Source organism: Anser anser (genome assembly GCF_964211835.1).
Source record: "Anser anser genome assembly, chromosome: W".
In the NCBI taxonomy this organism is placed as follows: domain Eukaryota; kingdom Metazoa; phylum Chordata; class Aves; order Anseriformes; family Anatidae; genus Anser; species Anser anser.
In genome coordinates, this window is record NC_139731.1 from 12,787,223 (window position 1) to 12,902,365 (window position 115,143).

A 115,143-nucleotide genomic window follows, 5' to 3' on the forward strand; every position below is an offset into this window, starting at 1 on the left:
TTCAGAGCGCATGCTCAGTGAGGGGTGGTCACACCTTGGAGACAGGTAGCTTTTGGGATGGAGGTGTGTTTTGGTATTATAATGATATTATAATGAGAAAAGTTCACTACAGTACAGCATTTTGTCAAAAACATGACAGCTCGTTGGCTCAGGGTAGCAAATGTGAAGTTTATCGGTTTCGGTCTGCACAAGAACAATCAAGTTCCCATCTTATCACAGAGCCTAGCTTCGGTGTCTCCACTCCGCTCCACACTCCGTACCGTTCCTCTTAGCACACCAAGTTCCCCCAGTGTGATTAACATCTAAGGTTGGAGGCTTAGGGAACTTCTATGTAGTGCAGCTGCACTCCACCCTGGAAGCTTCTTCAGTCCTTTCAAAACCTTTTCTTTAAAATGTGAATATCAGTTTAATTTCCAAGTCACCTCAGGCAATTATTCCACACATGTTTAAGGCATACAAGTAGGAAAGACTTCATTACTGATACAGCAGTTTTCTCTTCAAAAAAACAAACATTTTTATCCTCTAAAATTTAGACAACAAAACGGCATATTTGAAAGCATTGTGCCAAAATAAACTACACCAACATTTGAATGTTTGTTCAAAGAAAAAAAATGGAAAAAAAACCCTGATGTATTGAATAACCCCCCTTATTTAAACTAATAAAAAGGAAAAAAGAAAAACACGCTACATCTTTGGCCCAAAATTGTTAGATGTCACCTTATTAAAAAAGGTTTTTCCTAAAAAAGTTAAACGTGGACAAAAGCTCATCTTGATAAATATTTTTGCTTTAGAGTTTAAAATTGTGAATTACTTACTATAAAAAGTAGTGCAATTCAAAAATATCTTGAAGAGGAATGTCTATATAAGCTGTACTATAAGTGTATGTGACATCACTGAGAGCAGTTGTGCTCATGGATTAATGCTACATAGTTTGCACAACCTTGTGGAAAATATATAATCAAAAGAGATGCTTATTGCATAGACATACTTCTGCTGCTACAAAGCAAGAGCTGGTAATAAAAATATCTTTATGTCATTCCAAAATGCAATGACTCCTGCCAGAGTACATTTAATATAAATGCAAACGAAACTTACTAGATTTAAAAACAATACCCTTGATGCTATGCACTGAGACAGTACTCTGTAAATCAGTTTATTTTCCATGTAGTGGACAAATCCAGTCAGTTTAATTATTTTTCTGCCGGTGAATAGTAAATTCAAAGTACTTATTTTCCCACAAGAATGTATTCACTGTGGCATATTGGGTCTTGCAATAACCCATAAAGCTTTCAATTTAAAGGTTACTTCTAGAAATTTGGAACCGTAACATCAGGTCTTTTTGCCATTAATAACAATGACTACACTACAATAGCTAAAGAACAATTATGTGTGGAAGAAGTAGAACAGCTCAATTAAGGAAAAGAGTTTTAGCGTACTTCGCTCATTTTAGACAGCACTCTACATTGCCCTTTTTGCATACAAAGTGGATTTGAGGATTTCCATTGTAAGAAAGAAATGACAAGCAAAACTGTGTCAAATTGCCCTTTTTTTTGCCCCTTTTTTTTTCAAGTCTATACTTGGACACTAAGACAGAAGCTTTGCATGATATTGCAATTCTTTTTGTTTTTATTATTAAATGAGAAAGTCTGATTTGTTACATTGTCACATTGCTAGTCAGAAATGCTGCAGTGAGGAAGAAAGTCAATGCTGGGTCAACCCAAGTCCTCCTTCTAAAACATTTGTTTACAAAGAAATTATAGCAATGTTCAACACACCCAACACAATGTTTCTTGCTTTCTTCAGAGAGAAGGCCCATCAATCTTCCTCTAATGAGGCATGTTACTACATAAATTAAGATTTGTTTTAAACAATACATCCCCATATTTTCATGAGAAAAAAGCGAGCATCTACAGATGTTACAGAAATCTTCACACATCATCATCATCTGATGTATCACTGCTGCTTGTCTCAGAATCATCATTCTCTAGAGCAGGTTGGAAAGTGCTATTTTTCCAGGGGCTAAATTTAAAATCACAGATAAGGCCATTTTTCAAAATGCCGTTTTTCCGAAGGCCATTTTTTTGCAACTGAAATGGAAAAAACAAAACAAAACAAAACAAAAAACCACAAGAATTATTTAGAGAGAGAAAAACACAACAACCTGTTGCATTTCAACATTCTCTGTCTTCATCTATGGGCTACATTAGATCCACAGCACTACGTGTTATATATACACACAAATGAAAATTCACCTGAGAGCCTTCACTTCTGAACCAGCCACCTGCATCCAAGAGCTTCCAATCATACTAAGCTAAGTGAACAAGAGTTTGCTCTCTTCCCATCTACTTCCTCAGACATTTTGCCCCAGTGACTCCTCCCACATGGTCTCTCCCATGATGCAGTCCATTTTTCTGCAGTTGTGGTGGTTTTACTCAGCTGGGAAGCTGAACTCCACCACAACGGCTCTCTCAGTCCCCTTCCTCAAAGGGAAAGGGGAAGAAGATACAATGCAAAGGGCTCAAGGGTTGAGATAAGGACAGGGAGATCACTCAACAATTATCATCACAGGCAAAACAGACTCAGCATAGGGAGATTAATATAATTTCTTCCCTATCACTAGCAGGCCAGAACAGAGAAAAACTAAAAGCAAACTAAAAACACCTTCCCCCCATCCACCTTCTTCAACATCCTCCCTCCAAGCAGTGCTGGGGAATGGAGAATGGGGGTTGTGGTCAGTCCATAACACTTTGTTTCTGCTACTCATTCATGGTCACTCTCTTCCCCTGCTCCAGCACGGGGTCCCTCCCACAGGATAAAGTCCTTCCCAAACTGATACTGCGTGGGCTTCCACAGGCAGCAGCTCTTCAAGAACTGCTCCAGTATGGGTCTGTATCACAGGGTCCATCCTTCAGAAGCAAACTGCTCCAACACGGGTCCCCCACGGGCAGCAGCTCCTGCCAGGTCACCTGCTCCTGCATGGGCTCCTCTCCACAGGTGACAGGTCTGGCACGGAGTCTGCTCCAGCAGGGGTCCAGCAGGCCGCAGCTTCCTTCAGACCAGCTTCACCTGCTGCTCAACCATGGGCTCCTCCACGGACTGCAGTGTAGAAATCTGCTCCGCTGTTGTACACCATGGGGGACAACCTGCTCCACCATGGTCCTCTCCACAGGCCGCAGGGGAACTTCTGCTCCAGCTCCTGGAGCAGCTCCTCCCCCTCCTTCTTCACTGACCTTGGTGTCTGCAGGGCTGTTTCTCCCTCCTCGCTCTCCCAGCTGCTGTTGCACAGCAGTTATTTTCCTCTTCTTAAATATGCTCTTACAGAGGCACAAACAACATCACTTACTGGCTTGGCTCTGGCCAGCAGCAGGTCCCTTTTGGAGCTGGCTGGAACTGGCTCTTATCTAACATGGGGCAGCTTCTGGACTCTTCTCACAGAGGCCACCCCTGCAGCCCCCCTGCTACCAAAACCTTGCCACATAAACCCAAGACAGCAGTCTACTACTTCAAAAAATAAAAATAAAAAATCAATTGTAGATTGCGTGCTCAGACTCTGTTACTAGTGAATTATATGTTCCTCGATTTCCAGTGAAGAAAGCCAAGAAAGCTGCATAAAGACCTTGAAAGAAAATTCCCTTTCCTCAGGCTGAGCTGAGGAGCTAGAAGGCCTGTGCAATTCTGTAACCAGCACTGCTGAAACTAATTAGAACCCATCCTCTCTTCTTTCTTTGATATGTTGAGAATAGGCCTCATCTAAAATAAGTACTGCTTCCCATATCTTTTTTAACCAGCTATTTTTCTGAAAGGACAAGGAAGGCAAGGAGAGGAAAGAAAAAGGGTACTGAAATGGCATCATCCTTAACTATCAAAATTACTGGAGATCCTCCTTAAAAGGTAGGTATTTAGGGTAGCCACTTGCAAGTTCATAATGGAACATCAACTTAACATTACCTGTTCACTAATGGCTTGGAATTCCCTCATCTCATCCTCTGTTAGTGGAGCACATGTTTCATCATTTTCACTCTCTTCCTGCCAGCCCATCTCCTTTAACAACCTTTAAAACAAAAACGACAATATTAAGGAATTTCTACACGTACTCAGACATTTCAAGCTCTGCCTACGTGAATAGGTAAAGATGTGTAATATATGGATTAGTCCATAATTTGATTTTTAAACAAACTCTTATATAAAAGTAGGTTAAAAGCATAAGATACATAAAGCACAGAAGTTGAGAAGTTCTCAGGTCTTTCACAGCTGACCCTGCTTTTGCTACTACATTTAATTTAAAGGGCTGCAAAACCTAAGTAGTAATACTTTATCTATAGGACACGTTCTTAATTTCAAGCAAATATCTGCACCATCACTTGCACACACCAAGTATTAAATTTCCTGCCATCAGGTTTCACATACAAAACAGACCCTGCCCCCCTCTGCCAGTCCAGTAAATGTACCAACAAAAGCTAAGTTTCCTGTTATATCGCTTCAAGATATTTATTAATCAATTGACAACATTCCCAGATATAGCTGCTCTCAGCATAAGCTGCCCAATGTTTCAAATAAACTCTTATGGAAACCAGGCTAATAAGAACCTCAGTTTTTCCTATTGTTTCAATTGGATGGCTGCTCTCCAGAACTGCAGCAATAAAAAAAGCAAAAGAGAAAATAATTTGGACCACATGCAAGTTCAGCTGTGGATGAAGTGTTTCTCTTGAAAGCTTATCTAGTGTTGCCATGCCGTGGACTTTACAGACCATTAAACTCCAACTTCCATTGTCAAGATATTTATCTAAGAAGTTATCCAAGGTAAATGACTTCATGGATTCATCAAGGGAAAGGCCTGCCTTAGTAATTTGATCTCCTTCCATGATAAGGTCACCTGCTTGGTGGGTGAAGGGAAAGCATTGGACGTAATCATTCTGGATTTTTGTAAGGCCTTTCATACTTGGCCTCATGGCATCCTTCTGAACAAACTGTCCAATTATGAGATAAACAGGTTCATGCTACACTGGGTGACGAACTGTCTGAACGGTAGAGCTCAAAGGCTTGTAGTGAATGGGGTTACATCTAGCTGGTAGCCAGTCACCAGAGGCATTCCCCAGAGCACAATTGGGCCAGTCCTATTCAATGTTTTTATCAATGATGTGGATGCAGGAGTGGAATGCATCCTCAGCAAGTTTGCTGATGATACTAAACTGGGAAGTGCTGCTGACACCCTGGAGAGACGAGAGGCCTTGCAGAGGGATCTAGATAGACTGGAGCACTGGGTGATCGGCAACAGCATGAAGTTCAACAAAGCTAAATGCCAAGTTATACATCAGGGATGAAGTAATGCCAGACACTGGTACAGTCTGGAAAATGAGTAGCTTGAGAGCAGCTCAGCAGAAAGGAATCCGGGGTGGTGGTTGACAATAGGTTCAACGTGAGTCAGCAGTGTGCCCTGACAGCCAGGAGGGCAAACCACATTTTGGGATGCATTAAACACAGCATAGCCAGCCAGTCAAAAGAGGTGATTCTCCCACTATATTTAGTGTTGGTGTGGTCTCACCTTGAATAGCGAACATAGTTCTGGGCTCCACCACATAAAACAGACGTTAAGGTACTTGAAAGCATCCAGCAGTGGGCTACAAAGCTGGTAAAAGGGCTGGAAAGCTGTGGCAGTGTACTCCTGGCCCCCCTTAACCTGACCCTTCACCTGTAACTCTGCTTGGGCGATAGCCATCGGTGACAACCATATTGAATGCATCTGGTCATGACAGTTAAACTAGGCTCAAGGTAGATTCAGGGGAGATAGATCTAATGGCTAACAGACCATGCACCAACCAAATATGGCTGGTATTTTTATGTGCACTACAGGGACTTTATCCCCTTCTACAGTACGTAACAGGTTTGATTGGGGAGGTCCGGCTCGGTTGGCAGATCCCCTAGTGTTGACTAACCAGGTGGCCTTTGCCAAACGTGCATCCCAATTTTGAATGTCCCAGCACCCATTGCCTTCAGTGTAGTCTTTAATAGTCCATCACACGGCCTCGTGGATGCTGATGCATGATAGGGGGATGTGATTTACCCACTCATGGCCACGCTCTTTGGCCTAGGTGTCTATGAGGTTGTTTTGGAAATGAGTCCCTGTGGCTGTGTACTCCTCTTGCTCCCCCCAAACCTGACCCTTCACCTGTAACCCTGCTCAGGTGATAACCAACAGTGGCGATTGTGATGAATGCTCCTGGTCATGATAGCCTAACCAGGCTCAAGGTAGATTCAGGGGCGATAAATCCAAGGACTAATGGATCATGCAACAACCAAATATGGCTGGTATGCAAATATGACTAGTAGTCAATCTTCTTACCCCATAAATAGGGGACAGACAAGAGCCTGCTAAGCTCTCCTGTACTGCAGCAACCTGCATGCCAAGATCTTCCCCTTTAGCAGGGATGCCTCTCAAGGTTACTCCTCAAGGTCAAGAGATTCCTTACCTGGGACAGATACTCGGTAAGTGACTAATAGCTAGCTTGTTGAAACTTTGCAAGTAATTTGCTAAGCACGCTGAAACTTTGTAATCTTAACTAAGTGATATAAAGGAACGGTTGTGCATATAAACTGATAAGTCTAGGATTGGGACACGATCCACTCCTCGGAGTTTGTATGGCAAAAGGGACTCCATTCTGAACCTCGTAAGTCAATGTGAGGATCTCCCTGATACTTTGTCTAACCCTGTCCTCTATGCAGTAAATAATCAAGTGACCTTGCCATCATGAATCTTGTTAATGCCACATTTACCATTAGAGCTTTATTAAATTGCTGTCTCAACCAGTTTATCTCTGCTAAATCACTATTTTCATCAATAAATATATTGCTGCTTCTCTCTTACAAGTGAAGTGAATAATTCCTTTTGTGACAAAGGCATGTCCTATGAGGAGAGGCTGAGGACACTTGGGTTGTCTAGTTTGGAGAACAGAAGGCTAAGAGGTGACCCCGTTGCTTTCTACAACTTCTTGAGAAGGGGAAGTGGAGAGGGAGGTGCTGGTCTCTTCTCCCTAGTAAACAATGACAGGACATACGGGAAGTGCACAAAACTGTGCCAGGGGAGGTTCAGACTGGACATGAGGAAAATTTACTTGACTGTGAGGGTGGTCAAAAACTGGAACAGGCTTCCTAGCAAGACAGTAGATGCCCCAAGCCTGCCAGCGTTCGAGACATTTGGATAATGCCCTCATTAATATGCTTTAACTCTTGGTAAGCCCTGAAGTGGTCAAGCAATTGGACTAGATGATCTTGGAAGGTCCCTTCCAACTGAACTATTCTATTCTAAACACTTGAGTACAACCTGGAGTACCACTCGCCAAGGTGATCAGCTGCAGTGCAGGCAAGTTCTGCAGCGGAACAAGGAATGACGGTGTGCAGGGGAGTTCCTGCAAGGCCTCGTGAGAGCATCTGATGAGGCTTAGGCTGGGCCAGGAGCAGTGGCAGCCAGCCCCACATGTACAAAAGCATCACCAATGGAGCACCATCACCCAGGAGCAGGGTTAAGAAGGGAGGCAAACAGGGTGTGGTGCATCAGCTAGGGAGTGGTGGGGCAGTTTGCGCAGAAGGGCACTGTGTTGTGGTTTAACCCGGCTGGCAGCTAAACACCACACAGCCATTCGCTCACCCTCCCCCCTCCCTCTCTGGGATGGGGGAGAGAAACGGGAAAGTGAAGCCTGTGAGTTGAGATAAAGACAGTTTATGAAGACAGGGAAATAATAATAACAATAATAACAATAATAATAATGATAACGGTACTACTAATAATAATGTGAACGAAACAAGTGATGCACAATGCAATTGCTCACCACCCGCTGACCGATGCCCAGCCTATCCCTGAGAAGTCGGCCCCCCCACCCCGGCTAGCCATCCCTATACATTGTTTAGCATGACGTCAGATGGTATGGAATACCCCTTTGGCCAGTTTGGGTCAGCTGTCCTGGGTCTATCCCCTCCCAGCTCCTGCTGCACCCCTAGCCTGCCCGCTGGCAGGACAGAGCGAGAAGCCGGAAAGTCCTTGGCTTGGTGTAAACACTGCTCTGCAACAATTAAAACATCAGCATGTTATCAGCGCTCTTCTCATCCTAATCCAAAACATAGCACCCTACCAGCTACTAGGAGGAAAATTAACTCTGTCCTAACTGGAACCAGGACACACTGTCACTGCCACTTCCAACAGTGATTGTAACCTGCTGTCTTGGGTTTACGTAGCAAGGGCTTGGTAGCAGGGAGGCTGCAGGGGTGGCCTCTGTGAGAAGAGTCCAGAAGATGCCCCATATTAGAGAAGAGCCAGTTCCAGCCAGCTCCAAAAGGGACCCACTGCTGGCCAGAGTTGAGTCAATAAGTGATGTTGGCTGTGCCTCTGTAAGAACATATTTAAGAAAGGGAAAAAAAAAAAAAAAAAAAAAAGAGAAACAGCCCTGCAGACACCAAGGTCAGTGAAGAAGGAGAGGGAGGAGGTGCTCCAGGCACTGGAGCAGAAGTTCCCCTGCGGCCTGTGGAGAGGACCATGGTGAAGCAGGTTGTCCCCCTGCAGCCCATGGTGTATGACGGCAGATCAGATCTCCACGCTGCAGCCTGTGGAAGGAGCCCATTGTGGAGCAGGTGGACCTGACCTGAAGGAGGCTGCAGCCCATGGAGAGCCCCTCAGGAGCAGGCTCCAGGCCAGACCTGTAGCCCTTGGAGAGGAGCCCATGCAGGAGCGGGTGATCTGGTGGGAGCTTCCACCTGTGGAGGACCCACGTTGGAGCACTTTGCTCCTGAAGGGTGGATCCTGTGATACAGACCCATATTGGAGCAGTTCTTGAAGAGCTGCTGCCTGCGGGAAGCCCATATAGGATCAGTTTGGGAAGGACTGCATCCCATGGGAGGGACCCCATGTTGGGGCAGGGGAAGAGTGACCATGAAGGAGTGGCAGAGATGAAGCATTATGGACTGACCGCAACCTCCATTCCCCATGTTGCCGCTTGGGGGAAGGACACAGAAGAGGGTGGATAGGGTGGGGGTGGGGGTGGTGGTTTTAGTTTGCTTTTAGTTTCTCTCTGTTCTGGCCTGCTAGTGATAGGGAAGAAATTATATTAATCTCCCTATGCTGAGTCTGTTTTGCCTGTGATGATAATTGTTGAGTGATCTCCCTGTCCTTGTCTCAACGCTTGCTCCTTTTTTTTCATATTTTCTCCCCTTTTCCTTTGAGGAGGGGGAGCCAGAGAACAGTTGTGGTGGAGTTCAGCTGCATAGCAGGGCAAAACTACCACACCTGTGTGCAAGGAACTCTAGTCATAGCATACACCCTTTGCGTCCCCTCTGGCCTCTCCAGCCACAGGCACTGATGCAGCTACCCCAGCAGAGCTCCCCTGGCAACAAGCAGCCATCCACATCTCAGACTGCAGAGCACGCCCATGTTTTCTGTCAGTGATGGCAGCAGTGAGTATACATGTGGGGAGGTATGCCCAGGTAGAACTGCTCAGCCTGGTGACAGAGCTTCGGGAGGAGGTGGGCAGGCTGAAGAGCAGCAGGGAGTCAGAGAAGGAGATCAACTGGTGGAATCATACTTTACCATCCCTGAGACAAGCATGCGGGCCAGCCACAACACAAGAAACAAAGGATCCCCCTACCCTCTCACCACCAGGCAAAAGGAGGGGAACTAAGAGACGGGGGGGGGGGGAGGAAGGGAATGGAAGCAGGTTTCTGCCCAGGGTGGCAGGCAACCCCGCTCCCTGCCTACTTCACCTCCTTGGGTGTTCTTATACAGCAACTATGAGGCTCTGGAACATGACCGACTGTGGTGGTTTTACTCGGGTGGGTGGCTGAGCTCCACCACAACCGCTCTCTCACTCCCCCTCCTCAAAGAGGAACGGGGAGAAAATATGATGAAAAGGGCTCAAGGGTTGAGATAAGGACGAGGAGATCGCACAGTAATTATCGTGACGGGCAAAACAGACTCAGCATAGGGAGACAGTAAGATTTATTACCTATTACCTACTATTATTACCTATTATTTATTACCTACAAGCTAGAGAACTGAGAAACAAATGAAAGAAACCAAAAGCACCTTCCCCCCCATCCACCCACTTCCACCTCCTCCCCCCGAGCAGCGCTGGGGAACGGGGGTTATGGTCAGTCTATAGCGCTTCTTCGCCGCCGCTCCTTCTCGGTCACTCTCGTCCCCTGTGCTGTGGGGTCCCTCCCACGGGATGCAGTCCTTGCTGAACTGATCCGACGTGGACTTCCCACAGGCAGCAGCTTTTCAAGAACTGCTCCAGATATGGGTCCGTACCACGGGGTCCATCCATCAGGAGCAAACTGCTCCAACCTGGATCCCCCACGGGCAGCAGCTCCTGCCAGGTCACCTGCTTCTGCGTGGGCTCCTCTCCACGGGCTACAGGTCCGGCCCGGAATCTGCTCCGGCAGGGGTCTTCCGCAGGCCGCAGCCTCCGTCGATGCAGGTTCACCTGCTCCACCGTGGTCTCCTCCACAGGCTGCAGCGTGGAACCCTGCTCCACCGTGGTACTCCATGGGCTGCAGGGGGACAGCCTGCCTCACCATGGTCCTCACCACAGGCCGCAGGGGACTTCTGCTCTGGCGCCTGGAGCACCTCTCCCCCTCCTTCTTCACTGACCTTGGCGCCTGCAAGGCTGTACCTCACTCCTCTCACTCTCCCAGCTGCTGTGTGTGGCGCAGCGTTTTTTTTCCCTGTCTTAAATATGCTCTCACAGAGGCGCAAAACAACATCACTTATTGGCTCAGCTCTGGTCAGCAGTGGGGCCCTTACCTAACACGGGGCAGCTTCTAGATCCTTCTCACAAAAGCCACCCCTATGGCCCCCTGCTACCAAAACCTTGCCACGTAAACCCACTACACTGACAGACAAACAACGATGTGGATGAAGGTCCAACGAGGTGCGAGGTGATCCCTAGGGCAAGTCAGCCCCTATCCCCTATATCACAACAGGCTCCATCAAGAAAAAAAAAAAGGGCTATTGTCATAGGTGACTCCTCCTCCTTTCTGTGGGGAACAGAGGGCCCAATATATCGACCCAACCCATAGGGAAGTCTACTGCCTCCCTGAGGCCCAGGTAAGAGACATTGCTAGAAAAGTCGCTTACCTGGTATGGCTATCTGATAGTTACCTTTTATTGGTTTTATATGCTGGCAGGAATGAAGTAGCAAAGAGAAGTCCAAGGGCAATCAAAAGGGACTTCAGGGCCTTGGGGCAACTGGTTAAGTGTAATATTTTCCTCTGTCCTTCCAGTAGCAGGGAACAATACTGAAAGGAATAGGCAGACCCAGCTGATCAATATGTGGCTCCGAGGCTGGTAGCATCAGCAGAATTTAGGGTTGCTCAATCAAGGGATGGTCTACACAACACCAGGCCTGCTGGCACCTGATAGGATGCACCTTTCTCAGAGGGGGAAAAATGATTTTTGCCCAGGAGTTTGCAGGGCTGACTGATAGGGCTTTAAACTAGATTTGAGGGGGAAAAGGGATAAAACCAGGCCCACCAGTGATAAGCTATAGGATGGCATGCCAAAATTGGAAGGACTGCATGCTAGCGAGATCCTTCTGTCTGCTCCAAAGTATTGGGTACAATGAAGCACATTTAAAATGTTTCTACACAAACGCATGCAGCATGAGGAACAAGCAAGAGGAGCTAGAAGCCTTGGCCCAGTCCCAGAGCTATGACGTTATTGGCATAAGCGAAACCTGGTGGGAAGAGACCTGTGACTGGTCTGTTACGATGGACGGTTATGGGCTCTTCAGAAGGGATAGGCAGGGCAGATGAGGCAGAGGGGTGGCACTGTATGTAATGGAGGGGCTGAACTGTACAGAGCTTGCAGTAAGCAATGACACGGTTGAGAACCTCTAGGTAAGGATTAAGGGACAAGCAATTAAAGGGGATGTCGTTGCGGGAGTCTACTATAGACCATAGGACACTACTATAGGACAGGATGACAACACTGATGAACTATTCTTTAAGGAACTGAGAGATACCTCTAGATCAGCTGCCCTTGTCCTTATGGGGGACTTCAACCTGCCAGATATCAACTGGGAATATCACATAGCTGAGACAAAGGGGTCCAGGAGATTCCTGAAGCACCTTGATGATAACTTTTTGGTACAGGTACAAAGAGAGCCAACTAGGAAAGGTGCCCTCCTAGACCTGTTGCTTGTAAACAGGGAGGGTCTGGTGAGTGAAGTGGCGATAGGTGGCCACCTTGGCCATAGTGAAGACTAGAAGAAGACTACATAAGGTGGAAAAGAATGCATTTCCTTTGCATAACTGCTTTGGTGGAACAACAGTGTACCTCCTCAAAAATAGTGCAAAGAGGCAAATATTCACACTGAGGCAATCTGCAGTTTTTTCCTGGATAGCAGCAACCAGAAGGAATGCTGCTGGAGTTTCCTCCATGGGAGCTAGCACTCACTTCAACCCACAACACCTTCTGCATCAAATCCTTAGAAAATCTGCATTGCTCTTCAGTGACAGAGGCACAATTCAGGATGCAATGGCCTCATATAGTTTCTATTTTTCTAGCACATGCTAGTGTCAGAGCCAGGACGGGCTTCTTTGTAATTTTTCAAGTCTCACCTGACAGCAGATGCTGATATCGCAGCATGTACAGACTATAACTAGGAGCGAGTTTTGGGATGCAGGGAGGAAGAGAAATGGAGACATTCCTCTGGTGATTAAACTTGAGATATCTCAAAAGATGAAATAATCAAAGTATTTTAGCTAGTACCAAAAGTGGTACAGCAATATCTGAGCATGAAGAAAGTGGTTTTAAGCATTAAGACACCGAAAACAGGGGTTTAATCTGAGGGTGAAGACTGGCATTTAACAAAGATAGCACATTCTCTTGCTGCAAAGTTTTTGCCAACAGGATTAGCACCTTCTTCAGGCAAACCTTAAGGTCTGATGACCTTAAATCTTCAGAGGTTAAAAAGCAAAAGCAAAACACACCACTATCTCGCAAAAATTAAAGATGTTTCTAAAAGTATAGGCCAGAACTGGCACAGAGTACTGACACAGATGAAGAACAGTGAATATATTAAAACAGAATTAATTAGATGAATTCAAGTTGATGTTGTGTACCTGATTCTCCATTTAGCCAGATGTCAGCAAGAAACACTCTTCAACATAACTCTCCCTACAAAAAATCCTAGGTCCCAATACAACAGATGTGCACTGGACAACCCTGCATGCAACCAATGACAGCACTAACCATTATTAAAACCATACTAAAAGCCCAAAATTGTAGAGGGATGGGACGGCACTACTTAGTCTGCTTAAAAAAGTTAACAGGACAACAAGAGAAATGGAAGTTATATCCCTCTGTATTGCTCAGACCTAACTGAACAATGCGATTGCCAGAGCAGTGAAATCAGCGGAAATAATGCACAAGTCATCCAAAGCTTCTCTTTTATGAGAATACGCTCATTTGGGTTATACACATACAAAAAAGACTTGCTACTATGTAATGCCAAAAGCATTTCAGTGATAGTTATATTTTTAGCAACAGTAATTTGAGTCAAAGTTTTACTGCAAGCAAGCTAGGATTTTAATAGTATTATGTATAATTGAACAGTTATATAGCTGTTAATTTAAGTAAAATTTAGGGCAATAGCTAAATAACTTAAGCAACGTTGTCTCTTTAAAGCAGCATTAGGCTTCTAGGACAGTTAAGAATGTAAACTACACTAAAGATTTCAGATTAGCAAACTCAACACCTACAGGATGAATATATAATCACTGCATGCTGGAAACTCCCCCAGCAGAAGGAAAGTCCAAGATTTATTTTGTACAATGTGCCAATAGTTATTAGGCATGCACAAGCATCCTGCGAGTTAAGCTGGTCACTTCGAGTCCACTTTTCCACAAAAAGGCCTACCATAACGTCTTCATGCATGCAGAAATCCACACACACACACACACACACACACACACACAAAAAAAGAAAAAATCACAAACAGAACAGGGTACATTTCACCTTCTATAATCATAATGGAGAAGAAGTCATGAAAGTCTCTGCGGGTACTACAGAAGGAAAATTTCTCTAGTCCAATGTATACATAGAATCTATCACTGAAAAAAGACACTGTTTCTTTAGTTAACAGTAAGAAATTAACAGGACTCATGACAAGCTCGCCTCCAGACTGAGTTATGATTTCCTAGCAGCACCATTCTCATCTTTATCACCTGCTACTGCAGTTACACCTAGGAGATACTAGAATTATATTTCAATCCTTTTCTGAAGTTACTTTCTCCCTTTCTATTGCATTGTCTTGTGATATCACTGACCATGTCAAATAGCTATAAAAACAATCCATTTCTTTAACAAGGAAAAGTTCACTGGGTTTTACATAAGATGCAACATTTGAAGTATTATTAATACAGATAGCAACTACACGCATTGTTCCTCCTAGATATACAGCCCAAAATCAGAGGGATGAAAGTCTCTATGTAGTTTGCTTTATTTCGTTAAGGAAATATCAAATTTTTAGTAAAGCAAGTTAAAGATGCCAGTACACAAGCCTAATAGAAGCAAAGTATATTCCACGTTAAATTAGTACGTCTAAAACTTAAACTCTTATTAAGTATTGTCTTCTCAGCTTCCAGATTCTGACTTCTAAGCTTGTAAGAACTGAAGACACTCACTTACCATGAAGAAACATTTTATATAATAAATACATACCTATGCTCTGCCTCAAGTGAGCTTGAAAGAACATCTGCCTGAGGAAAAGTTGAAGATCTAATGATTAGTTGAGATGTAACTGAAGCATTGCCATTCTCTTGCGGAATTTCATTTTCGAAGTTTTGATTTATATATCTCTCATGACGAGGACTGTTGCTGTTATGCAAGTCAAAGGAGTCATCCTGTTAAAGCAATTATACATTACAGAGTTTAAAAGTAAATTCCACTCAAGTAAACCTCTACAAATGCTGCAAAATTCCCAGGCTGTTGTAACAGCAATTGTAACTTACTAGCCATGATATAAGAACTAGGAAGAAAGCTTATTTAGAAAGCAGACTGTTCAGGTTCACTCAAATATTAAAAGTTCTTTAGTCCCATAAATCTAAAATGCTTATTCTACTCATTCGGCAACTTGTAATTTTTATTCAGTAAGTAGCCAAACTGCCTCAGAAGTCTTAGCAACTGTAAAAACAAAGAAGAGTATGATTATCTAGCTAGCACTCTTTTGACAACAAAAGCCCCAGACTTGGCATATAACAGCATTACCCATAGCAGGAGGCAATCACCCAGCCAGTTCTGCACTTGTAAGAAATATTTTTGAGTCCAGGATTGAGACCATCATTATCATTCCCCTTCCATTCAGTGTTATCTGCTTCCAGAAATTTTAGAATGCTTAGCAAGAAATTCTTAAGAGGTATCCCAGTAAACATATGTTCAGCTGTTAAGTTATTAACCTGGAAAATGCATCTTAGATTATCAAAGAAAATTCATAAAAATATTAAAGAATTTTAGCGTATTAGGGCAAAAAACCTTCCTCCAAGCATGATTCAGAAGCTGATCACAATTTGCATCATTATTTCAGAGGTGAGGTCTGTCACTGCAGGCCTTAAAAATTATCAACATCATCACATTATAAAAGACTGATGCGAAGTTATCTACTTAACCACTCAGTTACACAGTGCATCTTCTACTGATGATCATTTAAATTAATGTTGGAAGCTGGAAAACTATTACAGTTACATGATTTGTTACACCTGAACATCTTCTGACACCAGTTAGTGAAACAGCAATGGCAGGGAACTAAATACATGCAATTAAAAACAAATACTCCAAGCTATGTGTTACATACATCTGTCCAACGATATTATGACTTTTTTTTCCCCTCCAAAATACACTGCATCTGAAAATCAGCTGTGTAGAGCGAGACAACCAAATGCATTTGACATAAATACCATGAAGATATTAAGAGTTCAAGACGATTTCAGGAACAGAAACTCCAATCACGTTCACATAATATTTTCAGAATTCTGAAGCTCAAAACAGTGTTAACCAAGATCTTTTTAATCTTAAATCAAAATCTTTGTGCATTTCTTAAACAACACTGCACCCAACACCCACCTCAGGGTGTATTCAGCAATACAATACCAAATAAAAAGATGCAGACGTTTCCTAACTCACTCACTGTGTAAGTTTTACTCTGCTACGCGGCTGAACTCTACCGCAACTGCTCTCTCGCTCCACTCCTCAAAGGAAAAGGGGAGAAAATATGATGAAAAGGGTGCAAGGGTTGAGATAAGGACAGGGAGATCACTCAACAATTATCATCACAGGCAAAACAGACTCAGCATAGGGAGATTAATATAATTTCTTCCCTATCACTAGCAGGCCAGAACAGAGAGAAACTAAAAGCAAACTAAAACCACCACCCCCACCCCCCACCCTATCCACCCTCTTCTGTGTCCTTCCCCCAAGCGGCAACATGGGGAATGGAGGTTGCGGTCAGTCCATAATGCTTCATCTCTGCCACTCCTTCATGGTCACTCTTCCCCTGCCCCAACATGGGGTCCCTCCCATGGGATGCAGTCCTTCCCAAACTGATCCTATATGGGCTTCCCGCAGGCAGCAGCTCTTCAAGAACTGCTCCAATATGGGTCTGTATCACAGGATCCACCCTTCAGGAGCAAAGTGCTCCAACGTGGGTCCTCCACAGGTGGAAGCTCCCACCAGATCACCCGCTCCTGCATGGGCTCCTCTCCAAGGGCTACAGGTCTGGCCTGGAGCCTGCTCCTGAGGGGCTCTCCATGGGCTGCAGCCTCCTTCAGGTCAGGTCCACCTGCTCCACAATGGGCTCCTTCCACAGGCTGCAGCGTGGAGATCTGATCTGCCGTCATACACCATGGGCTGCAGGGGGACAACCTGCTTCACCATGGTCCTCTCCACAGGCCGCAGGGGAACTTCTGCTCCAGTGCCTGGAGCACCTCCTCCCTCTCCTTCTTCACTGACCTTGGTGTCTGCAGGGCTGTTTCTCACTCTTTGCTCTCCCAGCTGCCATTGCACAGCAGGATTTTTTTTTCCCCTTTCTTAAATATGTTCTTACAGAGGCACAACCAACATCATTTATTAGTTTGGCTCTGGCCAGCAGCGGGTCCCTTTTGGAGCTGGCTGGAACTGGCTCTTCTCTAATATGGGGCAGCTTCTGGACTCTTCCCACAGAGGCCACCCCTGCAGCTCCCCAATACCAAGTCCTTGCCACGTAAACCCAACGCATGCATACAGTTAAGTTGTGCAGTGCCATTACAGCAAATTTTATTTTTCCTGAAATAGAAACAGGGTCAGAAAAGTTAGTCTTACAAGCAAAGCACAGTGGCACTGTTGTTTTTTGTTGTTGTTATTTTCATCTCTGAGTAACCCTTCAAGATCACTTAAAAAAAAATAAAAAATATATATATATATTAAACCACTCATAGATGTGTAATCACCTCATCCTGAATAACACATTATTTACCTTCACACATACTACATAAGGTAACTATGCTTACTATGCTTATAGCTCTTTGGTGGCAGGTAGCACAGACAAATATTCTCAACGTGTCAGCCAGGCACTGCATGAACTGATCCAGAATGAAAGAAATCTGACATAATATTATATACAGTATCATCATAGAAGAATTCTAGATTCTAGAATCTAGATAAATACAGTACAGACCTTCAAGCTCTCAATTTCAAAGTAAAAGCAGTTTCTTTATATACGCATAAATCAAAATATTGCTTCTATGACAAAACTAAGAATAGAGAACTTCTGGGTATCTAAGCCCTCCAATTAGAAGGGAAACAATTTGAGAAAAAGAACAAAGTTTTTCCATTAATTGCTTTGAAGGATGCCCTAGTTTCAGCTAGGATAGAGTTAATTTTCCTCCTAGTAGCTGATAGGGTGCTGTGTTTGGGATTTAGGATGAGAAGAGCGCTGATAACATGCTGATGTTTTAATTGTTGCAGAGCAGTGCTTACACTAAGCCAAGGACTTTTCGGCTTCTCGCTCTGTCCTGCCAGCGAGCAGGCTGGGGGTGCAGCAGGAGCTGGGAGGGGACAGACCCAGGACAGCTGACCCAAACTGGCCAAAGGGGTATTCCATACCATCTGACGTCATGCTAAACAATATATAGGGGTGGCTGGCCGGGGTGGGGGGCCGGCTGCTCGGGGATAGGCTGGGCATCGGTCAGCAGGTGGTGAGCAATTGCATTGTGCATCACTTGTTTTGTACACACTATTAGTAGTAATACTATTATCGTTATTATTATTATTATTTTATTTTCTGTCCTAATAAACTGTCTTTATCTCAACCCACAGGCTTTATTTTCCTGATTCTCTCCCCCATCCCAGAGAGGGAGGGGGAGCGAACAGCTGTGTGGTGTTTAGCTGCCGGCTGGGTTAAATCATAACAGCTGTTTTGGCACCCAATCTGGGGCACGAACGGTTGAGATAACGACAGATCTGACCAGAGTGTGTTAAGCCAAAATTGGTATAAGTATTAGATCTGCTTAATAGTTGCTAGTCACAATTTTGATTGCTTTGATCTCAGGTCTGCTGTGCCTGTTTTCCAAATTGAGATATATAGCACGTTACTTACTGTATGTATTCCCTTTCGTGCGGTTTATCTTTTCCGGGGCCTGGTTTAAGATCATTATTTTACTGTACGGTGTAACACTGGCTTATGATTTGAAAAAATCATATCATTTGGTCATGAAACTAACCTGGTATTTGTACTCAGCACTGTCGTCAACTCTATACTTTGGAAACCATATCTCGGAAACTATTAACAATTACACCTATTACCTTTTTTCTTCAGGGAGCCAACCTGTGGAGAGGACAGGGGGTGATGTTTTTCCTACTTGTTCACTCTCCCTTTCTCCTTCACCCCCCCTCTTCTCCTCGGGGCTAGTTATGATAGCTCTTCAAGATTTTGAATATCCTTGGGATGTTCAGACCAGCATGTTGTTATTATGTCTCCTTAATGCGCTTCAGATTTTGTCTAAGGTTTAACAACTACTTAGGAATGCCATCCAGGGATCTGTCCTGAGGCAGGATAGTTATGAGTGGCAGGGAGTGTGGGAGGATATGGACAGGCATCTAGCGCAGTGGGCACTTCGAGTGCTTTGGAAATTCACCCCTGAAAAACTGCAAAATCCTAAAAAACTGGCAGAATGCTTGAAAAAGGGGTATCATCACTCTGGCAATTCCAAAGAGACACAAATCACTGCAACATGCTGGGGTCTGGCCTATGCCTATTGAGCTGCAATCGATGCCACTGTAACCCTAGTGACAGACCCTGCGGCCACTCCAAGTCCTGTGAAAGGCCCAATGGCCACTCCAACCTCTGCAGCCACTCCAGCCGCTCCAGCCTCTGTGGCTGCTCCAGCCCCTGTGGCCGCTCCAGCCCCTGTTATGGGCCCAGCAGTCATTCTAGCTCCTGTGACAGGCCCAGCGGTTGTTCTAACCCCTGTGATGGGCCCAGCGGTCATTCTAGCTCCTGTGACGGGCCCAGTGGTCGTTCCAATCCCTGTGACAGGCCCAGAGTTTATTCCAACCCCTGTGGCGGGCCCTGCCTTCGTTGCAACCCTGTGGCAGGCCCTGTGGCTGGGTCAGGGAAACAAAACTGTAGCAGTGCAAGTTGCCCCTGTAACCAAGATGAAAAAATGGTTTAGAGACTCAGATCCTTTAGAAGGCAGAGAAACTCCTGCTAAGACTAGGTATGGAGAAGACGAGGCCGGGCCATCAGCGGAACAGGAGGATGAAGATGAAGATGTCGAAAAAACAACAGAAACCAACCCTAACCCTATACCAGCATGAGCTACGAGACATGCAAAAAGATTTTGGTCATTGTATAGGTGAGCACCTTGTCACCTGGCTGTTCCGGTGCTGGAACACCGGAGCCAATTATCTGGAATTAAAGGGCAGGGAAGCCAGGTGGCTGGAATCCCTTGCTAGGGACGCATGCATTGACAAAGCAATTGGAGATGGAGCACACATCTTCAGCCTCTGGAGGCGTCTCCTGTCAGCTGTGAAGGAAAGGTATCCCTTCAAGGAAGAACCTGTATGTCTACCAGGCAAGTGGACCACCATGGAGAAGGGAATCCAGTATCTGAGGGAATTAGCCGTACAGGAGGTGATTTATAAGTACCTAGAGAACAAACAAATATCCACAGATCCAGATGAAGTCAAGTGTACACGACCCATGTGGCGGAAGTTTGTACGGAGTGCACCATCATCATATGCCAGCTCATTGGCAGTAATGGCCTGGAAAGACCATGAGGAACCCATGGTGGATGAATTGGCTAAACAACTCCGGCAGTACGAAGAAAGTCTCTCCTCTTCCCTACAGGCCTGCGTGTTCACTGTGGAGAAACTTTATGAAAAGGTCCACCAACTAAAAGAGAATATTCTCGAGAAACTTTCTGAAGAGGTCCACTAACTAAAAGAGAATTTATCTTCCTCCTCACCTGTACAAACCAGTGTCTCAGCTATCGGGCGTAAGAATCCTTCTGTGCAAGGAAGATGATATAGTGGGTACACACCCTGTGCCACCCTGTGGTTTTACCTACGTGACCATGGAGAGGACATGAGAAAATGGCATGGAAAATCTACCTTGACCCTGGAGGCATGGGTATATGAGTTGCAGGGAAAAACAATCAGGAAAAAGGGGTTCTATGACAAACTTGCTGCTCCAACTTCCAGCAGGCAGTCCTCCAGACACAGAAATGAAGATTCTGACCAGGACTAGAGGGGCCCTGCCTCCAGCCAGGGGGAGGAAAGGGACAACCGAGTTTATTGGACTGTGTGGATTCGATGGCCTGGCACATCAGACCCACAGAAGTATAAGGCTTTAGTAGATACCGGTGCACAATGTACTGTAATGCCATCAGGCTATAAAAGGGCCAGAGCCCATCTGTATTTATGGGGTGACGGGGGGATCCCAGCAGTTAACTGTATTGGAGGCTGAAGTGAGTCTAACCGGAAATGAGTGGCAAAAGCACCGTATTGTGACTGGCCCGGATGCTCCGTGCATCCTTGGCATAGACTTAGAAGAGGATATTTCAAGGACCCAAAAGGGTTCTGCTGGGCTTTTGGCATAGCTGCCTTGGAGACAGAGGACATTAAACAGTTGTCTACCTTGCCCTTCTGTTGTGGGGTTGCTGAGGGTCGAAGAACAGCAAGTGCCAGTCGCTACCATAGCTGTGCACCGACGGCAATATCGCACCAACCGAGACTCCCTGATTCCCATCCATAAGCTAATTAATCAACTGGAGAGCCAAGGAGTGATCAGCAAGACTCATTCACCTTTTAATAGTCCCATATGGCCAGTGCGGAAGTCTAATGGTGAGTGGAGACTAACAGTGGACTATCGTGGCCTGAACGAAGTCACGCCACCGCTGAGTGCTGCAGTGCCGGACATGCTAGAACTCCAGTATGAACTGGAATCAAAGGCAGCCAAGTGGTATGCCACAATTGATATCGCTAATGCATTTTTCTCCATCCCTCTAGCAGCACAGTGCAGGCCACAGTTGGCTTTCACTTGGAGGGGAGTCCAATATACTTGGAATCGGCTGCCCCAGGGGTGGAAACACAGCCCTACCATTTGCCATGGACTGATCCAGTCTGCGCTGGAGCAGGGGGAAGCTCCTGAACACCTGCAGTACATCGATGACATCATTGTGTGGGGTGACACTGCAGAAGAAGTTTTCGAGAAAGGGAAGAAAATAGTCCAAATCCTTCTGAAGGCTGGTTTTGCCATAAGACAAAATAAAGTCAAAGGGCCTGCACGAGAGATCCAGTTTTTAGGAATAACATGGCGAGATGGATGTGATCAACAAAATAACAGCTATGTCTCCACCAACTAGCAAAAAAGAAACACAAACTTTCCTAGGTGTCGTGGGGTTTTGGAGAATGCATATTCCAAATTACAGTCTGATTGTAAACCCGCTCTACCAAGTAACCCGTAAGAAGAATGCTTTTGAATGGGGCCCTGAGCAATGACAAGCCTTGAACAAATTAAATGTGAGATAGTTCATGCAGTAGCCCTTGGGCCAGTCTGAGCAGGACCAGATGTAAAGAATGTGCTCTACACCACAGCCGGGGAGAATGGCCCCACCTGGAGCCTCTGGCAGAAAGAGCCTGGGGAAACGCGAGGTCGACCCCTAGGGTTTTGGAGTTGGGGATACAGAGGATCTGAGGCCCGCTACACTCCCACCGAAAAAATAGGTATTGGCAGCATATGAAGGAGTTTGATCTGCTTCGGAAGTGGTCGGTACTGAAGCACAGCTCCTCCTGGCACCCTGACTGCCGGTACTAGGCTGGATGTTCTAAGGAAGGCTCCCCTCCACACATCATTCAGCCGATACTACACGGAGTAAGTAGTTTACTCTTATTACTCAGCTCTGATTACTCAGCGGTCTCGAATAGGAAACCCCAGTCACCCAGGGATCTTGGAAATGATTATGGACTGGCCAGAAGGCAAATATTTTGGGATATCACCAGAGGAGGAGGTGGCCCGTGCTGAAGAAGCCTCGCTGTACAACAAGCTACCAGAAAATGAGAAGAAATATGCCCTGTTCACTGATGGGTCCTGTCGTACTGCGGGAAAGCATCGGAGATGGAAAGCTGCTGTATGGAGTCCTACACGACGAGTTGCAGAAGCTGCTGAGGGAGAAGGTGAATCGAGTCAGTTTGCAGAAGTGAAAGCCATTGAAGTGAAAGAAAAGTGCAGAAGAAGAGTGCAAAAGAAGAAAAAAAAAGAAGTGCAAAAGAAAAGTTCAGAAGTGAAAGCCAAATGCCCTGTGGGGGTGGTTACAGCAATGGAAGCAGAACAACTGGCAGCGCAGGGGCAAGCCCATCTGGGCTGCTGCACTGTGGCAAGATATTGCTGCCCGGGTTTAGAACCTGGTTGTAAAGGTACGCCATGTAGATGCTCTCATGTGCCCAAGAATCGGGCTACTGAAGAACATCAGGACAACCAGCAGGTGGATCAGGCTGCTAAGATTGAAGTGGCTCAGGTGGACCTGGACTGGCAACATAAAGGTGAATTATTTATAGCCCGATGGGCCCATGACACCTCAGGCCATCAAGGTAGAGATGCAACATACAGATGGGCTCGTGATCGAGGGGTGGACCTGACCATGGACACTATAGCACAGGTTATTCATGATTGTGAAACATGTGCTGCAGTCAAGCAAGCCAAGCGGTCAAAACCTCTTTGGTATAGAGGACGATGGCTGAAATATAAATATGGAGAGGCCTGGCAGACTGATTACATCACACTCCCTCAAACCCGCAACAACCAGCGCCACGTACTTACAATGGTGGAAGCAACCACCGGAGGGCTGGAAACATATCCTGTGCCCCATGCCACCGCCCGGAACACTATCCTGGGCCTTGAAAAGCAAGTCCTATGGTGACATGGCACCCCAGAAAGAATTGAGTCAGACAATGGGACTCGTTTCTGAAACAACCTTATAGACACTTGGGCCAAAGAACATGGTATTGAGTGGGTGTATCACATCCCCTATCATGCACCAGCCTCCAGGAAAATCAAGCGATACAATGGACTGTTAAAGACTACACTGAAAGCAATGGGTGCTGGGACATTCGAAAATTGGGATACACATTTGGCAAAGGCCACCTGGTTAGTCAATACCAGGGGATCTGCCAACCGAGCTGGACCTGCCCAATCAAATCTGTTACATACAGTAGAAGGGGATAAAGTTCCTGTAGTGCACGTAAGAAACATGCTGGGTAAAACAGTCTGGGCTACTCCTGCCTCAGGAAAAGGCAAACCCATTCGTGGAATTGCTTTTGCTCAGGGACCTGGATGCACTTGGTGGGTAATGCAAAAGAATGGGGAGGTCTGGTGTGTACCTCAAGGGGATTTAATACTGGGTGAGAATAGCCCATGAGTTGAATTGTATTATGTTAATTATTATATAATACTGTATGTCATCACTACCATGATTGCTATATGTCAATGTCCAATTAATGGTATCACAGTAACAGCCACACAGATAATAATGAATTTTGATTGAAATGGACAAGCACAGAGATGTGATGGAACAAGAACAAGCTTCAACATGCAGTGATCCAACATCACACACCATCTCTTCTGCCCTGAAAGACTGCTGAGACAGATGGAGCCCAAAGTCAGTCATGGACTATGCAAACCCAGTGGACATTCTATACAACATAGAAGAAATTGGTGATTAATTGGAATGTATTGGAAAGGGTGTAACCTGAGCATGACATAAATGGTATGGAATAAGGGGTGGATATTGTCCTGGTTTCAGCTAGGACAGAGTTAATTTTCCTCCTAGTAGCTGGTAGGGTGCTGTGTTTTGGATTAGGATAAGAGTGTTGATAACATGCTGATGTTTTAATTGTTGCAGAGCAGTGCTTACACCAAGCCAAGGACTTTTCAGCTTCTCGCTCTGTCCTGCCAGCGAGCAGGCTAGGGGTGCAGCAGGAGCTGGGAGGGGACAGACCCAGGACAGCTGACCCAAACTGGCCAAAGGGGTATTCCATACCATCTGACGTCATGCTAAACAATATATAGGGGTGGCTGGCCGGGGTGGGGGGCCGGCTGCTCGGGGATAGGCTGGGCATCGGTCAGCGGGTGGTGAGCAATTGCATTGTGCATCACTTGCTTTGTAGACATTAGTAGTAGTAGTACTATTATCGTTATTCTTTTCTTTTCTGCCCTAATAAACTGTCTCTATCTCAACCCACAGGCTTCATTTTCCTGATTCTCTTCCCCCATCCCAGAGAGGGAGGGGGGAGGGTGAGCGAACAGCTGTGTGGTGCTTAGCTGCCGGCCAGGTTAAACCACAATAAAGGATAACAGACAAGTTGCAAAACACTGCCCTCCAGAAAGATTAGTTTAGCGTACTAAGCTTCTTCATTCTTTTTACTGTTGCTGAATACAAGATTTGCCTGAGTTATTAACGTATATGAACACATTCTGCAGAAAGAAAAAGAAACTACTGAGAAGCACTGGAGAAAGTAGTACTTGGAGCAACTTTTTACAGTTCAAAAGGTAATTCCTTTCCTACATTTAGAGATGCAAGACCATGTCTTAACAGTCTGGTTATAGCCAAATAAAACATAGGTTACATTCAGCCTGAAACCTCACTCCTCTCTCTCCCAGCAGCTGTTGCACAGCAGTTTTTTTCCCCTTCTTAAATATGCTCTTACAAAGGCTCAACCAACATAGATTCAACTGCTGGATCTACAACACATATGAAGACCATTACCTTCTCTTGCCCAGCATGATTTTCATCTTCGTGTTCTTCCACTCTCTGTTTCAATGCTTTCAAAAATTCACTCTTCTTATCAGTCCGCATTCTTGTCAACTTTGTTAAATGAGGCTGACCAACTTTGTCAACAGGGGATGAAGAATTTGACTGATGACACTAATGTAGGGGGTGAGGGAAAAAAAAGACTTAGAAGCACATTTGTTGAAATTCTTCTAAATGAAAGACAAAAGGCCTTTCAGGAACCTGTAGTTTTGGGTTGCATGTATATCCGCAGTCAAAAGCAGAGGAAAGATATCCATATTCCAGTATATATGGTTCTTGCATGTAAATAGAGATGCAGGTTTATGGAGCACTGCTAAAAAACCAGTTGACCTTCTGAAGTATATTAGCAGTTTTTAAATTTTAAACCTACCAAGTTATACATACTAGTGCACCATTTTTTACTCTAAATCAAGCCTACAAAGCAAATTATGCAGTAGTACTTAAAGGCAGTGAGGTACCTTTCACATTACCCTCTCTCACATTAACTTCTAGAAAACAAACATTAAATACAATTCTCCATAAGTTTTATTGATCTACTTATCTAACCAAACAAATCAAAAAATTGATATATTTGATTAGAACTACAAGCATTATTTTACCTCTTTCACTGAATTCTGTGGTACAGGAAATGCCTTGGTGTTTGATTTGAAAGGACTGAAATTGCCAATACCATATGCAGATTCATGAGGAAATGGAATCCCAGTTTTATTTTCTTTTGCTTGGCTTTTCCACGGCGTAGTCTAAACAAAAATTAAAGAATCATCAACTACAATAGAATTATTTTCAGGCATCTTTAGAAAACTGATTAAGGAAAAGCAAATCATAACAACAACCATAATTTAGTCCAAACACCTGTTTTCTGTAGGACCAACTGTTTATGAGCAATTAATCCTTTCATAAATAGCTTACACTTTTTATATAAAGAGCTAAATTTAAGAACGATTAAGATCATCATATGTCATGTATTAAGAACTAAAATATGAGTCTTTAACAGCTGAAAATAATTATAAAAGGGTTATATAGTAAATGGGATTAGATCAGGCTGGCAGCCAGTCACTGGTGGGGTTCCCCCAGAGTTCCATTTTGGGGCCAGTTCTCTTTAATGTTTTCATAAATAACATGGACATAGGACTCCAATGCATACTATACAAGTTTGCAGACAACACTAAATTGGGAGGAGCTGTTGACTCCCTCAAGGGTAGAGAGGCCTTGCAGAGAGATCTTGACAAATTAGATGGCTGGGCAATCACCAACCAATAGAATTTTAAAAAGAGCAAGTGTCAGATTCCGCACCTGGGATAGGGCAGCCCTGGATATGTGAACAGACTAGGGGATAAAAAGCTGGAGAGCAGCCCCACAGAAAGAAAAGTGGGGGGTTTGGTCAATGGCAAGTGAATGAGTCAACAGTGTGCCCTGGCAGCCAGAAGGGCCAACTGTACCCTGGAGTTCAAGCACAACATTGCTAGCCAGTCCAGAGAAGTAACTGTCCCGCTCTACTCTGCACTGGTGCAGCCTCACCTCGAGTACTATGTGCAGTTTCGGGCACCACAATATAAGACAGACATAAAACTATAAGTGAATGTCCAAAGGAGGGCTACAAAGATGGTGAAGGGTCTAGAGGGGAACCAAGCCTGCCAAGTTCAAGAAGCATTTGGACAATGCTCTCAGACATACGGTTTCATTCTGGGGTGGTACTGTATGGAGCCAGGAGTTGGACTCTATGATCCTTGTGGGTCCCTTCCAACTCAGTGTATTCTAGGATTCTATGATAATGTTTTCAATACTTTAAGTTCTAGAGTTATAAACAGCTCTATCAGGTGCTCTTAGGAGCACATGAAAAATTCCTGAAACAAAAATCAAAAGATGAACATGGAAAGTTGCATATGGAGAAGGACCAAAATGGCACTAAGAGGTTGCAACATCGTCTATATCAATAATTGGAATAAATTCTGAAGGTGTTGTTATGCCAACTATAGCTCTCAACTTGGTATCTCTTTTTCTGTTAAAAACATATACAGAAAAAGCATTACTATTCCGTAAATTAAAAACATCCTTTTCACTCTCACTTGGATGCTTCTTGCACTTCTCAAAAAAAAGGTAAATAAGAAATAAAGGAAGTTTCAGTTATAGTATAATTTAAAAAGAAAAATGAGAAAGTGTTTCCAGTCAACTTTGGGGCGTGTGGCACTTGAGGTATGCAAGACTTGAAAGCATACTCTAGGAACAGAATTCTCAGGGGTGAAATGAGCACATTCAGAATTAGAGCTCCCCCCACTCCCACCCCGGCTTGTTATTCATGCCACCGGTATCCAAAACTCACCTTTGCGGGTGGAGTGGCAGGTTTAGGGACTACTCCTTTATAAACACTTGTGCCAGTTCCATTTTTTACTGGCTGTGAATGAAGACTTCCTACCAGAGGGAATCCAGATATTTGCAGTTCTTTTGTACTGCCCTTTTTAATGACCAGCATTCTTGGAGATCTAGATTTAGGATTCAAAGGATACTCTGGAAAAAGAAAAACGTGTGCATATGTATATAGTCTTAAGTTTCTACTTCATAGGTTACTGGACAGCCATATGGTCCAGAACAAACAGGCATAAAGCAAAAACTTAGTCCAGAGTTAGGTTTCACAAATAACACACTGTTCAAAACTGGATAAAAAAAGGTTCTGGTCCACTTTCTACAACCATTGTTTGTAAAATATTTCACTTGGCACTGCAGGAATTTTACTTTCAGAAAGATATTCTTTAGTCAAAGAACTAGCTATACAGCTCTTGTTTGCAAACCTAAACACCAAATGCTATTAGTTGTTAATGGTTATCTTCAAAAGATATTACGGCTTTCATATTTCCTTTAAAGGTTACTAAAGAATTATTACTCGTAATAATTAACAGCTCACTTTAGAGTCAATGTTCCATAAAGTCCTTTATAAACATCACTTCTTATCAGAAGTGATGCATACTATTCCAGATCATGGCAATGACCATTTTCTATCTCCATGCCTAAGATGTCTATAACAGAACATCTGAACCCTACACCTTTTCCAGGTTCAAGACAGCACTAATTAGAAACATACAGCCAGCTGTCATACTCACTAAATAACTGACATTTGACAGTTTTCAAGAGCAGCTATTAAAAATAGTTTAAAATTTCCAAAAAGTGGGAAAAACTGTTTTTGCACATGCACTCCAATCTTGCATCAACAACCTTTTCCAAGATTATCTTCTCTCCCTGCAAGTGTTTCTAATTCATGGTCAGAGTCACCATATCCTACATTTAAAAAAGAAAACTATCTTAAAAGCATAAATTGCTTTAGTTTTGTTTAGCAGGTAAATGTTACACTTGTGATAAAGTTAAATGACAAATAAGTACAAAGTTATGAAATGAATTTTCATAATACAAGCATGCTCTCATCCCAGGTACACAAGATAAAATGTAATCTAAAAGTATCCTTTTTTTAAAAACAAGCATTTAAAGGGAATGGCAACATTCTTGAACATTGCATTTCCTTTGATAGGGAATAAAGAGCCTTAATTTCAGTTTTTCAACTACAAAATGAGATTTGCAAGAGCCAAGCTATAATAAAGATATCACACTGTAAGCTGTAACAAGCCACTGTACTGTAGTTTACAGAACCTATTTAACTAACAGAACTGTTCTTTCCTTTGCTTGTGAAGCAATACCTAAAAAGCCTGGAATCAAGAATCAGATCAACCTGAGCCACATCATGCAGCAGCCAGAGTGCTTCAAACGTGATAAAACACTCAAGTTGCTATAGAAATAAAATTAGCTATTGTTACACTTTTATTGAAAGTTAAATATTTCTTGACTTTCACATTAAAGCTACTAAATACACAAGAATGGAAAGTATTCCAATTTTTTAGACTACTGCAAAAGTTCTTAGCGATTTTGTAAAACTAGACGTAGGCCACCCCCTTCTAAATAAATACCTAACAGCACAAGATGTGCTGGGGAAGTATGAGAATAAGAGTCAGCAAATTAAAGTACCGCTTAAAATGAGCAACAAGATTCAGATCTCAGTACTAGTAACAGTTTAAATAGTAGCTTTCATGTTATTTAAATTGGCCCTCATTCTGAGTAAATTCTGAGGCGCTCTACAAGCAGCTGGTGGAAGTCATGAAATCACCAGCACTCGCTCTCACAGGGGACTTTAACTTCCTGGACATATGCTGGAAATACAACACAGCCCAGAGGAAACCATCAAGGAGGTTTCTGGAGTGCATGGAAGACAGCTTCCTGACTCAGCTGGTTAGTGAGCCTACTGGGGGGTCCCCTGCTAGACCTGCTGGTCATGAACAGAGAAGGACTGGTAGGAAATGTGGTGGTCGGGAGTTCTCTTAGGCAGAGTGATCACAAAATGGTAGAGTTCTCTATTCTTGGTGAAGTCAGGAGGGGGGTCAAGGCAGTAAAACTGCTACCTTGGACTTCCAGAGGGCAGACTGAACTGTTCAGGACACTGGTAGGGAGGGTCCCTTGGGAGTCAGTCCTGAAGGGCAGAGGGGTCCAGGAAGACTGGACGCTCCTCAAGAAGGAAGTCTTAAAGGTGCAGGAGCAGGCTGTTCCCGTGTGCTGTAAGATGAGCCGGTGGGGAAGACCGGCAAGGCTGAAGAGGGAACTTCTGCTGAGTATCTGGGAGAAAAAGAGAGGTTATGTCCAGTGAAAGAAGAGACAGGCAGCTCGGGGAGAGTACAAGGAAGTTGCCAGCATATGCAGAGAGAAGATCTGAAAAGCTAAAGCCCAGCATGAGCTCAACCTGGCACCTGGTTAAGGAAAACATAAAATGTTTTTACAAATATATTAAAGGCAAGAGGAGGACCAAGGAGAATCTCCATCTTTTACTGGACACAGGGGGAACATGACTACTGAGGATAACGTAAAGGCTGAGGTTCTTAATGCCTTCTTTACATCTGTCTTTACTAGCCAGACCAGTTATCCTCCGAGTACTCAGCCTCCCGACCTGGAAGTCTGGGACAGGAGCAGAAGAAACCCCCCACAGTTCAGGTGGAAATAGAGACCTGCTGCTCCACGTGTGTACTGGGTCGGGCTGGGATGTTAACTTTCCCTGCAGCAGCCCATACAGTGCTGTGCTCTGCACTCGTAGCTAAAACAGCAATGGTATCACACCAGTGCTGTGTTTCCTGCTGAGCAGTGCTGGCACAGCATCAGGACTCTCTCTAACCCCCCTAGGGGTGGGCAAAGATGTGAGAAAAGAAACATCACCAGGGCAGCTGACCTAAACCAACCAAAGGGATATTCCATACCATATGATGTCACACTCAGCAATAAAAGGTGGAAAAAGGAGGAAGAGGGGAGGGGTGGGCTCTCGTTGTGAAAACATCCGTCCTCCTCCCGAACACCGGCTACGTGCGTTGAGGCCCTGCTTCAAGGACGTGGTCAAGCATCGCTCATTTGTGGGAAGTAGAGAGTAATTTCTTTCCTCTGCACTTCCACATAGCCTTTACTTGTTTTGTTTAGTTTTCCCTTTCCCCCTCCCTCTTCCCCTTTCCTTTTTTCCCCTTTAGTTAAATTGTTAATTTAGTTAAATTGTTTAATTAATAATAATCTTTCCTTAATAATTATTTGTTTTTCCTTTAATTAAATCATCCTTATCTCAACCCATGAGTTGTTCTTTCCTTTACTTCTTCCCCTCCTCATCTAAGGAGGGGGAGGGAGAGAGCGGTTGTGGTGTTCAGCTGCCTAGCACAGTAAAACCACCACAGTCCTTTTTGGCGCCTAACATGAGGCTCGAAGGGTTGAGATAACAGTAGAATTGATTAAAATGCTTACAACTAACACACTTACTTGCTAGTCACCATGTTCAGTGTCCTGTTAATATTGGCGTGTTTGATCATGTGTCATGCAATCCGTGTCATGTTCTCCTTTCTCCTCTATATCCGATCCGAGAATGTGCTACAATCTGTGTTCGTTTTTTTTTAATTCGCTGTGCTGCCAAGCACTGGCCTTGAGGTTAATCTGGCATTCAGGCTCTGCGCTGTTATCATTTGGGTCTCATGGAAACTATCTTTTAGAGAACGTTCAGAATTACACTGCCTTTCTTTCCTCATCTGGAAGTCAGTTTATGAATAATATCAGGAATGGTACCTCCTCCTTCTTTCACAGTGGGCTAATTACAACAGTTTCTGAGTATTTTGAATATCCATGTGTAACCCATATATTACTATTTCTAATTCTGAATAATGGGTTTCCTCTTCTCTCTAAGATTAGTCGACTGTTTAGAAAGCTTACCCGGGAATCTATCCCAAAACAGTCTTGTGGCAGGTGGCAAGGTGTGTGGGAGGATATCGGCAGGTACCTCTCACGGGTGTCTCCTCCAATAGTTTTGAACTTCACCCCTGAACAAGTGCAAAATCCTAAAAACCTGATAGAATGTTTGAGAGTCATATGCCCTGACCCTGATAATGGTGGAGAACGACAGCTTGCAGCACCCTGCTGGGTCCTGGCTTACTCCTATCAAACACTGTTTAACATCATCCAGCACCTTGAAGAGAGGGAGGAAGTCTCTGAATCAGATGACCAGATAACACATGCTGTGGCTGACCCGGAGGATCAACCAACTATGGTATCAGTCGCCCCCATAGTCAAGTCAAAACAATGGAAACGGAAGTCAGCTCGTTTAGTAAGGGAAGAAGCCTCTCCTAAGAAGGAGGGAGAAGGCAGGCACCTCTAAAGCAGAGCCATCACAAAAACAGCAGGAAGAAGAATGGAAATCATAAAGGAATCAGAAACCACTTGATCCCTATCCCTGAGTGAGTCGCGAGAAATACGAAAGGATTATGGTCGATACCCAGGTGAACACATCCTCACCTGGCTGCTTCAGTGCTGGGACACTGGGGCCAATAGCCAACAGCTAGAAGGCAATGAAGCCAAACAGCTGGGATCCCTCTCTAGAGAAAGGATCAATGACAAAGGAATTGGGAGAGGGACACAGGTTCTCAGCCTCTGGAGGCGACTCCTGGCAGCTGTGAAAGAAAGGTATCCCCATAAGGAAGATATTGTATATCAAGTAGGCAAGTGGGCCACTATAGATAAAGGTCTCCAGCATTTGCGGGAATTAGTTGTGCTGGAGAAGGTTTATAGTGATTTGGACAAGGCCCAGACACCTCAAGATCCCGATGAAGTCCAGTGCACAACATCCATGTGGCGTAAATTGGTGCGGAGTGCACCATCATCACATGCCAGTACGCTGGCAGGAATTCAGTGGGATGAGGGGATGGGACCAACAGTGTATACTGTATCCTGCCAGCTTCAAAAATATGAAGACAACCTCTCTGCTCCGCTACAGGCCTGTGTCTCAGCTGTGGAGAAACTGTCCGAAAGACCTGACCACCTCGTAGAACGAGCATATCCCTCCTCATCCAGACGGAGTGATATTTCAGCCACTAAGAATCAGTATTTTCCTGCTCGAGTATCCAGGACGCACACCACGTGGCACCTTGTGGTTTTATCTGCGTGACCACGGGGAAAATATGAGGAAATGAGATGATGAACCTACTTCAACCCTAGCTGCTCGGGTACGTGAACTGAAAGGAAATACAGCAGAAAGAAGAGGGGCTCCTAAAAAAAATGCTGCTCCAGTTTCTGTTTGGCAGTTCCCCAGAGGCAGTAGAAGAACTGATGTTATTCTTGACCCTGATGAAGGGACCTCTGCTTCTCATTTGCAAGAATTAATTGGCAGATACTCCAACCAGGACTACAGGCACCCTGCCTCTGGCCAGGTGGAGGAGAGGGATAACCGAATTTATTGGACTGTGCGGATCCGATGGCCTGGCATATTGGAACCACAAGAATACAAAGCTTTAGTGGACACTGGCGCACAATGTACCTTAATGCCATCAGGCCACCAAGGGACAGAACCCATCTGTATCTCTGGAGTGACAGGGGGATCCCAACAATTAACTGTATTGGAAGCTGAAGTGAGTCTAACTGGGAATGAGTGGCAAAAGCATCCCATTGTGACTGGCCCCGAGGCTCCATGCATCCTTGGCATAGACTACCTCAAGAGAGGGTACTTCAAGGATCCAAAAGGGTACCGGTGGGCTTTTGGCATAGCTGCTTTGAGCACAGAGAAGATTAGGCAGCTGTCTACCCTGCCTGGCCTTTCAGAAGACCCTTCCGTTGTAGGATTGCTGAAGGTTGAAGAACAGCAGGTACCAATCGCTACCACAAGGGTGCACCGAAGGCAATATCGCACAAACCGAGACTCCCTGATTCCCATCCATGAGCTGGTTCATCGGCTGGAGAGCCAAGGAGTGATCAGCAAGACTCACTCACCCTTTAATAGTCCTATATGGCCAGTGCAAAAGTCTAATGGCGAGTGGAGGCTAACGGTGGACTATCGCGGCCTGAACGAAGTCACACCACCACTGAGCCCTGCAGTGCCAGACATGCTAGAATTCCAGTACGAACTAGAGTCAAAGGCAGCCAAGTGGTATGCCACAATCGATATTGCTAATGCATTTTTCTCCATCCCTCTGGCAGCAGCATGCAGGCCACAGTTTGCGTTCACTTGGAGGGGTGTCCAATATACTTGGAATCGGCTGCCCCAGGGGTGGAAACACAGCCCTACCATTTGCCATGGACTGATCCAGTCTGCACTGGAACAAGGGGGAGCTCCTGAACACCTGCAGTACATTGATGACATCCTCGTGTGGGGCAACACAGCTGAAGAAGTTTATGAGAAAGGGAAGAAAGTAATCCAAATTCTCCTGAAAGCTGGTTTTGCCATTAAACAGAGTAAGGTCAAGGGACCCGCACAGGAAATCCAGTTCTTGGGGGTAAAATGGCAGGATGGACGTCGCCATATTCCGATGGATGTGATCAATAAAAAAACAGCAATGTCTCCGCCAACTAGCAAAGAAGAAACGCAAGCTTTCCTAGGCCTTGTGGGATTCTGGAGAATGCATGTTCCAGGCTATAGTCAGCTTGTGAGTCCTCTGTATCGAGTGACTCGAAAGAGAAACTATTTCAAGTGGGGGCCCCGAGCAACAACAGGCCTTTGAACAAATCAAACAAGAAATAGCTCGTGCAGTAGCCCTTGGGCCTGTCCGTACCGGACCAGCTGTGCAAAACATATTTTACACTGCGGCTGGGGAGCATGGCCTCACCTGGAGCCTCTGGCAGAAAACCCCAGAAGAAACTCGAGGTCGACCTCTGGGTTTCTGGAGACGGGGCTATCGAGGATCAGAAGCCAATTACACCCCAACTGAAAAGGAGATACTCACGGCATATGAGGGTGTTCAAGCTGCTTCAGAAGTTGTGGGTACAGAAGCACAGCTCCTCTTGGCACCACAGCTACCTGTGTTACACTGGATGTTCAAAGGGAAAATTCCCACTACACAGCATGCAACTGATGCTACGTGGAGGAAGTGGATAGCGTTAATTACACAGCGGGCTCAAATGGGGAAACCCAACCGCCCAGGAATCCTGGAAGAGATCATGGACTGGCCGGAAGGCAGAGATTTCGGAGTGCCGACAGAAGAGGTAACCCGTGCTGAAGAGGCACCAGCATATAATGAGTTGCCTGAAGACAGAAAGCAGTATGTGTTGTTCACTGACGGATCCTGCCGTGTGGTAGGGGGCCATCGGAAATGGAAAGCTGCCGTGTGGAGTCCCACACGACAAGTCGTGGAGGCCATGGAAGGGGAAGGCGAGTCGAGTCAGTATGCAGAAGTAAAAGCCATACAACTGGCCCTAGAAATTGCCAAAAGAGAAAAATGGCCAGTACTGTATCTCTACACTGACTCATGGATGGTGGCAAATGCTCTGTGGGGGTGGCTGCAGCAATGGAAACAGAGCAACTGGCAGCGCAGAGGTAAACCTATCTGGGCTGCTACCCTGTGGCAAGATATTGCTGCTTGGGTAGAAAACCTGGATGTAAAAGTACGTCATGTAGATGCCCACATGCCCAAGAGCCGCGCTACTGAAGAACATCAGAACAACGAAGAAGTGGATCGAGCTTCAAAAATTGATGTGGCTCATGTGGATCTGGACTGGGGACGTAAGGGTGAGCTGTTTGTAGCTCGATGGGCCCATGAAACATCAGGACATCTGGGGAGGGATGCCACATACAGATGGGCTCGTGATCGAGGGGTGGACCTGACCACTGAGGCCATCACACAGGTTACCGATGAGTGTGAGACCTGTGCTGCAATCAAGAGCGCCATGGAGGTAAAATCTCCCTGGAATAGGGGGAGGTGGCTAGGGTTTCAATATGGTGAGGCCTGGCATATTGACTATATCGGACCACTCCCACAAACCCACCAAGGCAAACGGTACATACTCACCACAGTAGAAGCAACTACTGGGTGGCTGGAAACATACCCCGTAAACCATGCCACGGCCCGAAACACTATCTTGGGCCTGGAAAGGCAAGTGCTGTGGCGTCATGGTACACCAGAGAGAATTGAGTCTGACAATGGCAGTCATTTCCGAAACAATCTTGTCACCTCCTGGGCCAAGAGGCATGGTATTGAGTGGGTGTATCACATCCCTTATCACCCACAAGCCTCTGGGAAGGTTGAGAAGTACAACGGACTGTTAAAGACTATGTTACGAGCATTGGGTGCTGGGACATGGAAACAATGGGACATAAATCTACCAGAAGCCACTTGGCTAGATAACAACAGGGGGTCTGACAGCCGTGCTGGTCCTGCTGAAGCAAAACCCCTACACACGGTGAAAGGAGCTAAAGTCCCCGTAGTGCATGTAGGAAAGTGGATGGGGAAGGCGGTGTGGGATGCTCCTGCCTCAGGAAAAGGCAAACCCACTCGTGGGATTGTCTTCGCCCAAGGACCGGGGTATACCTGGTGGGTCATGCAAAAGAATGGGGATATCAAGTGCATGCCTCAAGGAGATTTAACCTTGAGAGAAAACTAATTTGTAATCTAAGTTATATGTTGTAGGAAGATGCTGCAGGATCAACAACAGGTCAACTTCGCAAGGAACCGGGCAAGTGCAACAAGGACTTGAGCTAAGCTGGTGCTGGCGTCCAGACATCCAACTCCGCCTGCTGTGAGTGACCATTTTGGCAGATGAAGACCAAGTTGTCAACAGTTCTTATGAACATTTTCCAAGAAAGACCTATAGGATGAAAAGACATACTTACCCATCGATCTGTTAAAGGACAAGGGACAACGGTGATGAGAATACTTACATGCTAAAGTATGGGGGACCTGAGAGTGACACAAATGTTATGGAATAAGGGGTGGAGGTTGTACTGGGTCGGGCTGGGATGTTAACTTTCCCTGCAGCAGCCCATACAGTGCTGTGCTCTGCACTCGTAGCTAAAACAGCAATGGTATCACACCAGTGCTGTGTTTCCTGCTGAGCAGTGCTGGCACAGCATCAGGACTCTCTCTAACCCCCCTAGGGGTGGGCAAAGATGTGAGAAAAGAAACATCACCAGGGCAGCTGACCTAAACCAACCAAAGGGATATTCCATACCATATGATGTCACACTCAGCAATAAAAGGTGGAAAAAGGAGGAAGAGGGGAGGGGTGGGCTCTCGTTGTGAAAACATCCGTCCTCCTCCCGAACACCGGCTACGTGCGTTGAGGCCCTGCTTCAAGGACGTGGTCAAGCATCGCTCATTTGTGGGAAGTAGAGAGTAATTTCTTTCCTCTGCACTTCCACATAGCCTTTACTTGTTTTGTTTAGTTTTCCCTTTCCCCCTCCCTCTTCCCCTTTCCTTTTTTTCCCCTTTAGTTAAATTGTTAATTGTTTAGTTAAATTGTTTAATTAATAATAATCTTTCCTTAATAATTATTTTTTTCTTCCCTTTAATTAAATCATCCTTATCTCAACCCGTGAGTTGTTCTTTCCTTTACTTCTTCCCCTCCTCATCTAAGGAGGGGGAGGGAGAGAGCGGTTGTGGTGTTCAGCTGCCTAGCACGGTAAAACCACCACAACGTGGACTGTCACAAGTCCATGGGGCCAGATGGGATCCACCCAAGGGTGCTGAGGGGGTTGGCAGATGTGACTGCTGGGCCGCTTTCCATCATCTATCAGCAGTCATGGTCATCTGGAGAGGTCCTGGATGTCCCTGTGACTAGCGGTGTTCCCCAGGGGTCGGTGCTGGGTCCGGTCTTGTTCAACAACTTCATCGACGACCTTGATGAGGAAACAGTGTCCACCCTCAGCAAGTACACTGATGATACAAACCTGGGAGGAGCGGACGACACGCCAGAAGGCTGTGCTGCCATTCAGCAAGACCTGGACAGGCTGGAGAGATGGGCAGGAAGAAACCAAATGAGGTTTAACAAGAGCAAGTGTAGAGTCCTGCACCTGGGAAGGAACAACCGCATATATCAGGACAGGCTGGGGGATGACCTGCTGGAGAGGAGCTCTGCGGAGAAGGACCTGGGGGTCCTGGTGGACGACAGGTTGGCCATGAGCCAGCAGTGTGCCCTGGTGGCCAAGAAGGCCAATGGGATCCTGGCGTGCATTAAAAGAAGCACGGCCAGCAGGTCAAGGAAGGTGATCCTCCCCCTCTACTCTGCCCTGGTCAGGCCTCACCTGGAGTACTGTGTCCAGTTCTGGGCTCCCCACTACAAAAAAGACAGGGATCTCCTGGGAAGAGTCCAGCAAAGGGCCACAAAGATGATATGGGGCCTGGAGCACCTCCCCTATGAGGAAAGGCTGAGACACCTGGGTCTGCTCAGCCTTGAGAACAGAAGACTGAGAGGGGGATCATATTAATGTTTATAAATACCTTAAGTGTGGGAGACAGAGGGATTTGGCCAACCTCTTTTCAGTGGTTTGTGGGGACAGGAGAAGGGGCAATGGCCACAAAATGGATCACAGGAAGTTCCGCACCAACACGCGAAAGAACTTCTTCACAGTGAGGGTGACGGAGCACTGAAACAGGCTGCCCAGGGAGGTTGTGGAGTCTCCTCTGGAGATATTCAAGACACGTCTGGACGCCTACCTGGTCAACCTGCTCTAGGGAACCTGCTTTTTGCAATGATCTCTCGAGGTCCCATCCAACCCCTACAATTCTGAGAATCTGCAACTGGAGACTTAGTAATGTGACGCCTATCTATACGAAAGGTCATAAGGAGGAACCAGGGAACCACAGGCCTGTCAGCCTGATCTCGGTGCCAGGAAAGGTGATGGAGCAGGTCATCTTGAATGCAATCATTCAACATATGCGGGACAACCAGGGAAACAGGGCCAGTGTTATGGTTTAACCCGGCTGGCAGCTAAAAACCACACAGCCGTTCGCTCACCCTCCCCCCTCCCTCTCTGGGATGGGGGAGAGAAACGGGAAAGTGAAGCCGGTGAGTTGAGATAAAGACAGTTTATTAAGACAGGAAAATAATAAGAACAACAACAACAACAACAATAATAATAATAATAGTATTAATAATAATAATGTGTAAGAAACAAGTGATGCACAATGCAATTGCTCACCACCCGCTGACCGATGCCCAGCCTATCCCCGAGCAGCCGGCCCCCCACCCCGGCCAGCCACCCCTATATATTGTTTAGCATGACGTCAGATGGTATGGAATACCCCTTTGGCCAGTTTGGGTCAGCTGTCCTGGGTCTGTCCCCTCCCAGCTCCTGCTGCACCCCTAGCCTGCTCGCTGGCAGGACAGAGCGAGAAGCCGAAAAGTCCTTGGCTTAGTGTAAGCACTGCTCTGCAACAATTAAAACATCAGCATGTTATCAGCACTCTTCTCATCCTAATCCAAACCATAGCACCCTACAAGCTACTAGGAGGAAAATTAACTCTGTCCTAACTGGAACCAGGAGAGATATCCACCCCTTATTCCATACCATTTATGTCATGCTCAGGTTACACTCTTTCCAATACATTCTAATTAATCACCATTTTCATCTATGGTATATAGCAATCATGGTAGTGATGACATACAGTATTATATAATAATTAACATACTACAATTCAACTCATGGGCTATTCTCACCCAGTATTAAATCCCCTTGAGTTACACACCGGACCTCCCCATTCTTTTGCATTACCCACCAAGTGCATCCAGGTCCCTGAGCAGAAGCAATCCCACAAATGGGTTTGCCTTTTCCTGAGGCAGGAGTAGCCCAGACTGTTTTACCCAGCATGTTTCTTACGTGCACTACAGGAACTTTATCCCCTTCTACTGTATGTAACAGGTTTGATTGGGCAGGTCCAGCTCGGTTGGCAGATCCCCTAGTATTGAGTAACCAGGTGGCCTTTGCCAAATGCGTATCCATATTTTCGAATGTCCCAGCACCCATTGCTTTCAGTGTAGTCTTTAACAGTCCATTGTATCGTTCAACTTTTCCAGAGGCTGGTGCATGATAGGGGATGTGATACACCCACTCAATGCCATGTTCTTTGGCCCAAGTGTCTATAAGGTTGTTTCGGAAATGAGTCCCGTTGTCTGACTCAATTCTCTCTGGGGTGCCATGTCGCCATAGGACTTGCTTTTCAAGGCCCAGGATAGTGTTCCGGGCGGTGGCATGGGGCACAGGATACGTTTCCAGCCATCCGGTGGTTGCTTCCACCATTGTAAGTACGTGGCGCTTGCTGTTGCGGGTTCGAGGGAGTGTGATGTAATCAATCTGCCAGGCCTCTCCATCTTTATATTTCAGCCATCGTCCTCCATACCAAAGAGGCTTTGACCGCTTGGCTTGCTTGACTGCAGCACATGTTTCACAATCATGAATAACCTGTGCTATAGTGTCCATGGTCAGGTCCACCCCTCGATCACGAGCCCATCTGTATGTTGCATCTCTACCTTGATGGCCTGAGGTGTCATGGGCCCATCGGGCTATACATAATTCACCTTTATGTTGCCAGTCCAGGTCCACCTGAGCCACTTCAATCTTAGCAGCCTGATCCACCTGCTGGTTGTCCTGATGTTCTTCAGTAGCCCGATTCTTGGGCACATGAGAGCATCTACATGGCGTACCTTTACAACCAGGTTCTAAACCCGGGCAGCAATATCTTGCCACAGTGCAGCAGCCCAGATGGGCTTGCCCCTGCGCTGCCAGTTGTTCTGCTTCCATTGCTGTAACCACCCCCACAGGGCATTTGCTACCATCCATGAATCAGTATAGAGATAGAGAACTGGCCATTTTTCTCGTTCAGCAATATCTAAAGCCAGCTGAATGGCTTTCACTTCTGCAAACTGACTCGATTCACCTTCTCCCTCAGCAGCTTCTGCAACTCGTCGTGTAGGACTCCATACAGCAGCTTTCCACCTCCAATGCTTTCCCACAATACAACAGGATCCATCAGTGAACAGGGCATATTTCTCCTCATTTTCCGGTAGCTTGTTGTACAGTGGGGCTTCTTCAGCACGGACCACCTCCTCCTCTGGTGATATCCCAAAATATTTGCCTTCTGGCCGGTCCATAATCACTTCCAAGATCCCTGGGTGACAGGGTTTCCTATTTGAGCCCGCTGAGTAATCAGTGCAACCCACTTGCTCCATGTAGCATCAGTTGCATGATGTGTAGAGGGGACCCTTCCTTTGAACATCCAGCCTAGTACCAGCAGTCGGGGTGCCAGGAGGAGCTGCGCTTCAGTACCGACCACTTCCAAAGCAGATCGAACTCCTTCATATGCTGCCAATATCTCCTTTTCAGGTGGAGTATAGCGGGCCTCAGATCCTCTGTATCCCCGACTCCAAAACCCCAGGGGTCGACCTCGAGTTTCCCCAGGTTCTTTCTGCCAGAGGCTCCAGGTGGGACCATTCTCCCCGGCTGCGGTGTAGAGCACATTATTTACATCTGGTCCTGTTCGGACTGGCCCAAGGGCTACTTCATGAACTATTTCCTGCTTAATTTCTTCAAAGGCTTGTCGTTGTTCGGGCCCCACTGAAAAGCATTCTTCTTACGGGTTACTTGGTACATGGGGTTTACAATCAGACTGTAATTTGGAATGTGCATTCTCCAAAACCCCACGACACCTAGGAAAGCCTGTGTTTCCTTTTTGCTAGTGGTGGAGACATAGCTGCTATTTTATTGATCACATCCATTGGGATTTGACGACGTCCATCTTGCCATTTTATTCCTAAAAACTGGATCTCTCGTGCAGGTCCTTTGACTTTATTTTGTTTTATGGCAAAACCAGCCTTCAGAAGGATTTGGACTATTTTCTTCCCTTTCTCGAAAACTTCCTCTGCTGTGACACCCCACACAATGATGTCATCGACGTACTGCAGGTGTTCAGGAGCTTCCCCCTGCTCCAGCGCAGACTGGATCAGTCCATGGCAAATGGTAGGGCTGTGTTTCCACCCCTGGGGCAGCCGATTCCAAGTATATTGGACTCCCCTCCAAGTGAAAGCCAACTGTGGCCTGCACTGTGCTGCTAGAGGGATGGAGAAAAATGCATTAGCGATATCAATTGTGGCATACCACTTGGCTGCCTTTGATTCCAGTTCATACTGGAGTTCTAGCATGTCCGGCACTGCAGCACTCAGTGGTGGCGTGACTTCGTTCAGGCCACGATAGTCCACTGTTAGTCTCCACTCACCATTAGACTTTTGCACTGGCCATATGGGACTATTAAAAGGTGAATGAGTCTTGCTGATCACTCCTTGGCTCTCCAGTTGACGAATTAGCTTATGGATGGGAATCAGGGAGTCTCGGTTGGTGCGATATTGCCGCCGGTGCACCCTTGTGGTAGAGACTGGCACCTGCTATTCTTCAACCCTCAGCAACCCCACAACGGAAGGGTCCTCTGAGAGACCAGGCAAGGTAGACAACTGTTTAATGTCCTCTGTCTCCAAGGCAGCTATGCCAAAAGCCCAGCAGAACCCTTTTGGGTCCTTGAAATATCCTCTTCTAAGATAGTCTATGCCAAGGATGCACGGAGCATCCGGGCCAGTCACAATACGGTGCTTTTGCCACTCATTACCGGTTAGACTCACTTCAGCCTCCAATACAGTTAACTGCTGGGATCCCCCCGTCACACCATAAATACAGATGGGCTCTGGCCCTTTATAGCTTGATGGCATTAGAGTACATTGTGCACCGGTGTCTACCAAAGCCTTATACTTCTGTGCGTCTGACGTGCCAGGCCATCGAATCCACACAGTCCAATAAACTCGATTGTCCCTTTCCTCCCCCTGGCTGGAGGCAGGGCCCCTCTAGTCCTGGTCAGAATCTTCATTTCTGTGTTTAAAGGACTGCCTGCTGGAAGTTGGAGCAGCAAACTTCAGAGAACTCCTTTTTCCCAATTGTTTTCCTTTGCAATTCACGTACCCGTGCCTCTAGGGTCGCAGTAGATTTTCCATCCCATTTTCTCATGTCCTGTCCATGGTCACGTAGGTAAAACCACAGGGTGGCGCGGTGTGTGTGCCCACCATATTGTCTTCCTTGCATAGATGAACGTTTACCCCTAATAGCTGAGACACTGGTTTGTAGAGGTGGGGAGGAAAATAAACTCTCTTTAAGTTGGTGGACCTCTGCAGAAAGTTTCTCCACAGCCGAGACACAGGCCTGTAGGGAAGAGGAGAGACTTTCTTCGTACTGCCGGAGTATTTTAGCCACTTCATCCACTGTGGGTTCCTCATCCTCTTTCCAGGCCATTACTGCCAATGAGCTGGCATATGATGATGGTGCACTCCATACAAACTTCCGCCACATGGGTCGTGTACACTGGACTTCATCTGGATCTGTGGATATTTGTGCGTCGTCTAGGTCCTTATAAATTACTTCCCGTATGGCTAATTCCCTCAGGTACTGAATTCCCTTCTCCATGGTGGTCCACTTGCCTGGTAGACATACAAGTTCTTCCTTGAAGGGATACCTTTCCTTCACAGCTGACAGGAGACGCCTCCAGAGGCTGCGAGATCGTGCTCCATCTCCAATTGCTTTGTCAATGCATGCGTCCCTAGCAAGGGATCCCAGCCGCCTGGCTTCCTTGCCCTCTAATTCCACATAATTGGCTCCCGTGTCCCAGCACCGGAGCAGCCAGGTGACAAGCTGCTCACCTATACAGCGACCAAAATCTTTTCGCACATGTCGTAGCTCACGCTGGTATAGAGTCCGGGTAGTTACTGTTGATTTTTCGACATCTTCATCCTCCTGCACCTCTGATGGCCCAGCCTCGTCTTCTCTATACCTAGACCTAGCAGAAGACTGTCTGCGTTCTAAACGACCTGAATCTCTACACCATTTTTTCACCTTGTCTACAGGGGCAACTTGCACTGCTACAGCTCATTTCTCTGACCCAGCCACAGGAGCGGCTGCAGGAGCTGGAGCTGGAGTGGCTGCAGGGGCTGGAGCGGCTGCAGGGTCTGTCACTTGGTTGCTAGTAGCATCAATTGCAGCTCGATAGGCACAAGCCAGACCCCAGCACGCTACAGTGATTTGTGTCACTTTGGAACTGCCAGAGTCATGACACCTTTTTTTCAAGCATTCTGCCAGCTTTTTAGGATTTTGCAGTTGTTCAGGGGTGAATGTCCAAAACACTGGAGGTGACCACTGCTCTAGAAACCTGCCCATATCCTCCCACACTCCCTGCCACTCGCAACTATCCTGCCTCAAGACAGCTCTCCGGACGAGATTCCTAAGTAGTTGTTTAACCCTCAACAAAACCTGAAGCGCATTCAGGAGACATAACAACAAGAGCAGGCTGGTCTGAGTATCCCAAGGATATTCAACATCTCGGAGAACCACCGTAACTAGCTCGGGGGATAAGAGGGTGATGGTGAAGGAGAAAGGGAGAGTGAACAGGTAGGGAAAAATATCTTCCCCTGTCCCCTCCACAGATTGGCTCCCTGACGAAAAAAGGCAGTAGGTGTAATTGCTAATAGTTTCCGAGATATGGTTTCCAAAGTATAGAGTCGACGACAGTGCTGAGTACAAATACCAGGATAGAGTCGTGACCAGAAATCTCATCATTTCATAAGCCATTGTTACACCGCACAGTACCATAACAATCTTAAACCAGGGCCCGGAAAGGATAAACAGTGCAACAGGGAGCACATACAGAAAGTAACGCGCTATAAAACTCAATTTGGAAAACAGGCACAGCAGACTGGAGATTAAGGCAATCCACATCGTGACTAGCAACTATTAAGCAGGTCTAATACTTATACCAATTTTAGTTTAACACACTCTGGTCAAATCTGTCGATATCTCAACCCTTCGAGCCCCACGTTGGGCGCCAAAAGGACTGTTGTGGTTTAACCCGGCCGGCAGCTAAACACCACACAGCCGTTCGCTCACCCTCCCCCCTCCCTCTCTGGGATGGGGGAGAGAAACGGGAAAGTGAAGCCGGTGAGTTGAGATAAAGACAGTTTATTAAGACAGGAATATAATAATAACAATAATAGTGATAATAGTATTACTACTAATAGTGTGTACAAAACAAGTGATGCACAATGCAATTGCTCACCACCTGCTGACCGATGCCCAGCCTATGCCTGAGCAGCCGGCCCCCCCACCCCAGGTAGCCATCCCTATACATTGCTTAGCATGACGTCAGATGGTATGGTCAGCAGGGGCTCATAAAAGGCAAGTCCTGCCTGATCAACCTCATCTCCTTCTATGAAAAGGTGACCCGCCTGGTGGATGAGGGAAAGGCTGTTGATGTAGTCTACCTAGACTTCAGCAAGGCCTTTGACATGGTCTCCCACAGCAGTCTCCTGGAGAACCTGGCAGCCCGTGGCTTGGACAGGTGCACTCTTCGCTGGGTTAAAAACTGGCTGGACAGCCAGGCCCAGAGAGTGGTGGTGAATGGAGTGAAATCCAGCTGGCGACCGGTCACCAGTGGTTTTCCCAAGGTGTCAGTGTAGGGGCCCATCCTTTTTTATATCTTTATTGGTGATTTGGATGAAGGAGTGGAGCGCACCCTCAGTAAGTTTGCAGAGGGCACCAAGTTGGGGAGAAGTGTCGATCTGCCGGAGGGTAGGAAGGCCCTGCAGAGGGACCCAGACAGGTTGGGTTGATGGGCAGAGGCCAGTGGGATGAGGTTCAACATGGCTAAGTGCCGGGTCCTGCACTTGGGGCACAACAACCCCATGCAGCACTACAGGCTTAGGGCAGAGTGACTCAAAAGCTGTGCAGAGGAAAAGGATCTGGGGGTGCTGACTGATGCTCACCTGAACATGAGCCGGCAGTGTGCTCAGGTGGCCAAGAAGGCCAAACGGCATCCTGGCTTGTATCAGGAACAGTGTAACCAGCAGGACCAGGGAAGTGATCGGCCCCCTGTACTCTGCTCTGGTGAGGCCATACCTCGAGTACTATGATTAGTTTTGGGCCCCTCACTACAAGAAGGACATCGAGGCCCTGGAGCATATCTAGACAAGGGCTACGAAGCTAGTGAAGGGTCTGGAACATAAGTCTTATGAGGAGCAGCTGAGGGAAGTGGGGTTGTTTAGTCTGGAGAAGAGAAGGCTCAGGGGAAACCTTATTGCCACATTCTTAATGAACAATTCAGTATCAGAAGCCTACTTTCAAGAAAAATATGGCTATCATTTTACAGTACAAATCAGGTGGAGATGAGAAAGTTATCCCAGACTACAGTTCAGTTCAATGCCCACTCTCAGGGTTGGCTTTGTTACAAGTAATTCATCAACACACAGATCAGCTCAAGAAATTTGCTTCCAGGAAGAGACCTTAAGTCTTTGCAACCTAACCTGCTCTTTCCAGCCCTCCTAGGTTTTTCTCCCAGCTCTTTAACTATTCTAATCAGTCAGAAGCATTCTTTCATGAAGTCTTCAACTAGCAATCACATCACTAGTTTAGGTGACCCACCTTTGTGACATTTCCTCTTGGTAGATAAATTCTTGACATCTTTACAAAAAGATGCATACTTGTTCTGGGACAAGAACCCTAGCTGTGGTTGTATCTACAGACCAGACTGATATTCAAATAGAAGCATTACCTCTCTTACAAAGAGATACTCACGTTGTAATAATACTGAGGAAATTTCCTCAATTTCCATCTGTATCTTTGTAATATTCTAAAATAAATTATGCTTCTAATAAAACTACTTCAAATCTGTACTATATTTTTATATTTAAGAACATCAACAATACTCACCCCACACACCTGCAGCTAAAGACTTATTCTGGTTTGGTTCCCTCTCATATTCAGGATTCAAAGACGGCTGAAAGGAAAGTTTATCATTATTTAAAACAAAATTCAAAGAGTCTTGAATTCTAAGACCAATGAAATAAAGAACCGCAACAATATCAGAAGTATAACCTCTGCTGTCCAAGACTTCTAAATGGAGACAGACTAGAAACTTCCCTCTGCAAACCCAAATATACCAGTGCTCACTTGTTTCTCTTCTCCAATAAAACATCTCTGGGCTCCCCGGTACAAAAAAGACAGGGATCTCCTGGAAAGAGTCCAGCAAAGGGCCACAAAGATGATACGGGGCCTGGAGCACCTCCCCTATGAGGAAAGGCTGAGACACCTGGGTCTGCTCAGCCTTGAGAACAGAAGACTGAGAGGGGATTTTATCAATGTTTATAAATACGTTAAGTGTAGGAGACAAAGGGATTTGGGCAGCCTCTTTTCAGTGGTTTGTGGGGACAGGAGAAGGGGCAATGGCCACAAGATGGATCACAGGAAGTTCCGCACCAACATGCGAAAGAACTTCTTCACAGTGAGGGTGACGGAGCACTGAAACAGGCTGCCCAGGGAGGTTGTGGAGTCTCCTTCTCTGGAGATATTCAAGACACGTCTGGACGCCTACCTGGGCAACCTGCTCTAGGGAACCTGCTTTGGCAGGGGGGTTGGACCCAATGATCTCTCGAGGTCCCTTCCAACCCCTACAATTCTGTGATTCTGTGATCTCAAGCAGCAGTCAATACCATTATATAAACTATCTGAAGAAAGCCAAAAACAAACCAAAAAAAAAGTGATGTATGGTTCTTCAAAGAGGAAGTTTATCCTTCCTCTTATATCCTAAAATTGTAGGTTGAAACATGAAACCTCAAAGGACCAGCGGCAGAATAACTTTGTTAGTACTTCAAATTTCCAGTGAGGTATGTATTAAATTCTACACAATTACACGTGCCGCAGTTTACTGTGGCAAAAATACTATAAAAAATCAACTTGGAACCCAACTGTAGTTTCACTTAAACATTTAATTGACAATAATAAATATACAGTGATAAAAATGGAGATGAAAAGAGAAACAAGTTAGCGGACAAATGACTAACACCCCCTTACCTATGGGAAGGGCGATCCCTTACACGATAACCTGTAACTGGTGAAATCTCATGAAGTAGCTTGTAATGGACAAAATGGAACTTGCAGAAACAATAGAATCTTGTTTATTATAATTACAATTAACTTACAAAATCCTCAGCCTCAAACTGTTTAGGTACTTCCTTGTCTTCCTTTTTCCCAGTTTCATTATCAGGTACATTGTTTTCATGCAGGCCTTGGCTTTTTCCACAGTGGGAAGTGCTGGTATGAGCACGGGAACCTCCGCCATGGTATCCCCCACGATAGTTTATATTTTCTGTACCATTTCTGCCTTGTGAACGCCAACCATTCTTCTCTTTTCTTCCAAAATGCCCTTAGATTTTTAAGTTTTAAAGAAATGTAATAACAACCAGTTTTGGAAGAACAGTCTACTTTTGCAAAATTGTTAGAGGAGTCAAGCAAGCAGCCCCATACTCTGGGATGTGATAGCATAGTGGACTTATTCATATAAGCAGTAGGGAAGAATCTCATAAAACAGTTCTAGAGAAAGAGGATTGTAGTCCAACATTAAGACTACTCAACCCCTTTTCCTGACTACTCATTTATATGTCATTAGCTAGAAAATTAAGAATTAGAACGAGTTAAGATAGAAATACACCTGGAATCGCATTACTCTGACTAACCCTTACTCATCACATTCTCTCCCAGATGATCCATCTTTCCATCACCTCTAATGTTACTACAGAACACAACATTTAGCATAGGACAACTATTATCATCATATATTTTTTTCCTAGCCAGAGTGCTACATATCAATGATGTAAAAACATTCCATGAAAGCTAAATTATACCTCTATAATGTCGTCCAACGTTAGAATCAAGCCCATCTGAGGAGTTGCGTCTTCTGCGATTTACTTCATAACGATTCTCTGCCCACAAAAAGTTTTCAGAATGTCTCTCAAAGTTCAGTGATGACTGTAAAGGAGCAAAAGTAGTAGACCCGAGATATCTGATTAATAACAAAACTGTAACATGCATTACTCGTGGTATATTCAAACCATTTTTAAAAGGACTTTGGCAGACAATACAGTAACTCTCAGGTATGCACATGTTCATCACCTTTCATGCCAGCAGAAGTGGAAGCTGTATCTTCCACTCCAGGACACCGAAACAGTGTTGAGGACCATGCTTGCGACACAGGGTAAAAAAGTCAAGTGTTTATTCTGGTTTGGCAGCAGAATGAAGACAAGTGTCACGTGTTGCAGCAGAGGGGGAAAAAAAAAGGTAAGAAAGGACACGAGAACATAATTTGGAAGGCAGGATATTTCAAAATCTGGGATCTTAGTTTGGGTTGTCAGAGACCACACATGCATTGCACAGAAAACAAGGAGTTGCTTTGATCACATGCAGCAGTACCCAAAAGACCCAGTTTATTATATTAGCCTTGTAATTAAATTTTAATAAGGCAAACACAACTAGTTATGAAATACAAACAAAACAGTCAAAAGTATAGATTCACAAATATACTTCAAATTATCAGCTTATAAGTAGGGATTATAGACATTTTAAAGTAAATCTTTAATATACCAGTAGGAAATATTGCATAAGTTAAAACCTTATGCTGAGAATAGCACTCAAATCAAAATACATCCTCACTAGAACTCATACCTAAGGGGGTTAAATCAAAAAGTATCACATCTTACAGAAGCTGTCTTCCCTATTATGTCTATCTGCCTTTACTATTTTAACACTATAGCATTTCTTTCGCTACTACACCTTAAAAATTCAAGAATAACTTTTCTTTCTGCAAAAATAATGCTGTCTTACTGTTCTACGTGCCACACATCTCCCAACAACAGCAAAAAGTTTCCCCTTCCCTCCAGCACCAGACTTACTGTGCACTGAGCCCACTGTATTGCACATGTGCAAGAAATCAAACATTCCCCAGTGCCATAATAGCTGGGCATTTTTGCTTTTGTAGCTATGTGAAAAATGTACTACGTGAGCAAAATAAGTTTAGCAGTTCTTGGGAGTATTAGCTTCACTACACAAAAGTATTGATTTTGCTGCCTGAAGCTTACTCCTGAGAAAAACCCTCCCCCTCCCACTCCTCAGTCTACCCCCTAAAAGACAGCAGTAATGGCTTATTCACATAATACTTGTAAACACATAACAAATCATGATCCACAATATACCAGTTGCTATTCTTACACATTCTGAGTTGAGACAGAAAAGGCAAAACACTCTATTCTGATAGCAGCAAGACTAGGATAAAATAAATAAATAAATAAATAAATAAAAATTAAAAAAAATAAAAACACATTTGCATTCTGTCTTAATCTAGACCTCAGTAATGAGCTGCTACCCCCAAAGAATCCTTAGAAAACTTTTGTGAGTTCTGGCTACCCTTCTGTTGCAATTTAAGCCAGCCATTCGCTTACACGCCCCACGGACCCACAGTGGGATTGATTTTAGGCTCCCTCCATCATAATGGTCCTTCTGGACAGTAGAGATGCTATGTAGTTTTGGATTGTTGCATGCTAAAGCCAGTTCTGGTAACATCACCACTGCACTTCTCTGGTTCCATCAAGATTCATTCTTCATTAATCTGGGCTACTTACTGTAATACCACTGTATTGTGGTTTAACCCGGCAGACATCCCACCTGTGGGATGGGGGAGAGAATCATGAGGGGGGGGGAGGGGGGAAGGTAAAAACTCATGGGTTGAGATAAAGACCTGTCATGCTCAAGTGCTGTTCAAAAATCCAGTGCTTAAAATTCAAACTCACAAAAGCACTAGATATGTTCAAAATACAAAGCATGCATTTCCAAACTGTACATAAGTCACATGAAAACGGATTTCCCTCTCAATCTGAGATCTGGGAAATGAATTATTTCCTTGCAAACCTAGAGAGAGGAAAAAAAAAGAGAAAACCATAAGAAACTTAAGATTTAAGTAGTTAAATTATGATAAGGAACCTCAATATTAATTCCTTATAAACAAGCTTTGAATAAGCCACTAAAAAATTAAGAAAGGTCCAGATTTGCTGATTATAAATTGAGTTTTAGAAGATTGCTTCACCTGTTCATTTACACACGACAACCGAATAATACTGCCTTTAGAATTTCATTTTTGGTATAACCTTGAAGAACAATCACACTTTCGCAAAGTATAACTGTCAGCATTTCACATCTAGTGTTTTGAGTTGTACTCAATATAAAGCATCTAAACTTGCTAAGTGATATGCAAAGATCATCCCATTTGCATTTTCCCCACATGATGGAGGTATCAGTCAAGCCTCTTGTTGCAAAGACAACAGTAAGCTTTATAATCCACAGGAAATCTATTGGCAATTTCTAGAAGTTGAGAAATTATCTGATTTGTTTCAGCCAGCCAAGAAACAAAGCAAAAGAGATTTCTGAAATCTTATCGCTTAACATGAATTAACAGTAACCTTGCAAAAACTATTGAGTTTAACAGTCTGTATTGCCCATGTACAATTTATAAAAATCCTTCCCAAAAAAGTTTTGTCCATATCCAAAGATGGCTCAGCTATTCACATCTGCTCAACTAGAGTACTGTATTGAAGCAAATATTAGTTTGTGCTGGTTTTGGCTAGGATAGAGTTAATTTTCCTCCTAGTAGCTGGTATGGGGCTCTGTTTTGGATTTAGGAGAAAAATAATGCTGATGTTTTAGTTGTTACAGAGCAGTGCTTACACTAAGCCAAGGACTTTTCAGATTCTCATACTGCCCTGCCAGCGAGGAGACTGGGGGTGCAGCAGGAGCTGTGAGGGGACAGAACCAGGACAGCTGACCCAAACCGCCCAGAAGGATGGTCTTTACCATAGGATATCATGCTGAACAATTAATACGGGGGAGTTGGCTGGGGTGGGGTGACCGCTGCTCAGGGATGGGCTGGTGGTTGAACGGGTGGTGAGCAATTGCATTGTGCATCACTTGCTTTGTACATTCAATTAACAATATTTCACAGAATCATTTAGGTTGGAAGAGACCACTAAGATCACCTAGTCCAACCTCTGACCTAACACTAACAAGTCCTCCACTAAACCATATCACTAAGGGCTACATCTAAACGTCTTTTAAAGACCTCCAGGGATGGTGACTCAACCACTTCCCTGGGTAGCCCGTTCCAATGCCTAACAGCCCTTTCAGTAAAGAAGTTCTTCCTAACATCCAACCTAAACCTCCCCTGGCGCAACTTTAGCCCATTCCCCTCGTCCTGTCACCGGGCACGTGGGAGAACAGACCAACCCCCACCTCGCTACAGCCTCCTTTAAGGTACCTCTAGAGCGCGATAAGGTCGCCCCTGAGCCTCCTCTTCTCCAGGCTGAACAATCCCAGCTCCCTCAGCCGCTCCTCATAAGACTTGTTCTCCAGACCCCTCACCAGCTTTGTTGCCCTTCTCTGGACTTGCTCGAGCGCCTCCATGTCCTTCTTGTAGTGAGGGGCCCAAAACTGAACACAGTACTCGAGGTGCGGCCTCACCAGAGCCGAGTACAGGGGCACAATCACTTCCCTAGTCCTGCTGGCCACACTGCTTCTTATACAAGCCAGGATGCCGTTTGGCCTTCTTGGCCACCTGAGCACACTGCTGGCTCATATTCAGCCGACTATCCACCAGTACTCCCAGGTCCTTCTCTGCCAGGCAGCTTTCCAGCCACTCATCTCCCAGCCTGTAGCACTGATTGGGGTTGTTGTGCCCCAGGTGCAGGACCCGGCACTTGGCCTTGTTGAACTTCAGTTCTCTCTTCCTTTCCTGTCCTATTAAACTGTATCTCAACCCATGAACTTTTACTTTTTCTTCCTGATTCTCTCCCCCATCCCACTGGGGGGGAAACAGCTGTGTGTGGTACTTAACTGCCTGCTGGGTTAAACCACAACATAGTTCCAGACCTGAACTAAAGCTGCTCAGCAGTGGCTACCCAGCTTTATATCACCTCCCTATCACTTATATATCAAAAGCTTAACCTTAAAAGGAAACCAGGAGCAATAGGTGAATTGGATTTTAATCAAGATGTAATTCATTTCAGTCACATTATGAGAGTTCATTCACATTCCCAGATTCCTTGTATCAGGTTTTTCTAATACTAACCTTTACCTACATGAGGGAAAGCCTCAGCTACGCAGCACTGAGAGGGAACCAAACTCCTGAAGATACAGTTAATAAAAGTGCCTCTTCAGGGAAACAGGTCAGAGTTCAGTTTCTCCTTTTCCAATCCAGATGTTGTTGATACCACAGCTTCATCCCAGCCCCATTCTGCATGAAACATGAGATGCCTTCCCTTCTTTCTTCATCTCCATCCCTCTTATCTGCTCTTTTCTTCAGCTGCCTTGTTCAGATATGGGAAGCAGAAACAAACACCTATTCTAGGAAGTGTTGGGGGGGGCACGCAGGGGGCCACAACATTTGAGATCTTTCTCGTGAAGGAATGACAGAACAAGCCTTATGATGTAAATTAGGAATTACTACACATGGGTAGGACCAAAAAGACTAAGCGCTTAATATCCAAACGGGCTGTGTATCGCAAAATGCTCATCGCTAAAGGAAGAGGTAACGCAAGGAAATAAGCTGCAATACAGACAACGAAGCACAAGGACTATAACGGAGAAAGCATACAACTACAAAGCTTTTGGAAGAAATGAAAGTTTATCTAAACTCCTTCAGGTAAAGATTCATGGAAGACAGATGTTTGCAATGAAGCTTTGCACAATTCAGGAAGGAGGCAACAAAAAACCTCACACCTCAGATATATTTGAATAGTACTTGGGCAATGCTGGAACTTACTTTTATCATGCTGTACTGGCATTTTAAGTATGCAGGTAAGTCCCTTCCAGCAGATTCATGAAACACATGGAGAAAAATTGTTTTATAATTGGGACACTATATTAAATTAAGCTCTAATTACTTTTCCTATTGAAAGTGTATTAAATTGGAAAAGGCAGATCAAGGAGTTGAATCTCTCAGAAATCAAGCAGATCAAAAATATACAGCTCTCAGGAACAGATGAGCCTAACATTCCCGTAATAGCAACTGACAGTTGCTGATAGACTACAATAAACAAGCTAGCTAGTTCAGCATAGAAGATAAATAGAGCAATAAAAACATTCAATGACCTGAATAAAAAAGTGCATGCATGCATGTGTGTGTAGATACATAAGTAAAGCAGTGGAGTCAACTAATACTGACTGCTGACTATGCATTGAACAATAGCACAAGCTCATTTCCAAAGTTTATAAAGGCTAAATATTTTCCATGGACATGAAGACAGCAAGAAACTTAAATACATTAAAGCAAGGCAATACCACTCTCATAGCTGTAGATACAGATATTGCATTCAAAAAGATTAGAACAAAGAAGGAAAGAAGGCAGGTCTACAAATAGAAAAATAAAACAGATAATAGGAGTCTGAAATATCCAGTGCTGCCTCTGCTTCTGCAGTCACACAAATTAGGAAAGAGTAGAAGGATATGCCAGGATAAAAAAACAAAACAAAACAAAACACACATTTATACAAGAAACATATTCAAGACTTTCAAGACTTTCCTTGTTTTCCAAGTATTCTAGGGACCGCTATTTCTTGTTCTCAAGCTAACTTTTCCATTTCATAAATGAAGTAATTGTAGTCTAGATGGAACAGCCAACAGTGAGGGTGCACAACTATCTGAAAGCACCACACACTACCCCCAGTAACTGATGAGACATTTCAGAAGGTCTATTTTCAAAAGCATTTTTTTTAATCACTTTGATGATGGAATAAGAAAAAACGTTCTCTAAAACATATAGGACAAAGCAAAATCAGAAGCAAGAACATCAAGCACATGCCTCTCAGTTTTTCCAGCAATACAATAATTCATTTTAAGCTACTGATGAAGGAAATTTTAATCTAACAGCAGCTCTGGAAATGTGTCCACATTCTTCTTTCCTTGAACTCAGGTGCTCAAGCAGAAACCCCCTACTAGAGATATGAGCTTGAGAACCAAGGTTCAAGTATTTAAATCATGACAGCAAGACTTGATATATATCATCCGTTATCACCCTTCCCATATTTATTATGTTTTATTATTATTTTTATTATGATTGACGTTATGACATTTAGACTTCTGTAATATTGAAGCTGCCTGATCAGAACAGCAAAAACATACCTTTGTTGATGATGGTGGAGTAGGAAAATTAAGCCAGGCTGGAGCAAAGTCATGTTGCGCCATTTAGGTCCAGTCTCTCTGAATCAATGAGACAAGGCTTCAGCACCTCATGGCAAGTCCCTGTAACTGGAAAAACAAGATAAACATCTAAAAAGTACTCATTTCAAGAACATTATACTTGTGGTATAATCACTACCTCCCTTCTGTTGTCTGGTATTGTTGTCTCAAACAGATATGATTTGTAATCTAGCTACCCTTATCTCATTACAGCGTCACATTTGTCCTTTTATTACCAAAGTGTCACACTAATCAAATATTTCACAAAGATCATAAAATTAGAACTAACATTCATTCCTTTATTTCCTCTTACAAACTGGATGAAGCACCTTGCGTGAGGTCTGATCAGAAAGCTGTGGCAAAATTATCTCCTTGAAATATTTTCTGATACTGTCTAGAATGGATTATAGAAGCTATTTCACTAGCTTCTTAGAAGAAGCTGGTTTCCCAAATTAGCCCCTGAAAGTTAATCTCAGAGGCCACATTAAGATTCTTCATGAGAAAACTAGATGCCAAGAACCCCGTATTTTCCTCTAGATTGAATAGAAACAGAGCCTGAATATCCAGAAATACTGCCAAAATCCAGTAAAATTCACTAGTTTGAAAATGGGCAAGAGAAGGTAATGGCTTAAGGCAAAACCCGAGAGTACTTTTTCTACCCCTTGTTCTCCCCACAGGCAGAGAAACATTTCTCAGCAAACAAGAGAATGCAAGGTAATATAAACTATTGCTTAAAGCTGAACTATAGCACTGAAAGGAAAGAAATGGATGAAACACTACCTGAATTATAAGGGTATCTGAATCATGCTCTACGGCTAGATACAGCAAAATTATCAATGACTCTGTACTGGGTCGGGCTGGGATGTTAACTTTCCCTGCAGCAGCCCATACAGTGCTGTGCTCTGCACTCGTAGCTAAAACAGCCCTGGTATCACACCAGTGTTGTGTCTGCTGCTGAGCAGTGCTGGCACAGCATCAGGACTCTCTCTAACCCCCCTAGGGGTGGGCAAAGAAGTGAGAAAAGAAACATCACCAGGGCAGCTGACCTAAACCAACCAAAGGGATATTCCATACCATATGATGTCACACTCAGCAATAAAAGGTGGAAAAAGGAGGAAGAGGGGAGGGGTGGGCTCTCGTTGGGAAAACGTCTGTCCTCCTCCCGAACACCGGCTACGTGCGTTGAGGCCCTGCTTCAAGGACGTGGTCAAGCATCGCTCATTTGTGGGAAGTAGAGAGTAATTTCTCTCCTCTGCACTTCCACATAGCCTTTACTTGTTTTGTTTAGTTTTCCCTTTCCCCCTCCCTCTTCCCCTTTCCTTTTTTTCCCCTTTAGTTAAATTGTTAATTTAGTTAAATTGTTTAATTAATAATAATCTTTCCTTAATAATTATTTGTTTTTCCTTTAATTAAATCATCCTTATCTCAACCCATGAGTTGTTCTTTCCTTTACTTCTTCCCCTCCTCATCTAAGGAGGGGGAGGGAGAGAGCGGTTGTGGTGTTCAGCTGCCTAGCACGGTAAAACCACCACAGACTCAAAAATATTTAAGTATGATGTACACATTATTAGAAATTCAGGTAGTGAAAACACAATTAACATCCAAGTGCATGTTATAGGGAAAAGCAAATAAACATGTATTCCATGTCTATGCACAACAGAGTGCAGATCTGTTAGTGAACACAGATGTGGGTCACTCCAATCTAAAACTGCTGTAATTTGATAAGTTTTAACAAGCACTGTGGAATCTGAACTAGATAACTGATAATTATCATTGCATTTTGGCCTGAAGTGGGCTACTGCAGACTTCCAGCAAGAGAAATTTCAACAACTAAAAAGAAGTTTAACAAATTTGTAAGTATTAAACTGCACTACTTAGTCAAGTTGCTGCTTCTTTTTTTTGCCATGAGGTCATACTAAAGCTGTTTTTTTGTTTGTTTGCTTGTTTTTTCTTTCATTTTAGCTTTCCTGATCCCATCCCTGCACGTCTAGGCAGCATCCCTGTACTCTTCCCATGCCACATGCCCCTGCTTCCACTGCCTGTGCATTTCCTTCTTGCACCTCAGTTTGACCAGCAGGTCCTTGCACAGCCATCCCAGTTTCCTGCCCTCCCTGCTTGCTTTCTGTCTTACACAGGGGGATGGAGAGTTCTTGCACTCTAAGGAAAACATCCTTAAAGAGTTGCCAGGGACAAAGGAGCTGAACAGAGCTAAGGACAGTGTTCCAGGGTATCTCATCCACCAGGTCTTTAAATAGCTTGAAATTTGCTCTTTGGAAGTTCAGGGTCCTGACTTTGCTCTTTGCCAAGCCCATATTCCTCGAGATCACAAACTCAACCAGGGCATGGTCACTGCAGCCCAGACTGCCTCCAGTCTCAACCTCGTTAATGAGCTCTTCCGCATTGGTGAGCGCCAGGTCCAGTAACGCTTCTCCTCTGGTTGGTTTGTCTAATACCTGGACCAGGAAGTTATCTGTGATGCACTCCAAGAGTCTCCTGGATTGCTTACAGCCTGCTGTGTGGCTTTCCCAGCAGACATTCAGGCATTTGAAATCCCCCATCAGGATGAGAGCCTGCAAGCACAATGCTTCTTGTAGCTGAAGTAGGAAGGCCTCATCAACAGACTCCCCTTGACAAGGCAGCTTGTAGTAGACCCCAACCACAAGGTGTCCTTTATTGGTCTGCTCCTTAACTTTTACCCATAAGCTCTCAACCTGTCTGTGACTGTTTCTCAGAAGCAGCTCTTTGCAATCTATCCATTTCTTAGCAGAGGGCCACACCCCCTCCCCTCCTTCCCTGTCTCTCTTCTGTAAAGCTTGCAGCCCTCAATTCCAGTGTTCCAGCTGTGTGATTCATCTCACCACATTTCTGTGGTAATTAGGCCATAGTTCTCTAATTGCACTATGGTTTCCAACTCCTCCTGTTTCCCATGCTGCACGCATTGGCGTAGAGGCACTTCAGCTGGGCTATCAGCCGCATCACCTTTTTATAGGAGCCCTCCTATTTGTGACAATTCCTCCTTCCTTTGTGACAATTCACAACTATTTCCCCTGTTGCTTCCTAAAGTTTCAGCAGTCCCTAGTTCTTTTCTGTCAGAGGTACATTCCTTCCTCCGCTAAATCTAGTTCAAAGCTCTGATAATAAATCCTGCCAACTTGCTACGCAGAATGCTCTTGCACCACCTGGTCAAGTGCGCACCATCCAGTGCCAACATGGCTGGTCAAAAGTGCACCTGAGATTGTAGAACCCAAAACCCTGAGCGTGGCTAGTGCCACGCAACTAATCATCCACCTGATCGGTTAGCTTTTCTTTAAACCACATTTTAGAATATACAGCCTATCCAGCTTTAAGTTACCAACCCCATGTTTTACCAGGCTCCATAAATATTCCTAGTTGCTACCTTTCCGATGTTGCCAACAAGCTTGCCTTAGAATGTATTTTAATACAGAAAACGTTTCCATTACAAGTACGAGCTCTGCTTCATTACAAGTATCAACACTAGAGTACTCTTCATCCCCAGGAAGTTATTTTTGGCAAACTGAAAACAGATCACAAAGTGAGAACGGAAGGCCAGCAAGACTACTGTCACCTCAGGCAAGATTTGCTATGCCTAAACCATTTACAATCAGTTTGGTTGCCAAACATCAGTTTGATTTTTGGTTGAGTTCAAATTAAGTTACACCAACAAGTTAGACTACCACTTTCTTCTGCAACACGTTCCAGCACTGAATTGCTCTTACATCGTTTCAAAGATTTCTTCTACAAGATCTGACAATTTTTGTTTTTTCCCCTGCTATTCAAGTCCATTACTTCATCTATCCCCAGCAGTCAGAGACATTTCTGCATTCTGTATCCCCCAAAGCAACTGCAACCTCTATTCAGATTTGTACTACCTACATATTTAATAAGTATGCTCTATTTCATTATTGCAGATGTTAATAAAAATACTGAAGAGACCTATTTAGTTCACTTGATATATCCTTCCAGCTTGACATCAAACAGTTACCTTTGCAAAGACTCATGAGCCTAAGGCAAATAAGTAGCACCGATAAGCAATTCATTTTAGAAGAACATTTAGAAGAACATTTAGAAGAACATTTCCGCCTTTGAGAAATACAGGACTGTCCCACATTTAACTAAAAATTCACACCTTAGGTATTTGAATAGAATGAAAATAAGTAGTATGCACCCATACAAGCATTAACAAGAGTGATTTAGTTATAATGACAGACCATGAAGAACTCGTCTCCTAGCAAGCCTTCTCTTATATACACACCATACATCAGATCAACCACTGTTCATTAACATTGATAAATGATGACCAGAGAGCACCTCTCCTAGAAAGACAGGCTGAGAGAGTTGGGGTGGTTCAGCCTGGAGAAGAGAAAGCTCCAGGAAGATCTCATTGCAGCCTTCCAGTACCTAAAGGGGGCCTACAGGAAAGCTGGGGAGGGACTCTTTGTCAGGGAACGTAGCGATAGGACAAGGAGTAATGGCTTTAAACTAAGAGGGTAGATTTAGATTAGATATTAGGAAGAAATTCTTCACTCAGAGGGTGGTGAGGCACTGGAACAGGTTGCCCAGAGAAGTTGTGGATGCCCCATCCCTAGAAGTGTTCAAGGCCAGGTTAGATGGGGCTTTGAGCAACCTGGTCTCGTGGAAGGTGGTAGAAGGCGTCCCTGCCCATCTGGGGGGGGGGGGGGGGGGTGAAACTATATGATCTTTAAGGTCCCTTCCAACCTAAACCATTCTATGATTCCATGATAAAACAGTTGTTGTACACCCAACATTAAAAAACGACTATCAGAAACGTATTGAGGTAAGCTCCATAGATCTGAATACGGTGATTCTACTGCTTTCAGAAGCTCTCTTGGTAACAAAAAATTAAGCCCAAAATTTGTCACAGTGAACTCATCGTTCCTTAGAAGCACAAACTCAAAACATACCTGCCTTTAGTAAAAGTATCCTGAAAGCTAACTTGGCTTAGGTTGTCCATCACTGAAACAGAGCTGTAAAATTCTAAAAAGGCAAGAAAAAGACACTGAAATATTGCTATCCTCTTACCATTAACATTCAAATGCATTTCAGTTTCCTGAATATTTTTAGCAGTCTGATTAAGTCTCACGGTAGCAATAGTTTCTGATGTCTGATTCAAGTTCTGCATAGCGACTTCATAAAAAAAGCCTTCCATTGGTATAGATTTAGATTAAAATCTTCACAAAATGTATGTTTTGCTATGCACGTGGATAGCAGAATAGACTGCAGCAAGGAAAGAATTAATTCAGTTTTGTTTCTTGAGGGTCATCTAAGAAGTCTGTAAAGAATTTTGTTTCAGGTAACATGCAACAATTATTCCAGTATTTAATTACTGAAAATTTAATTCTATTGTTTTGTGAGGTCTGAACATCAATAAGGCAGTGAATACCAAGTAAAAATGAACAACTAGTTCCAAACGATGTACAGTGAAGAGATTTGATCTCGTAAAGATAAGCCACCCACTTTGAGCCACATTAACAGCTGAAACGAGAACACTACACCGTATAATCAAACAATCAAAAAGGTCAGTTTGTTTTTCTTTTTTATGATGGAGTTGATAGGGTCCTTTTGTGACAAAGTATTTTTCATCAGTTTTAAAGTAGCTGGAGACACTTTTAAAACATAGTTGTCTTAGCACAACAGTATTCAGGAAAGCTTAATATATTGCCTCTGTTTTAGAAAGAGTAGTAGAAAGAGTAGCAACGCGTTGAGAAAAGGGAAACTGAAAGCAACTGCGTGAATCAGAAGTCAAGACTTCTGTGAAAAGGTTAAGAAAAAACATCATCTAGAGTCAACTCCCAGAACTCCACATTACCAAAAAAAACCAAAAAGATGAAACTAAAACAACTATCTTTAGCTTCAGCTTACCAAATTAAATGAAAAAAAAAAAAATCTTAAACAGCATAGTCATTCTTCCCTGAACATTTTCTTTTTTATATCATCACAAAACAAGATACAAGTAAGGCCACATCTGGAATAACATCATAAATTCAAAATTTTTCCAAGGGCAATAGCAAACTACTTCAGTCATCATGGACAAAAGAAGCCTCTAAGAAAACTTCTCTGCTTGCTTTGCCTCACAAAATGAGGAACTAAGATATATTTAAACATTGGTCATAAACATCTGAAGGAGTAAAGTCCACTGAGAAAAGAGGTGTTTTAATCCAAAACACCACAAAAGGACAAAAAAAAAAAATACCAGTTGGAAATGGAGTTTTGAAGATCAGAAGAACAGGATTCTGGAACAACTTTAAGACTTCAAATATTCAAACCTGTCAATTCCTATTATGCTTAAATGCCAGAAATTAAGAATTGTTATACATGAAACTGTTTAACTGCACAAATACATGCACACAAATATAACATGGTAATTAAGTGTCAGTTTTTCGCTTAGGCGGTGACCATGAGACTACAGCCCCCCCCCTCCCCCCCGAAAATTTTCCTCTTTTTCCTCCGTTCTGAAAATGCTAGGTAGCTTTTTAATAAGACTTCTGCATTTTCTTGAATATATAAAAATCTTACCACCCCCCACATTCACCAGGAGGAAAAAGGACTCCTGCCACCAGAACTGTCAGTTACAGATTTCACCCTCCTTCACTCCTGAAGGATTTCAATAATGCCCTGGTTTTGGCTGGGATAGAGTTAGTTTTCCTCCTAGTAGCTGGTACAGTACTGTGTGTGGGACTTAGGAGAAAAATAATGCAGGTGACACACTGCTTTAGCTGTTGCAGAGCAGTGCTTACACTAAATCAAGGACTTTTCAAGCTTCTCATGCTGTCCTGCCAGCAAGGAGGCTAAGGGTACACAAGAAGCTGGGAGGGGACAGAACCAGGACAGCTGACCCAAAAAGATAGTCCGTACCATAGGATGTCACAAAGAACAATAAAAATTGAGGGGACTGTTGCTCGGGGGCTGCCTGGGCAATTGCATTGTGCATCACTTGGTTTATCCCCCCCCCCATTATTATTAAGCTATCCTTATCTCATCAACTCATGAGTTCTTGCACTTTTCAATTTTCTCCCCCATCCCACTTGGGGGTGGTGGCAAGCAAACAAGCGTGTAGTATTTAACTGTCTGACAGGTTAAATCACAACCATTAAATAAGCAGGCAAACTGGCAATATATTGCAGCAACTTCTAACCAGGAAGTGTAAGACCATTATAGGGTAAGCATAGTGCAGAACCTAGCAAGCACCTGTTAGCAGAGCTCATATCTCCACACAACACTTTAAAAATAGATTACAGTGCAGACACATACAAGACTTGTTACAGAGTAGCCAGGGATTTTTACAGTCAGAGGTAGTAACATCTATAGAATCATAGGATATCCCGAGTTGGAAGGGACCCATAAGGATCATCGAGTCCAACTCCTGGCACCACACAGGTCTACCCCAAATTTTAGACCATGTGACTGAGTGCACAGTCCAAACGCTTCTTAAACTCCAAAAGGCTTGGCGCAGTGACTACTTCCCTGGGGAGCCTGTTCCAGTGGGCGACCACCCTCTCAGTGAAGAGCCTCTTCCTTATGATGTACTCTGACTTGCTCCACGTATTAGAAAATAATATAATGTCCAGAACTGCATCTGCTAACAGTGAAAAAAATAATAATCTTAATAAAATGTCTCCAACCTGGCCTTCAAAAATTTCAAGAAAACAAAGGATACTGAAGTTCAGAATAAAATGATTTTTGAGTAAATAATTTAAGTAATCACTCTCTGTTGTGTTTTAACCCAGCCAGCAGCTAAGCACCACACAGCTGTTCACTCACCCTCCCCCCACCCCCTTATGGGGCAGGGGAGAGAATCACAAAAAAGAAGTGAAAGCTTATGGGATGAGATAAAAACAGTTTATTAGGACAGGAAAATAATAACAACAGTACTACTATACTGCTAATGTGTACAAAACAAGTGATGCACAATGCAATTGCTCACCACCCGCCTGTCCCCAAGCAGCAGATCCATCCCTCCCCACCCTGGCCAGCCCCCCCATATTAATTCTTCAGCATGACGTCAGATGGTATGGAATACCCCTTTGGCCAGTTTGGGTCAGCTGTCCTGGGTCTGTCCCCTCCCAGCTCCTGCTGCACCCCCAGCCTGCCCACTGGAAGGACAGAGCGAGAAGCTGGGAAGTCCTTGGCTTGGTGTAAGCACTGCTCTGCAACAGTTAAAACATCAGCGTGTTATCAGCATTATTCTCATCCTAAATACCAAACACAGCACCATACCAGCTACTAGGAGGAAAATTAACTCTACCCTAGCCAAAACCAGGACAATATCCACCCCTTATTCCATACCATTTATGTCATGCTTAGGTCCCACACTTCCCAATACATTCCAATTAGTCACCACCTTCATATATGTATATAAAACGTCCACTGAGTTTGTGGAGTCTGTGACTGACTTTGGGCTCCATCTGTCCCAGCAGTCTTGCAGGGTAGAAGAGATGATGTGTGATGTTGGATGTTGGATCATCACATGCTGAAGCTCGTTCTGGTTCCATCACGCCGCTGTGCTTGTCCAATTCTATCAGAATTCATTCATCATTATCGGCGTGGCTGTTACTGTGATACCATTAATGGGACACTGACATGTAGCAATCATGGTAGTGATGACATACAGCATTATGTAATAATTAACATAATACAATTCAACTCATGGGCTATTCTCAACCAACATCAGATCCCCTTGAGGTACACATTGGACCTCCCCATTCCTCCCCCATACCAAAGATGCTTTAACCGCTTGGCTTGCTTGATTGCAGCACGTTTCACAGTCATGAATAACCTGTGCAATAGCATGCATGGTCAGGTTCGCCCATCGATCCCAAGCCCATCTATATGTTGCATCCCTGCCTTGATGGCCTGAGGTGTCATGGGCCCATCGAGCTATAAATAATTGACCTTTATGTTGCCAGTCCAGGTCCACCTGAGCCACTTCAATCTTAGCAGCCTGATCCTCCTGCTGGTTGTTCTGATGTTCTTCAGTAGCCTGATTCTTGGGCACATGAGAGCATCTACATGGCGTACCTTTACAACCAGGTTCTCTACCCGGGCAGCAATATCTTGCCACAATGCCGCAGCCCAGATGGGTTTGCCCCTGCGCTGCCAGTTGCTCTGCTTCCATTGCTGTAACCACCCCCACAGGGCATTTGCTACCATCCATGAATCAGTATAGAGATAGAGAACTGGCCACTTTTCTCGTTCAGCAATATCTAAAGCCAGCTGGATGGCTTTCACTTCTGCAAACTGACTCGATTCACCTTCTCCCTCAGCAGCTTCTGCAACTCATCGTGTAGGACGTGTAGGACATCATGACTCCAGTTCCTCTGTTCAGTAAGCAGCGTAATGGCTGCAGGCCTTTTTGTGAAGTATATGTTGGGGATGAAAGAGTAACCACTACCTCCCAGGAATATGACAAAATGAAGGAGTTCAAAATTGAAGATGGTAAAGCAGTAATTCCACTAGGTATAACAGTTCAAGGTGATGTCCTCATTGTGATCTATCACGCCCGGTCAACGCTTGGAGGCCGACTACAAGCCAAGATGGCTTCTATGAAGATGTTTCAGATTCAGTTCCACACAGGTTTTGTGCCCCGAAATGCCACCACAGTGAAATTTGCTAAGTATGACCTTGATGCCTGTGACATTCAAGAGAAGTATCCTGATTTATTTCAAGTCAATCTGGAAGTGGAGGTGGAGCCCAGAGACAGACCTAGCTGTGAGCAGCCACCATGGGATAACATGAATATGAAGGGACTGAATCCCAAGATTCTTTTCTCTACCTGAGAGGAACAACAAGAGATTTTGTCAAAATTCGGGAAACCAGAGCTGCCTAGACAGCCAGGTTCAACTGCACAATACGAAGCGGAAGCATCCCAACTGGAGCAGTCTTCAGAAAGTGCCCCAGCCGAGACAGAATCCTCCCATAGCAGTGGTACTGATGCAAATAACTTCTTTCATTCTCTGGATTGGAAAGAAGGAAAAAATCCAGGAAGTGGAATAGACAATAATTCATCCAAAAATGATCATGTTCAACTATCTAATGAGAGAGAAGAGAGTGATCCTTCAGATGAGGAATTCCCTGCATTTCCAGGTGAAGAAGGGGCAGTAACTGTTGGTGAGAGAGACTCTGGTACTCAGGAAGGAGAGTTGCCTTTTGCAGCCAGTTTTGAAGCTTCATCTGCATTGTTACAAAAACCTCTCACTGAAGAGAATGTAGATTTACTGGGACTGAACTCTGATATTCCACTAGAACAGGAACAACCTATCTCAGAAACAAGCTCTTCAACAAGTAATGCAGACTTGTTGAACAATCTGTTTGTGGGTAGTGCATCACAGATCCCAGAAGAGTCCACTGGAGATCTTCTTGGACAAGGAACATCTTTCTTTCTCAGCAGTCAGTCTCAGTGTTCAGCTGCTACTAAGATGTCTTCAGCATCAGCTGATCCTTTCGACCCGTTCACAATGTCATCAAGTTCTGAGAATCTGTCCCTACCTAGTGCAGACTTCTTTAGAGGCATGCTGAATCCAAATGCAACATCTACTCCTAATACATTTATTCCTACAAGTAATTCGGTTCGGTCTTCTAGTTCAGATTTCTTGAATTCAGGGAACCTGGGACTAGAGACACCTAAAATGTCATCTTCTACAAGCTACCCAGATCTCTTAGGTGGATGGGATTCCTGGGTAGATTCTTCCGGACCTGTCTATGCACCATCGGCACAGATGAAGTCTGCTTTTGAAGGTCAAGTTCTTACCACAGGAAGTCAGTCCAGTGTGTCTTCAGGTCCGTCCTTCAGCCGGTCTAAGTCTCAGAACGTTGACCCTTTTGCTGACCTTGCCAGTCTTGCATCTGGTCTTCCAGGTTCCTCCACAAGTGGATTCTCCGGTAGTGGGTTTGGTCAGAAGACCGCTCCATCTCAGAAGTCAGGAAATCAGTGGCAGAAATCCACAAAACCACAAAGTACTTCGTGGCAGTCCCAGACTAAATCCAGCACTACAGCTAAACGCAATTATACAGGGAACTTCAGCGTTATTGGAGGACGAGAAGAAAGAGGAGTCAGAACCCCAAGCTTTGGTCAAAAGCCAAAAGTTTCAGCAAATGACTTTGAGGACTCCATACAGCAGCCTTCCATCTCCGATGCTTTCCCACAATGCGACAGGACCCATCAGTGAACAGGGCATATTGCTTCTCATTTTCTCATAGCTTGTTGTACAGCGGGGCTTCTTCAGCACGGGCCACCTCCTCCTCCGGTGATATCCCAAAGTATTTGCCTTCTGGCCAGTCCATAATCACTTCCAAGATCCCTGGGCGACTGGGGTTTCCTATTTGAGCCCGCTGAGTAATCAGGGCAACCCACTTCCTCCATGTAGCATCAGTTGCATGATGTGTAGAGGGGACCCTTCCTTTGAACATCCAGCCTAGTACCAGCAGTCGGGGTGTGGGAGAAGAATTCGCAGGGAGCTTTGTGCTCTTTTGTGGGAAAGGAATTCGCAGGTGGCTTCGTGCTGTTTCACACATCCCTGAGTTAGAGATAATGAGGAAAACAGCGGTAGAACTAAAAATTTGAGCAAGGACGAGAAAGTAAATTGGCTACAGTGTTAAAGATGAGCTTTGGGCAGTAGCCAATTGCTGGCTGGCTCAAGGCGCGTATCTGAGGGTCTCTAACCAATTGTAAGACAGATTTGGGCACGTGGACAGCATGCGGGGCTATGGGGAAAATGCATATGTAGTGGTGAAAAATGGCAATAAAGGTCCTGCTGTTGAAGAGCCATGAGGAGTCCGTGTCATGCGTGCCTTTATCGGGGTGACTGGAGGAGCTGCGCTTCAGTACCGACCACTTCCGAAGCAGATCGAACTCCTTCATATGCTGCCAATACCTCTTTTTTCGGTGGGAGTGTAGCGGGCCTCAGATCCTCTGTATCCCCAACTCCAAAACCCTAGGGGTCGACCTCGCGTTTCCCCAGGCTCTTTCTGCCAGAGGCTCCAGGTGGGGCCATTCTCCCCGGCTGTGGTGTAGAGCACATTCTTTACATCTGGTCCTGCTCAGACTGGCCCAAGGGCTACTGCATGAACTATCTCACATTTAATTTGTTCAAGGCTTGTCGTTGCCTGGGGCCCCATTTGAAATCGTTCTTCTTACGGGTTATTTGGTAGAGTGGGTTTACAATCAGACTGTAATTTGGAATATGCATTCTCCAAAACCCCACGACGCCTAGGAAAGTTTGTGTTTCTTTTTTGCTAGTTGGTGGAGACATAGCTGTTATTTTGTTGATCACATCCATTGGGATTTGACGACGTCCATCTCGCCATGTTATTCCTAAAAACTGGATCTCTCGTGCAGGCCCTTTGACTTTATTTTGTCTTATGGCAAAACCAGCCTTCAGAAGGATTTGGACTATTTTCTTCCCTTTCTCAAAAACTTCTTCTGCTGTGACACCCCACACAATGATGTCATCGATGTACTGCAGGTGTTCAGGAGCTTCCCCCTGCTCCAGCGCAGACTGGATCAGTCCATGGCAAATGGTAGGGCTGTGTTTCCACCACCTGGGGCAGCCGATTCCAAGTATATTGGACTCCCCTCCAAGTGAAAGCCAACTGTGGCCTGCACTCTGCGGACAAAGGGATGGAGAAAAATGCATTAGCGATATCAATTGTGGCATACCACTTGGCTGCCTCTGACTCCAGTTCGTACTGGAGTTCTAGCATGTCCGGCACTGCAGCACTCAGTGGTGGCGTGACTTCGTTCAGGCCACGATAGTCCACTGTTAGTCTCCACTCACCATTAGACTTTCGCACTGGCCATATGGGACTATTAAAAGGTGAATGAGTCTTGCTGATCACTCCTTGGCTCTCCAGTTGACGAATTAGCTTATGGATGGGAATCAGGGAGTCTCGGTTGGTGCGATATTGCCATCGGTGCACTGTTGTGGTAGCGACTGGCACTTGCTGTTCTTCGACCCTCAGCAACCCCACAACAGAAGGGTCCTCTGAGAGACCAGGTATGGAGTAATTGCCTGAGGTGACAAGGAAAATGAAACTAATATTCACATTTTAAGGAAAGCGTACAGCATTGAAGAAGCTTTCAGGGTGGAGTGTAGCTACACTACCTAAACGTTCCCTAGGCCTCCAACCTTAGATGTTAATCACACTGGGGGAACTTGGTGTGCTGACTCTACGGAACAGTACGGAGCGTAGAGCAGAGTGGAGACACTGCAGCTAGGCTCTGTGACAAGAGGGACTTGCTTGTTCTTGTGCACACAGAGACCGATCAGCTGCACATTTGCTACCCTGAGTCAACGAGCTGTCATGTGTTTGACAAAATGCTGTACTGTAGTGAACTTATCATTATAATATCAAAACACGCCTCCATCCCAAAAGCTACCCGCCTGTAAGGTGTGACCACCCCTCACTGAGCATGCGCTCTGAATTTCTCTGAAACTATACTTTCAAACAAAAGTGAGAAAACTTTGCACCAATCGTAACCAAGATAAGCATGACTACAGTCACTCGAGCTCCACCTAAAAGACAGAAAATAATATAAATTGGCTTAGGAGAGAGGGTATGTTAGGGAAGACACCATCGTGACTTCTGGGATCAGTCAGCAGGCTGAGCCTCTCTTCCCCCCCCGCCCCCCCATTGGGACACCTCTGGGTAAGATTTCAACACTTGGTTATACCAAGTGCCTCCCCAGGAAACTTAGACTCTATAGAGATTTCTTTGTGCCTTTTAATGCATTAATAGCCAAGCTGTGTACCTGCGTATTTTATGCATGCTAGCTTGCTTTTGCAGACAGTGAATTTATTGCCAGCAATCCAAAGAGCCTGTGTTCCTGTTGCTGTAATAAATTGCACTTAATTGCATTGTTCCTAGCCATGATAGTTCTCACTGAACACGACTAGAGGGAGTGATGTGCTACATTATTTGTCAATCTGTGACCGTGATAGTTCAGTACCCTGAACCCGACCAGACCTATAACAGGTAATTGGCTACACCCCTTAACGCAACAACGGGCAAGGCAGACAACTGTTTAACATCCTCTGTCGCTAAGGCATCTATACCAAAAGCCCACCGGAACCCTCTTGAGTCTTTGAAGTACCCTCTCCTGAGATTTATGCCAAGTCTATGCCAAGGATGCACAGAGCATCAGGGCCAGTCATAATAACGTGCTTTTGTCACTCATGCAAGCACTGCTCTGTAATGCAGAAGACATCAGTGTGTTATCAACATTATTCTCATCCAAAATCCAAAACACAGCACCATACCAGCTACTTGGAGGAAAGTCAATTCTATCCTAGCCAAAACCAGGACACTCCCACTCTACTATGAAGATGATCCTTTATCCAGAATTTTTTTCTAGCTTCACTTCCATTCATCCGATCTTTCTAGCATCAGCAATCCTCTTCTCTCCGTTTGTCTACTTATACAACACCAAAACCAGCCAAACAGCACGCCTGGAAGCTCACAATATGCTTCAGGATTTGGAAAGTGACACCTGGGAAACTTCCTCTCAGGGAATCTGTACTGGTTGTGTAAGTGGACACGAGCCCACAGGCAAGGAGGGTGCGAAGAGTCAAGGTAAAAACGCGTACTGGGTCGGGCTGGGATGTTAACTTTCCCTGCAGCAGCCCATACAGTGCTGTGCTCTGCACTTGTAGCTAGAACAGCCCCGGTATCACACCAGTGCTGTGTCTGCTGCTGAGCAGTGCTGGCACAGCATCAGGACTCTCTCTAACCTTCCTAGGGGGTGGGCAAAGAAGTGAGAAACAAACATCACCAGGGCAGCTGACCTAAACCAACCAAAGGGATATTCCATACCATATGATGTCACACTCAGCAATAAAAGGCAGAAAAAGGAAGAAGAGGGGAGGGGTGGGCTCTCGTTGTGAAAACATCTGTCCTCCCGAACACCAGCTACGTGCGTTGAGGCCCTGCTTCAAGGACGTGGTCAAGCATCGCTCATTTGTGGGAAGTAGAGTGATTTCTTTCCTCTGCGCTTCCACACAGCTTTTACTTGTTTTGTTGTGTTTTTCCCCCCCCCCTTCTCCCCTTTCCCTTTTTCCCCCCCCTTTAGTTAAAAAGTGTTTAATTAATAATGATCTTTCCTTAATTATTATTTTTCCCTTTAGTTAAAATTATCCTTATCTCAACCCGCGAGTTGTTCTTTCCTTTACTTCTTCCCCTCCTCTTCTAAGGAGAGGGGGAGAGAGAGAGCGGTTGCGGTGGAGTTCAGCTGCCTAGCATGGTAAAACCACCACATCTTCTGGAATATTGCAAGGGTAAAGAGCAGAGGAAGCAGTTGTAATCAAAGCATTCTGAATTTGACTTCTATCTTTTGTTTTCTATAAACAGGCCAAATAAAAAAGTCTGATTATACTACATAATCCTGACAAGACAGTGGAAAATATGTACTCACATTTAACTGTCATCAGTTTTCAAAACTACTTTCTTTTTTTCCCCCCAGTAGTTTAAGTAGCTCTAACAGGACAAAATGCATATTAACATATTTTCAATGTATTAAAATATAAACACTAAGTTTTGTGACTCATAGGAACCAAGCTTTAAAACATGTAATGCTACCTTTTGTTTTCCCAGGTTCACAATGTTCTGAAAGACTGAACGAGGTGTACCTCCTTATAACATCAAAATGCTTTGTCCTGCAACTCAGGTTTGCACAGGTCATCCAAAACAGGACCATACCCAGTTGGGTTTTAAATACATCCACAGACTGAGTCTCCACAACCTCTCTGTACAACCTATTCCAGTGTTTGACCACCCTGTTTTTTTCTTGTGTTCAAATTCAATTTCATGTGGTTTACTTGTCCTCATTGCCTCTTGTTCTGTCATGGAAATGCTGAAAATGATCTGGCTCCCCTTTCCTCATTCTCTCCCATCAGGTGCTATACACATGGATAAGATCCCCCTAATCCTCTCAGCCTCTCTTCCCACACGAAACATGCTCCAGTCCCTTCATCATCCCTGTGGCCCTTTTTCTAGGCTCCTTCCAGTAAGTCTGTATCATTCTTGTACCGGGGACCCCAGAACAGGACACAGTGCTCCACACACAGCCTCACCAGCGCTGAGTCAAGGGGATCACCTCCCTTGACCTGCTGACAACGCTCCTCCTAATGCAGCCCCAGCGTGCTGTTGGCCTTCTGTCACGAGGATGCATTGCTGGCCAATAATCAGCTTGTTGTCCACCAGGACCCTTACATCCTTCTCTGCAAAGCTGCTTACCAGCTCGTCAGCCCCCACCACGTACTGGCGCACGCGGCTAATCTTCCCCAGATGCAGCACTTGGCATTTTCCCTTTGCTGAACTTCATGAGGATCCTCTCCTTTCAATTCATCAACCTGTCCAAACATCTAGTGCAACAGCTACTCCTCCCAGTTTTGCATCGTCTGTATATTTGCAGAGGGTAAACTCTGCCTCATCATCCAGGTCATTAACAAAGACATTAAATATTACTGGCTCCAGTACTGAATGCTGAGGTACAACGCTAATGACTTCCTCCAAATGGACTTTATGCCGCTGATCACAACCCTGATGGGATGGTGTGCTGGGTCTGTCTGGGATGGAGTTCACTTTCCCCGCAGCAGCCCATACAGTGCTGTGCTCTGCACATGTAGCTAGAACAGCACTGGTATCACTCCAGTGTTGTGTCTATTGCTGCATAATACTGGCACCGCATCAGGACTCCCTCCAACCTCCCCACGAGCCAGCAGGCTGGGGGTGGGCAAGCGACGGGGAGGGGACATCAACAGGGCAGCTGACGTATACCGACCAACTCAAGTGGAACTCATCTGCCCACCTGAGTTTACACCGAGTTACCCTACCACAGATGGGCCTGGCCACTCAGCCTATTTTGGGATTGTTCAGTTGTTTAACACATACTTTGACAGGTTCTCTATTGAGGATGTAATAGTAAGGCTTTTGATGTCTTCTGAAAATAAACAACATCCGCTGCTCTCCCTTCATCTACCAATCCAGTCGCTTCACTGTCGCTATTAGCTTGGTTAAGCATGAATTCCCCTTCATAAAGCCACGCTGACTGTTCCCAAACACACAAAGGACCAAGAGGCGATTGGAAACTGCATCCAGGGTCGGTTGTTCCACCACCTTCCTATAGGCGGAAGAGAGGCTAACAGGCTTATAGCTCCCTGGATCCCCTTTCTGATGAGGATTAACATTTGCTCTCTTCTAGAACCTATCCCAATCACCACGATCTTTCAAAAGATTAAATGGCCTTGCAATGACATCAGCCAACTCCCTCAGCACTCAGAGGTGTATCTGGTCAGGCCCCATGGACCCCCGGATATCTTAAAGTGTTCCCTAACATGATCCCCTTCTACTGAGGTTGGAAAAAAAAAGCACAGCAGAACATCAAGGTGACAAGGACAGGAGATCAGAGACTGTCCCCACCCAATTTTAACAGCATGTTAACTTGTCTAACCAGTATTTAGCAGGCAGAGGAAAGACAGTCCCACTGGTGTTGAAGAGGGCCAGCAGAAGGGAGGTCTCTTCAGTATACAGAAGAAATATTTCCCTAGCCCAGAGAGCTGTCTTCAATATTGAAGACGTGCTTCATTACTGTTGGCAAGAACTATTTGAGTCCATAACACTGCCTGAACCACTGGAACAAATAAAAATAGTTCTGCTTTTTCATGATGTCCTAGCAGGGAGGCATAAGACCAGTGGCACCACTATAGTAAGGAGAAAGCTGGTCAGAAAAATAGCAAAGTCACCACAACACCTAGAATCTAAACTTCATTTACTAAAAGATTGTATGCTTTTGACCATTTCAAGGATTTATCATCTTAAATACAATCCATTTAAATAGAGCCAACTAAAGTACTATAGAAAAACTAAATTTTAAAATGCTAAAAATTAGAAAAACCTGACAGCTGAAGCCATGACCAGAAGCTAGATACAAAGAAAAAATAGTTCTACGTTTTCAGTTTCTATATTTCTCATGCTTGGTGGATAGCCTAAATGATTTTACAGGAAGCAATTTCTGTGACACAAGGTATTTCAGAGATTGTTAGAAGATTAAAAAACACAATTATAAACTCAAACAAGTAGGAATACTTGAAGCTTATGAGTGAAGTAGTAAAGATATTAAATTTAAGGAAGCTTCTAGCCATGAATTCCCAAAGTTAGATTTTATTAGATTTTAAAGGAAGACGAATTCAAATTTCTTGATGCTCCCTGAAGAGCAGTTTAGAACTTCAGTCTATTGATTTGCATAGCGAAAACCACGTACAGAATAAGTTAAACACACATATATGCACACAGTTTTCAGAAAAATCTAAAATTAACATGTATGCACATGTTAATATGCACAGCACATACCTTATGATCTTTTACCTACTGCCTCACAGATTATTACCTTAAGTACAGCATACCACAAACTATGTGTGGGAACCTTAACTCTACCCTTCAGCTACAAACTTGTTTGATAATCTACCCTCACCTTATCATCATAAGGCCAGTATATGTATAAATAGGTAAAAAAAAAAGTTATAAGCCATCAGCATTAAAATATACTGTAGTGTCATTATGACTTAAAAAATACATAGGTATATATCATTCAGTGTCAAGATCGTTGCTGCTGCTTTGCTTCCTTGGTAATGAGCTATGGCAAGTACATCAAATCCTTCTTAAGTCAGGAAGGCGCATCAAGCATATATGAGTTTCAGAGGGGCCCAATAAGCAAGCCTGCAGGACATCTTAGAAAAGAGTGACCATCTACAAGAAGGAAAGGAAGACACATGATTTTCTACGAGGAAATTAAAACAATGTTCACACTATCAGAGATATTGAGCACCAACTGTACTGCATTTCATTACAACAGAAAGAGAAAACTATTTGCCAAGGTCAAAGGGCTTTCTGGAGAAGTAGCAGGCAACATGCTCACTAAAACAGAGCAACTCTGGAATAACCAAGCTACAGAATGAATTGACCCTACAGTTCTCCCATCTTGGGCCAGCTTCATTAATTTACCTTGCCTGATACAGCATCAACTGCAGAACAACTACAAAATTTTGCTCCAAATTCAAAGATGCTATATGCTCAAGTCCTAACCATCAGACTAGTCCCTCTTCTTCATAGAGAGGGATATTCAGGATCTTTCCCTCAATTAAGTAGTTAAATAAAAGTTTTTCCTTTTGCTGCAAAACCACCTTCTTTTAAACAGAAAATTTCTTGTGATAACACATCCTTCCCTGTTTTCTCCAAGTTAAGAGTAGCGCTAATTTGAAGTTTCTAAGTGTAAGCTTTAAACAATACTTCTGTTTAAACCTTATATACCTCCATTTTATGCTCATTTTAAAGAGACAGCTTAGAGAACTTCCTTACGCTGTCATTTAGTTTGAACAAAGTGAAACAAGCTAATTTCAAGTTATTTTGCTATCTAAAAACCGTACATTCATAAGAGAAAAGAATATTCAAGTCCTAACATAAGCTTTGCTATTTTTTAAAGTGCAAACACTTGTGCTTTTGCAGTGATTTATGATCAGTCAACTATTAGAACAAAACAGTTCTCAGGTTAGAAGTTATGGAAAAAAAATATTCTCAGAAAGAGTGGTTAGTCATTGGAACGGGTTGCCCAGTGATGTGGTGGAATCCCTGTCCCTAGGGGTGTTTAAGGAAAGGTTGGATGTGGTGCTTAGGGACATGGTTCAGTAGGTGATATTGATGGTGGTGGGGGGGGGGGTGGTTGGACCAGATGATCTTGGAGGTCATTTCCAACCTTAATGACTACAATTCTATGAAAAGATTAATTTCCTTGTTTTCTCTCCATGTAGATGCACAGCCACGGCTGTAACAGAGTAAGCTTAAATCTTTATAATTAACCTTAAAACACTTTAAAGGGAAAGCGTGCGTGTCAATTCCACCCCTTATTTCAATGTAGAAGACTGTTTACAGGCAAAAAAATTACAAACAAGGTTCAGTTTAGATACAGTAATTCCCTTAACTTCTGGGGTTCTCTAAAATTTGTTTACCTTTATTAGAGGTGCAAGTCTTTGACAATATAATTGAACCTTTAAAGGGTCTTCTCTCACACAGGGTCAACATACGTTCAGAAGTTCTGAACAACCTAGCTGAAGTCTCTTCTTTCTCAACTGTGCTACTGCAGAGCAAGTAAAATCTCCAGTTTGTTTCACTAGTTCACCGCCCAATACAGAATTGTTCTGTTGAGAACTCTAGCATTGGAAAATGAGGGAGAAAAAAGGATTTTTTTTTTTTTTTTAAGTTTACCTTCTTGTCTCATCTTTAAAAATAATTGCATGAGAACTACAGCTTCCTGCACTGGGAATTGGATCAAGTCCCCATCAGATTTGAACACCTCCAGAAGTCTTATGACATGCCAAGGTATGAGAACTGCATGACATCAAACTGCATCAGTCAATTTTTTAATCATTTGAGCCAACATTAATAATCTGGTAAAGATACAGCCCTAAGACCCAACATTATAGTGACTTAATAAAACAAACAAAAATACAAGAAAAACCCACCGTCATTCCTACTTAGTGCTCCAGTTCTTCACATGAGGATGACTCAACTGAAGAATACTTACTACCATTGTAAGGACCTAGAACATCAGTAGACTTCCTGAGAGACAGATGTTCTAAAATTCCCAGCTATTGCTCTTTATCATATGGTCTGCTCTCTGTATATAGATATGCTTTATAAGCAATGGGGTTTAGGTCACTCCTGTGACTTCAGTATTAGCGTCACAAATCAAAACACCTTTTAGACATTTTAGAAACAAACAGGCTTGTGAGAAAGCTTAAAATAACTTGATCACTACTTTTATCCAAAAAAGCTTGTCCTCTTTGACCTAAACCACCCCACCCCCCCAAAAAAGGCAAAAAAAATACCACTATTTTGTAGCACTGAATAACTTCTTATTTGAAGGTAAGCTACAACCAGGTTCTTTCTGCTTGAAATCCTACGCTTGCAGTACCATTTAGTGGAAAACTGGATAAACACTGAACCTTACAAGGCAAGAGATCGAAGTCCAAAAGCTGAAACATTAGTGAAACATCACTTCAATTCCGCATACATTATGTAACACTTGTATGCACTCTGCAGTCTTCACAAGGAATTTAAAGAAAAAACTGTTGTAAGAGATGGCAGCTTTGAAACACCCCAAGTATATAAAGCTGAAAAATGATTTTATGTATTTCAGATGTTTCTCAGAGCATACTTACAAAGAAAAAAAAACCCTGTGGAAGAGTTGATAAAGTTGTATGTCGTGCTATCATCAGTCACTGCGTAACACTACTACTCAAAAAACACAATAACAAAATTAAAAAGAAGAAGTGTGCCAAGCCTCACTCAAGTTCATTTTCAATCAGATCTGTGAATAGTTCTCCTTGCAGGTAAAAAGCATTCCTAGTACTAAAAGAAATAAGAGCAACTTCCCCAGACATCCCTGATAAATTATAATTGTCAAACTGTTTTATCCACACATTTTAAAATAGAAGCAACGCACTAGAAGGGAGAGGAAAAAAAGGAACTTCAAGTACATTAGCTCATGGAGCACTAAGAAAGCTAAGTATCTGCACAGTTTCCCTACATCATTTTACAGATTTAATTCCACTTAGTTTATTCCAATACAAAAGGTACGTTTAAATAAAGGCTTAAAGTATAAGCTCTCTGGGGCAAGGACCTTATTTTCATATTTGTCTACAAACCACTTAACGCACTGTCAGCACTACACAAATAAAAACCTAAAGGTGGTATTACAGTAGACCGTCATGCTAAGCATTTTCCCCTGAATAGGCTTCACCCAACTCTGAATTTTGCTCAGTGTACAAGGGCACAGCTGTAAAGCACACCACATCAAATGCATATGCATACAGATCAGAACAGTTGCACTTTGTAAGTGCAAACAGTATAAAAAGAGGAAAAAAAGAATACATCTTTCTGGTTGCTGGTAGGATTAAATAAATAACTTAATAAGGCTAAAAGGCAAACTTCAAAACATCCACAAGAGAAAGAGTCCAGAGAAAGATGCGATTCCAAGCAGTAAGGGGATGTAGTTCCTCAGTTTCAACGTGAACCCCCCATCAAGAAGTAAAAGTTTCTCGTTGTATTGAAAGTTAATAGCTTGAAAAACAGACAATTTTTTTTTCTATTAAGAACAAGTATGCGTTTTACTATGTTTGTGGGCATATAATAAACAAAATCTAACGGCCACTTATGCCTGAATTCTTTCCGTTCACCAAAAGGTTTAAAGCAAAACAGACTACTCCAGCTAAAGTAATGAAGGTAATTCTATCAGTTTGGTTCCTTTACATGTGGCTCAGTTCATTCACTCAAATCCCAGCCACACTAAGAAACTCAACGCAGAAAAGCCACAAGAGATTACAGAAAGACTCCTATCCATCTTAAAACAGTTCCTATTTCAGTTTTGCTGTTTTGAAAAGATAGAAGTTAAAGTAACAAAACAGCAAAGTCGTTCAAAGAAAGCAAAACACTGAAGCTAGATCAACACTTAGATACTGACAAGGTAACACAGAATAGAACTACTTCAGTGATCCTAAAAAATTTAGGATATTTATTCAGATGCAAGTCTTATTTGTAGTCAAAATAAAACATTACAGGAAAAAAAAACACACTGTAGCAGTCCTTCAGCACAATTTCCCATGCTTAAAGTTACTCTTCTGCCAGGCTTTAACACAAGCCACATACTCAAAAATCTTTGCAATGCCCTTAGAAAATCTTTTTTTTTTTTATTAGCTCAGTATTACTAATGGTTTAGTATCGCACAATCTCTGAAATATTTTTGAAAAGATGGTGACTACGATAAATGTGTCACCTTTAACAGACACTCAATTTATAGTCTACCCAATAATGCTTTAATTATTTTTAATTATTTAAAGCTTTATGAATAAATTGGGGGGACTACATAAAATTACCACTGACTTTTGAATTAAGTTGTTCTGTCCACCTTAATTTTCCTTGAGGCGGTAGCAATTCAGCTGAAATCAAGCCTGCAAAGAAAAATATTACAAATATATATTAATTTCCACTGTTAACTGTATCTACATTGAGAAATCAACTACAGGGGAAGACGGCACCAATACAACTAACACGTAAAATTGGTTGGTTAGCCGATATTTTTTGGTTTTAAATCCTTCACAAGAAGGGCGTAGAGGGTCATTTTTTTTTGTTATGATATAGTTTCAAACCAGACTCATTCCCATTACAGACAGGAAATTACTCTGAACACAACCTTACAGTATCAATGGAAAGAACAGAAACTTGCTTCCATACGTGACAAAGAACAGTGAAAGGAAATAAGTTTTAAAAAGCTACATTATCAGTACCTTCGCGCTACAAAAATGCCTAATGAAAATGGAAAGACAAGCCATCCAACAGACCTATTCAAGAAGCGTAACAGCTCACTGTTGAGATTACAGTATTAACACAAAGGGATAAGTTACCTATGGATTCAGTCTAGATATATTTTTTAAATCTCCCAGAAGAATCACACTCCTACATACAAATAGCTCTCTGTAGTAGCGCATGTATTCTTCAAATCCTTACAGATATTCCATTAATTGACAAATAAAACCTAGATTCTGCAAGCTCATTTCAATGTTCTCAAAAAAAAAAAAACAGCATCCTCTAGGCAGAGAATGTTACTGATTTAACCATTCTACCAACAAAATATTTATTCAAGTGTAAATTGGTTTATGAACACTACAATACTTACCTAATCCAAGAGGACGACACAAGGTGTCGTTAGCACCACGCAATTTATGTTTTTCCAGTTTGTTTTCCTTGAGATAATATCACAAGTTATTGTTGATACTACATTCGTAGCTGTTAGACATAAATTTGACATCACAGGAATCAGCTACCCATCCTTCTTGCTTACAGATTCTGCAAGGCTATTTACAAAGTTTGCCAAGTCTCTAACTTAAGAAGACTGTGTTTCTTTCTGAAAGCTTCTCCTCTCATCTATTCCATATACATATCACTGTAAGAAGCATCAGCTCCAGATGAAATAAACACACTTTTTATACTGTAAACTGTAAAGCCAAAAAAACAAGTTTCACATCTGAACTAAGTAGCATTTCCTGATTTCAGAGAGCAGAGACATTTGTAAACAACAGCTATCTGGATATCACTATATTACTTATTGGCAACAACATTTTTCAACAGAAGTAGCTATGAACAAATTACTGTTTCATTTAGAAAATAGGTCTTAGTGCAAAAATGACAAAAGGCTATATCAGAAAATCAAAAAAAAAAGGGGGGGGGAATATCTGCCATGAAACTTTTCAGCAATATCTACACAGTGACTCAGGCTGCACTTAACCTGAAGTCAGTTCACAAAACTGGTTATGCCTATGACTCAGACAGAACGTTGCTTGGAAGAAAAAAGTAACTAAAAGCCAAGAAGCGCATTATTTTGACAGCCAAAGCATTCCACACCTGATACATTCAGCCATGTATCCATGACATGCGAACAGAAGTGTCCAAGGGTGAACTGCTCTGTGTTTCTAGAAAGAGAAAGCTCACAACTTCGAACTTCCAATTCACTTTCCAGATGCCTACTGATTGTTCCAGAAGCCTTTTCAGGAGGATACACTTGGACAAGTAATCCACAATCAGTGTCCGATATCTCCCCACTTTCAAAAAAAAGCAACTACAGCAGGTCGATTTCCACCATTCTTCCTCCCTACCAGCTAAGGCAAAACAAGCCAAACATCCAGGGCTCTCTCTGTAATCCAAATTACCTAAGGGAAAAGAACCAGAGCCATCAGTTTTCACTTTTGAAATCCTAATCGGCATTACAGACAAATAGATATATCTGAATCTTAAAAAGTAAACACGCATGCAGTCAGGCAACAAAATCCCAATACAGAAGGCTAGTGAAACCTGCACTCACACCCCGGAGAGCGCAGCAGGCGTATTTACCGGAGAATGCAGCACTTCACTGCTAACGTTCTCCTACCCTTCTAAAAGAAGCAGGCATCTCCTCCGGTCTCCGAGGAAGCGAAAAACCAACCGAAAAGAAAAGGACGCTTCTCATTTTATTGGGGAAAAAAATCAGTCCGCAGGACACCCCAGGAGGAAGGCGCTGACCCAGACTAGAGACAGCAAACAAAGCACGAAGCAAACCCGAAAAAGCGGCGGGGGCTGCCCGAGGAATCCCGAGCCGCAGGGAGCAGCACCGAGGCAGGCAGCCGGCCGGCCGCAGCGTGGGGGAACAGCCCAGGGAAATCCCTAGCTTCTCCGCGAGAGCTTTTGCTGCTGATAAGCGTCGGGAGTCGTGAAGGGCTCCGCCAGACCTGCCTCCCCAAGGAGGGCTCCCCCCGCCTTCCCTAGGGCGGACCTCCCGCCACACGGGACCCTACGGCAAGGGAAGAAGCGGGGCGGCCCCACACCCCTCACAGTAGCACCCACCCTAGATACTCCACCTCTGCTCCCTGGCGGCGGCTGCTACTGCTGCCGCCGCTGTTGCCGCCACACCGTACGCAGCAACAGCGGCCCTCCACCCCCCAAGAACCACGAAGAACCCCCAGACACGAGAACACCCCACACGCAAACACATATATACACACACCAGTCACCTCACTCCCAAAATGGCACCACTCCGAGCTACAACGTTCAGCGCGCCCAAACCTCGCGAGAGCTGCCGCGCGATTCCACAGGAGCCTGAGACGGGGCTTACTGGCCGCCGACGAGGTGTGCGACCCTACCTCGCGGCAGGAGCTCTCTGCCGTGACGTTACGAGAACAATTCCGAACGTTCAACGCGGGACGGCGGGGACGGTCCCTAACGCGCATCCTGCCTCGCCCGCGGGAGTTCCCGGCACCGACGTAATGAGTTGTGCGGCGGCGCAGCCTTACTGGTCCCAGCGGCCGTGCCCTGGTACGAGCCGCCGAGTGGCCAGAACCGGTCACTGAAACGAACGCTCAGGCCGCGATCATACAAACCATCCCAGACGCCGCTGAAAGATGCGCGCATTACGATCTTCCCGCGGATGTGGGCGGAAGAGGCCGGTAGAACACCTCCCGCCCCTGCGTCGGGAACCGCGCGGCCCGGCCGCTGCCCGCAGCTGCTGGTTGAGCGCTGCTAGCAAAGGCAACAGAGTTAAGTCACCCTGCTCGCCGGATTTGAAACTAGTGAGAGCCCAGTATCACCGTTTAAACAAACCAGCTAACTAAAAAAACAGCATTTTCATTAAATTTATAAAAATAGCTTGAACTTATGAGTGAAAATATGTTTAACATATTGCAATCATTTGATGCGTGCCTTTTTTAAAGAAGTGAGACAGGGAACAAGATAAAGGATGTTGATTCCGTAGGTCTTAGCTACCACAATGGTATGTTAACGACCCCAAAGATAGGGGAGTAAAAGACTCTATGCATAGATAATGGAACCAGCAAGAACTGGCTTGACTGCTGAAGTCTGCCAAATAAAGGAAGGGTCAGGAGTTTAGCAGCAAGGAAGACTTCTGGCCTTCATCAAAAGACCACCAGAGTACGCCCGACGACCACCCAAGGACTCCAGTATGCATGTGAATAGGTGCGGGAACATACGTTAATGATTCTTCAGAGACCTGATGAATATGCAAGAGCCTTACGGGAAATGAAACGAATATGTATTTGTCCTACTAATATAAGCACACCGCCAGTAACCCTTGGTGTGTGTTAGGTGGAGCGATCCCCCACACGCCCACCGCCATAATAAAGAATACCTGCTTAATAACTTTGGTTATTGAGTTTTCCCTGCGTCAGAAGTACGATGCACCTTCATTTGGCCTGGAAGCTAAATGTCTGAAATTACGCTGTGCAATTTGGAAAACTCACTTCCATTGCAAGTGTCCTGGTTTCAGTTAGGATAGAGTTAATTTTCCTCCTAGTAGCTGGTAGGGTGCTATGTTTTGGATTAGGATGAGAAGAGCGCTGATAACATGCTGATGTTTTAATTGTTGCAGAGCAGTGCTTACACCAGGCCAAGGACTTTTCGGCTTCTCGCTCTGTCCTGCCAGCGAGCAGGCTGGGGGTGCAGCAGGAGCTGGGAGGGGACAGACCCAGGACAGCTGACCCAAACTGGCCAAAGGGGTATTCCATACCATCTGACGTCATGCTAAACAATGTATAGGGATGGCTGGCCGGGGTGGGGGGGCCGACTTCTCACGGATAGGCAGGGCATCGGTCAGCAGGTGGTGAGCAATTGCATTGTGCATCACTTGTTTCGTACACATTATTAGTAGTAGTACTATTACCGTTATTATTATTATTTGAAGGGATGCACGACACGGACTCCTGATGGCTCTCGAATAGGAGACCCTTTATTGCCAATTTTCACTACTACATATACTTATACATATACATATCCCCGTAGCCCCACGCGCTGTCCACGCGCCCGAATCTGTCTTACAATTGGTTAGAGACCCTCAGACACGCGCCTTGACCCAGCCAGCAATTGGCCACTGCCCAAAACTCATCTTTAACACTGTAGCCAATTTACTTTATCTCGACCTTGCTCAAGTTTTTGGTTCTACCGCTGTTTTCCTCATTATCTCTAACTCAGCGACGTGTGAAACAGCACAAAGCTAGGGGATAGGCCGGGCATCGGTCAGCAGGTGGTGAGCAATTCCATTGTGCATCACTTGTGCATCACATCGTACACATTATTAATAGTAGTACTATTATCATAATAATAATAATAATTATTATTATTTTTCCTGTCTTAATAAACTGTCTTTATCTCAACTCACAGGCTTCACTTTCCCGTTTCTCTCCCCCATCCCAGAGAGGGAGGGGGGAGGGTGAGCGAACGGCTGTGTGGTGTTTAGCTGCCGACCGGGTTAAACCACAACAGCAAGTCAAACTATTTTGCAATTGGTTGCATAAAAAATATACAATAATATGCTTAAATGTCATTAGAAATTGTACTGGCAAGTGTTTTCAGAACCTGCATTTGATTCTGTATTTTCTTTTATTGGCAGTTTCCTCTATTTAATTTAAATTATTGTAGGAACTGAAATGATGGATTGATTTTTAGACAAAAATCTCGGCATCCTGACAAATCTTAGGATTTTTTAAATGGGTTTTGCAGACATATATATTCTCTGAAAATAAAATCACTAGAAAGCAAAAATTAACAAGAAAGTAGAAAGATACATGAGAATTCCAGCATTAAAAATGAGAAAACCTGTGGGAAAGGAATTCGCAGGGAGCTTTGTGCTGTTTTGAGGGAAAGGAATTCGCAGGTGGCTTTGCACTGTTTCACACGTCCCTGAGGTAGCGATAATGAGGAAAACAGCGGTAGAACCAAAAACTTGAGCAAGGTCGAGATAAAGTAAATTGGCTGCAGTGTTAAAGATGAGCTTTGGGCAGTGGCCAATTGCTGGCTGGCTCAAGGCGCGTGTCTGAGGGTCTCTAACCAATTGTAAGACAGATTCAGGCGCGTGGACAGCGCGTGGGGCTACGGGGAAAGTATATGTAGTGGTGAAAAAGGGCAATAAAGGTCCTGCTGTTGAAGAGCCATCAGGAGTCCGTGTCTTTAAATGGTGACTCCGACGTGATAGGGGAGGAGCAGCGCTGCACGAGCGTCCAAAGGGAACCCAGGCGAATGAATCAAGCTCGCAGCTGGACTGCAGCTTCAACCCTGGGACATCACCTGAAGGACAGGTGAGCGGCTGGGCATTAATCATGGGAGCTAGCCTTTCGGCAGAGGAAGAGGCTATAGTGAAACTACTAACGCAACTCCTAATAGACAGGGGAGTAAAATCTGATCCGTTTAAGATAAAGCTATTATTGAAATTTTTGTGAAAACAAGGGCTCCCCTCAATGGCTTCCACAGTATTTGATGTAAAAACTTGGGACCAAGCGGGGGAAAAAATCTGGGAAGCAGTGTCCCGTGGGGATACTAATGCTGCTGAGGTGATGACTATGTGGCGGCTGGTGACAGAGACTTTAAGAGCGTGGCAGGCAGAAAAGAAAGTACAGAACGCCGCTGCCCAGGCAATAACAGCAGCCAAACTGAGATCAGAGCCTGCAAGGTCACCAGAGCAGTGCAATTTGATAGACCCGGGGGATGACAAGGAAGAGGGCCGTGGACCGCCGCCGCAGAGCCCCTCCCCGCTGACCCCCTCGACTCCCGCCTTGCCTGCCCCCGATAATGCCTCCCTGGGGGCCCGAGCTTTCGACCCGCGGGAACGATGGGAGCTGGTGCGCCGGGAAGCGCTAAAGGACGGGGACCCGGTAGGAATGGCTTTCCCGGTGCAGGTGCGACCCAACGGTCAAAATGAATATAATGCCTTCCACTGGGACCTAATTAAAGAGTTGAGAAAGACTGTGACTACATATGGATTACACGCACCATTTACTCAGTCATTGTTAGAAAATGTTATGACTGGTCACTTGCTGGTGCCGTACGATTGCCGTCAGATAGCCGCGATGATTTTAACGCCAACACAAAAATTACTGTGGGGGCAAAAATGGAAAGAAGCGTGCGAATTGGCCGCCCTGCGTAACCTGGACCGGCAGCCCGGCGACCCCCTCTTGGGAGCCGGGATCCCACAGTTGATGGGGGCTGAGCCGTTATTTGATCCGAGATTGCAGGCTAGGCTCGACGATGCCATCTTGCGGCAGTCCGCGTCTCTGGCCTTCCAGGCTATGTTGAAGTTGCCTGAAGTTGGAAAAGCCGAGCCATCGTTTACCAGCATTAGGCAACAAATTACCGAGCCTTATATGCAATTCATTGATAGATTGCGAGACGCTTTGGACAAACAAATTGACAACCGCGAGGCCAAAGAGGCCCTTATACTAAAACTGGCGGTAGAAAATGCAAACACAGACTGTAAGAAAATACTCCAAGCCCTGCCTGCTAATACTACACTGGTACAAATGATAGAGGCTTGCAATCGAGTCGGATCCGTAGAACATCACACTGCCGCTTTGGCCGGAGCCTTTGCTACTGCACTTAAAACCGGGCGAAAACGGTGTTTTCGCTGTCGAGCCACGGGGCATCTTGCCACCGAATGCCCACAGCGAGGAGCAGGGGGGGAACGCGGTAACTCTGCCCCTCCCACTGTTTGCCCACGGTGCGGCACGGGATGGCACTGGGCTAGCCAGTGCCGTTCGACGCATGATGCAGAGGGACGACCTTTACAACCGCGGCAGGGAAACGGGAAGCAGAGCGCGGGGCGGGGCCGCGCGATGACACAAGTGCCCCGGCCCTCCTTCGTGGGCGGGCCGTCCTCGCGGAAGTCACCGCCCTGGGCGATGACGACTACCGGGCTGCGACCGCAGCCGCCCACTGCTCCAGCGATCCCGCCTACTACGTCACCGTGGATTCCCTCACAGCCAGAACCCGAGGAAGCGCCGGATTGGATGTCTCCACAGCAACGAGCTGCACCCTTTGGGACACTCGGGTTCGCAGAATACCTCTAAATGTACAGGGACCAATAGGGAAGGGATGCAGCGCCCTCTTGCTAGGGCGGTCTAGCACCACACTAACGGGTCTTTTTATACTGCCTGAAGTCATTGACGTTGATTATGAAGGCATAATACAAGCAATGGCATGGACTCCCTCCCCACCGATGCTCATTCCCAAGGGGACTACAATTGCACAGTTAATACTATTTAAAGCCATAGTTCCACAAGCAGAGACATGTGACCGACACGACGCGGAGTTTGGATCAACGGGACCCCCGTCAGCGTTTTGGGCCTCGGCCATTACCATCAAGAGGCCTACGCTGACCCTAACACTTCATCACCCACAGGCTGACCCCTCCAGCGCACAAATAACCGTATTAATGGATACCGGGGCAGATGTTACAGTAATTTCTCTTCACGATTGGCCCAAAAGTTGGCCTTTAGATTCCACCACAAAAGGCCTTGTGGGAGTCGGTGGTGTCTCCGGTACCTTTCAGAGCCGGTATATGCTTAGCATTAAGACTCATGAAGGCTCGCTGTATAACGTCCGGCCGTATGCTGCCCTCATACCTGTCAGTCTCCTGGGGAGGGATGTGATGGGGCAGGGCGAGTTCACTCTGAGCTTTCCGGAAAATTTTCAATAGCGGCCATTGACGAGCAACTGCGCATGAGACTCACCTGGAGAACTGATAATCCTGTGTGGGTGAATCAATGGCCGCTTCCTGCGGAAAAGGTCGCTGCTCTCCAAGAACTTGTCCAAGAACAGTTACAATTGGGACACATTACCCCCACAACCAGTCCCTGGAATTCACCCGTGTTTCTTTTTAAAAAGAAAAGCGGGAAATGGCGATTACTTCACGATTTACGTCAAATAAACAATGCAGTGGAGGACATGGGAGCTCCCCAGCCCGGATTACCTTCTCCTGCTATGCTCCCTCGCAATTGGAATATCTTGATTATCGATTTAAAGGACTGCTTCTTTACTATTCCACTTCACCCTGCTGATGCTCCTCGATTCGTGTTCTCGGTCCCAAAAATCAATAAGACCGAACCAATGGATAGGTATCATTGGACTGTGCTGCCTCAAGGGATGAAAAATTCCCCAACAATTTGCCAAACATACGTAGCAGAAGCGCTACGCCCCGTACGCAAACGATTCCCGCACGTATACATCTATCATTATATGGACGACATATTGCTCTCCAGTCCGACAGACAACTTAACGCAAGAAGTACTGCCTGTTCTACGGCAGGAGTTCCAGACATGGGGATTACAAATCGCACCGGAGAAAATTCAAATCGAGGCGCCTTGGAAATATTTAGGCTGGAAGATACTGCAGCACAGTATTCAACCCCAAAATGTAGCCATTACAACGGAAATTCGCACGCTCAATGATGTCCAGAAGCTTATAGGCAATATAAATTGGATAAGGACGCAATGCGGAATTGACAACCATACACTAGCAGCCCTGTTCGAGTTGTTAAAAGGGGACACTAATATTAATGCGCCCCGCCGGCTGACTAATGAAGCCAGGGCGGCGCTACACCGTATAGAGAAGATCTCTGCCCAACAATGCCAGCAGCGAGCAGAAAATTTACCCATTCAGGTCTACATATGCAACCTGAATCCACAACCTTTAGTTATTATTGCGCAATGGGACTCCAATGCAACAGACCCGTTGCTGCTATTAGAATGGGTGTTTCTACCCCACCAACCGACAAAGACACTTGCCACCCGCATTGAAATGTTTTCAGATTTGATTAGGGAGGGAAGAGAACGAATTATAGAAATGGCTGGAGAAGAGCCAAAATCCATTATCATTCCGATAGTTAAAGACTATCTTGATTGGTGCCTCCAGAATAGCTTAGAGCTACAATCAGCCCTTTCGGGTTTCAATGGTCAACTTGATATACATCTCCCGTCTCACAAAATGCTTACCTTTTATAATAATGTACACGTTGAGGACAAGCCGCTATATCGATGGCACCCAGTCCAAGGACAAACAGTATTCACAGACGGGTCAGGGAGAACGGGAAAAGCTGTAGTCACGTGGGAACAAGGAGACCACTGGCAACATGTCATAGAAACAATACAGGGCTCCCCTCAGATAGTAGAATTACATGCGGTAGTAATGGCGTTCAAGCAATGGGACCAGGCCCCACTAAATATTGTCTCTGATTCACATTATGCAGTAGGAGTAGCACAACGAATTGAAAGATCTCAGATCAAACACATCCACAACAAAGCACTATTCTTAAAATTTAAAGAGTTATTATTTCTTACAGAGCACCGTACCCACCCTTATTGCGTGATCCACATTAGAAGTCATACGACACTCCCGGGATTCTTTGCAGAAGGAAATGCCCGGGCCGATCAATTGACTAACATTGCATTGCAAGTCCCAGTGCCAAATACATTGTCCCAGGCTCGTCTATCACATCAATTCTTCCACCAGGCTGCAAAGGCATTGTCCAAACAAGTGTTGTAGCAGTCTGTTTTGAAAATACAAGGAAGAAAACTGAGTAGTACCCATAGAAAACCACCTATAGTTTCTGTATAATAAAAGATAATAGTTGGAAAGGAGGGAACATTTTCATTGTTAACTGACAGCTATTTTGAAGTTGGACCATGATGCAGGTCTTCTCCCTGCACCACTACTTTCTTTGCTCCTGACATACCTGAGTTGCTTACTATAACTACGATTAATTTCAATGATCTTTGAACAGACTTAAAAACGACCACTGAATGTATTGTTTGTATTCTAACGGAACACTGAGATGCTAGTTATCATTATCATTCTTTCACACTAAACATAGGCTAGTGAGCTCAGCAGGAGTGGCTCCATCCTACAGCTGATCCTGACAACTGCTCCTAGCAGCAGCTGCATGGAAACGAGAAGCATCCTATATTCAGCTACATGCTAAGAAAATCAGCCAGGAGCTATATTGGGGTGCTGACTATTGGAAAATTGTGCTCAAGCCTCCCTTGTTGGCAGGATTTTAACATTTATTTCATAACTTCTTGGGGGAATAAAAATGTTGTTTTTGCACAGAGTTACATTGTTTAGAGGGAAGGATTAAGCCGGCTGAAACTGGCCCTTATCTAACATGGGGCAGCTGCTGGAATCTTCTCACAGGGGCTACCACCGCAGCACTCTCTGCTACCAGAACCTTGCCATGTGAACCCAATACACTGGGGCAGCTAGGTCATTACTGGTCTGTAAAGTATCAGGGATTAAATTAACTAATGAAACCCTAAATGTGATGGGGGTAGAAGGGGCTGGGATAACAGTGCCACTTTTTGGGGGGATACCAAGCTGAGACTAGGGGATGAAATGATCTCTGGGCAATTATTGTATGTACCCAAGGCAGGGACTAACTTGTTGGGAAGGGATTTGATGATGAAATTGGGCATTCAAATAGTAAATTGTTAGACTGGAATAACAGTGGTATTAATGGAGGGCTCTCAGGCCCTGAGAGCAAAGATATATTCCCCTCTGACTGGAAAGACCTTGAAATAGGGGCGGAAGCAACAATACATATGGACAGTTTTACCTCAGGGGTTTACAGGGCCACCAAATTATTTGGGCAAGTTCTAGAAGAATTTTTGGAGCAATTCCAACCTCCAGAGGAGGTGTTACTGTTACAAATATGTAGATGATCTTTTATTGTCAGGACAGGAGAAAACAGTTGTGAAGGAAGCCACTAACAAGCTATTTGACTTTCTGGGAAAGCAGGGCTTGGGAGTGTTGAAAAATAAATTACAATATGTAGAAAGAGAAGTCAGGTATTTAAGGCATCTAATGTCTGAGGGAAAACGGAGAATAAATCCAGAGAGGATTCAGGGAATTGTTGAAAACTAAGAAAGAACTAAAAAGTTTTAAGAGAAAGATTTTTTAAGGAATCAGGAGCCACGAAGCCTGAGGGGAAATGGATACTCCCTGATGGGAGAGAAATGCTGAATAAAGCACCAATGAGGCAAATATGATGTTTTACATCAAGAGAGTCATTGGGAGGTGCAAGCAATGTGTGATGTTGTGCTAAGACAGTATGTCTGTGTAGGAATATACACTTTAGTGAAGCAAATATGCAGAGGATGTACCATATGTCAAAAGGCAAATAAAAAGGTCATTTGTAACTCACCTAGAGGGGGACGGGAGCCAGGGATTCGACCTTTACAAAGTATACAGGTAGACTTTACTGAGTTACCTAAGAGAGAGTTACCTAACCTCAGGGAGGTAAGTTACCTTACCTCCCTGAGTTACCTAAGGGAGACTTAAGTACTTGTTTGTCCTAATTGACCACATGACTGGATGGGTGTAAGCTTTCCCCTCGGTATCTGCCACTGCAAACACGGTGGCTAGGGTATCACTGGAGCAAACAGTCCCTAGATATGGGATAGCTGAAAACATTGATTCAGATCAAGGAAGTCATTTCACTTCACAAGTACTTCAAGGGTTAATGCAGGCCTTAGAGACTGAGTGGGATTTTTACACCCCCTGGCACCCCTCCTCTTCTGGGAAGGTAGAGTGAATGAACCAGACATTAAAGAAGCAATTAACTAAATGAGTGTTAGAAACCCAACTTCCTTGGGTAAAATGCTTACCTTTAGCACTCCTACAGGTTCAAACAGCACCAAGAAACGATATGGGAATTTCACCATAGGAGATGCTGTTCGGATTGCCCTATCTGGGCAGAAGGGATGAGATACCACAATTCGAAACAAGAGAGTTTTCTTAAGAACTGTATTCTGGGGTTGTCCTCTTCCTCGTCATCTCTCAGGACCCGTGGGTTGTTGGCTCAAACCCCCCCCACCATCAACCAGGAAATTGGGTCCTGATTCGGACCTGGAAAGAATTAACTCCGGCCTGAATGGGAAGGACCATTACTAACGCCTGAAACAGCTGTAAGAACTGTGGAAAAAGGCTGGACTCACTATACTCGAGTGAAGGCATCCGTCGACCCTAGTACCTGGGAAGCTGTTCCTACAGAAGACCTGTTGGAAGTTGAAATTGAATAGAAAAATCTCATAGTGGACTCTGAGCTGGATAAAAGCTTACAATTGTAAACTAACCTTTTATTTTCACAGGTAACTAATGAGTGTGACTTGCGATTGAGAGAAAGGACTGGCCTATAGCAAATCGAAGTGCTCCCAAGGGGTTTTTGTTCTAGTAGTAGTGTACATATATCTTATTCTTTGTATTGATAATTATTTGGAAACCTAAGGGTTAAAAATGACAGGGAAAAATCCACTATTAATTTTGTTTCTAGTGATTGTAGGCCTCAGAGAAGGCCTTGGTCAATTGGCAACTTGGAAAAGGCATGACCAGATAATAGCAAAGACGGGATACCCCGTCAAAATATGGGTGACTGTGACAGAGGCTTATGTACCACAGTCCGTCATGTTTGATGCTTGTGAGGTGTTAGCTTGTGGAGATTTAAATGCCCAATGACAACTGAGCAGAGAGAACAAATATCTCTGTCCTGAACCTAAGATTAGCAGGATGTTTGAAGGACCCTCTTGCCCAGCATGGACTGATGTATGGTGGATGACCAATCATAAAGGGTGGTCGCATATGCCCACCTCAACTGTTGACTTCATAAGGTTAAAGAAACAAATTAACATATTTAAAGGAACTGTTCAGCCCAATTTTCAGCATCTACAATGTAATCCAATAACTATAACAATTAGTCAGGCTGATTACATTACTAACCATACTTCAGGTCTCGGAGAAGTTGTAACTGGGAGAGAGACCCAACAGCCAGATTGAGAATAGCTGTATGGGAACCATCCTCTATTGCCACCAAAGAGAGGGAGAAACTCGAGGAGAAAACAGGAGGCCCTCTTCGAAATGCGGCAGTTGTCACAGTTAAAGAAATAAAAGATCTTAGTCAAACATTTGAGATTGAGACAGGGTATGGGGATGTGAATGCCTGGATAGAATGGGTCAAATATACCGTCCAGAGTCTCAACCATACATAGCAATTGCTATGCTTGTGCCTCGGGAGGACCGATTGCCCAGATAGTGCCCTGCCCATTGGGGTGGACCAAGGACTCCCAGGGGATGCGATGCATGATTGCATTGTACCAAGAGAAGACTGCCTGGGGAAATGAGGCCTGTAAGTCTCTCTCTTTGCTGTTCCCTTCCTTGCGTGACAGCAATATCAGGGTTCCCCCTGCATTCTCCACAGCTATAGGTAACCATACAGCTTGCCTCTCACGGCAGGGTGTGAGTGCTACCCAGCATCTGGGAGAATTTGCCTTGTGCACGAGGACCTTGAATGCTACTGAGGACTTGATGGGAAACTGCTCAAGACTTGAGATCCCCAGGGCAGATCTCTGGTGGTACTGTGGAGGGAAGATCTTACGGTCCACCCTACCATCTAACTGGGGAGGCACTTGTGCACTTGTTCAATTAGCTATACCCTTCACCCTGGCATTTGAAAGAGAAACATCACAAATACCCAGAAGAAGTAAAAGAAGCTTAGGAGTATCATTTGATGATAGCGCGTACATAGATTCTATTGGGGTGCCTAGAGGAGTTCCCGATGAACAGGAAGCCAGGAATCAAATTGCTGCAGGGTTTGAGTCACTGTTCTGGTGGGTAACGATCAATAAGAACGTGGATTGGATTAATTATATCTATTATAATCAGCAGAGATTCATAAATTATACAAGGGATGCGATAAGAGGAATCGCTGAACAACTAGATGCCACCAGCAAAATGGCTTGGGAAAACAGAATAGCATTAGATATGATGCCTGCGGAGAAAGGAGGTGTGTGTGTGTGATACTGGGCAACCACTGTTGCACTTTTATACCCAACAATACTGCCCCGGATGGCACAGTAACTAGAGCATTGCAAGGGCTTACCACCCTTGCCAGTGAATTGGCAGAAAACTTAGGGACAGACACTTCCATCACCGGACGGTTGGAATCTTGGTTTGGTAAATGGAAAGGGATGGTAATGTCCATATTTATATCCTTGATTGTAGTAGCAGGAGTTTTGACAGCCATTGGTTGTTGCACTATCCCCTGTGTAAGAGGACTAGTGCAGTGGTTAATTGAAACTGCACTATTGAAACAAATGACCATGGAGCCACCACCTTACTCAGATAAGGTGATGATATTAGAGGAGATGGAAAGCAAATAAGGTGAAGAAGAGGAAGACATCTACCAAATTACAGCTTAGATAAAAGTTTTGCAAAAATCAACAATTTATAAAGAGGAAAAGGGGGGAATTGTGGGAATAAAAATGTTGTTTTTGCAGAGTTACATTGTTTAGAGGGAAGGATTGAGATATGCTTGCAGTGACAAGACAGCTTAACAGACAACCTTGTAAAATGCAGACAACCAGACTCCTTAGAACAATTAGGTGAAAATCACGGTGTCAAGTCAGAGAAGTGAAGAAACATTACCACTTCAAACAGTAAAGTCAAAATAAATTTGAAATTTAACAGGCCGGCAACTGAAGGCCATGTATTGTCTGTGAAGCATTAGATAGGTTGTGAACCTGGATTACCCAGTCAGTGGGGAAACAGGGGAGGGTCCCAGTCGTCGAGAAAGAAAGTATATAAACTGTACTGTGTAACTAGTTCTTGTGGTTTAACCCGGCTGGCAGCTAAACACCACACAGCCGTTCGCTCACCCTCCCCCCTCCCTCTCTGGGATGGGGGAGAGAAACGGGAAAGTGAAGCCTGTGAGTTGAGATAAAGACAGTTTATTAAGACAGGAATATAATAATAACAATAATAATAATAATAGTGATAATGATAATAGTATTAATAATAATAATGTGTACGAAACAAGTGATGCACAATGCAATTGCTCACCACCCGCTGACCGATGCCCAGCCTATTCCCGAGCAGCCGGCCCCCCCACCCCGGCCAGCCACCCCTATATATTGTTTAGCATGACGTCAGATGGTATGGAATACCCCTTTGGCCAGTTTGGGTCAGCTGTCCTGGGTCTGTCCCCTCCCAGCTCCTGCTGCACCCCCAGCCTGCTCGCTGGCAGGACAGAGCGAGAAGCCGAAAAGTCCTTGGCCTGGTGTAAACACTGCTCTGCAACAATTAAAACATCAGCATGTTATCAGCGCTCTTCTCATCCTAATCCAAAACATAGCACCCTACCAGCTACTAGGAGGAAATATTAACTCTGTCCTAACTGGAACCAGGACACTAGTAGATGCGCTCCTGCTTGTGGGATGCCCACCAGTGCAATCGCGAATGAATTATTACCTCACAGAGATCCTCGCCTGAGCCTATGTTATTGGCTACAGAGTGTTTCTCACACTTTTAACATTTATTTTATAATTAGAGCGAAACATGCTGCTGTGCATCTGGGATTACACTTTAGGACTCAGAGGGGACGCATTTAGCCCCAGATGCGCAGTCTCCCAGCAGAGCTCAATCCCAGATGAACTTTTACCATTTTCTTTCCAGTTTCACCCCAACAGAAACCTTCGCACCTCCCCACTCGTTCAGCTGAGAAAAAACCCGCCGGGAACCCGCCGGGGCCGTGCTGCCCGGGGTGAGGGCGCCCTGGCAGGCCGTACGTACCCTGGAGCGCCGCGCCGCGCCGCGCCGCGCCGGGCCGGGCCGGGCACCGGCACATCCGGCCCCGCCCAGGCCCCGGGCCCTCAGCGGGCGCGGAAGCTCTAGGAGCGGTGCCTAGGTCACGTCTCCATGGCAACAACGCCTCACCCGTTTCAAACGCTGGCGCGCGCGGCTTAGTAAAGAGAAACCAATCAGACAGAGGGAGGCGGGGTTAAGGGAAAAAGAGAGGGGAGAGCAGGCGTTGCGATTGGTTGAGAGCGCTGTCAGCCGCACGTTGGCCCCGCCTCCTCTCTTCCCGATCCGGTAAGCGAAGGTGAGGGCTGGGAGTGGGTTGTGCGCCGTGCTCCGGGATCCGGGGGGGAACCTGGGAGGGGTTCAGGGTAGTTCTGGGGCGCCCTGGGCCCCGGCATTATCTGTGCACAAAGTCTTTGGGTTTCTGCAGCGAAAAATCAGAACGTTAAGTGGTTGTCTTTCCTTCTACTTTACTGTTTTCTGTTCCCTCAGTGCGTTGTGTAGTATGTCAGCTGTAAAGAAACAGCACACAGGTCATATTTCGTGCTTCTTAATAACTTTTTTTTTTTTTTTAAGAGCTTTTATATAGGTTCCTCCTTTCCAATTTGAAAAGGAAAGGGCTCTATTTTTACACCTCACGGGTTCTTATTAAGACGCAGTTTAATTGTATGGTAGCTGTGAAGGGATGGATTTTTAGCCTGTGCTGGGTAAACACGACCTGTCTGAGCCCCACGTCATTTCTGCTTGATCCCCTACAGGGAACAGGGACATGACAGTCACAGCGTGTGGCTTGATCATCTACAGGAGGCTGCAGCCAGTGGCATCTTCCACGGCTGCTGACGGCATCAAATACCTCCTCCTTCAGACATCTTATGGGACCCACCACTGGATGCCACCCAAAGGTGATGTTTGTTCTGATAACCCGCTGCTGTGCCTTTTGTGTCAGGAGCAGGGGAGATTATAGCCTGAAGTCTGGCTGGATGCTGCTAAGGTCAGCTCTGGGGGCAGTTAACCAGCTGACAGTAGCAGCTGATTACGCTATTTGGGCAGCTGAAAGGGAAGCTCTGTGGCAGAGCCAGTATTCGGTAGTACGCTGTCCCAGCCCTGATACTGGGAATAGCACAACGCAAATATTTCATGTTCATTGTAGATCTCCTTAAATGCTGTTTCTTACCCCTTAGATTTGTTTCTGCTAATTTGTATTTCTGCTTTTACAAAATAGTGTTAAAGCATAGCACATGAACAGTTTGTAAACAGGAGTTTGTAAATTGGAAAAAAAAAAAGCTAGGAACAAAATCAGCTGTCCTCTCCTATCAGTGGAAATAACAAAACTTTGCAAACCTCTTCCTCCATCCACTTCACTAAATGTCTAGTGGAGAAGAGTTTGCAGCCTTTGGAAAGCCAAAAACCATGAGCTGGGACATGACTGTTGTGAGAGGAGAGATCTATGTGGAAAGGTTCATTGGGAACACAGTAACTTAAGACAAGCTAGCACAATAGCAAGTGAAATGACTCAGGCATATCTCTCACACACTCAGATCATATCGCTAAAGGTTTTGTAGATCAGAAACCACAATCTGATGGCAGCCTTTACTAGTAGCTTTGTACAGATCTGAGGGCAATAAATGAAGGTGCTTACATTATACATTCTCTGCAATTTGATTGGTCTTCAAAGGTAGCCCCAGGTTATGTGGTGCAATAACATAACTTGTATGTGGTGCAGACCTACATTTAATGTAGCAGGAGCCAGAATGAGAAGTTATTATCACCTCTCCAGGAGCACACAAGAGGCAAGTCCACTTATAGCTTGTCCTGGTTTCAGCTAGGATAAAGTTAATTTTCCTCCTAGTAGCTGGTAGGGTGCTATGTTTTGGATTAGGATGAGAAGAGCGCTGATAACATGCTGATGTTTTAATTGTTGCAGAGCAGTGTTTACACCAGGCCAAGGACTTTTCGGCTTCTCGCTCTGTCCTGCCAGCGAGCAGGCTGGGGGTGCAGCAGGAGCTGGGAGGGGACAGACCCAGGACAGCTGACCCAAACTGGCCAAAGGGGTATTCCATACCATCTGACGTCATGCTAAACAATATATAGGGGTGGCTGGCCGGGGTGGGGGGCCGGCTGCTCGGGGATAGGCTGGGCATCGGTCAGCGGGTGGTGAGCAATTGCATTGTGCATCACTTGTTTCGTACACATTATTATTAGTAGTACTATTATCATTATTATTATTATTATTCGGCTGTCTTAATAAACTGTCTTTATCTCAACCCACAGGCTTCATTTTCCTGTTTCTCTCCCCCATCCCAGAGAGGGAGGGGGGAGGGTGAGCGAACGGCTGTGTGGTGTTTAGCTGCCAGCCGGGTTAAACCACAACAGTCCTTTTGGCGCCCAACGTGGGGCTCGAAGGGTTGAGATAACGACAGATCTGACCAGAGTGTGTTAAACCAAAATTGGTATAAGTATTAGACCTGCTTAATAGTTGCTAGTCACAATGTTGATTGCTTTGATCTTGCTTTGATCTCATGTCTACTGTGCCTGTTTTCCAAATTGAGTTATATAGCACATTACTTACTGTTTGTGTTCCCTGTTGTGCTGTTTATCCTTTCCAGGGGGCTGGTTTAAGATCATTATTTTACTGTGCAGTATAACACTGGCTTATGATATGATAAAATTGCTGGCCATGAGACTAACCTGGTATTTGCACTGTCGTCAATTCCATACTTTGGAAACCATATCTCGGAAGCTATTAACAATTACACCTATTACTTTTTTTCTTCAGGGAGCCAATCTGTGGAGGGGACAGGGGGAGATATTTTTTCCTACTTCTTTACTCTCCCTTTTTCCTTCACCCCCCTCTTCTCCTCCGAGCTAGTTACGATAGCTCTTCAAGATGTTGAATATCCTTGGGATGTTCAGACCAGCATGTTGTTATTATTATGTCTCCTGAATGTGTTTCAGATTTTGTTTAAGGTTAAACAACTACTTAGGAATCTCATCCGGAGATCTGTCCTGAGGCGGGATAGTTGCGAGTGGCAGGGAGTGTGGGAGGATATGGGCAGGCATCTGTGCTGGGTCTGTCTGGGATGGAGTCACCTTTCCCTGCAGCAGCCCACACAGTGCTGTGCTCTGCACTCGTAGCTGGAACAGCACTGGTATCACTCCAGTGTTGTGTCTATTGCCGCATAGTACTGGCACAGCATCAGGACTCCCTCCAAGCCCCCAAGAGCCAGCAGGCTGGGGGTGGGCAAGTGATGGGGAGGGGACATCGCCAGGGCAGCTGACCTAAACCAACCAAAGGGATATTCCATAACACCTGATGTCACACTCAGCAATAAAAAGGGGGGCTCTCGTGGGCGAGGGGGCTGTCCTCCCGAACAACGCTACGCATTTTGAGGCCCTGCTTCCCTGGACGTGGCCGAGCATTGATCATTGATGGGAAGTAGAGAATAACTTTTTTTTTCCCCCTTTTCTCTCTGTGCTTCCGCGTGGCCTTTTTTTTTTTTTTCCCTCCCCATTCCCTTTCCCTTTAATTAAATCATTCTCATCTCAAACCTCGAGCTCTTTGTGTTGTATTTTCTCCCCCTTCCTCTTTGAGGAGGGGGGAGTGAGAGAGCGGTTGTGGTGGAGCTCGGCCACCCACCCGAGTAAAACCACCACAGCATCTAGAGCAGTGTGAACCTCCAGTGCTTTGGAAATTCACCCCTTAAAAAAAAAAAAAAAACCCTGCTTGAAAAAGGGGTGTCATCACTCTGGCAATTCCAAAGAGACACAAATCACTGCAGCATGCTGGGGTCTGGCCTATGCCTATCAAGCTGCAATCGATGCTACTATCAACCTAGTGACAGACCCTGCAGCCACTCCAACCTCTACAATGGACCCTGCGTCCGCTCCAGCCCCTGTGGCCACTCCAAGACATGTGACGGACCCAGCGGTCGTTACAACCCCTGTGGCAGGCCCTGTGGCTGGGGCAGAGAAACAAACTGTAGCAGTGCAAGTTGCCCCTGTAGCCAAGGTGAAAATATGATTTAGAGAGTCAGATCATTTAGAACGCAGAGAAACTCCTGCTAAGACTAAGCATGAAGAAGATGAGGCCGGGCCATCAGAGGAACAGGAAGATGAAGATGAGGATGTCACAAAAACAACAGTAACTACCCGAACCCTATACCAGCGTCAGCTACGAGATGTGCGAAAAGATTTTGGTCGCTGTATAGGTGAGCAGCTTGTCACCTGGCTGCTCTGGTGCTGGGACACCGGAGCCAATTATGTGGAATTAGAGGGCAGGGAAGCCAGGCGGCTGGGATCCCTTGCTAGAGACGCAGGCATTGACAAAGCAATTGGAGATGGAGCACGATCTCACAGCCTCTGGAGGCGTCTCCTGTCAGCTGTGAAGGAAAGGTATCCCTTCAAGGAAGAACTTGTATGTCTACCAGGCAAGTGGACCACTATGGAGAAGGGAATCCAGTACCTGAGGGAATTAGCCGTACGGGAGGTGATTTATAGGGATTTAGACAACGAACAAATATCCACAGATCCAGATGAAGTCCAGTGTACACGACCCATGTGGCGGAAGTTTGTACGGAGTGCACCATCATCATATGCCAGCTCATTGGCAGTAATGGCCTGGAAAGAGGATGAGGAACCCACAGTGGATGCATTGGCTAAACAACTCTGGCAGTATGAAGAAAGTCTCTCCTCTTCCCTACAGGCCTGTGTCTCGGCTGTGGAGAAACTTTCTGCAGAGGTCCACCAACTTAAAGAGAGATTATTTTCCTCCCCACCTGTACAAACCAGTGTCTCAGCTATCAGGGGTAAGCGTCCTTCCGTGCAAGGAAGACGATATAGTGTGTTAAACCACAACATGCCTACAGCTGTACTTTGATGTTTTTCAAGTTCCCTGAGCAGTTCCAGCGTTTATGGGATTTAGCTGTATTGCTTGGGTCCCCCCTACATGAACTTCATCAGCCTGATCCATGCTCCTAGAACTGTGATTTTGCACAAGTCTGATGGGCAGGGGATGCAGGGCTTGTTTTCTTCCTGCACTAGTGCAAATGGCTTTGAGGAGCTGGAACGTGGTGTGATGTGCTGTCAGTGGTACTTTTTGTTCCTGGTGGGTAGAATGTATTGCACAAAGTGTAAACTTACTGAATTTAGACTTGAGGTTAGCAACAGTCGGTGGGGTGAGGTGATTGCCTCTTCCTGTGCTGGTGTGCAGGAGATAGCATTTGTGTCCTGTGGGTTGAAACTGAACCCTGGTCTCCAGCTTTATTGCTACCTCAGCTCACTGCACGTTTGGTAACTGTGTTGTGGTTTATCCCGGCCAGGAGCTAAGCACCACACAGCCGTTTGCTCACCCTCCCCCCTCCCTCTCTGGGATGGGGGAGAGAATCAGGAAAGTAAAGCCTGTGGGCTGAGATAGGGACAGTTTATTAGGACAGGAAAATATTATTAATAATGATAATAGTACTACTAATAATAATGTGTATGAAACAAGTGATGCACAATGCAATTGCTCACCACCCGCTGACCAATGCCCAGCCTATCCCTGAGCAGCCGGCCCCCCACCCCGGCCAGCCACCCCTATATATTGTTTAGCATGACGTCAGATGGTATGGAATACCCCTTTGGCCAGTTTGGGTCAGCTGTCCTGGGTCTGTCCCCTCCCAGCTCCTGCTGCACCCCCAGCCTGCTCGCTGGCAGGACAGAGCGAGAAGCCGAAAAGTCCTTGGCCTGGTGTAAACACTGCTCTGCAACAATTAAAACATCAGCATGTTATCAGCGCTCTTCTCATCCTAATCCAAAACATAGCACCTTACCAGCTACTATGAGGAAAATTAACTTTATCCTAGCTGAAACCAGGACACTATGGATTATGATAGTCATAAAAGGTACTGGTTACTGACTGTTGGTGGATGTTCTGTGGGCATTTGCTGTGGATGCTATGAAAGGAATCCAGCTGTGCAAGGCTGGGTGGATTCTGTTGCTCAGAGTCCCAGGTTTATATATGTACAAGATGAAAATAAGTTTATCCTCAAAAAGAAGGAGATAGCTTGACTTGCAGTGCTGAGAAAATAATTTCTACCTAAAGCTTCAAGATATTTGATCTCATATATCTGAGATATCAGATGCTGTTTTCTTCATAGTTCCTTTTGGAAATAGAAGTGTATTTTGCATTTGAGATGATGTCACATTGTAAGAGGGTGATTAAGCTTCTGATACACAAAGAAGTGAGTGAGACCTGTTGACACAGCAACATGAGCTCCCCACGTACCCCACTTCTAGTACTAAATGGTGGCTTTGGGTACCTGGGACCTGAGAGAATACTCACCTCTGTGATGAGTATCACAGATCGCCTCGCCGAGGCGATCGGCTCCGGGGCAGACGTGTTCTGCAGCGGAGCGGGGGATCGAGGTGGGCAGGTCTTTTTTTCCAGCATCGAGGCCACTCGAGGCAGCCGAGGGAGCAGCCATGACCTGGCAGCCCTCGCGAGTGAGGCTGACGAGGCGTAGGCGGAGCCAGCAGCGCCCCCTCCCCAGCCGTACAAAGGCAGGCCCTAGGGAGCGAGAGTGACCAGGGCGCGCCACGTCAGTCAGGACGTGGCGCAGCAGTTCGCGGGCAGGGCGCGCTCAGACAGGACAGAGCATCCCGCCCCACTCAGGAGAACAGCTCGTCTACCGGCTGTCTACCTATGGCTAAACTGCCATGGTCTCCACTAGGCAGAAAGCTCTTTCTAGAAAGTCTGTGGCGACCCAGACTGACTGCCCGCTCAAAAATGCGGCAGTTCAGGTCTCTGGGTGCAGGGAGTGCCTGGGCCTGTTGCTGCCATCTGAGGGAGGCAGAGGCACCATGTGTGTGAGGTGTGAGCAGGTGGATGACCTGGTCAGCCTGGTGGCAGAGCTCAGGGAGGAGGTGGAGAGGTTAAGGGCTATCAGGGAGTGTGATAGACTGGTGGAGCAACTCCCTGCCAGGCCAGAAGGAAAGGCACCAGGGTGAGACACCCTAAATACCAGCCCTGAGGCTTAGGCAGGCAGCAGAGGCTCCACAAGAAACACATCACCCCCTACCGCCTTGTGAGCAGGTAATAGGAGGGGACCAGCAGGCAGAGTTCCTGGTACAGTGAACCCCCTCTCCTCTCCTCCCCCTAGCAACGATGCTGATGAATGGGGGACAGGGGGCAATGGCAAAAGGTCCCTGCTCACCGTTACAAGCGTAGCAGGTGCTCCTGTCTGGTGATTCCCCTACCTCCCTAGCTGCCCCTGCAGAACAGGTACACTGCTCTGCGAGGACAACTGGACAATGGCGAGGGTGATGGTTCTTCCTACTTGGAGGTGTCACCAAAGTCTAATCAGGCTACCCACTGCATTAAAACCTCCTCAGTAAAGAGTAAAAGACGGGTCATTGTCATTGGTGACTCACCGCTGAAGGGAGCAGAAGGCCCGATATGCAGACCAGACCCGCTACACAGGGAGGTCTGCTGCCGCCCGGGTTAAAGATGTAAGGAAGAAACTTCCTTCGCTAGTACGGCCCTCGGACTATTATCCTCTTTTGTTGTTTCAAGTAGGCAATGATGAAATAGGAAGAACTCCTCTAAGGACTATGAAGAAGGACTTCAGAGCCTTGGGGAGACTGGTCAAGGGTTCGGGAGCACAAGTCGTGTTTTCCTCTATCCCTCCAGTTATAGGAAATAATGAGGTACTGGACATGATGAGCCAGCGGGTTAATAACTGGCTCCGAGACTGGTTTCACTGGCAGGGTTTTGGTTTTTTTTTGACCTTGGGTCGATTTACATGAGACCAGGCCTGCTGACGACAGACAGGAATAGCTTTTTCCTCCGGCAGAAAAGGGTTTTAGGATGGGAGTTGGCAGGGTTCATTGATAGAGCTTTAAACTAGGTATGAAGGGGGGTGTGGGTGGAACCGGGGACACTAGAAAGGAGCCTGAATGTGACATGCCGGTTCTTCTGGGTGAGGAATGTGCTAGCAAGACCTCGCAGTCTTGTGTCTTGGTGAAGGATGAGGATGACAGAACATTTTGCAGGAAGGACACAAGGGTTGGTGAGAGGTTGGTAACTATGGAAACACCTGAGTGTGGTCAGGAGGGTATTAGGGTTTCTCCCTCCCAAAAGGTGGCCTAGCTGAGGTGCATTTACACTAATGCATGCAGTATGGGCAACAAACAGGAAGAGCTGGAAGCCACCATACTAGTAGGAAACTATGATGTAGTTGCCATCATGGAAACCTGGTGGGGTGATTCCCATGACTGGAGTGCGGCCATTGATGGCTACAAACTGTTCAGAAAGGATAGGCGAGGAAGGAGGGGAGGTGGAGTTGCCCTCTGTGTTAGGAAGTGGATAGATTGTGAAGAGCTGTGCCTGAGAAACAGCCATGACCAGGTCGAGAGCCTGTGGGTGAAAATCAAGGATCGGTCCAGTAAAGGACATCTAGTGGTTGGAGTCTGCTACAGGCCACCTGATCAGGGGAAGTCTGTTGACGAGGCCTTCTTGCTTCAGCTGCAAGAACTGTCACACTCACAAGCTCTTGTCCTGATGGGGGATTTCAACCACCTGGGTATCTGCTGGGGGTAGCGGCACTGCAGGTTCCAGGCAATCCAGGAGATTCCTGGAGTCTGTTGAGGATAACTTCCTGGTCCAGGTAATAGACGGACCGACCTGACGTGAAGCCTTACTAGACCAGGTGCTCACCAACGTGGAAGAGAGCATTAGAGAGGTTAAGATTGGAGGCTGCCTGGGCTGTAGCGACCATGCCCTGGTGGAGTTTGTGATCTTGAGGAATATGGGTCTGGCAAAAAGCAGAGTCAGGACCCTGAACTTGAGGAGAGCAAACTTCCGGCTGCTCAAGGAATTACTGGCTGGGATCCCCCGGGAAACTGTCCTTGAGGGCATAGGAATGGAACAGAGCTGGCAGATCTTTCAGGACACCCTTCTGAGAGCGCAAGAGCTCTCCATCCCCCAGCAGAAGAAATCGAGCAGAGGAGACGGGCGACCGGCATGGCTGAGCAAGGACCTGCAGCTTAAACTGAGGGAAAAGAGGGAAATGTACAGGAAGTGGAAGCAGGGTTGTGTAGCCTGGGAGGAATACAGGGGTGTCGTCCGGATGTGTAGAGACAGGATCAGGAAAGCCAAGGCACAGATGGAGCTGAACTTGGCAAGGGATGTGAAGAATAACAAGAAGGGGTTCTACAGATAAATAGGCAGGAGGAGACAGGCCAAGGAGAGTGTTCCCCCTCTGATAAACGAGACAGGAGAACTGGCTTCCTCAGACATGGAAAAAGCTGAGGTACTCAATAAGTGCTTTGTCTCAGTCTTCACTGGTGGTCAAGTTTCCTATGTCTGTCAGGACCCTGAACCTCGAGGAGGGGGTGAGAGGAGCAGATTCCGTCCCACTGTGACAGTGGAACAAGTCCGGGACCACATAAGGAAATTGGATATGTGCAAGTCCGTGGGATCAGATGGTATACATCCCATACCATCAGATGGCTGATGTGGTTGCCAAGCCGCTCTCCATCATATTTGAAAAATCATGGCTGTCGGGTGAAGTCCCCGGTGACTGGAAAAAGGGAAACATTACTCTCATTTTTAAGAAAGGGAGAAAGGAAGACCCGGGGAACTACAGGCCAGTGAGCCTCACCTCTGTGTCTGGGAAAATCATGGAGCAGATCCTCCTGGAAGACATGTTAAGGCATGCACGAGATAAAGAGGTGATCCGAGACAGCCAGCACAGCTTCACCAAAGGCAGATCTTGCCTAACCAATCTGGTGGCCTTCTATGATGGAGTGATGGCATCGGTGGACAAAGGAAGGGTGATGGATATCATCTACCTGGACTTGAGCAAAGCCTTTGATATGGTCCCTCACCACAATCTTCTCTCTGAATTGGAGAGGTATGGATTTGAAGGATGGACTGTTAGGTGAATAAAGAATTGGTTGGCTGGTTGCAGCCAAAGGGTTGTGGTCAACGGTTCTATGTCTGGGTGGAGGCCGGTCACAAGCGGTGTCCCTCAGGGGTCGGTCTTGGGACCGGTGCTCTTCAACATCTTTATCAATGACATAGGCGACGGAATCGAGTGCACCCTCAGCAAGTTTGCAGATGACACCAAGCTGAGCGGTGCAGTCGATACAATAGAGGGAAGGGATGCCATCCAGAGGGACCTGGACAGGCTGGAGAGGTGTGCCCATGTGAACCTAATGAGGTTCAAGAAGGCCAAGTGCAAGGTGTTGCACTTGGGCTGGGGCAATCCCAAGTATTTATATAGACTGGGCGAAGAATTACTTGAGAGCAGTCCTGCGGAGAAGGACTTGGGGGTCCTGATGGACGAGAAGCTGGACATGAGCTGGCAGTGCGCGCTTGCAGCCCGGAAGGCCAACTGTGTCCTGGGCTGCATCAAAAAAGGGGTGGCCAGCAGGGAGAGGGAGGTGATTGTCCCCCTCTACTCTGCTCTTGTGAGACCCCACCTGGAATACTGCGTGCAGGCCTGGGGCCCCCAGCACAAGAAGGATGTAGAGCTCTTGGAACAGTCCAGAGGAGGGCCCCTAAGATGATCAGAGGGCTGGAGCACCTCTCCCATGCAGAAAGGTTGAGGGAACTGGGCTTGTTTAGCTTGGAGAAGAGAAGGCTCTGGGGACACCTCATTGCGGCCTTCCAGTACTTGAAGGGAGCATATAAACAGGAGGGGGAACACCTGTTTACATGTGTTGGTAGTGATAGGACAAGGGGAATGGTTTTAAACTAAGACAGGGGAGATTTAGGTTAGAAATTAGGAGGAAGTTTTTCACTCAGAGGGTGGTGAGGCACTGGAACAAGTTGCCCAGGGAGGTTGTGGATGCCCCATCCCTGGAGGCATACAAGGCCAGGCTGGATGCGGCTCTGGGCAGCCTGCTTCAGTGGTTGGCAACCCTGCCCAGAGCAGGGGGGTTGAGACTAGATGATCTTTAAGGTCCTTTTCAACCCAGGCCATTCTATGAAGTCATGGCTATTTACAGACTCCTAAGTAGAAAATAGAGTGACACAAGAGGCAAAATTAAGCTTCACACCCCCCCCCCCCCTTTTGAAGCCTCCCAACTCCTGTTAAGTTGCTTTTTTGAGATCTTGCTTGGCTTGTTCTATTTATGGTCTTGTCTGGATCTTTCATGAGAAAACCAAATCTGATGTTTCTCAACAAAAGTACAAACAGCTGGGGATACGTTATATTTATCCTTTGTTTGTAATGGCACCTCTCATTCTAAGCAATGTAGAACAAATAGGGTGTCTGAGAAGACCAGCTGTCGACAGGGCTAGCATTTAGGTGTGCTGTGTTTCAGAGGGGAATATATGGGAGAAATAAAAATATCCATAACTGCTGCATATCCCAGCGTAGGAGAAAATATTGGTGTTATCTTTCATGTGATAATTGCATCTATATGATTCTAAGGTGGCTCAGGGTTCATAAGCATCTGATCTACCATTGGAGTGGAGCCACCTTTTAACTGTGTGCTTGGAGATGCTTTTTTTTTTAATCCTCTTCGTGATTCATTCTGCTTTTCCAGTTGAAGTGATTTCATGACTGACTTCATGGTGGTTTAGGATGCGCTGGAACAGAAGGAGATGCAGGAAGCTAGTTTGGTTCTGTTTGGCAACTTTCACTCTTTTTTTGGATATAAAAAGATGTTGGAACTTTTAGTAGTGCTTATAGTATTGCCCTAAGCTGTGAATCAAGTGATTTAAAGCTTTTTTTTCTGAAACCCACCTTTGAAATAGCATTTGTTGGTGTCTGGTCCCATTGTTTCTGTGCTGTTGGCATGAGTAAGAGTTTTGCAGAACTGAGCCTTAAGCTTCTGTGGGAGGGAAGGGTTGAGAGAGAACTAAGTCTCTTGCAGATCAGCAGTCCTCCCTCTTATTGGCTAAAGGAAAAGTATTCCTAAGGTGCTCAGTCCTTAGCCTGAAGTGTGATCTAAGGTGGAGCATTACAGGTGCAGAGCGCTCCAGAAGATGAGAGGAGGACTGGGAAGATTTCTCATGCTAACAGTCCACTGGCAGTTTCAGAAAATGCAGTGGAAACAATCATAAATGGCACAAAAGAGAAATCAAGAGAGGAGTGTTTAACAAGTAGTCTCTGTTCTCCATTTTCAGTTCTGTATCAGCTATGGTGTCCTCCCTATGTTTCCTAGTTGTCAACTGTGTAAACAAAGTCTGAGTTTCCATCTTGGAGACTTACATTTTCACGTTCTTGACAGGCCACGTGGATCCAAGAGAGGATGACCTGCAGTCAGCCTTCCGGGAAACGCAGGAGGAGGCAGGTCTTCAGGCCAGTCAGCTCACCCTTGTGCAGGGGTACAAGAAAGAACTGCACTACCCTGCCCGTGGCAAACCCAAAACTGTTGTTTACTGGCTGGCAGAGGTGAAGAATTGTACAGAAATCAAGCTCTCAGAGGAGCACCAAGCTCTCTGCTGGCTGAAGCTGGAAGATGCTTGCAAATTTGCAGAATATGAGGACATGCAAGCAATGCTGAAAGATGTGCATCAGTTTCTCTGCTCCAAGGAATAAATACTTCTGTGAAGGATAAGGGGGCTTTTTGAAGAACATGTCCTGATTATAATTTTGGCCTGAGCCTAAGTTATTGGCTACGGAGTGTTTCTCACAATCTAGGGGCTCGCCCGGGATCCAGTCACCTACCGGGGAGCCCCACCGCCGCAGCAGCAGGAAGGCATGCCCCGCTGATTTCAGTGGTCCTGTGCATCGATGGTGGAGGTTCTGCAGAGAGCTGACAAAGGGCCTGAAACTGATTAAAAAGGCAGGATCCATGAAGTACTGGGGAAGGGAAGAAGGTAGGCACTCCATGTTTGAGAACTGATCCGGTAACTCTGTGCACAGACCAAGTGTGAGAAACACTCTGTAGCCAATAACATAGGCTCAGGCAAGGATCTCAGTGAAGTAGTAATTTATTCGCGATTGCAATGGCGGGCGTCCCACAAGCAGGAGCGCGCCTACTAGTCACACAGTACGGTTTATATACTTTATTGCTCGATGACCGGGACCCTCCCCTGTTTCCCCATTGACTGGGTAGTCCAGGTTCACAACCTATCTGATGCTTCACAGACAATGCCTGGCCTTCAGTTGCCAGCATGTTAAGTTTCAAATTTCTTTTGACTTTTTTACTGTTTGAAGTGGTAATGTTTCTTCACTTATCTGACTTGACTTAACACCGTGATTTTTGCCTAATTGCTCTAAGGAGTCTGGTTGTCTGCATTTTACAAGGTCGCCTGCTAAATTTTCTTATCACTGCAAGCATATCTCAATACTACATTCCTTCCCTCTAAACGATGTAACTGCAAAAACAACATTTTTATTCCCACAATTCCCCCCTTTTCCTCTTTATAAATTGTTGATTTTTGCAAAACTTTTATCTAAGCTGTAATTTGGTAGATATCTTCCTCTTCTTCACTTTCTTTGCTTTCCATCGCTAATATCATCACCTTGTTATAAATTAGTTTGGTAAAAATCATTCCTGACACATCGTGGGTAAGGTAGACCGAATTTTAATTTATTTGAGCAATTCAGCAAGCAGCGATAAATAAAACAGCGCTGGGCGGCCGGGGAGTCTCCTGCTCCGCCAACGGCGTGCACCCCTAAGCCCACCAGAGTCTCGATTTATAGTCTTGTGGTTCCGGGTTTTTAGTGGCACATCCTGGTGTCTTCTTACACTGCAAGGCCTGTTACTAGGGGGTCTTCGTCAGTCCTCTGGTGGTCGTGAGGATGAAGATCGTCGTCTTCCTCTGCGTTGGGGTCGTGACTTTGCTGCTGATATGTGTGTTCCCACGCGGGGGGGAATGCCATTGTGCCCTTTTTTGGAGCTGGTTTCTACTGCAATTGTTAACTTAACAGGAAATTCCTATACTTGTTTTTTTCCTTCAACAGGATATTGGGGGTATAAGCAGTTAATCGTTGAAAACCTTCCCATCAGCAATATTTAATGAACAAACAAGGCTTTACCCATTACAACCCCCCCTTTTTCTCTGTATCATTTTGTTCATTAAATCTATTTAGTTCTAATTGACTCAGGATTAATGTTTCCTCTAGTAGGGGTCTATCATTTATCGATTCGTACTTTGTCCTCATAAGCATCAGGTGAGCAGCCTCCAGTCTCCCTTTAACAATAGGTAGGACTTTGTTAAGGATACAAGGACCAAACGTTAGTCCTAGGGTTAATAAAATCAGCGGGCCAGCTATTGTTGACAACAGAGTGGTGAGCCACAGCGAGTGATTATACCAGGACTCGTACCAGCTTTGTTGGGCCTCCTGCTCTCTTTTTCTCTTTTCCAATCCTTCTCTAAGTTTGGTCATGGTATCTCTCACAATTCCAGTATGGTCAGCATATACACAACATTCCTCCTTGAGTGCGGCACACAACCCTCCTTGTTGTAAATACAATAAATCTAGTCCTCTGCGATTCTGTAATACCCCTTCAGATAACGATCTTATAGATTTTTCTAAAGCACTGATAGATTTTTCAATTCTGGCTAAATCTTCATCCACAGCCGCTCTCAGAGAGGTGATCTCTTTTCCTTGTTTGATTAATGAGGCAACCCCTGTGCCTACCCCTGCACCCCCCCAAATTATTAGGGTAGCCACTGTCAGTGTGGAAATTGGTTCCCGTTTTGTCAAATGGTGTTCTTGATTGATCTGATTGTCATACATGAAACTCTCTGGGTGGTAGAGTATCTTTGGGATGATTATTACTTGAACACAGAATTCTACAGACTCATCGAACAAGTCCAGGGATAGACAAGGGGTAACTCCCGTCTTTGAGCATACCCACCTAGCATTCTCTGCAGGTAATAACCATTTCGCCGTTTTTTTTATACTTCCGACATTAGTTTGATTTGCACACAAGTGCATTTTATCGGGCGGGACTTGTCCCACGCATCTCCCCTTCCCAGTTACTTGGGTCATCGTTATGCCCTGACTCTCTTTCCCCCACGTACATTGCAAGGGATTGGATCCATTTACCCGCCGGGCCTTCTCATTGACCCCTACAGCTTCATAAAAGGGCGGCCTTACCCCGTAACAGAGCCAGCACCGCTCAGTCAGATTAGGGCTGGTGGCGTTTAACAGCTGGTAGCTTACCTGCATTAATTTCCACAGAGAATTTTTCCCATTGTCATTCTCGAGACTCTGGACAATAGGGTCATTATTAACAGTGACATTCCTGGTATTATTCTTGATACCCTCTCTATCCAAACTTGGGTTCAATACCGGGTTGGGTCCCATCGATTCAGGTTCCGGTGGTACAACCTCCTTTTTTATAAATATTAAACCTCCTCTATTGGCTCCAGGTTCCCAATATCTCACACCCCACGTTTTCCCTGTAAACCAGGCTGGGTCAGTTGGATTCGTTATATTAACATACAGTTGTTCACAATCTCCATAGGGCATCCAGATCCCTCCGCTCCAGTCTCGGCTCGGAGGCCTACATCCATAGGGTCCATATCCTACAGTTAGGAACTTATCCCTCCCCGCTCCAGGACTCCAATCTGAAGCAATTGTTTCACAACCCCAATAAGCACAATAGTAGGAGTTGGGATAATTGCAGTATCCCCTTCCTGGGTTCGAGCTAGGGCAGAAGTAGAAACCTATTTGGTTCAGACACGGACTTATGGGTGCCAGTGGACAAAGGGATGTGAGAAAACTGGGTGCACCCGCCGTAGTTACTTGTTTAATGATAGTTTGGTCCTCCCACCTAATTAAACTCCACCTAAAGGGCTGGTGCAAATATCCCCCGTCAGCTCCGGCTGGACAGGGGATATTCAGTAAGAGAGGTAGCACCAACATACACCAGAAGGGCAACGTCCATTTATAATTCTGGGGAGGTTGTTTCGAGTCACGGTGGGTACCAGGGCAGTTCATTCGGCCAGATCCCATTATCCAAAATAGAGGTGGGTACCACATAATCCGCCCCACCGTTGTACCCCTCTGCCTCGCCCGCCTACCTGGTTGCCTCAAGCAGCGGCGTTTACTTTCTTCACGGCAGCAAGGGTAATCTTCAGGGGCCTAGGTACCGACTTTCCTGTTCCGGCCACTCCCAGTCCCAGTTACTCACTCCTCCTTAGGCGCGTTACCCTACTGATGTATGGGGTTTGGCACATTAAGGAATTTCCCCTCCCCTACTTCCCAGTTCCCGTTTACAATGAACCTGTTTATTCCTTAGAGAGGGTTATGAGTCATATGATTGCGAATTTGCCCATCAGTCCCTTTTCGCAGGGTCAGCTTCAAATCACCAGGTCGGCTGGTTACTCTCCACCGCTCCTCCGGTATTGGTCCTTTAACTCGGCTGGCGTGAGTCCATCCTTTCTCGGCTGTCCGGATAGCTGTGTCTGTGGTAAGTAGAACAAGGTAGGGTCCTTCCCAACGAGGAGTTAAAGAGGCCTCTTTCCAGGATTTTATCAGAACCTGGTCTCCTGGTTTGATCCTGTGTATGGCCATCTCTAGAGGGGGGCGTTGTACCACTAATCCCTTTTCGCGCAGCTGCCTCCTCCTAATCATAAGTGGTACTACATATGATTGTATTTGGGACTCTTCCAGCTGAGGGTGATCAGTTGGGGAGCTCTAAATCATATGGCATCCCGTATAACATCTCAAAAGGGGAGATTCCTACATCTGCTCGGGGCTGGGTTCTTAGGTTTAGTAAAGCCAATGGAAGGCATTTTACCCATGAGGTTTTTGTTTCTATCATCAACTTGGTTAATTGTTTTTTTATTTTCCCATTCATCCTTTCTACCTTTCCCGAACTTTGTGGATGCCACGGGGTGTGATATTCCCATTTGGTCCCCAGAGAGGAGAGAGTGTTTCTGGCTAATTTTGAGACAAAATGCGGCCCCCTGTCGGAGTCTATTGCCTCGATCGATCCATATCGAGGGATTATGTTCTCCAACAGTATCTTTACCACCGTCTGAGCCGTAGCTCAGGCTACTGGAAAGGCTTCCACAAAATGAGTTAGGTGGTCAGCCATTACCAGTAAGTATTTATATCGTCCCACCTTTGGCAGCTCTGTGAAATCTATTTGAATTCTAGCAAATGGTCTATGGGCTAATTCTCTTCCCCCTAAAGGCCTCTCTCTTAGTTGTTGCTTATTTACTCTTTGGCAGATCATACATTCATTAACTATTCTCTTAGCGATATTGTATATACCAATACACATATACTTCGTAGCAAATTGGTCCACCAGCGCTTGAGTTCCCCAGTGAGTTTTTTCATGGAAGTTCTGCATAACCCTCAGGGCCAAAGATTTCGGGAGAACCTCTCGGCCATCAGGGAGTTCCCATTTACCTTCAGTTATTTCCTTCACACCCATTTGAGTTAATTTGTCTTTCTCTTGCACAGTGAAGCTGAGGATGAAATGTTGCTCCCCATGGAGATGGCAGTAGCTATATCGGGGGTTGTTACATCTACAGTGCACTGCCTCTGTTCCATAATCCTTCCAACAATCATAACAGGGGAACTCAGTTAAATCCTTCCCACAGGATGGGCAATCTTTCCGATTCTCCTTGGTATATATCATCATCAGCGCTGCCCTTTTGGCTTCCTGATCAGCTAGGTTGTTTCCCCTAACTAGTGGGTTCAATCCCTTTTGGTGTCCTCTCAAATGTACTACTGCTATTCCTATTGGCCCTCTCAAAGCCTGCAAAATTTCAGTGATCAATTCCTGATGAATCAATCCCTTACCTTGAGAGTTTATTAGGCCCCTTTCTTCCCAAATTTTTCCAAAAGTATTCACTACCCCAAAAGCATACTTGGAATCAGTATATATGGTTCCAATTTTACCTTTTAACATTTGTAGGGCCCTTAATACTGCATATAGTTTGCATGCTTGGGCCGACCAACTGGGACTCAGAGGTCCTGACTCTATTACAAAGAAGTTTTCTCCATTGATAATTGCATATCCTGACCTCCTTTTTCCCTCGACCACCCTTGACGAACCATCCACAAACAGCTTCTCCCCTTCGGCCAGTTCCTCCTCCTCTAGGTCTGGCCTAATTTTTGTCTGTTCTTCTATATTACGCAAGCAGTCGTGGGATATGTCTCCTTTTGGTTCCCCATATAAGAATTGCGCCGGGTTTTGTAGAGCTGTCGTTTCAAGCTCTAATTTAGGTGAGGAGATTAAGATGCCTTCATATTTCAGGAGCCGTGCATCAGTTATCCATTTGTCAGCCTTTTGCTGCAGGATCCCCCTTATATTGTGAGGTGACAATACTCTTAATTCGCCCCCAAAGGTGATTTTATGTGCTTCTTCCACCAAGAGCGCAGCCGCAACCACTGCCTGGAGACAGGTGGGCCATCCCCTACTCACGGGGTCTAAAAGTTTAGAAAGATATCCCACGGGTTTCTTTTTTCCCGCCCAGTCTTGAGTTAAGACCCCGAACGCTGTCCCCTCCTCTGTGTTAATAAATAGATAGAAGGGTCTCTTCACATCGGGTAAATTTAACACGGGAGCGTTCACTAAATCCATTTTTAAGTCTATCAGGCTTTGCTCATCGCTTTGGCTCCATTTCATTAATCCTTCCCCAACCAGTTTCTGATACAAAAACTTCACTTTGCTACTATAATTTTCAATCCATTGCCGACAATATCCTAACAATCCCAGCAGCTGCCTAACTTGTCTTTTGCTTTTTGGCGCTTGTAGTGACAAAATCCCATTTACTCGTTCGGGGTCTAGTTTCTTAGTGCCTTTACTTAGCCAATGTCCTAAATATTTCACCTCTTCCTCCGTAAATTGTAATTTTGACTTTGATACTTTTAGTCCCTTTAAGCTCAAGAAGTTTAGTAGCTCGATACTTTCTGTCCTGACTGCCTCCTGACTCCTGCTAACAACAAATCATCCACATATTGGACTAAGGTTACTTCAGGATTCGGTTCATAGTTCTCTAATACTTGTTCTAATGCCTGACCGAATAGATTTGGTGATTCCGTGAATCCTTGGGGAAGCACAGTCCATCTTAATTGTTGTTTCCGATGGGTTGCAGGATCTTCCCACTCGAAAGCAAAATAATCCCTGCATTCCCTTTTTAAAGGACATGCCCAAAACGCATCTTTTAGGTCTATGACACTATACCATCTCTGCGCTGGGGACAGCTGGCTTAGCAAAGTATGTGGGTTAGCTACTACAGGAAATCTGGTTATTGTTCTTTTATTGACTTCTCTCAAATCTTGGACTAGCCGATAAGAGCCATCCGGTTTCCTGATAGGTAATATAGGAGTGTTATGAGGTGACATGCAAGGCTCCAGTAATCCCTGTTGTAGTAACCTCTTGATTACTGGGTGCAGCCCCTCCCTGCCTTCTTGAGACATTGGGTATTGTTTTACCCTGATAGGAGTCTCGGGATTCCTGATAGTGACTTCAAAGGGACTAATATTTAAGCGGCTTACTGATTCGGGGGAATACCACACCTCGGGATTTATTTTTGCCTCATCCTCTACTGTGAGGGCGTATAATTTAACTTCAATCCCTTTATTTTTCACCTCCAAATTAATTTTTAGCTTAACCATTAAGTCTCTTCCCAACAGCTTCTGGTACTAATAAAAAGGATCCTGTGCAACTTTGGGCTGGGGTCTCTATTTCCACCCCTTTTATTACTGAGACCCTAAAGGGCTCTCCTTTTGCTCCTATCACCTGTAATTTCTCCGAGGAAGGTTGACATCCCCGGAGTACCATTTGGACAGTCGATCTTTCTGCCAAAGAGTCCACAAGGAACTCCACTTCTTGATGCTGGGGACCTAACTTCAATTTTATCAAGGGCTCCGTTATACCAGAAGTCCCCAGCAGATGGAGCCCCTGACTCCCCTAATCTTCTTTAAACATTCGCTCGTCTTGTAAGCGTTTTCTGCAGTCCTTTTTCACATGTCCCTTCTTTTGGCAATAAAAGCATTCTATTTGTCTTAGATCCCTCTGATCCCTCTGGCTCCTCGGGGGTCTTTTTCGTAGTAGCGGAACACCCATCGGGCGACGGGGGAGCCCTTTTTGTCCTTCCCGGACCGCTGCCACTAGAATCCTGGCCTGCCTTTTATGAATCTCTTCTTCTCTGCGCGCATATACCTTCTGAGCTTCTCTCAGCAGTTCATCCATCCCTCTATCCTGCCAATCCTCTAATTTTTCTAATTTCCGCCTGATATCCCCCCATGATTTTGCCACAAATTGCGTTTTTAACAGGGCCTGTCCCACCGGTGTACCGGGGTCCAGTCCTGAATAAAGCTGGAGGTTCTTCCTTAATCTCTCCAGCCATTCTGTGGGAGTTTCATCCTTCTTCTGATATTCACTAAAGGCCTTATTTATATTTTGTCCTCTAGGGACTGACTCCCTTATACCTTGTACAATAATAGTCCTTAAATCCTGCATATGACTCCTATCTTGTTCATTTTGGTTATTCCAGTTAGGCCTCTGTAGGGGCCATTTAAGGTCTCCCGCAGGACCCTGCTGGTGTTGCTGGTCCCATATTCGCATTCCAGCCCTCCGGATCATGTTCCTCTCTTCTGCAGTGAATAATATACCTAAAATGGCCTGGAGTTCTTCCCAGGTGTAAACATTAGGCCCCAAGAACTGGTCTACTCGCTCAGAGACTCCAAGAGGATCTTCTAATAGATTTCCCATTTCCTTCTTGAATTCTCTGACGTCTCCTGTATTTAGGGGGATGGAGACGTATCCCATGCTGGGTTGGGGCCCTCCCATTGCAATCTCTCTTAGGGGATATAGTCTACCCCCATCTTCTCGATTTCTAGTTTGGCTCCGAGTTACCCGTCTAGTACTCCGAGGGGTGTCCGTGGTCAAATCAGAATCAGTATGGTAATTCGGAGCCGTAGGGGGAGTTGGAGGTGGAGAAGGAGATAAATAAGGGGGGGGTGAAAGTGGGACTTCCTCCTCATTTCGTTCATTCCTTTTCCTCCCCCCTTTTTCTTTTAATGGGTACAAATTGGCTCGGGTCTCAGATCCTATCCATAAGTGTGCATACTCACTCTCCTCTAGGCTGAAAGGCTCCTTCGAATTCACATAAATGTTTAGGGCCTGACAGATCCAATCCTCAAGGGATCCAAACACTGGCCAATATAGGAGGTCTCTCCTAATTCGCTTCCCACCCCAAACTTCCATACAATAATGTATCATCTTAACTTTGTCCTTACCCCACCTAGAGGGGTAATCATTCCAATGTTTAATCATTAACCCTAACGGGCTTTCCGGTGGTATCGGGGGCAACCTAACCTTAGGTTCCGACCCACCCATGGGACCAGAAGACTTGCTCTTCTTCTGTCCCATCTTCCAGAGTGCCTTCACACACACACACTGTCTTCACCTCCCGTTCGTGGCCCAGTCCCTCGCGGGAGGTGGGAACCGCACTACCAGGGAGTCCGCACTTGCTTCGTCCTTGATTGGACGTCTCACAC

General features: G+C 45.2%; 2 protein-coding genes and 1 pseudogene across 28 annotated transcripts; 2 read left to right on the forward strand and 1 right to left on the reverse strand.

The window, feature by feature from the left end:
• Positions 1 to 446: 446 nt before the first annotated feature.
• On the reverse strand, positions 447 to 81,488 carry LOC310888751 (vasculin-like). 22 transcript variants are annotated; one of them, XM_083815782.1, is made up of 18 exons: positions 80,331 to 80,357; positions 79,196 to 79,500; positions 78,471 to 78,537; positions 77,678 to 77,745; positions 67,525 to 67,758; positions 63,038 to 67,353; positions 59,656 to 59,728; positions 54,656 to 54,781; positions 48,340 to 48,463; positions 47,638 to 47,861; positions 46,370 to 46,436; positions 37,529 to 37,588; positions 27,647 to 27,831; positions 25,926 to 26,066; positions 25,282 to 25,440; positions 14,708 to 14,889; positions 3,949 to 4,051; positions 447 to 2,087 (listed from the first exon to the last, which is right to left on the reverse strand). In XM_083815782.1, the coding sequence occupies exons 8-18, from the start codon at positions 54,716 to 54,718 to the stop codon at positions 1,929 to 1,931; spliced, it is 1,467 nt and encodes a 488-aa protein (XP_083671908.1). In that variant the 5' UTR covers positions 54,719 to 54,781; positions 59,656 to 59,728; positions 63,038 to 67,353; positions 67,525 to 67,758; positions 77,678 to 77,745; positions 78,471 to 78,537; positions 79,196 to 79,500; positions 80,331 to 80,357; the 3' UTR covers positions 447 to 1,928. The 22 variants fall into 22 exon arrangements, with proteins under 22 accessions (XP_083671908.1, XP_083671923.1, XP_083671914.1 ...); XM_083815797.1 differs by lacking the exons at positions 59,656 to 59,728; positions 63,038 to 67,353; positions 67,525 to 67,758; positions 80,331 to 80,357 and adding an exon at positions 79,682 to 80,319; XM_083815788.1 differs by lacking the exons at positions 47,638 to 47,861; positions 59,656 to 59,728; positions 63,038 to 67,353; positions 67,525 to 67,758; positions 80,331 to 80,357 and adding an exon at positions 79,682 to 80,323.
• On the forward strand, positions 64,054 to 65,916 carry LOC310888749 (cyclin-G-associated kinase-like; annotated as a pseudogene). The gene has a single exon. The product of its transcript is annotated as a cyclin-G-associated kinase-like (transcript).
• A 1,567-nt stretch (positions 81,489 to 83,055) lies between the features above and the next one.
• On the forward strand, positions 83,056 to 107,770 carry LOC310888761 (bis(5'-nucleosyl)-tetraphosphatase [asymmetrical]-like). 5 transcript variants are annotated; one of them, XM_083815826.1, is made up of 4 exons: positions 83,056 to 83,409; positions 89,781 to 94,028; positions 94,486 to 94,629; positions 105,950 to 107,770. In XM_083815826.1, exons 3-4 carry the CDS (start codon positions 94,497 to 94,499, stop codon positions 106,258 to 106,260), a joined length of 444 nt encoding a protein of 147 aa, XP_083671952.1. In that variant the 5' UTR covers positions 83,056 to 83,409; positions 89,781 to 94,028; positions 94,486 to 94,496; the 3' UTR covers positions 106,261 to 107,770. The 5 variants fall into 5 exon arrangements, with proteins under 5 accessions (XP_083671952.1, XP_083671953.1, XP_083671954.1 ...); XM_083815827.1 differs by lacking the exon at positions 89,781 to 94,028; XM_083815828.1 differs by lacking the exon at positions 83,056 to 83,409 and having other exon boundaries at positions 93,991 to 94,018.
• Positions 107,771 to 115,143: the final 7,373 nt, after the last annotated feature.

Coding starts and splice junctions, on each gene's coding strand:
- LOC310888751 (XM_083815803.1), bottom strand. CDS start 54,718: ATGGCGCAACATGACTTTGCTCCAGCCTGGCTTAATTTTCCTACTCCA. Junction 37,589..46,369: donor TTTAGCTGCAGGTGTGTGGG/GTGAGTATTGTT, acceptor CCATCTCTCCAG/CCTGTCCAGGTCTTGCTGAA. Junction 2,088..3,948: donor TCCAAGCCATTAGTGAACAG/GTAATGTTAAGT, acceptor TTTCCATTTCAG/TTGCAAAAAAATGGCCTTCG.
- LOC310888761 (XM_083815825.1), top strand. CDS start 94,233: ATGTCAGCTGTAAAGAAACAGCACACAG. Junction 94,261..94,485: donor TGTAAAGAAACAGCACACAG/GTCATATTTCGT, acceptor GATCCCCTACAG/GGAACAGGGACATGACAGTC. Junction 94,630..105,949: donor CCACTGGATGCCACCCAAAG/GTGATGTTTGTT, acceptor CGTTCTTGACAG/GCCACGTGGATCCAAGAGAG.